General features: G+C 33.3%; 5 protein-coding genes across 9 annotated transcripts in view; 2 read left to right on the forward strand and 3 right to left on the reverse strand.

Annotated features, from left to right (window-relative positions):
• Positions 1-6862: 6862 nt before the first annotated feature.
• On the forward strand, positions 6863-76086 carry LOC125077196 (sodium bicarbonate cotransporter 3). 5 transcript variants are annotated; one of them, XM_047689048.1, is made up of 14 exons: positions 6863-7111; positions 60124-60224; positions 67860-67970; positions 68871-68927; positions 69208-69690; positions 69797-69916; positions 70630-71705; positions 71780-71932; positions 72067-72216; positions 72316-72981; positions 73060-73302; positions 73559-73764; positions 74004-74103; positions 75761-76086. In XM_047689048.1, the coding sequence occupies exons 2-14, from the start codon at positions 60134-60136 to the stop codon at positions 75833-75835; spliced, it is 3531 nt and encodes a 1176-aa protein (XP_047545004.1). In that variant the 5' UTR covers positions 6863-7111; positions 60124-60133; the 3' UTR covers positions 75836-76086. The 5 variants fall into 5 exon arrangements, with proteins under 5 accessions (XP_047545004.1, XP_047545006.1, XP_047545008.1 ...); XM_047689050.1 differs by lacking the exon at positions 69797-69916 and adding an exon at positions 70134-70208; XM_047689049.1 differs by lacking the exon at positions 6863-7111 and adding an exon at positions 49001-49034.
• Positions 76087-79276: 3190 nt separating this feature from the next.
• LOC125077291 (elongation factor G, mitochondrial) lies at positions 79277-87237 on the reverse strand. Its single transcript, XM_047689200.1, has 11 exons — positions 87079-87237; positions 86723-86869; positions 86170-86489; positions 84482-84720; positions 83807-84186; positions 83194-83432; positions 82224-82385; positions 81467-81585; positions 80841-81053; positions 80201-80402; positions 79277-79479 (listed from the first exon to the last, which is right to left on the reverse strand). The coding sequence occupies exons 1-11, from the start codon at positions 87151-87153 to the stop codon at positions 79338-79340; spliced, it is 2238 nt and encodes a 745-aa protein (XP_047545156.1). The 5' UTR covers positions 87154-87237; the 3' UTR covers positions 79277-79337.
• A 464-nt stretch (positions 87238-87701) lies between these two features.
• The window catches only part of LOC125076892 (leucine-rich repeat and calponin homology domain-containing protein), a 58087-nt gene continuing 1609 nt past the window's right edge, over positions 87702-144179 (forward strand). The window contains exons 1-11 of the mRNA XM_047688620.1: positions 87702-87893; positions 110400-110544; positions 129487-129719; positions 135509-135645; positions 136996-137251; positions 137583-137721; positions 138561-138635; positions 139603-140278; positions 140622-140759; positions 141223-141300; positions 141679-144179. The exon at positions 141679-144179 is cut by the window's right edge and continues 1609 nt beyond it. Of these exons, the coding sequence (XP_047544576.1) occupies positions 87704-87893; positions 110400-110544; positions 129487-129719; positions 135509-135645; positions 136996-137251; positions 137583-137721; positions 138561-138635; positions 139603-140278; positions 140622-140759; positions 141223-141300; positions 141679-142341 (2730 nt within the window). The 5' untranslated portion in view covers positions 87702-87703 and the 3' untranslated portion in view covers positions 142342-144179. The remainder of the gene's footprint in view (positions 87894-110399; positions 110545-129486; positions 129720-135508; positions 135646-136995; positions 137252-137582; positions 137722-138560; positions 138636-139602; positions 140279-140621; positions 140760-141222; positions 141301-141678) is intronic.
• On the reverse strand, positions 103308-104441 carry LOC125077411 (cAMP-dependent protein kinase catalytic subunit 1-like). Its single transcript, XM_047689345.1, has one exon. It carries the CDS (start codon positions 104439-104441, stop codon positions 103308-103310), a length of 1134 nt encoding a protein of 377 aa, XP_047545301.1.
• LOC125076893 lies at positions 110569-111982 on the reverse strand. Its single transcript, XM_047688622.1, has 2 exons — positions 111725-111982; positions 110569-111327 (listed from the first exon to the last, which is right to left on the reverse strand). Exons 1-2 carry the CDS (start codon positions 111912-111914, stop codon positions 110801-110803), a joined length of 717 nt encoding a protein of 238 aa, XP_047544578.1. The 5' UTR covers positions 111915-111982; the 3' UTR covers positions 110569-110800.

Here is a 144179-nt window from a genome sequence, read left to right on the forward strand (position 1 = left end):
TTGTTTCCAGAGTGTATTAAAAATAACTTTAATAAAATAATAGATATTCTATTATTTTGATTCAAGTTATTTAATACAATCTGGAAACAATATCCCCAAGATTGATTGATAACAGTTGATACGTATATCTTTTTTATTTCATTCGTCTTCAACAAACTTAATCGTTTTTTAACTTGAAAATTATTTGTCAAATTTTATACCTCACTCTAAAAATAACTACTGAATGTAATTTTGTTCCGCGGTTTCACGTGTGTTAAATCAGGATTATACATGTTCGTTTGATGCGGTTTGCCATATTGATTAACGTTTATGGATATTGATGCGCTCTTTAGATTTGCAATGTAGAGTTATGTACCACTAAGCTTGTGATTTACCTCAATAAAGGCACTATATGATGGAAAAAAATATATTCAATAAACACTGTTCAGCTTCATTATATCAATATAATATTAGGAGATCACATGTTTAAATGACACATTAACGATGGTTATATTTTAATCGGAACCCACATCGTATCTCACTTGTGAAATGTTGGATATCTCACGGTGATAGACTCATTTGATGCTCTTATATTTTAAATGTTATTATTGAAGTAAATCGTAGATTACTTTTGCAATATTGTATTCTGTGGTGAGTTTCGAGTTTGTTCTTACAGCATACAGAATGAGAAGGATTTCATACGTTATAGTTAATATTTTAATTCTATAATATTAGCACTAATTTAAAACAATTCATGATAAATTTTCAAATTATTTCAATACACGAATACGCTTTGCGAACGAACGAAAATAAATAAAAAATAACAAAGGATGTTTCTTCACTAATATATTTTCCTTTTTGATAAAAAATAAGTTCGAATAATTAATACTTAATTTTTTTTCGTATATACAAGCCGATTACGAAATTAAATAACTTTAATGGTACATATCTTGACTCTATAAGTTAATGTTTTATTATATAATATAATCAATAAGTATTTATTTGAAAATCATTTATGTAAATTTGTGAATGAAATTGTGTCAATTTTGGCTCTTAAACACACAATACAATGTCTCTGGTATTGTTTTTAACGGGAGCTACGCGGTCAATGAACCCTGGCGTAGAGCCAACTGTGCTACGTTGCTACATCCAAGATATTTATCGAATAAACAGTTTGTACAACTATTAGTTTAAATGTAAAGTATCTAAAGCAATAACAGTGTTACTTTATATATTTTATTGCATAGAATTTATTTTAACTTCAATTTAAAATAAAATAAAAAAATCTTTATTATTTTTAATATAATTTCAATAACATGGAAAGTGTGTATGTTGCATTAAAATAAAAGTACGTTTTAAACGGTTATTTTTGTAATAAAAATATACTACAACATAAATGTTAATACAATTTCTAATATAAAAATAATACTTATTTAATATTAAATTTTGGTAACACTATATAACACAGAACTTATTCTTAAAGCGCCTCTTTACGAAACGCAGTACTCCTTGAAATTTCAAGTCTTTATGTCTAACAGCTTAACCTTTAATTCGAAAAAATCAGTCAGTTTGAGCGGAGTCGTTTATGTTTTATAAAGAAACGCAATACTGTAAATTCTTAATTTAAAACATGTATAGTTCCGATTAGTTAAAAAAAAAAAACGGCTGAAAATACTTTAAAAATTATTGAGTTAAAATAAAAAACATGATGAGTTTAAATTAATTTTAAACGTTTTCTGATTTTAAATTTTACGAAACGTGTATAGAATTGATATGGTAGGTATATCAATTCCTAAGGTTGGTGGCGCTTTGACGATATGCGGAATGGTTAATTTTTCAGATCAGATGACCCATAGTATCCCTTCACAGAGATGCCTCATAAAAACTTGTTAATTAATACTTATCATGAAAGAAATTATAGGACTGAGCAAAATAAATACTCACCTAGAAGTTATCCGAACTAAAAGCTCTTCCAGACATTCCTCATTTTCCGAGAACTATAAAACAATCATCTTTCGAAAATTATAAAATATTATTCAATATCGCGCAACTTAAATAGTTTTTATTAGACAACGTACACATTCCTGTGTGACCATCACGATTGACGACTATGTACAATTTTCATTGATTCACTCCTACTTTGTACTCAGTGTACTCGTAGCTCTCATTTTCTTCGTATATCGGGCTGTTAAACTTTAGAACAAGCCTCCTATGAACATTCAAGCTTCATCCAAGCTCACTGTTAAGCAATCATATCTAAGAAAAACTTTAGACAAGATTATTTCTTTGAAGTCTTTATTTATTTTAAACACAATTACATTACGTTTGATTGGGAACCTTTTTCGTTGTGTTCTTGCTCTTTTTTGTTTATTGTTACTCGCTTTTCCTCTTGAAAATCAATCCTGTGAGTAATTTCACGAATGAGTTTAGTTGAATGATTGTTACGATTCTTCATTCTATTTAATTCGTTTTTTATTTGTATTACACGTAGCGTTGTTTATATATTTTTTCTATTATTTCCGGCAATCAAAACATAACATACTGAACTGAGACAAATTTATATTCTCTCGTCGTCAGCGCATTAAAACTGTAAAAATCGATACTAACCGTTCAGTGTTCGATGTAATTCAATTTTAGCCTTTAAAACTATTGTAATAAGGATTACAGGTGAGTCTCGCGTGTCTCTGGCTAGACAGGCAATGCCCTTATATCGCTAACAGACTGAAGGTATGTTTAAAATCAGAAAAGTGGTCGAGATGTAAAAGATACACGAGGCATAAAACGTTTAAGAATTTATGTAGCTTTTATTTTTTTTCTATATATAAACTTATTTCAACTAAATTATTTTAAGTCGTACTATTTACATTTACATAATATTTTTAAATAGATATTAATCCTTTAGATGAATTGAAATATATTTGTTGCACACCTGTCTAAAATGTTTACAATAATTTGGCACATTTACAATGTATATTAAAATCAAACTTAGACTGACAGAATATTAAATTTCATTAATTGGTATGAGGCAGATACACATAAACAAAAAAGGCCACTAATCCAATAAAGGCGACTAATCAAACAATAGTAAATGTCGAGTGATTTCAGAACGTAAAATAATAGAGACTCGTGGCTGTGTTTTAGGCTTATAGAGAAAGCAGTTCTTTAAAATTGATAATAGTAATATAGTATAATTTTAATTATAATACGTTTGCATGAGTGTGTATAATGCGTGTGCGATTGTATGTATATGTGTGTGTGTTTGTGTAAACGATCGCAAAACAACGGTAATTTATGATATGCTCTGACCTGTAGACACAAAACTTTAAACAAGACGTCGTTTTGTCTTGTAGAGAAATAAAAAGAACATAAATAGAGCTCTATCTATAGAGTTTCAGTTAGTTAGCTGTTTACTTAAAGCTTGTTTTCTTACGCTTCGTAATAAAAGTGTTTGAGTTTTTAAACAGTTGTTAAGCTTATTTTTGTTAGCAAGCGACTATAATAATAATAATAATTTTGCAGCTAATTTATATACAAATTTAGTGAAATATCGACAAGCACAAAATTATTGCTGTAGCAATGTAACTCCAATATACATTACTCTTATTAATTATTCGAAAGATTTATAAAGTACAATTGAAATATAATTTTAAAATATTTTAATATATATAAAATAAAATAAAAAAGTAATAGACATTCGGTACTAACTTTAGGCTCTACATAAAATATTTTCTACTCGTGTGACAGATTAAGTATGAAATTATTAAATAATTAGATGATAACAAAAAACGCTTACATTATTTATTGTATGTTTTAATCAATTCCGTAATAATAATAATTCGATTTAAATTATATTTGAATTGTATTGATAACATAATAGGGTACTTTGACTTTTCTTTTCATTATTTTGAAGGAAGCTCCTTATACAGAACTTTTACTGTTTCCTGGACCAGCAATGCATTTACATTTAAAGTAAGATATAATTTTGTCATAAAGTACAATTGTTATTGCTTGTTAAATTATTGATAATATATGAATAGTATTTTTGCAATTATCAAGATAAAAGGTTAGTAATTGGTGTTAATGTAAATATTAATTAATACAACGTTCCGATTACTACAGCTATTATAATGCTTAAATAAATATTTGTGCTTCATATAATCTTTTATTACCTTATAACCTTAAAATATTATAGATATATAAAGTATTCTTAACATATCATGACGTCATGTATTAAGTCTCTATAAAAAAAATCTAACACGTGCATTAAAAATATATATAAATAATGCATTTCATACAAGTGATTGTATATCGAAGACAAGGAAATAAAGATTTGCTTACTACCGGTGGTATGAATGAGATGACAGTACAGCGTCTATTGCCATCTCATTACTGCAAAACAGCATCATCGTTTTCATGTAAACGAATATAGATTTGAGTGTTATACACATCGATTACTTAATCATTATTAATGCTAACAGTAACTAGGCAGACTACAAATACATAATAAACATTCGAAATTTGAATTTGTAAATAAATATTGTTAAATAAGATAAGATGTGTATTTGTCTATTTTGAGTGACTTGGCACTTGATTGGTGGTTTCGCGGGCGACTTACTTTGTTCACAGACATCGTATAAATAAATTTTATTTTAATTTCTATTGTGATTTAACTATAAACGCAAGTCACTCCTTGTTGCAGTATGTGTATAGTCTATAAATTGTTCATGTGTCATTTAATAATGTTTTTAACAAAATTCGTAAAAAAAAAAACCGAAATTATTTTATACAATATAAGAATTGTACAGATGTTATAAATAAATAATTTAAAAGAACCGCTAATCTAAAATAATGTTTATTAGGTTAGATTCCTCTTCAATTAACAAGTATTAATGATAAATTTTGAAGTAATTCTTTATTTGCCAAATAGCATATTGAAAATCAGACATTGTCTTTATAAAACATAAATAAATAAATTACAATCTCGATAACTATACTTACGCTTTGTTTTAAGAACCACATATTCAATTCACCAGACAATTTCTCTAAAGGAAATACTGCGGACGACAATAATCTAACAGGGATTTTCTGAATAAATGTCAGATATTATACTATAATAGGAAAAGCATAGTAAAGAGGTATTTATTTAACTTTAAAGGCAGTACTTTGTAAAAATTCACACCGTATCTCACCTGAGAAATCTTAACATCCGACTCACGTTGATATGCCATTTTGATACGTATATCCTTTAGACTTTACGACTATTATAGTCGATGTCGCATAATACGCTCTGACATTTCAAACCCGTACTCTGCAGTGGCTTATGCTGGTTTAACTCAATGTTTCACAAACAATATATCGCAAACGATATTTTTTTAATTCGAGAAAATTAGCTCTTACATATATTTTATGTAATAGATAGACGGACTGATATATGTGTCTCGCTCACCCTTCAAACCAACCCCCAAACAATAATATCGAGTTGTTGTGTGGTGGTAGAAAATATGATGAGCGGGTGGGCCATCCAGATGGAAACAAAGCCCTACCAACAGTTATGTTTTGTTGTCTTCAAATCTATCATTAAGCACGCCACACACTAATGTGATCAAAAAAATTGCTTGTAATATATAAAAAAATTGACAATTTTGTACCTTGTGTTATAAAGGCATTGTAGAAAGGCATAATAACGATCCATTCCTTATCCATCAGCTACTTGATCGTAAGAGATCATTACATTCAGTACAGACGGTGCATACATAACACCTTACACTTCTAGGCTCCAATGCACTGCAAACCAACCATCCTAAGACAAAACAATAGTTATATAAATAGGGTCACAAATATATGTGTATCACAACCAATCCTTGAGTTAGTGGTTTTAAAAGTATCGTTTTTTTATGCTATAAGAGGACTGACAAACGAGATACCTGATAGTATGTGGATAGCACTGCCTATTAGACTTTAATATTGAAATTAATATTTAACCTTCCTGATATCACCAATGCACCACCACCCGTGGCTTGTGCCTGATGGTATGTAAACTAATATTTGACATGTAACTTCGCACTGGAATGAAGCGATACTAAAGTAGTTCATAACCTTTCTTACTAGCTTCCTCGTTTCATATTTATGTTTAATCACGTAGATATACAACTTTCTTAAACGACTAATCCATATAAGACAAGAGCGTGCTTCGATTAGCACTCAAAATTTAAGTGAGAAATTGTACTGATTAAGCAAACATTTTAAACACATTGTATATACTAGCTGTTGGTACGTTGACGTTACCACCTGTTAGTACTTCCATCCGGGTAGCACCTGTTAGTGCTTCTGTCCAGGTACCACCGAGCAACTAATTATATTATCACCAAACAGATTTGTACGGATATATCATTTTATTTTAGAAGAGAACCACTACAATATATGATCATATAAAAAATGCATAGTTATATATCACAATACATATATATATATATTTTTATATCGAACACGCATAAACTTGGCAACTTAGATTGACAAAAAAAATAATTGGTATTATTTATTTTCTTGCCTTCGAGATATTATTTGATAAAATAATTATAGCAGTAAACCATTGAACAGCTGAACGTCTCGCTCATCTAGAACGCTCACGGCAGCAGTATATAATTCGCTCGCCTCATCGCAATTAACAACCAAATATAACTTTTATGTCGTTAACGTAAAGTCTTTTAAAAGTATGAAAACGGCTTGAACACTTCTCGCTTCAAACTCTTGCACACTCATATTCCGTGTCGACACAGCAATAGATTACTCTCTGTAACACAGATCAAGTTGAATAGCTGGAAAGCGTTATAAGGGTGGTTTCGCATGCGCAAAGTCGACAACAAACAGTCCCCTCCAAAATTCAGACGGTGCCCGTCGCTTTCACACACGAGTCTAGCAACTCCGGTTTTCCTTAGAACAAAGTAAAGCATAATTAAAATAATTGTATGTATGAAATTACTCGTGTATTTAGCGGAAATTCGTAGGTTTTACGATCGTCGTGTGATTATTTTGATGGATGATGTACTATTGTGTTAGAATTGTTTTTTTATGTGTTGAATAAATGATCGAGTTTGAGTTTCGTTGCTGATACACAAACCGGATCGTCAGATTGGTAAGTTCATTAGATTTAATTAAACTTTTTATGAATGTGTTCTGCATAGCGTTTACTGTGTGATTTGACATGCATTGCATACAAATCCGAGCGTCACTGGGTTAACCTATTTATAGGCTGTTTTTAAACAATTCATATACAAGAATTGCTTTAAATTTCTAATTTAAAACGTCTAATTTATAAAGGGCGTATCGTTTTTATTTATAATATTTTTTACTCGTTGACAATTGTTTATATTGTATTGAATTAGAAAGATCATTTCTTTAGTTCTTAAACTAAGTTAATTGTATTAAGAGTAAGTCGAGTTAAATTTTTGTTTATTATTTGAAATTAATTAAGATATTTTAGGGTCTAATGCGAGAAACCTTTATGATGAAGTGTGCACTGTGCAGGTATGTCTTGGTCACTCAGTTCATTGATATGATTATAAAAATGCAAAGGTATTAAACATATCAATGTTGTAACCTATTATAAATCATTTAAAGTTAAAGCTCGGTTAACAATAACGGTTTTCGGTTGGATGACGATTTATTTTATAAAATAATAAGGTGTGCCGATTCAATGTGAGTTATGACGAGTTTTTGAGAAAAACTCGTAAATAGTTAAATAAATCGAATATCCATAATAAAGTTAATTGTTTCTCATAACGAATTCCTAAGTTAAATATAAACTATATCAAAGGTATGAATTCATATGTATAAGATAATACATGAAGATTTAAAACTGCTTCTTACTACTAATTGTATAAAGTTTTTTTTTTTTTTATGTTTATATTCTGAACCAATGATGATACGTGTATTCTAAACTAGCCGGTCCAACATTAGTCATGACTGTAAATTATTGTTTTTTTGAAACTACTCGTTTGCCCTCCCGATTCTTCTCGCTAGAGGCTTTTCGACCCATTGTACAGTTTCAATATTTAGGATTTTAACTATGGTTGTTAAGTTTGCTCGAAAACAAACATATGATTTGATTTATAAGCCATACATACACATTCGAATATCTCGACAGACGGCATACATTACCTTTTCATAGTATTTTATAAGAAATAATATACATAAATTTACTTTTTTGTATTCGTGGTATATCTTACTTCGTTATATCGTTAGGCCTTTCAAATTCATGAAATGGAATGGTATTTAAAGGGAACTCATTAACTCGTACGAATAGTTATTCAACTATAAATTTCGTATTAGACGGCGATTGTTATATAAGATCCATAGATCTAAAGGGTTTATGTGATGTGGTATTATATTTGGTCTAAATATAAGTTTCCATATACCAAAATGAAACCGAGATGCTCCATGTTTAGAAGGTAGTTTCGCATGCATCTTAACTGATGAGTGCGGCTTCAAACCCAAAAAAAAAAACCACTGAAATTCCACGTGCCTAATTTTTCTTTATCTCTCTATTTGTCATCATCTCATGCTCGGTTTTGAAGGAAATCTGCATGTGTCTAATGTGAATTAAATTCTATGAAATATGTGTACGAAAATGCATCGAAGAAGTAAAGCCTAAACCTTCTCCTTAAAAGGAGAGGAGGCATTGGCACATTTACAGACTATTTATTAACACTCAACTAAACATGACCCTAAAAATAGCTTTCTTAATCGGTAAGTAAATTTTATATAAAAACAAATATTTTCACGAATTCGATATTCAAATTTACAATACTTTTTCCTCAATTGAATATAAAAAAACACTTAAAAATTCAATTATTTCGTATTTACCTCGACCCGACTTCGGACGTCTCAAATTTATTCATAAATAAAATGAAGTGTATTTAGTAATAAAATGTTAAGTAGGTATGTTTATTTAGTATGTCATGAATGAGATACATGTACAATTATTTTATTGTGAACACAGATGAAAATGAGTTCAAGAGATATATTCAAATTTGGATAATTTTAACTACCAAGGTTAAACCTTTATTAGTACGGCAAGTATTCCGCCACCAGTTTCACAGCGAACGATTTTTCTCGTTCCACATAATCTTAAGCGGTTATATCTTAACCAACCTATAGTGTTGTGCTATTTTTTTGTAGATAAAATTGTTCCGTATGTACTTTAAAAAATATAGACATATACTATCACGGTCTTTTCCGTAGACCTTTTAAATATCTAAAATCGAGTACATTGTTTGGATTTATCTCCTATAATTTAGTCAACTTAAGCGATTTAAGCGTATGAATTTTCATACTTTTCAACTTTTTAGTTATTAGATAAAATACCTTCATTTTTAAGCTATTTTGTGCAAAACATTTACAAAATCTATATAAAAACATTCCTAAAACAATCAATAAATAGTCAGTGGTTACAAAGAAAAAAGGGGAGATACAGACAGAGACAAAAGCGAATTTATTCTAAATTATTTAGAGATTACGATGATTTCTTTCTTACCGATTTCGGTAACGTCGCTAATCCCAAGGGAGAGCCAACTACGCAGGACATATTAAAGTAAAAAAAGTGTGTGCACAAGCACAGGTGCACTCACTGTGCCCTCAATCTTATAATCCAATGGGTGGCAAATCCGACACGATCGAAAAGAGTTTAGGTACGGGACCAAAGGCTTTACGTACGTGCCTCGTAAACACTTCCAACTTCCTAACTCCAGGATGTTACTGAGAATTTTTCGATATAGAACTTTTATCGGCCCAACCTGAAGCTTAAACCCTCGGACTGTATCTGCAGCCATATATCCAGCCTCTAGACCAACGAATAGTCGATATACATACATTATAAATATAAATCTGTCCAGCACGCGTAACAATGTTAATTTTTTTGTTAATACACATGAGACCCGACTCGGGCGCCATCTTAATTGTACTTTGACAGGAAGTATTATATTAGAAACATTAGCGCAACAACGAATAGGATTAACATTAGGATGAACGAGGTGTGAACGTATAAAATACAAGCGCAAATACAATTTAAGTAAATTTAATATATAAAATACAGAGTACGAACATATTATTTAAATTAGGGACAGAATAATTGAGAAATTAATTCAATGCCGGAGTGATGAGTGTAATCAAGTTATTTAACAAATTTAACAGAATTGCACTCGGGGTTGGTACCACCCACTTATCATATATTCTACGGCCAACCAGCTATATTTTATATCGTTGTGTTCCGGTTTGAAGGGTGAGTAACTACAGGTAAAAGGGACATAATGACTTGGCTCCCAAGCTTGTGGCGCATTGGAGATGTAAGGAATGATTATTATTTTTTTAAGGCGCCCATGTCTATTGGTGGTGGTGAATAGTTACCATCAGATAGCAAATTTGCAATTTTGCCTACCTAGTTCTATAAAAATGTAACAATTTTTGTTACGTTTGATGCCATTTCTAAAATAGTATTTGATCCAAGCATACTTTGATATCACGGGTGAAAAGATTTAAATTGCAATCGGAAATTTTTGCCGTAACAGATTTCATGGCAGCGACAGGACTTTAAGAGGTATCGCAGGCTGATTGCGAGTGCTTTATATATGAAAGTGAAATAACGTGTTATACTTTTTTTTTCTTGATCTGGTGCTACAGGCAAAGGCTTTGCCCGAGATTTTATAAAAAAAATCATATGATTATTAGATTTTTTTTCATTACAACTATAACATTATTGCCTCCGCTGGTGACAGAAAGGCTAGTTCGTGTTTTGCCCAGAGGATCACAATTATGATTCTACGCAGTAATGCTGCTAGCATTCTTACCAGCACTCCACGACACGACACGACGGTCAAGATTTATACCGTAACTATTTTTAATTCATATTTGTATATTTAAGGATTCAATGTTTTTAATTCTTATGTAAGTTAATTTACTTTACCAGAGGATTTACCTCGAGCTACTAATTATTAAAAAAAGAATTATGTATCGAATGCAAACACTATTAATAACACAAAATTACGCCATTTTTAAGCAGATGTTTTTTAGTAGCAAACAATTAACAACATATATATGAAAATTATGTATTTATTTATATCTGAAACTAGTAATTACATCGTCTAATTAAAAATATGTGAGAAAAACTACTAAAATTATAAAAAAAATTGAATAGTGATTTAAAAATTGCACTGTTCTAAAATTGATTAAAAATCTCATTATGTTTCTTGATCTCATTAGGTTCTATATTTAAAACCAATGTCCCGTTTAAGTTAATTAAAATGTCATTCAAAATTTAAGGTTAACCACAAATCCATGTCTAATGGTTAGTTTGCATTCACCAGGTTTGTCCTGAGCTTCGAGAGCGTTTTCATTTATAATTTATTGAATGGAAATAGAAAAAAATGGTAAGTCGTTACGATCGCCCATAAATATTAGCACTTTAAAAATATTAAACACCCGTTACATCTTCAATGCACCACCAAAATAGGCATGAAGATGTTATGTCAACTGAGCCTTTAATTAAACTGGCTCACTCACCCTTCAAGCTGTATAACATTGATAGGAAGAATATATGATGAGGATTTTTTTTATTATTTGCTGGAAAACGCATTTACGCGTTTCCCTCTCATGAAGCGCAGGTATTGATGGATTCGAGAGCTTAGTGCTGAAATGCCTCCTAGAAAACCAGCGATACTTTCTGCGTTAAAGGGTGCCACGGTATTGCTTGTGAATAAAACCGTGACGCCTCGACAGTTAGCCCGCCTATGCGGGCCTCTAATCTAGAGGAGTTTCTGGAGTACAGAGAACCCTCCTAGTCTCATCGACTCTTACGCCGTTACGAAAAGGTACGCATTGCTGACGCCTTCTTCTTCAGCGAAGAGAGTCAGCGGTCCTCCTTCTGTGACATGAAGTTTTCGCTCAAAGAGACCATCTCCTTCCAGCATGGCATTTATCACGCTCAGCTGCGATATATCTTTGCCAATAATGGCCGGTCGGTAAAGATTATATATAATTACGTGATATAGCAACGCACTGAAACTTCTATGAGCTATTTCTCACTTTTTAAGGCTTCTGACTTTAACCGATATTCGGTAAGTAACTATATAACTGCTTACGGCAATAAATCTATCCGACCTTCATTTCAGTAACCTTTATGAAGCCTCTGAAATGCTGAAGCCAATAAAAAGTTACAGCTAAGTAATCTCTGGGGTTACTTGTAACCTTCGATACTGACATTATCCTAATAACAAATATTTTACTTTAGGACGATGCACTTAATCTTGTTAATAATACATAAAGAAAATTATTGACATTTATGTACTGCAATTCGACGCAAAAATTGATTATGTTATGATTTTCGTTTAATGAAACAGGCGAGTAGCAACATTTTAAACATATAAAATAAGACTATTTTATATAGTATTTAAAAAGTAATTAATCTAGTTAACAAGTCCATTGTACTCTTAATAAGGTTAATGAATAAGGTATGGGTTTTCGAATTTGTAAATCAGGATTTTAATTAGCTTTTTATATATGACTTACTTGACTATTTTTACTATTAAAAGATATGTTACGTATAACTTTAAAATTATTAAATATCCCAAATCAGGTAGCCCACCTGATGGTCAGTAGGCATCATCACCGATAAATACTAAAATTGGCGCTGTGAGAGATATTAACCATTCCTAGCATTGCTAATACGCCACCATCTTTGGGAATTAAGATATTAAGTCCCTTGTGTCTGGTTACACTGGCTCCCTCAAGCAATACAAAGTTTGATGTATTGTTTGATGGTAGAATATCTGATAATTTTACTGGTACCACCCGGTACCAGTCGGGTCAAAAAATTCTTATCTTTATTTAACAAGCTAATTGATTTCAAAGGGTCGGCATAAAATGAAAGAGGTTCCTTTTGGGATCTTAGTTAATAGGGGGTCCCACAGGGACCATCCTTTAAACCCTTTCTCTTATTCATTTACACTAATAACTCTTATTTGTTGTTTTGTAAATTTCTTCTATACCCACACACAATATGATCTTCAATAATAAACTTAACTAATTCAATATGCATGTGTAGTATCGTTTGTGGATGATTTAACAATATATTGGCTTGTATAATAATGTAAAAATTGTCCTTATCATTAGATATCAATGAAGACTAAATAGATCCAATAGTATCAACTTACATTTTAATAGGCATTACTGTTGCGGAATTGCAATGATACCCGCTACCCGTTTAATTATATTAGCAAGTAAAAGCAATACTGCAGCATTTACCGAAAGGAAATATCTTAACCGACGTTATTACGGCTCGCCTGGTAAATATTGGCTAATTTCAAGATTTAATGCCTTACGTGTCTGTCTTAATGGCATTCTATTTTGGGCAAATGAAGCCGCTATCTCTATAATATTTTTTCTGGAGTAGATGATTTTTCAGTCAATCTACAGTGTATTAAGAACTTAATAAAGAAAAGTTAAAAAATTGGAAAATTGAGTTTCGTTTATTATAAATTCTCTTTAATTAATTGTACGCTCCGAAAAATATTGAAGTTAGATATTGTGACTCTCTATGACACCTGTTAATCTTCTAACCAGAAAACAAACTTTTGTGAGGCATTGTATACAACTGAACAACAGAATACCGGATCCAATCTCACTCTGTTATTGAATTAGAAGAAAATAAAAGAACATAATATAAGAAAGATAATAAAATATGACTTTAAGAATTATAGCATTAAGAATTCATATCATAGTCTACTTTATAAGCGATTATGAAACTTAACAAAAATAACACATTTCTTTCATCGTTCCTATCCAATTCTGGGTGTTACCTTTTTCGAGCCGGTAGTTCTATTTATTATTTTTTATTAATACTTTGATAAAATTGAATTGGCAAAGGCATCTTGTACTATTCTCTAAAATATTAACCATTTGTATCAACCAACAAATCGCCTTCATATCTCTTGACTGATCTTTCTCTCTGCCTGATTGCAACAAACACAAATAAATAGTACAAGTGATTATAAATGTTCTATTTTCAAACTTTAAAAGGATATATTTATAAGTTATAATATATAGCTTTTTAATTTAGTTATTTTAAGTTTTATCGTGTCAATATTTAACGTATTGACCCAAACATAGTTTTCAAAGAATTTCCACAAATTTAGTAAAATAAAATAAAATTTAAACGTTCATAAGCTACAAGGTTAAACTATTTTGTTTAACCTCTTTGGTTGCTCGTAAATTTTAAATGAATAAGGTAAACGAAAATGAAATTAATTTCAGGCTTAAAACCCATTCTAAAATACGAGCAGGGCCAGTGTTTAAATAATTTCGATACTTATCGTATAACAGTATTTCTTGTTCAAATTAGTATTTAAGGTTGACCGACATATTTAGCAGGACGTTAAATATATATAAATACCTAAATTTTCAATAAACAACTTTATAATAAGTCAGTATATCAATAGTATGTGTATATAAGCGTTGGACCAGCGCTCTATGAATCTCACTATAAACAGATCTGAGAATAAAGTATGCATTAAAGATTTTAGAAAATTAATTGATTGGCCGTTTTCAAATAGGCCACTTGATGTACAATTATCACACATTACACATTACAGAACACAACAATAATAAGCATCACTGGTCTACCACCTGGTAGAACATATGATCAGTGACACCTGACCAAACGACACAAAGACCTACTACCAAGTGTATTTTACTTTTGTCTGTCATACAAATTACAAATTAAATATAAAGTAATATATGCACTAGATACTTATTTTGTAATATACTTTCTTTTAGCGCAAATATATATACGATATAATTTTAATGTTAACTTCAAAGGATATTTTAAATTGAATTTGACATCAACGAAATATCTTTATAAAAAGGTTTTACATAATAACGGATACATATACCGAGATATAGTATAATATAGTTCTTCTTACATGTATAATATCGTTGATAGAATGTTTATAATTAATTAGAAAACTAAAGTTATATATTTATTAATACTTTCTTATGTTATAAATGCAAATTAACTGTATGTCTGTTTCATTTTCACGACTAAACTAATGAACCAATTTTGATTAAATTTTGTAAGAAGCAAGTTTGAGCCCTCCGAAGGGAGAAAGTTTAGTTTAGAGGAATTTCGTCACAAACAAACAATTCTACAAAGACGAAGCCGCGGCTTTATCTAATATACTTATATAATTTTAGTCTCTTATTAATTAAAATATAAAATAATAAATAAAAAAATATATCGAGAAATATATAAATTAAAGAAATACTACCCTCGTGTTATATATTTGTGTTTCAGAAGTAGGTACATGCCAATTTAAGTAACGGAAGCTCATATAATTTTGAGAGCATTGAGATCTGTAGAGCTATTATGTAAGAACAAAAAACAAAACCAACCGCAAACCACGATCTTGAATGACGGACATAAAATGTAATTATAAAATCATAAACTTATTTCCATAATTTTTTTCTCGGCAATAGCTAGCAAAGATAAAAAAAATGTTGGCTGACAAGCTGATGATGAAAATGGTACTGAACGTATTTTATATATTGTCGTCTGTGACTATTTATATTTGTTTATGACATATATAGGTTTGCGGACGAGCAAATCTGTCCGATGGTAAGTGGTCACCAACGCTCGTAGACAACGGCGCTGTAAGAAATATTAACCATTCCTTACATCGCCAATGCGCCACCAACCTTGGGGACTAAGATGTTACGTCCCTTGTGCCTGTACACTGGCTCACTCACCCTTCAAACCGGAACACAACAATACTGAGCACTGTTGTTTGTCAAATAAAGGTCCTAACTCAATCTTAATACATAAATATATACTTGAGTTGACATTATCTTTTTTTAAGAATAAATACCATTATATGTTCGCATAGTGGTACTTTTATATATGTGTATCTTGTTAGCATGTTCTGAAAGTGTGCGATGTAAGACAGGTCCTTCACGAAATCTAGGTTTTCTCACGGAACCCTTACTTGCGGAAAACATGAATATGTATCGCGTCATATTTTTTAAAGAAAAGCCAGAATTTTTACTTAACGTAAAAAAATAACATTTATATATTTATTACCATAGTTAAATAATGAAATTATCATACATTTAATTCCAAATTTAACTTTTGTCCAGTCACGGAGAGAATGCATTCTTAATAGGTTCAATCGAATGAACGATCTGTCTTTGAGGTGACGAAGAATTCAAGATGAAACTATATATTCATTTTCTCTACTAAAGAATTAAATTAAAACCTATATGTATTGGAAAAGAAGAAAATATAAAGCGCCCAAATGAGACTATTGAAAAGTGAGTTTAAATACGTTTATTTTAAGTCTCATTTTCCAAAAGGACCATTTTGGCTCTTTAGCGTCACTGGTATCTTTACCACTGACGATATCGTAATATCAACTAACAATTAATTGTATAATTTTTCGCTCCTTTAAATTTTAAATATGAAAAACAATATTTTTTTTAATTCACATTGCACGGTTACAATGTTATGTCAAATATTTATTACGTAACTACAATCATGACGCTCATGACCAACGGACAGACGTCAGAAGCCCAATCTCTCAGCGGTCGGACTTATCAAGTTTAGATTCCCACGAAACCTATCTTCACTCATGAATATTCTAGAACTTCGGTAGAACTCGCTTAAGCCCGGTAAGTCTTGGTTTATATTAAATAAAATACTCAATAGTTATACACTATATATAAGAATATATCTTACGAGCCATTCCTGGCAGACGTTTTCATATAGGTGCAATATATTTGCCAACTTTGACGGTGATCGGTCAAACAGTATCGAATTCGATGAATCAACTACAAATAAAACCGACATCATCCACTTTTAAACAATAACATCCATCAATTTTTATTTACAAGAAGATTTCTTGGAGTTGTAGTCTTATTCGGACATATTATTCTATCGCCTACATTACATTTACATTAGCAGCCTGTAAATTTCCCACTACTGGGCTAAGGCGTCCTCTCCCTTTGAGGAGAAGGTTTGGAGCATATTCCACCACGCTGCTCCAATGCGGGTTGGTGGAATACACATGTGGCAGAATTTCGTTGAAATTAGACACATGCAGGTTTCCTCGCGATGTTTTCCTTCACCGCCGAGCACCAGATGAATTATAAACACAAATTAAGCACATGAAAATACAGTGGTGCCTGCCTGGGTTTGAACCCGAAATCATCGGTTAAGATGCACGCGTTCTAACCACTCGACCATCTCGGCTATTCTATCGCCTAATACCCAGTAAAATCTTATTGATGTAGATATAGATGTTAATCATATATCGCCTGACTTGAGAGTTATTAGTAGGATCAGGACATGTTATGAGGTGACGGCAAACGGCATAACGCTCTCTACTCTCATATGGGTCATGGGGTCCGTGGTGCGTTACATACTACATAATTAGTTGCTATAAAAAGGTAAAGTCTGTAAATCCCACTGTTGGGCTTAGGTTAGCTCATTTTACCACTTACTAATTTGCGTAAAATATACAACTAACATACATTATAGTTCTTACAGTATAGTGAAAAGAATATGAAATTCCTGCAAAGAAAATCTTTTAAAGCGTGAAATATGGCTTACATTTTAAATAATATGTTACCGTGGGTAAGAGTATTGCCTCCATCATTTGTTCTCATTTCCGTCGCCAAGCTCAGAGCTCAGCTCTGGAAATTATATTTGCATACGTTACGTTCCACTCGTTTTATGATTGTATAAAACATATATCGACAACCTAAACGGCCAATGTCTTATTTGCCTTAATATTATATTATTATGTTCTTTGGGACGAGGGGGGGGGAAGGTTAGTTTAAAAGTGACATAACATTCAACAAATTAACATAACATGTTAGTCTGATTAGACTGGTATTTTTGTACGCATGGTCTGCAGACGTCTGTGATTTAAGAAACGATTTCAGTAATTGACATAATATTTCAAGTCACGTGCATAAATGGATATATTTAGTTCTAACAGACACGACATATTATCAAGTTACGATCCAAATGTGTTTTAATTAAGATCTTCACTCCGAATATTTTGTGAACTGGTAACTCCAGTGCGGTTCTGTTAGTTTCACATCGCATCTCACTCGAAAATTTTGCAACTGGCTTACGGTGATACGCCATTTTGATACATGTTTCCTTTAATAATTATTGGAGTTAATGTCAAATATTATATTCTTACAATTCACTCTCGTGTTCTGTATGTCTATTCTGGAACGAGAAATTCGAAAGTCACTGCAGAACACGACCTTGAAATATCAGAATGTGATATGCGACCAGTGATTTTAATGATTATAAAATGTATAGGTTACACGTATCAAAATGGCATTTCACAAGTGAGATACAAAGTGAAATCTTACAGTGAATTACTATGGTGAGTTTCGAGTTTTTTCTTATGGAATAATTCTGCTTCCAATTATAATATAAAATTGATTTTTACAATATATTTTATGAAACAGTAGCCAAAACCCACCGGACAAATTTTAATGGCGATCGCTTAAAAGTTGCCGTAATAAGTTAGCTAAGTCTCGTTTTAGCTTTTCTTTATTTTTCCATTGTTATAGAAGAACTAGAAATGCCTTTTTTGTTGAAAAAAAAATCATACTATATTCTACTTTCGTTCCCGAAGAACGTACAATACAACTTGGTACGATAAAAAATCACTTTATTGTACAGAAATAAAACTTGTACACCGCTTATAAATAAGGAAGATGGCTGCCATGAAGAGCGATGCCTGCCAGACTACATTAAAGCTGAGAATGGAAAAATAATAGTACGCTTTTTACTAGACATCTATACTAATATTATAAATGCGAAAGTAGCTCTGTCTGTCTGTCTGTTGCTCTCTCATGACCAAACCACTGAATTTGATGAAATTTGGTACATAGCAAACTCCAAGGTAGGACATAAGCTACCTTTATAGATGACCTGCGATGATCTACTCGACGACGACCTCCGTGGTTGAGTAGCGCGTACACCGGCTTTACATGGGTTCGAATTCCGGCCTAGTCGATGTAGAAAAAGTTCATTAGTTTTCTATGTTGTCTTGGGTCTGGGTGTCTGTGGTACCGTCGTTACTTCTGATTTTCCACAACTCAAGTGCTTTAGCTACTTTCATTGGGATCAGTGTAATGTATATGATATTGCCCAATATTTATATTATATGTATATATTATATTTATTTATATAGATAGGTCAACCACCAAAACGCGAGCGAAGCCAGCTAGAATTATATCATCGTGATATGCATACAGTTTTTTATTATAAATAAATAAATAAAATTTGATTTCTTGTGTAGTACGTTCTCTATACGATAGTTATTCCGATTGAGTTTATATCACAGACGTGTGAAGATTTACCATATTGTGTCAACAAAAGTACGCGGTTGTGCCCTGCACCTCTATCTATGCATTTAGTTTAATTTATTGGGTCACCTGGCTGGGTGGCATTCTACACTCTTACGTCTTACGATTTACACGATATTAGTCCGATAGTCTTGTAATTAAGTTTTTACATACCTACTTAAATATTTGTATATATATTTAATAAAATGTTTGGCACAATATAAACAATTTTATTATAATTTATAGCTACCCATACTGGATTCGCAAGCTAAGAGTTAGCGACATATAACATTTATATATAAAAACAAAAAAGAAACAAAAATATCTTTTGTTTGAGCCAGGAACCTTCAGGTAGACCACTTGCCAAAGTTTCATTACAATTTGATAAATGGTATAGGAACGCAAAGATAACATACATTTTTATTTATTGAGATGAATGTTACACATTTTTATTAACGAGAAACTAAATATTCTATCGAGTATAACGTGACGGTTTATAGAACTACACTGCGTCGACAATTTCCGTTCCAAGCTCGCTTCGATGTTAAAGTAATGTTTGAATACAGCTGAAATGACTTTCATAGTGTTCTACTGGAAATTTATCTTGTATGACGAATGCTAGTGATGTACCCTGCCTATTGGATTATACGGGTTTTGACGTCTTCATTTTTGACATAGTCACAGCTTTAATATTTCGCTTAGAAAAGTGTTCATTGTTAGAGCGGGATGACGGAGAAAATCAAGATATATTTTTTAAGTAAATTTTTTAATGCGTTTTACTGAAACGTAACTGTGAAATGATGTTTAACTTATGTGAAATACATGTACTAAGTCGGATCCAATTTTTTTTGCTTTTTTTATTTGAACGCACTAATTGCGCGCAAAATATACTGTTTCTTCCAGAACGTTGTTATTTGATAAAAAAATATAGATCCATTTTCTCATGAAGGCGCGCCCCTCCTCGTTGAATTATCCGCGTTCATTAATATTATGTGAGGCCCGTGTTCACAAGAAGTCTTAGTGTGCTTTAGACGATTATTATAAGAGCATACACAGCACAAAAAATACAAATTAGATTATATGATTACCCTTGTTTTTAATTTTTTCGTGTTGTTTTACGAGTGAATACATCTATGTCCAATGTGATAATCTAATAGCTTACACGTAACACAATCAGAAAGAAAACTAGAACAATTATAATATGAACCAATGTGACACAAAAAAAAAAACAAGTGGAACGATAGAGGAATAATTTACCCCAAACTTACATATTCAAAAATATTTCAAATATAAGCACGGTCGTTATACATAAAATTATTATTCGTAGACGGATTGGCAAATGAGCCATTTGATCGTAAGTTTATTACCATTACTCATAAACATAGGCACTAAGAAATATTAACCATCCATGTCATCGAAATGCACAACCGATTTCGAAAACTACGATGTAACGTCCCTTGTGCCTGGCGCTACACTGACTTACTCACTCTTAAAACGGAACACAATAACACTAAGTATTACGATTATTGAATAAAAAATAATGTAATGACAATAAAATTCTTAGCAAACCATTGTTAACTGATCAAATATATAAATCAGACTCAACGTCTGTGTTTAAGTAAATCTGTGTTATATTATTTCTACAAATATTAAGGAAAACTTATTGTTCATATTCACATAAGCATAGGTGTGATAAGTACCTTTCACGACATACATACACGTTTATTTGCAGCGAACTCAAAAAAAGGTTTTAATGCTAAAACAATAAAATCTGTATATTTGTGACAACCCTAAGACGGAGAGAAAACTTGATCAATATGATTAAAATCTGCGAAAAATAAATGTATAAGTAGTATATTTACATAAATGATACAATATTTGTTCATATATTAATAAATGATTATGTTCTCTAACTGAAAAAACTATTCAACCAATAACGTAAAACTTATTATCAGAGGTTGGAGTGCGCTTCGAAGAAGGTTTTAATAAAAAAAAGAACACATCGTATCATTTGGATATTATTAGAGAACGTAGATAAGTCTGACTTTTATACTCAATGCAAATTTTTGGTACAAATTGTAACCTTAAATCAATCAAACGTTGCCACTTAACCACGCTGGAAGAGATTCTAAAAAAAAATCACAATTACAGTCAATTGTGCCGTGGAATTGAATATAAAATATATTTAAATTAATCGAATCAATAAAGATAATTTACGACGAATTATTCAATTATGCTGAGCGAAGAGAACCCCTTAGTAACTGGTTCACTGTTCATTTTCAAATATATACTTCTACAACGAATTCTAAGATGATGGTGACATTCAAAATATTTATATAACAGATATTTCAATATAGAACTGTTAATATGAGCCGAGATGGCCCAGTGGTTAGAACGCGTGCATCTTAACCGATGATTTCGGGTTCAAACCCAGGCAGGCACCGCTGAAATTTCATGTGCTTAATTTGTGTTTATAATTCATCTCGTGCTCGGCGGTGAAGGAAAACATCGTGAGGAAACCTGCATGTGTCTAATTTCAACGAAATTCTGCCACATGTGTATTCCGCCAACCCGCATTGGAGCAGCGTGGTGGAATATGCTCCAAACCTTCTCCTCAAAGGGAGAGGAGGCCTTTATCCCAGCAGTGGGACATTAACGGGCTGCTAATGAACTGTTAGTAAATATATATTGAAGTAATTGATTGTTCTAAAATCAAAGATGCGAGAAGGTTTTGTGTTTGAATTGAATATTTATTCTCAGAATTTAGCGTTCTACTTTAGTGGATGTACAAATTAGAGTTATTGTATAAATCACTTTGTATCTTATTCATGAAATGTTGAAAATTGATTACTATTCTATACCGTATCTACCATATTCTTTAAATATAAGTTTCTAGTCAATGTCGCATAACACTTTATAATATTTCACGATCGTGTTCTGCGGCGAGTTTCGAGTGTGATTTTACAGAATAGTTTTACTGATTTAATGTAGGATTTCCGTCTATAACAAAATGTGTTTCTTTAATGTACATAATATATTCATCGTTCATTTATTTTCCTTGGCATTATTAACTATTTTGTGAGAAATATATGAAATATATATGTGACTTTATAATATATATATATATATATATATATATATATATATATGTCTTTAGGACGCTTTACCTCTTACATTATATTAAGGACCATATCCGCTGACTGATTCTGTTTAACTGAGTGGCTCAAATCCTCGGCCTACTTCAGACTACTGACGAATGACGCGACTACTGTTCCATAGTCCGCTAATCTGAAATGTCAAAGGACAAATCAATATCAGAACCCTTCTGGGATGAAGGGCGACATCGGAAATATATTTGGACTAATAATGAACGTACATCCCAATAATAATTAGCATATTGGTATTCACCTGTAATGAGTGTGGTAACCTAGCCAATTGATACATCTTTGTACCTTGCGTAATAGATCGTTATATACAGTTTAAAACTAAAAGACATTTTTATTATAACAAATGTTAAGTTATTTATCTGACCCTTCCACTCTGTTCATTATTATTGATGACTATGCGACATTTAACAGAAGTTATAACATAGTGACGTAATAAGTACAATTATGTCATAAGCTAAACTAGTGGGCCTGTCGCGAATTTTCGCGTTTAATCATAAGATTTTTTTGGGAATTTCGTAACCTATGATTGAACTTATGATTATTTTGATTTCATTTAATTGTAAATTGCAAGGCGCAAAAATTATGAAAGCTTATTTAAATGAAATTTCTAATGTCAAATAGTATTAGTTCGGTTAGAATTTGGTGTAAGTCGAAAACTATTTACTTTAAATTTGTTTACGTTTTTCTTTTTTTTTCTATACAGCCGTAGCTTCCTCACCGGCCAGTAACTTCTTTTTGCTTTCAAAAATTAATTATTTGTTAAATTGCAACAATTTAGTAAATTCAATCAAGAATCCTCTTCAATTTTCTGCACATCCACAGCTTAAGTTCTTCAAGATGAGATTATAACCGTTTTTTTATGTGCATAATCCATAATCCCTGGGACAAAAATCAGCTTACGCTGTTAATATATAAGACTCTTCTTGCTCTGAGTTATTTAATTTTAACAATATTTGTCAATCGAAGTAACTACTGACCTTTAAGTAAGGTCATCGCAATATATATATTATCGAATAATCATATTTATCAACAGCACAATATATCCAGATTTAATATAAGCTAGCAAACCCGTCTCGCGATAAGAAAACAAATAAATTTCTATTGTTTTGTGCCAGAAATCTTCTCGACTTTACACAGAATAACTCCCAATTTTTATCGTAATCGTTTTAGTGGTTTAAGTACGCACAGAGTACAAATATTATTTTTTATATAATATTTTAAATTAACAGAGATTTTTTGTATTACTATCAGTATAATTTAAAACGGGATATTTACCATGTTTTTTTACGAGACTTATCTACGAATGTCTTGTTCACGAGACACGAGAGATAATGTCGAAATATCGAGCTCCACCGAATAAAAATAAAAAACATGGTAAATATCCCGTTTTAAATACTGATATTATTTTTGATTTATATAGACTAGAGATATTATGAGAGTTTTCATGGCCGAGTGTCGCCCGTCCTCGTAGACTACAAGATTTTGACACGTCAACTGTTTTCAGTCTTCTATACAAGTCAATACTTGTATAGACTCTTTCACAACAAAATGGGCGCAGGAATACACGGGCGATCGCTTCCTAACATCGATCATAAATAATTTTATTTGCCTGACTTACTGATGTGTATAAGTTTACACATCTTCACAAATTTGTAACTCATCAATCCACCACGTCGCTTGATGTTGTATGGAGAGTAAGTGTATATCATAGTAAGTAAATTATGAATTAAGGGGATTAAATTGAACTGAAGATACTAAATTTTACTTTTAATCTACTTCCCTTAGAGAAATGAATGAAAATTCCAATAAAAAGTGTTCCATCACAAAAGTTCTAAAAGCGCACCTATTTCATCTGACTTACCCCTAAATTCATGGACCACCCGATGGTAAGTGGTTACCACTGCCCATAGACATTAGCACTATAAGAAATTTTAACCATTACTTCCATCACCAATGCACCACCAAACTTGGTGTTATGGTTTTATGTCCTATAGTTACACTGGCTCACTCACCCTTCTAACCGGAACACAACAATACTAAGTATAGCTGTTTGGCGGTAGAATATCTCATGAGTGTCGTACCTACCCCGACGGGCTTGCACAAAACCCCACCAAATAAAAAAGAGTAAACCGTGCCGTTTAGAGAACACCGCGTGCACGTGAAAAGGCACTAACATAATGGGCGCAGTCTTTTGAAATGTGAGAAATAAAAATTAGAAGTAAAATTCTGTATCAAACTAGTAATCACGATAACGTGATCATTTTATAAATATTGATGATTAATATTACTTGATTCTTATTGTCTTATTATGAAAATCTAATGTAATCAAGTAAGCGCACTAATCGATCGATATAAGCACACATGATTGAGCCCGCCATGTAGCCTTAGAGGAGGCTGTGTTTAGCTACAGAAACTCTTAGTACTTTTAACTTACATGTGAAGTATGATATATATTAGAGGCGACTTAACCGTGTAGTTAGTATACGTGATTCCGGTGAAGCCTCACTGAATTTGCGTGTGCTTCAATTGTGTTCCCAATTCATCTCGTAATCGGATAAAGAAACATCGTTAAAAATACTATAAATTGACAAAAAAAACTACTATGTTTCTTTTGCCGGCCAGGTCAGGGTATTTTTATTTCCGAAACGTACATTAGTGCTTAACTTGACAATCAATAAGTCAGTGATGCCTCTGTATTTAATAAAGGATTTAATTTGATTTGTAGAAAACTTGTCCAAATCTTCCTTTTTGGAGAAGTTTTCTACTAAAACAATAGTCCAGCAGTGAGACACGTACAATTTACTTAACATTACTTTTTTATATATTTTTATCTCAGATGACTTTTATTCAACAATCAATGCCTGGTATACGTTACAATGTCTCTATAAAAGTTTTATGCAATTGTCCTATACGAATGACGCTATATATGTTCTAGCCCTGAAACATATCGCATGTCCTTACTGACTATTAACGCAAAACCAAATATAACGATCTGTTTGGAACGTCGGTATATTATATTAGGGAAAATAGAATGGATAACTTCGTATGAAGTTTAATAGTACGAAATTAAAGGGGCATCTTGTATAAATTATATTATATACAATTTATTTATTTTTATATATAAAAAAAAATATTATATATTTTTTCTGTGGATTAAATTTGTGTACACACACATATACAAAGAGTGCTTATACGATAAATGCGATGTTATTACGATACGTTTCTTACGTGATCACATACTATTACTATTTTAAATATTTTTTTTTAAAGTCTTTGACCTTAAAAAATATTCAAGGTACACGCTAAAAATAAAATATAAACTACGATTTATTTTTTCATTTTCCAAGCTTGAATGTCGTACCTTTTAAATTGCTCGATGTTGCGACAGGATTGTATCTGCCGTGGTCACGGACAGACGGGGAGCTATATTACATCTATTATAGAGTACATTTTTACTCGCACTACAAAAAGACCTGACCTTTTTCATATATTGTTTTTCATTTCATCTTTCACATAAACGCCGCCGGAAATACAAAAAGAGTGATTACTTTATCGATGGCTTTGCTGTATCGTTGTACGAGATCAATCATTTAAACGAGTATATGAATGTTTAATATTTTAAAAACTTAGCGACCCGATAAATATACTACAGAATTTCTTACAACGATCGCAGTTTTTCAGTCATTAGACAATACAAACCGCTATGTCTCTGAGTTTTAAATCTTTAATATTTTTAAGGTGTACCTAAAATATTGTAGTACATTATTTTGATCTATCTCAAAGGATTTGGCCAGCGTTTGGAATGTAAGCTCAAATAATGTGCTTATTTACGACATCACTTCATAAATCTCTAAAATTATCAGTTTCTCTACTATATTGGGCATGTATTATACATATAAACTTTCCTCTTGAATCAATCTATTTATTAAAAAAAAAGTCACACACTTCGGTAAGCTACTTTGTTCTATACTATGTAATGATGATGATTAATAGTTTGATTTAATTTGTATAATGACGGAAATAACTAATTGGAAGTTGGTTTCATCCGTGCTAGAGTAGATGGCCCAAGTTGCGGTTTCAAACCCAAACAAGCACCATTGAATTTAAACGCATTGATTAAGCATTATCTGTGGTTATAATTCATCTCGTGCTAGGGGTGAAGGAAAACATCGTGAAACCTGCATGTGCAAATAAATAACAGTAGAATAGGCCAAAAATCACACTGCAAATAAAATTATTTGGCTTCAAATTTTATATTATTTTATTAATACTATGGAATTAATTTATGAAAGTGATATTAAACAACAGAGCGATGAGAGTCATCAATAGAACAACACTGTAACTTCAATTGGAACTAAAACACAAAACGGAATAGAATGAATTACCGGCTGCTGAGCAACTGAATATTGGCAATTTCGTCTTCTCCGTAGATAGTACGCTCAGCCGATCATAGTAATCAAGCACTTTACATCCGTAGTGATAAACTGTCACGTGTTTTATAAGTCTTGGTGGTGTGGTATGCTGTGTGTGATTGATGCTGTATTGCCTAAAATCGCTTCGAAAATAAGCCATCATATCTCGTAATAAGTAAAGGATAAAAAATGATTATTGTGGGTTATCCCTAAGAGAAAGACAGATACAATAGCGGATTTTTTTGAAGACCTTTTTAAGGAGTACAATATACTGTAGTACATTATTTTGATCTATCTCGTCAGCCAGCGTTTGCAATGTAAGCACAAAAAATGTGTTTATTTACTTTGTCACTTTAGAAACCTCCAAAAAAAATCAGTGTTTCTCTACAATATTGTACGTGTATTATACATATGTTTATATGTATAGTACATATATCTTTGATTTGAGTTGTATTAATAAACTCAGGAGCACACGCAAATGATTGTTACTCGAGCAAACAGAAATAGGATACTTGAGCCTCCACGATATCCAATAGACGTGTATCGCGGTGTTAAGCTTTTATGCGGTTGAAACCGCCGTACGAACATTCATTGCGTGATTAATGAAACAGTTTGCAAAACTTTAGTATTATAGAACAGCAAGTAACTTCGACAAATTATTTGAAACTAAAACAATTAAAATTTAATCCTAATCAGAACCTACATCATTATCAATAAGTAATTTTAAAGAGTCATTACAGTGAAACTTTATTCAACGTGTTACTAGTAGAATATCAAGGTCGTATCTGCTAATCTTAAAACGCAGTTGAACATAAACATTTATAAAATCTTTTGTCTTGACGGACTATTAACGCACAGATAAAACTTGACACACATATAAATTTAGTCTAACAGTTGTTTGGAACGTAGGTTTATTTACTAAGGTAGAGGGAGCGAAATTAGGAGAGATAGCTCTTGTAATTATTTTAGACTTACAAGTTGAGGAGAAGAAGCTTGTATGTCATTTTAAAGTCATTAAAGCGAAACCTCGTTGGGCGTGTTTCTTGCAGAATTTCAAGGTCGTATTCGAGTGAACGTTTTATATTTAACATATAGAGTGAAACGAGTGTGTAACTTAAAGTTTTCATTTAATCCGTGTGTACTGTACGTACGTCTCATTTTTTCATGATAAAAAAGGATGTATGTACTTATGTACGCGCGTGAGTTATATTTCTTCGTTTTGATTTAAAAGTTTTTAATATTATTCAAATAATAATTAATCACAATTCAATAATAATAATTTTCTTATTTTTCTCCACAACTAAAACATTCACTAATTTAAACATTCTAAATTTAATTTATAATAAAATACATAGGAAAATAAAATGAGGCGTAGTTTTAAGCGTATACAGTGAATGTAAATGTGAAGGTAAAATCTATATTACTTCTTAAAATATTAGTAATTCCTTATTGTATAAAAGTTAAAAAAAAAATGTATTATAATTCTTATTTCTAATATAGTGCAATGTGATAGTGCTCGGTGAGACTACCTGTAAATAGAAGAACATTTGCTTATATAATTTACGGTATTTAAAGGTAAATACGATAAATATGATGTAGACGATGCTTTGAAGACACAGACGGCAGAACAACGTTCTGAACCAAAATTGTTGGCAAAACGGTTTGTTCAAATGAGTTTAATTTCGATGACATAAGAGCGCAAATTCTGACAACAACAAAATTGTTATCCGACTATGAAATGGTGTAACTCCGGTGTACTGTTTATGCCGAACAACCTAAAGAACGGTGACAGCGACCCTACCGTACGTCAAGCATCGTGTTTTGTTAAAGAGGAAGATTCGATCCTGGCCCCTTAGGCTATCGTCGTATCAACTCCCAAAACAAGCGAAACGCTTAAATTGAGGTTAGAATAGGAACATTATTAAGTATCGTATTAAGATAGTCCTTGAAAGTTTTTTTTAGCATTAGCAGCCTGTAAATTTTCCCACTGCTGGGCTAAAGGCCTCCTCTCTCTTTGAGGAGAAGGTTTGGAGCATATTCCACCACGATGCTCCAATGCGGGTTGGCGGAATAGACATGTGGCAGAATTTCTTTTATTAATTTTCCTTCGCAACCGAGCACAAGATGAATTATAAACACAAATTAAGCACATGAAAATTCAGTGGTGCCTGCCTGGGTTTGAACCCGAAATCATCGGTTATGATGCACGCGTTCTAACCACTGGGCCATCTCGGCTTGAAAGTTAGCTGAATAAATATAAAAATATATATCCTCTGTTAAAGTTTGTTCGTTTGGATGTGTCTCATGCTGATCGTAAAAACCGCCGGTCCTAAACAGAGTCATTCATTAGCAACAGTACCACAGTCCACAATGTTGTGTTTCATTACCTCCATTCTCCTTTACGTGACTTTTACTCGTCGTATTTTATGATGAGTACCAGTGTGAGTGTTCATTAAAACGAAATTGTCTCAAAATTTAATTGAGAGTTTGCTTTCGAGGAAAATTGATTAATTAGCATTGCTATCAGTTACATTTTATCATATTTTAACTTCGCTGTTATTTATTAAATTAATTACTTTATGACCAACACAAATGGAAATAAGGCGGACTTGCCGGGCAGATATTCTGTAATATTTGCGCTGTATAAAAACAATATAGACATAATATACTATATAATACTCTCACCCGCTCCGCTTCGTACGATAAAATAAAAAACCTGATCACAACGCCACCTGCCGAGTCCTATCTGAGCAATGCTGACTTCATAGAAAAATTTCAGAGGAGTTCAGTTTACACACACACGTACATTCGTCTATATATGAAAGATAATACATGCAAATATTACTCGAATAACAAAATTTGATTAATTTAGACGGTATACTGACAGAAGGAAGATCTCCACGAAAATGATGTTAGGATTTAGTTTTTCACTGTATGTAAAATACACTAACAAACAATAAACTTATTATACTAAAAGCCGTTAATAAAGACATACTCTAATTAATTAAATATATGTACATATACATGTTTCTTAGAAAAATAAACGAATAGTATAATACACTTATAAAAGTATATTATGTCTATTATTTGTTAATGTTATGTTATGTTATGTTATGTTATACTGTATTGTACAACACAAACATAATATACAACCCAACTGTAAATGTATTGGTATCTAACTATGATGGTTAACTTTAAGTAAATGAATGAAAAGTGAGGAATTAACGTCAATGTCCAAAAATTCTCAAAAATAGCCTGAAGTTGGCAGTGATACACGCTCGCGACTCGAAAAGCACTTTTGACGTTTTAACAAAAATACTCTTTGTTTCGCACTATCGGCAATTTGCGTTCGTTTTTGATTTTGTATTCGCTTTAGTTGCTTTATATAATTAATATAATTTTATTATATATATAATTTGAACCCTATCGTAAGCTAATAGGGCTTATATTTTCATGAAGCAATACAAACTAAGCCCTATTTAGCGGTCGCACCAGAGGTGAGTAAATAAGACCAATTTAATGAAATCTTTCAGCGAACAACACACTAATGGGGTTCTTTGTTTATGAAATTTATTTTGGAGTCATGGTTTTGTTGCTAAGCATTTATTAGCGTGCTTTAAGATCGGTAAGTACGTGTACGGCACTCGTATCCCGTGACGGCAAGCGGCTTGACGCTCTCTTATGCCATCACGCTCCCTGCTTACCGAAGCACTCTAATCCCTTGTGGAGCTCGTATTCTATTTTGTTTCTAAATATGCATAATATATGCAGAAAAATACATTTATTTTAATAACGGAACATATTTTTTTACATAATTTTATTTCGTGTTCATTTATTTATTGTCATTCTTTTAAATTATTTAAAAATCCCATCAATTTCGACGTGTACATCTACTAGGTGATTTACTTGGTGGCAGGGCTTTGTACAAGCCCGTCTGGGTAGGTATCACCCACTTATCAGATATTCCACCAACAAACAGCAATACTTAGTATTGTTGGATTCCGGTTTGAAGGGTGAGTGAGCCAGTGTAACAGGCGCATGGGACATAACATCTTAACTCCCAAGGTTGGTGGCGCATTGGTGTAATGTAAGGAATTGTTATTATTTCTTACAGTGTCAATGTCTACGGACGGTTGTGACCACTTACCATTCATGTTACCATCAGGTGACCCATTTGCCCGTCCGCCTACCTCTTAAATAATAAAAAAAAGATATCCGTAACAGCCAAAATTTTTACAATTTTAAATACTCGAAGTCCGCTCTTTAATTTCCATTACACCCTATGGATTAAAATATGTGTTTGTTTAACATAGTATGCTATATTGGTTGGTATATATAGTTACTGAACTGTCCTTAAGTTTAACCCGCCCGGTGACGCTGTAGAGGCCATTCTGGCCTACAGCTACTGTCCATTCGAAAAAAAAGACTTAAGTTTATCACGCGAAGATATCCTGCCTTCCTTACTATTGTTATAAATGTGAAAGTGAATTTGTTTATTCGTTTGTTTGTTTCGCTTTCCAACTAACCACTGAATCGGTCATCATGAAAACCTCTTCCTAACACGCAATCAAACCTGCGGGCGGTAACTTGTAGTCCATAATGGGTTATCCAATATTCAATCAATGGACTATTTAACACTAAAATAATTATGTATTCTAATTGAATTGGTTGCTACTGAGAATAGCGCGTTCAGTCGTACGATTCGATACGAGTTAAACATTACTGAGTTATTATACCTACATTATATCTTATATAATCTATGTTTATCAATTAATGGACTATCTTACACACAATAACACACACAATTGAGAATCGAACTGGAATATCGATTAATAAGTATGTATAAATAAATAAAATTTTAATTTTGTGCATCCCAACTGAATTAGTACCTTTCCACATAACACATTCTACCGCCAAAAAAGTATACATAGTATTGTTGTGATTCGGCTAAATGTGTGAGTGAGCCAGTATAAATACAGATACAAGATACAACGTCTTAGTTCCCGAGTTCTTAGGACTGTTGGAGCATTGATGATATGAGGAATTAATATAATGGAGGATAAAATTAATATTTATTATAGTATCAATGTCCGAGAAAAAAGATGGCCCAGTGGTTAGAACGCATGCATCTTAACCGATGATTGTGGGTTCGAACCCAGGTAAACACCACTGAATTTTCATGTGCTTAATTTGTGTTTTTTATTATCTTCTCGTGCTCAAGGTGAAAGAAAAACATCGTGAAACCTGCATGTGTCTAATTTCAACAAAATTCTGCCATATGTGTATCCACCGACCAGCATTGGTGCTGCGTGGTGGAATATGCTCCAAATTTTCTCCTCAAAAGGGAGCCAGTGGTGTAAAATTTACAGACTGTTAATTTTATTTATGACTATGGGCAGTTCTAAACTTTTACCATCAGGTGGACCATTTGTATGGTCGTACCTATATACCAAAATAACAAAGGCAATGTAACTACAGGAACAAGGGACAGAGCTTAGTTTCCAAGGTTGACTACACTAGTATTTCCTTCCAAATCAATCTAAATCCAATGTCTCCGGGCAGTGGTGACCACTTACCATCAGGTGACGTATTTCCCACAACAACTAACTGTAGCAAACACAAAAGAAAAAAAAAACACAATTTTACTAGAAATTTTGACATGGTTTGTCTGTAATTGTTTGTAATAAATACTGATATAGACTCCTTTAATTCAGATAAAGCTTTAGAAGGCAATTATAGAAAACTTTGCGCCTCACATCAATGTGTGATTTAAACGCATGTGATAAATAAACATTAAGTTATATTCTCTTATAGCTAAAAGTTTTACGTTTGTAGAACAGGAAAAACAAACGCAAACTCAAATATGTAGTTATCAGAAACGGTGGGAGGTTCGTTGTTTATGTGGTCTCGAAATTGGATTTTGGAAACAAGTAACAATATTAAATCGAAACTCCATATTAATATATTTACACAAAACTTTAACAAGAAAATGAACGGGTAAATTTTAAAGGGATTATAAGAGTCGGGTAATAAAGAGTGCACCTGTTTTTGCACCTGAAATAGATCAGGTATTTACTTGGTGGCTTTGTGCAAGCTCGTCTGGTTAGGTATACCCACTAATCAGATATTCTACCGCTTAACACCAATACTCAGTATTGTTGTTTTCCGGTTTGAAAGATGCGTAAGCCAGTGTACCTACAGGCACAAGTGCTACGGCCTTATTGTTTTAATCACTCAAACTGCACAACACTTTATTTTTCACTAATACATTTTACTTTTCGACGTTAGGATTTTAATTACAATTAAAAACACTTACTACTTTTATAATATAGCCAGCACACCTTTCTTGTTCGTATCTAGCCAAACGAATGGCTGGTTGTCCGACTTTAATTATAAGCTTAATATCTAGTCAAAATAAATACCATATTATTAATCAAATAAATATATAAATCTAAACGGAAAGAATCAATTGAAATACTAAAATATTTGTAGGATATAGTTTGTGATTTATTAAAGTATTGTATATTTCCCCTTTATTAAACAATGTATCAAAATTTAAATATCTAAAGTCGGTAACAAAGGACATAACATCTTAGCTCCCATGGTGCTCCCATGGTGTGGCGCATTGGTGTAATGTAAGGAATGGTTATTATTTCTTACAGCGTCAAAGTCTATGGGTGGTGGTGACCACTTACCATACAGGTATCTCATTTGTCCGTCCGTCTACCTATTACATAAAAAAAGAAGGACATCTTTCTAGGAACATCTCCTAACTTGTTCCAGTAGATGTGTTATAATAACCTACTAATATTTTAAATACTCTTATTATTGGCTTGTCCTACAGTGTTACTGACCAAAATGTTTAATAGAAATACTTTATGGATAACAGCCGCGGTTACAAACTAGTGTTACAATATAGCTTTTCTATTTAAAAACCACAAAATAGAATTGACATACTAGCGTTGGCTTGTCAGAAAATATAAAAGCAAATAACAGAAAAATGTTTGTGAAGATAGATAGGAAAATTTAACAGAGTTGACATCAATTTTAATGGAAAATTTGTTTTTTACTCTTCGCTCTATAGTAATAGACAAAGACGGATAGATTTATAAATACGTATAAAACCATACCTACTGACTATACACGTACTCCAGTTTATTTTTTCTTGAATCCAAACCTTTTAAGGAAAGTACCTCTACCCACTAAGAGCTTTGTTGTGTAACAAAACGAATAGAAAATCAATTCGAACACAAATATAATGTTCAGGTATTTCACGTGCTGTCCGAGGCATTCGAGTGGTCCGACCGACTGATCGTGTGACATTGTGCAACATACTGTGCAGACCACTCTCCGTTGCAAGGTTTGGAGCGTAACTTGAAAGTGCTGGATCACCGATAATCTATGAAACCAAACAGGAGTCACGCCACGGCTATCGATCGCACGACACCGATTGAAGGGTGGTAAATTGTCTCCCTACGTCCCTTAAGATTAGGCAGCTGTGTGTGCTTAGCAACCGCTACCTTCTAAATACGGCAAATTAAACTCTACTCTTTGTGAAGCCCAAGCGACGTGCGAAATTATTGGACTGCTTAAGTAAATAAACCAATGAACTGGGCCAGGTTCACGAGCTAAACCACGAAAAGGTTCACTCCAAACTATGTAAGTCCTTTCCTCTTAAAGTTTCACCAATATTAGCAAAAAAGTATTCGCATAGTCGACAGTACCATCGGGTATAATCTATTGACAAGATTTGCGTTTTGTCCAGGAATTCAATTGGGTTGTATAACATTTCTATGACCGTATAATAATCAAAGCTGTGACGAGGTTATTACGCAACCGAAACCGCTAGAGCAAGTGAGCAATATATACCTAATATATTCAGACACGCTCTGAAATATAACATCAACAAAAACAGTACTGTATTTATTTTTAAAGTAGCTTTTCCTTTTAACCTTGTAATGAAATTGCTCTTTCGACGCCTTCAAAGGGATGTCGATGATCCATTTTTAATATAAATATATCTCGAGATTCGTTTAATTCAATTTTAATGTTAGTAATATTTCTACGCCTGAAAGCGAGATGAGCCGTAGTATGTATCTAATCAATTTATTGTTTTTGTTTCTAGTTATTTTTTATAATTAATAAAATGTATAATTAAATTATTTATTTAAAATTGATGTCGTACCTATATATCTTCTCATTCTCTTGTGTATCAAAATTTCGATTAAAGAATTTTTTTTTCTAATAATAACCGTACATTTTTTTCAGTATGAATTCCCAATATAAGATTCAAAAATTTAAAATGCACTATTATTTAGTTAACGTGCATAGCTTGCTATAGTTTATTATTAGCACAATTATATTTTATAGTATATTATATCAAAATTCAATTCATTTGAGAATCTATTTAATAAATAGTGTGTTTAATGTAATAGTTACCGTTATGTGTTTCGTTCTTCGTTATGTGTTGTGACTTCTATTGAATTTATTGTTATAATATATATAAATATACCGTATATATATAATGCTGTTTACATCTTTAAAGACATTTTGAATCTTGTTAATTTTAAGTGCTTAGTGATACGTTGATGGTGTAACCTTATCCATACATAAAAAAATAAATATGTGTAATAATAATACTACTTACAATCTTGGCTTGCATTATTGAAACAGTGATTCCTACTTAAAATGTTACAAAAGGAAAAATTGGCAATGAAAGTATGATAAATTCAACGGCTCATATTCGCTTCCGTGTTTCCGCTACCGAGTCGTGCTATGGAATATATTATATGTAGTATATTAATCCTTCTCTGAAACGGGTTGCGTCTATTGTTATAAATTTCATGTGTAAAAATTAAGTGAATCTACATTTATTAGTAGCGATTTAAAAAGAATAAAAAAGTGTACTCAATACATGTGCCAAAAGTTTGTGTTTCAGTGTAATTTCAGTAGTTTAAGATGACAAAATAAAAAAAATAAACAAAATCACGTTTTATAATAATTCTCCAACAAATATATTTTTCAATCCCTCGCAATCCTCTCATTATTTCTTGTGACGGATCAATCTTTTTAAATAAAGATGTATGTACTTATATGTATTTGCGCCAGTCTTAAATGATGTGCCAAATAAAATAGTATCAGTCTAACAAATTATTAAACAACTAATTATAACAATACTATTATATAAGTACATAATAGAGTCAAATTAATAGCTTCGATTATAATCATTATATATAATAATGTGATATAATTAATTATGATATCTGAGTATTGGAGACTAGGGCTACTACATAAGGTTACGTGAAAAAATGTTGCTCTTAAATTCCACGGTTATTCCTTATCATGTCTATACATTAATCAATGTTAATATCTCCTTGGACATGCATATTCACTCACATAAAATAATATGCATGACTAATTAATAATTACACGACGCAGCATACAGCTACAGTGTTGTCATATTTAACTTAAAGCGCTTAATATATCATATAGACTAGCGGAACCTGCGGCTTTACCCGCGCGAAATTTTAAAAACTATAACTATGGCACACAACTATCACCCCCATTTTAGCCCCTCTAGGAGTGAATTAAAAAATGTAGCCTATGTCCTCGGGACCGAAACTAATACTATAACAAATTTCATCTAAGTCGGTTCAGCGGACATAATTACCTTTTTTTTGACCACGCTGGAACGCGTTACGCGTTTCCCCCACGTGGAAGTGGGGGTGGGGGGATGTGGGATTCAACGGTGACCAAGATTCCGAGTGCGCTCTGGTACCCTGGAATACCCACTAAAAAACCAGCGATACCCTGTTCCGTCCTTCAGCGGGATACACAGAATTGCTTTCGTATGCTACCGTGACGCCCTGCTCTGGTCTGCCCGACTATGCACACTTCCAAAAGAAAAGAAGTTCCCTAGTTTGATGGCGCATTGTCGATGTAAGGTATAGTTAATATTTCTTACGGCGTATGTGTCTATAGGTGGTGGTGACCACTTACCATTAGGTGGCTGATTTGCTCGTTCGCCCACCTATATAAAAAAGAAAATGTATTAATTTATATAGGATATCACATTAAACACTGCTTAGTTTTCTATCAATCAAGCCACTGGTCCTAATAATTTTTTTACATTGTACTTTTTTACACTAACTAACATAAGATATACAAAGGTTGACACGAACAGAGTCGTGGGAACAGCTAAATGTAAATCATTGAATTTGAATTACAATATGCGGTGGTGATTTATCTCAAGCTTATTAGCACGAAGGTGTCAACATACTTGTACCAAACGAGACCCGACTTGCTCAACCCTTACTAAATAACATACGCGATCTGTGTCACGAAGAAGTTTATGATTTATTATTTAATTTGCCATATTTCCAATTAAATGACAGTTAAGAGAACATGTGTCGTTATATCAGGTATTTTACCAACATCTTACTTTAATTAAATAAGAAATATTAACATTAAGTGATTAACTATAGCCGAGATGGCCCAGTGGTTAGAACGCGTGTGTTAGATTTTTTTTTAAGAGAGAGAGCCTTAATACATTATGTCAGGATATTTTTAAGATAATTTCTATTTTATTATATTTTAAGGTTATAAGACAATAATAGATTATATACGAAACACAAATATTTATTTAGCCATTATAATAACTGTAGTAATCGTAATTAACAATCTATTTTAAAGTGAAACTACCACCGGTTCGGAATGTAGATTCTACCGAGAAGAACCGGCAAGAAACTCAGTAGTTACTCTTTTTCAATATCCAAAAATACAATCATGTTAGTTAAACACAATTATACTAACTTTCTTATATATTTCTATATATAATACTAATTTTGTATATTGATAATTGCAAAAACACGATTCATATATTCATCAATAATATAACAAGCAGTAACAATTATACTATATCACAAAATTATATCGTACCTTAAATATTAGCACCTTGCTGGTCCAGGATCAAAGTGAATAGTAAAAAGTCGTAGTCCCAACTAAAGTGTTCTGAACAGAGCTTCCATCACTTATATAAGCCTCACTACGAATCACGTGACTCACAATATTGAACAGAAAAGTCAAAGTACCCTCTTATTTAAATATCAATGTTATCAATACAATTTAAAAATAACTTAAATTAAAATATTATTATTACAGAATTGATTAAAACATACAATACATAGTGTAAGCCTTGTTTGTAATTGTCTAATTATTTATTTATTTCTTAATTAATCTGACACGTGCATCTTAACCGATGATTTCGGGTTCAAACCCAGGCAATAACCATTGAATTTTCATGTGCTTAATTTGTGTTTATAATTCATCTCGTGCTCGGCGATGAAGTAAAAGATCGTGAGGAAATCTGCATGTGTCCACCAACCCGCATTGGAGCAGCGTGATTTAATATGCTCTAAACCCTCTCCTCAGAGGGAGAGAGCCTTTGCCCAGCAGTGGGAAATTAACTAAATTTAAAATTAGTCGCGATGATGGTAAGAGACTTGATGAACTAACATTAGTACCCTGTAAACGAGGCCGGGCCTTTGTGAGGGACGCTACACGCGTTGTCACGCTGGCCCCGACTCATACCAGAGAAACAATCCAAGTATTTATCTTTTATTCAAATAATAGTTTTGTCCCATTTGCTATTGAAACAGCTTGACCTTCCAGCAGTAGTGCAATAAGTTTCATTAAAAGTATAAGACCCCGCCTTATTGCCTCCACAAGTGACAGGAGAGCTGGTTATTTTTTTACCCAAAGGATCGGAATTGCGATTCAACGGGGAAATGCTGCTAGTATTCTTGCTACCATTCAATTCAATAGATAAATATTTTTTTTAATTTCGTAACTTTGAGCATGAAGTCCTGAGTCTTAATCCGTTCCTCCAAAATTTTACCACCAACAGCGTTTCCGATTTAAAGGTTATCTGTGGTATTTAATAACTGGCGCGAGGATCTTAGTTCCCATGATTGGTGGCAATTTGCCAAAGTATTTAATATTTTTAACAACCCAGGCAACCTATTTGGCAGAACTTCCCCTTTTTTAAATAACGTCAAATATACTAAAACTTTAACTGTATGGAACATCACAAACTTAATAATACAATTAAAATATTCACATTGTAGACACAAAAACCGTTTTGGATTTTTATTTGGTAACTTGCCCATATTATTAAAGTTTTATTGACGATTAATAGAATTCATAGATGTTTATTAAATTGAATAATATTTATCTTTATCATAAATTAGCATTATCCCACAATTAAAAACTCAGAGAGCACATTGTAATTCTAAAAATTTAATGCTAAAATAAAACACATGCACGCATCAAACCACCAAACTTAAACAATAGAAAGATACATCAAAGTAAACAACAGGGTGCTAATTCTACTAACAAATTGTCACCTTATCGTCCATCGAAGTTGAATCGGAATATAATCAGAATTGTATCTTAATAGTAGAATTGGCCCTCATTTACGCTTAACCTGGGATGTTTTTGTAAAGTTTGGTCGGAATAGAATCGAAAACATATCATAACTGTTATAACTTCGTAGAATCGTCCCCTGATCTCTGGAAATTACAAAGATAGAATTAAAAAAGACGCATTTACTACTGAAGTATTAAACTGTACTTAACTAACATCACTGACCTTTTAATACTGAATATATTGAGGTCAAAGTTATTGATACATTTTCGATAGACTAGACTGTATGTACCTTTTTACAACGAAAGCACTGAATGAAGCTAAAAAACCAATCTAGTTGGTAAATGTTTTTTTAATCGTTGCCAGAAGCAATGATCAAGATCCGATTGTTTTTCAAATAAACTGTACGTACCTTTGTTGGTTGAACAAAGAGATTAGTTGGAACCACAGACAACAAATACAAAACGAATGACGTATTGATAAAAATATGAATAGTATTTGGTTAAAAAAATTACCTACGGGTAAGATGTGATTTTTATGAAGTTTTTACTCTAATACAGAGTAACAAAATACATACATTCCAAATTTCATATAAATTGAAAGTGTCTATGAGAATAATACAGATTTTACTTTTATTAATAATGAAAATTAAATAAATTGCAGCGCAGCATTGCTGTTGTGTATAGTCTCATTACGTAAATGCTTAAAAACGAACCGACATAAGACGGGTTAATACTGGGGGAGGCAAATATAGAATTAGCCTTCAGCAGTGCGATTCTAGTAGAAATCACTTTGTATCTCACTCGTGAAATATCGACAGCCGACTGACTGTGATACGCCATTTTTATACGCGTATCCTATAAATTTTATAATTATTATAATCATTCTGACATTTCAAGCTCGTGTTTTGCGGTGAGCTTCGAGTTTCTTATTACAGAATAGCCTAACGGTTACGATTAAAACGAGGATAATTTTCGTGAGAAATAGTGGAAGTTGGATCAAACAGAATCAGGAACGTATCATTACCGTTATAAGTAGACCAAGTGGTCTTTGGCCACATGGTACAATACATTAATACTTTAAATGTTATATATTTATAGTCTACATCAAATATGGCTATTAAACATTTTGCGGTCGTGTTTTTCAGTTAACATACTATTTTTTTCATTTAAAATAACTATGTAGTACACGCAATAGAAGAAACCTTTACCGTCAGAAACGATTGGAAAAAAAGTTGAATTACAAATTTTCAATCACATTCGACTTTGACAAATTTTATTAAAAAGACCGAAAGTTAATCCAGTATTTATAACTCTAGCACTCACCTGTGATTCCGTCTGCGTCAATTATTCCGTCGTAAATCTATATCTAAGTCCTTTTTTCTAAGATACCTATATATCGAATTTCATTACTATCGATTCAGTGATTCCGTCGTGATAAGTTGATTGAAAGAAGGTGCTACTTTTGCATTTAAAATGTAAGTAAAGAAATTTTCAACCTAGATTGAAAAAAAACGGTGCAAATCGAAAAAAATACCTTATATTTCATAATTTAAATCCTCTATCTAAATTATTAAAAAACAAATCAAGATTAATATTCAAACAAGCACTTTAGAATTGCCACTAATAATTTCATCAATTAAATTTTCAAGCAATCAACAGTTAAGAACAGTTGATGCCGTTGAAATCGTTGTACCGAGAAGAACCAGCAAGAAAATCATTAATATATTGAAAAAAAAATCACAACGCGAATTATATTAACTAATTACAATATCTAAATACTCAAACGGTTTGTTCTAATACTGAAGAAAATAATACGAAAAAAACAAATAAAAAGACAGAAAATAAATTATGGAAACTTCGATATCGTCTACGGAACCCGAATAAAAAAAAATTCAAAGAGTCAAAGTACTCCAATTTCGCCCTAAGTGCTTTCACCAATAGAGACCATTCTCGACTGTATACAAAGATTCTAATAACCAATAATATCTATAGCCAGCATTGGGGTTTCATTAATTTTTTCAAGCGACCCTCGAAACTCGGAACACGAGTACCTATTTGTAAGAATATCTCTTGTGAATAATTTATTGGGACCGAGGCTCTTGAATTCAAAAATACCGGAGGTCTAAGATTCTCAGTCAGGTAAGACATTTATTATGGACGTTTGGTCCAATATTTAACATAATTGAACAAACTTCAGTTCTACCTCTGTCCTTTCTACCAATTCTATCTAGAACTGTTCAATTATTAAGAAGGTTGGGGATAAACAAATATCTTAAATAAAACAAATATTTAAATAAAACTATCAACCGAGATTTAGTTACAATTCAACGGTCAACCGCTAAAATGTATATAAGATATTTTTTGATATATTTTTTTATGATTAGGACGACACGGTAAGTCAAAAACAACTAAGTTTCTCTTTAAGAAGAGATTTGTTGGTTATTTTATATAACAATAATAAAAATGAAGTAAAAGTGTGTATTTACTTATTGCTTTACAATAATAATAATTACGCATCTGTAAGAAGAGAAACGACATTTTATGTTATTATTAATAATATCAGTTCCTAAATCACAATTAGGATACTTTATTTTTCACAATCACGATATGCTTCTAGGTTATCTTTTTCATAGCTTATAAAATTCATTTGTCAGCTATGAAAGTTTGCGCGTTCGATAAGTTTGATGCGCGCAATTCAAATGAAAGAAAATTACATTTTTTCTTTACATGTATTTAACATATTATATTCATGTTTAAGTACTAGTATTATTGGGAGCCAATATAACACTGTTGGGCAATGATCCCACTGCTTGCAATCTGGTGCTTTCGTGGTCAGTGCTTATCGGGCGAGTCCAGTTGATCACGCCATTTTCGTCCGTGTTGGCCTCTCCTGGCGTCGCCGTGGTCGCGGTCGTAACCTTTAGTGATTATACTATTATTTAGTTATATAATTTGACAAAATTTTACATATATGATTGGTCAACTATACTGGTGGATGGACAACTTAAAATCAAAATCAAAATATACTTTATTCAAGTAGGCTTTTACAAGCACTTTTGAATCGTCATTTAACAAATTATTTAAAGCAAAGATACCATCGGTTCGGAATGTCGATTCTACCGAGATGAGCAAGAAACTCAGTAGTTACTCTTTTTCAACATCTAAAAATACAGTCATGTTAGTTAAATACAGTTATATATGTATGTTATGTCTCCTGCCTGGAAGTCAACAAGCATTAAAGGTTCATCGAAATTTATAATACCTCATATTTGTTAGGTTATGTTTTTGAGTTTTTTGATGAGTCTTCCTGGTAAGATTTACATGCCGAATTGACGATGAAACGTCGTCATGATTTGAATACTGTGTATCTATTTGATTGATATCAGAAAACTTTTCTCCTTTATACAATATTCTACAGTCGTTCTACTATCTAAAAGTCATAGTTCAAAATTCATAGTTCCTACTACCTCGATCCAGTTGCGAAACAGGAATATAAAAATACAAAGTATAGCTGTTTAGCGGTAGAATACACGATGAGTGGGTGGTACCTACCCAGTCGAACTTTCACAGAACCTGGTATGAAATGATCACTCATTCTCACACTTGTAATAAAATTGTGTTTATACGAAGGTAAATAACGTATTAAATATATTATACGCTGTCCTAGTTACGACATACACATGTAACTCGTATATGGATTATTGGTTATTCATGAAAGAACTGAAGAAAAACGAAACACTGGTTTTTATTCGGAACATTGCGCGAAATAATAGCTTTTAAAATGTCGTATCGGGAAAAGAGAAGGACTAAGTACCTCGCATCTTTGAAGCCTCACACCGCGTGTGGAAACTAGGTATTTATCGAGCATCAAAATAGGTATTTAGCAGGTCTTTTAATAGATACAGAGTATACCAAACAATTATCAAAAAATATTAAATGAAAACAGAAAAGAATTAAAGCAAAATATAAGTGGTCGTATTCAAAATTCAATATATAATTATCTAAAACCACAAAAACCTATACGAGTACTTTAAGCCTTCACGTGTTACCATTGGTTCGTAAAACCTAGAGGAAGTCACTAATTACATTTTTTTTTTACTTAAAAAAATATATTATTTTATGTTAAGGTACAATGGACTCATCATCTCAAGCCTTAGTCTGTACTATTTGTGTTATGTAATACGTAATTAGTTAATTACTTAATTGACAAGCGACGTAATCTACAAAGGAAAATCCCTTATAAAGAATTCTATACAACCTTGTAATATGAAGCAGGAAGAATTTTCCTTCTCAAGACGAAATTACAGTGTCTTAACGTTGATGTATATGTATTTATATCTACGTATAAAGATACATGCTTTAGATCACTTAGATTTTTGATGCCTCTTGATGGTAAGTGGTCACCACCGCTCATAGACAGCGGCGCTGTAATTAAATATTAACCATACCTCACATCTCCAAAGTTTCATTATCCTTGTGCCTGGAGTAACACTGGCTCACTCGCCCTTTAAACAGGAATACAATAATGCTAAGTATTGCTGATTGGAGGTAGAATATCCACGAGCGGTTGATACCCACACCACCACCAAGTATATGGTTTGTTATAAAAATAGTTTTTCATTGAAATCATATATCAGCGAAATAATAATAAAGGCATTTTTCTCGCCTACCCTAGTATAGAATCCTATATACCCTTGCAATATGAAGCATTGAATTCTCCAGCTCGAGAAGACATTCCGATGTCTTATCATGAAACATTACAGCAGAAGGGAATTTTCACTTGGTCATACGAGTCACGATTCTCAAAGGTTCTGTAAATATCGTTTATGATACCTATTTTAAAAGCAGATTGCCTATCGTTTAGTAAGTCACCTTCAACGATAGACGCTGGTTCGAAAGGTCAAACCACTCCTGGGCTAACCATATTATCTAGATGTCATGTCCCATGTACATAAAATAGCCCCGGTCCACTGACCCTTCAAACCTTTTTTATATTTATACAAACTTACATTCCGTAAATCACAGTAACAGCTGACGGGTTAATCGTGCAACATAAATTTAAGTCGGTCACTGGATTTGTTTTTCTAATTATAGACAACATTAGAAAAACATGAAATGTGATCAAAATAAAACTCGATTTTAAATTGACTCGATTTTATTTTTTTGAGAAATTATAATAGAAAGCCGAGATGGCCCAATGGTTAGAACGCGTGCATCTTAACCGATGATTCAAACCCAGGCAAGCACGACTGAATTTTAATGTGCTTAGTTTGTATTTATAATTCATCTCGTGCTCGGCGGTGAAGGAAAAATCTTGAAGAAACCTGCATGTGTCTAATTTCATACCAACCCGTATTGGAGCAGCATTGTGGAATATGCTCCAAACCTTCTCCTCAAAGGCAGAGAAGGCCTTAGCCCAAAAATGATAAATAGAAATTTGAACTCAAGACCTCGGGGTGGCGGTTGTTATCTAACCAGAAGACCACCAAGGCATACGTATTTACAATTAATATCTTAATAAAAATTTACTCACTGTTCCTTTTTTTTAATTTTAACATTACTCATAAGCGACGTATAGGTCTTGTATAGTTATACAATGCTGAGTCTTTTTCTTGTAAATGTAAAATCACTAATAATAAAAAAATAAAATATGTTGTGTATCTGCTCTGATACAAAAATAGTGAGTCCGCACATAGTAGTATGACGCGTAGTATGTATAGCCTGAAATACTTCGCCGATGGAAAACGTAATAAAACTTTGCGCTATTCTTAGACGCAACATTAAGAAAAAGAAAACATCTACCTAAAACGCTTCTTCAATTAAAACGATTTTAAGGTGATTATTATTAAACTCATACAGTAATTTCACAATATTTGAGGCTTAATTTTTCGCCATTAAAAATTACTTCAACTAGCACAAAATTAAAATGTTCTCGTTATTAAAACGATTTAATTGAATTTCTTAAAAATACATCGTTCTTTATATCGCTTTCAAAATCTAATTTTCGATTCATGCTACCAGTCTGTAAAAATTAGTGAAAGAAAAATTGTTGTTTTAAACGTAACAGATTCGTACAAAAAGTTTATTTATTACGTTTATTTATTTAAGTGATACATTAACGCTTATGTTTATCTATGACATCCCTACTTAGTAGAATGTAATTAAAACGAATAGAATAAAAATAGTCTCATTCTATAAAATTGCGTGACCGTGAATTATGAGCTTTTGTGGAGTTAGTTCACAATTCACGAAGGCGCTATTTTTCCAAAGCTTATAATAACGAATGGTTGGCAATCCGCCTGTGCTTCTTTCGATTCTCAAAAGTGACGTTAGATATCGCGATATAAACTTCAAAATATTATCTAAAGTTTTTAAAAGTATTTAGAAATCGACTATGTGACGTAAATTAAAAAAAAAAACATTTTTAGTTTTTTTTAATTACATAGATATAATGTAAATAAAAAACCATTTTAGTTCGTGAAATATTTAATGTCGTAAAATATTCGGTACCGGTGAAATATTTTTAAAAATCAACTTCAATAAAGCATTTTACTTTATTACAAACCAGTGACCCGGCTACGCACGGGTGCAACATATAAACAAAATAAATTGTATGATATTAATAAAATTTATATCCTGTATAATATACTCTGGAAAAACATAGCTTTCTACCAGTGAACATTTTGTTGAATTGACATCATTAGTTCCGGGGATTACCAACATACAAACAAATGTTACCTATTTATAATGGATTATTTTTTCAGTAATATTCGCGTTCCTTTAACAGACGCAATACATTAAATACGACCATATTTAGCGAAATAGTCTGTAAAATGACGTCGCCTCAAATGGAAGCTATTACCATTTTAGGCAGTTACAGTTCAACATATTCAAATATATTTCGACCTCAATTCGATGCACTTAGTACCACATGATGCCGAAATGCATCCGACTACAATGGAGGCTGCAACTAAATTACACGAGGCCACAAATAATATATGTGCACCATAAACAGACATGCCACTTACGAGTATATTGAATCGGTAATTCCACAATTAAAACTGTCATTATTGATCTTGACTAAACGTTTAAAGTTCCAAAGTTGTGACTGTGTGTGTGTGTGTAAACATGTACGTTTGTACGTAGATGTACATGACTGGTATATGGATAACAATTTTTTTATTATTTGTTTGTAATGAAATTCATCGGAATTTTAATTTTTGCATATTGGACTTGATCAAGTTAGTATTTAATTTTCATAAAATTAAAACAAACATTTAATTGTATAGTGCTGTAGTCTCTCGGGGGGCTTAATTGAAAGTGAGATAGCGTTATACAACAAAATCACTTCCAGAACAGCATTGTACATTGAATATTATGAAACACGAACACTATAGGACTACTAAATCTCAACGGAATACTATAAAGTGAATATAAAACATCCCGAAATTATCCCCAAGAAATATGTAGCAAAGTTTCATTTTTCACATGCAGATAAATTACTGACAAAAAGCACATAGAAACTAATTAATGTTTACCCGAATTTGAATCCACGGCCCTAATCATTCTAGTTGGTCAGTTTCACAGAAACTAATTTGGCCATCCATCATGTATTCTACCGCCAAGCAGAAATTTAAATAAATAAATATTGGACAACATCACATACATTACTCTGATCCCAATGTAAGTAGCTAAAGCACTTGTGTTATGGAAAATCAGAAGTAACGACGGTACCACAAACACCCAGACCCAAGACAACATAGACAGTTAATGAACTTTTTCTACATCGACTCGGCCGGGAATCGAACCCGGGACCTCGAAGTGGCGTACCCATACATCGGTAGATGTACACACTACTCGACTACGGAGGTTGTCAAATTCAAATTTAGTATCGTTGTGTTCCAGTTTGATGTGTCAGTGAGTGATCTCAGTTGCCAGATTGTACCACCAATTAGTTATATAAAGAATGATTATATTTTCATACGGCGCCACTGTCTATGGGCAGTGGTGACCAATTACGGCAAGGTTGCTCGTCCTCCTATCGATGGACACAACTGCTAACAATGAATTCTTTGAAATACTCTAGTCGCATAAAATGGCCTAACGCTACAATTCGAATGAATGCTTATAAACTAGAAACTAGACAATAAGCGAAATGACAAAAGGAGGACGGACGGACACTTTGCAAAAACAAAAACAAACAAAGTGCTACTAAAAATATTATTCTTCTATTTTGTTTTATTGCGTTTTGAAAATGTTATGGCACCTGCGAGACTGGCAAATGCATTGTCCAATTAAATAACTATTTTAGACACGTGGAGCCCGCTTCAATGCTTCAAGCTTTTATGATTTCAATGACGAAACAAAGTTCATTAATTACTATGTACAGTAAAGTAACAACTTGTACACTTATAGACTGTACGTGGGAGATTTCCCACTGCTGGACTAAGACTTCCTCTCATTTCTAAGGTTCGGAGCTCTTTCACCACGCTACTCCAATGCGGTCTAGATACACCATAACTGGCATTTTTCATCTGACACGTGCAGAATTCCGCGCGATGCTTTTTTTATCCCCGAGCACTAGATGAATTAATAATGAAGCCTATAACGCTTTCATGGCTAAACCACTGAACTGAGTTAGAAATTTGCTATGAAGCTAGCTTGAATCCCATGGAAGGTTATAAATATAATATACAATTTCATTACAATTCAGTAATGAAATGCGGAAACTTAGAATGACCTAGTGTAGAGAATACGGAGGAATCGATCGTGGATTCGAATAGAGCAGGCGCTATTTATTTTTAGTTTACATTCACTTTAAAAAAAATCTTGAGTCAAATTCGATGAAGCACCTCTGACTGTTTATAAATTATATCGAGCTCTGCGGTGACGGAAAACATCGTGAGTTAAATAACGTGTGTCGGAAGAAATTTTGCAAAAATCCATATTTTGATGAAACTAAAGGCTGAAAATCTGACTTAAGGTTTTTTTTCACGCAGTGCAAACCTTCAGTAAGGTACCGGGACCCCTGGGGGAGGCACTGGGTAATGTAGGATTCATACCCACTAAAACTACTGCAATGGACGTCCTCGGCACGGAGGTTGCGGGATGAGACTTCTGTCTAGTTGAAGCCGAACTGGGGCAGACAGGACATTTATGACCTATTACTATATTTAATCAAAATGTAAAATAAGATAATATGTACCTTACATTACTTAATAAAATAGAAATCTCAATATATTATTTTCCAAGGCTCTATTATAAACTGGTCAATCATCATGTTACAATATAAAAATATTTTCTAAAACCTTTAGTAGGGGATATCCTACAGTAAACACGGGAAAAGGTGGATTATTGATTCATGAAACAGAACCGTAATATACCGATGCCTAGTCACTTACGAACGGACTGTCGTATTGTGAATAAATTTTTAGAAAAATGCTGACGAATGCATTAATGTCAAAATAGTTAATAAAGAGTCCAGCTGTTTTAAAATAGTATAGTTCTATAATCTCATAAAATTAATTTTATGAAATCTTTTTTGTCTCAGAAATATTAAATTATATTTTAATCTCGAAGTTGAGTTTTTTTCTACGTGTGGAGTCTCGACTGTTAAGTTGACTGTGAAGTTGCTTGAGGTAAGCCTCTTTATCTCCCTTTATTTAAATCTCTAATGTACATTTTGTGACTTTGTTTTGGTGAAATATTTTTTGTCACAGTATTACGATTCTACTAAATTAAACGGATAAATATTTAATTATTCTACAACATAATATTTAGTTAAATTAAAATGAATGTTTTTTTTTTTGTTATTCCTTTATGTATTCCTGAACTATTCATTCGATCCAACTTCGGTGGGGTTTATCACGTGCCCCAAAGCCATTGAAGACAATTTTGTTTCTGTCATCATCATCATATCATTGTCCTTCAATATAAATGTTAAATACGTTTATTTATAAACGAATAAGGACACTTATTCTACCCGTGCGAAGCCAGAACGGGTAGTTAGAAAAACGGTTAATATTTATTAATACTGTACCGCTGCAAACATTTCATTATAATACGAAGTCCTCTGAACAAATGTTTGTTTAGACTGGGAAGAAATTGATGTTTTAGTAATGAGACCTTAAGTGTTTTTTTTTATCGAATTTTCTTTGATTTCCTTTCCTTGTTGTTTAAGAATAAATTACATTTGTATTACATTGCCTTGTATTTGTGTTCAGATACGCCTCAAGGGTCTTATACAATTATAAACATATTGACTTATATAAGTTTTATAATATTAGTTGAAATTTTAATATATATTTCGTGCATGTCCACGATAGACGCAATCGAAACTTATCCATAATTATAGTCGACTATATATATCCGCAAAATTCGCATAATCGATATATTTCGATATTAAATCCATGTAATCCAATGACATGACAGTTCAACGAGCGGCCATGTTTAACGTTTAGGGGTGCGTTCAGAAAGTGAGTTCCAAACAATAATTTCGTTCAGGAGTATGGTAGATTCGATGGAAACTTATCCACAACATATTATAAATCAACGTTTATGAAAAATTTATAATATTTTATATGAAAATTTAAAGATAAACCGTATTTGTTTAGTTTTATGTCTAGTATATTTATATATATTTATTTATATATATATTTAAACGACTTAAAACGCAACTCTCTATCAAAATCAATAAATACTTAGAGCCTAACACAGAGTGATCGTTTAATCGATTTAATGAACATAAATAACTTTTAATAATTCACTCGCTTCATCGTAAACTGCATTCGTTTATTTATCATACGTGATTGCAGTCGAGAGTACACCAAGCGAATGAAAAATGTGACCGTAACGAATCGTCCGGTTAATGTAAATATTGGTGATTAAAATAATTAAAAATTAAAGAAAAACAATAAATAAATGAGCTACATGAAAAATCAAATATATTAATTATTATATATTTTTCTTTTTATAATTTGATTATATCGTCCAGACTGATTTCGATCACGGCAGCTAATTTCAAGATAGACCAGCCAACTCCGTAGTCCAACCACAGGAGCACCCCCTTTTCCCTCACTCTAAAATTCGGATGGGACGGCTGATCCGACTCGACCAGAAGCGCGTATACATTTAACATCCAGGTTTGGAGATCATTCCACCACGCTGCCCCAATGCGGGTCGGGTCCAACTTAAATGCGAAAAAAACTCTATCTGTCTGCATGTTATGCTAAACCACTGCACCGAAGTAAGCTTAAATCCCAAGAAAGGACAGGATACATTTTATACCCAATGTCTAACGACCAACTCTTAAAACGCGAACAAAACGAAAATAACTAGTATGTTACGTATACGTTATATCATAATCCCTTTTATTATTGTCGTACGGCAGTTTTATCATCGGTTTACGTTATGACAGATGATAAAAATAATTTATTACTATTTGCCTGCCAGCGTCAACATTTGCTTTTATGATAAACGGAACGCTGCGGAACAAAAGAGACATTCATTCATTCCTTTTTACGAGTCCATCGCGTTGATTGTTCATTCTTCCTAGTTTTCATTCGTTCTCTATAAGACTTCAATTCAGGAGGTATTGTTACTGGAAATTTGACGTAAATCAATATCTTACCACTAGAGAAAATATACATGAATTACTTAGGAAACGATATGACAGTTTCTTATTGGGATAGTTATTGTATTCGGGAATAATCCTCGTAAATAAATAAATCTTACATTGTTTATTTTTTAGACATATTCGCACTGATCGAGGTCACGCTGTTTGGGATCTCATCGCGCCTTGAGATGTTTATCTTTCCCTTTTAGAAACTCTTAAGAAAATAATAATAAGTACATTGATTTGTTGCGACTTCTAAAGTTTCTCCTTTCAACCCGGAATACAAGATATCAAATATTGCTGTTTGTTGAATATCTTATCATATATTCATGAGTGGGTACCTAAACGGGCTTACACAAAGCCTTACGGACAAGAAAATATATTAGGATTAAGGACTTTTTTTACCATTAACAAATTAATTTTATATATATATAGCCGAGATAAGTCATTTAATGATGAATGCCACATCAACCTGCAACGTTAGAAGATGTTAGCGAACAAACGAACACGCCTCAAAAGCAACTGTAGTGTATATATTTAATGAATATTTTTACATTAACGGCCTTTAAAATTTCCACTGCTGGGCTAAGGCCTTCTCTCCCTTTGAGAAGAAGGTTTGGAGCATATTCCACCACGCTGCTCCAATACGGGTTGGTGGATACAGATGTGGCAGTATTTCGTTGAAATTAGACACATGCAAGTTTCCCCACCGTGTTTTCCTTCACCGCCAAGCACGTGACGAATTATAAACACTAATTAAGCACATGAAATTTCAGTGGTGCTTGCCTGGGTTTGAACCCGCAATCATCGGTTAAGATGCATGCGTTCTGACCATTGAGACATCTCGGCTTATGAAGATATATTTATAATTAATACTAATGTTTGTTAGAGCAAAATCCTCTAATTCACGTATTGTCCATTTTGTATCGATTAAAACTTTTTTATCTACGAAAATGTTATAATCCCACGCTGAGCGTCACTAAGGCCTTGATTAAAGAGTTCATCTTATTACGAAGCGCGAAACCTTTATGTCACCCGTTCCCCCACCCCTTCACCGCCTTCTTCATTATAAGTTTCATAAAGTCGTTATTTAAGAATATTTTTCTGCAAAAATTATAATAGTGTTTCTTACTATTTTTTGTCGCAAACATGATTACTCTACATTGCTGTCTCTGAAGGGCGAATGAGTCAGTAAGCTAGAGTAATTAAGGGCACAAAATATTTTTTTTTTTTTTAGCATTAGCAGCCCGTAAATGTCCCACTGCTGGGATAAAGGCCTCCTCTCCCTTTGAGGAGAAGGTTTGGAGCATATTCCACCACGCTGCTCCAATGCGGGTTGGCGGAATACACATGTGGCAGAATTTCGTTGAAATTAGACACATGCAGGTTTCCTCACGATGTTTTCCTTCACCGCCGAGCACGAGATTTGAAATTTCAGTGGTGCCTGCCTGGGCTTGAACCCGAAATCATCGGTTAAGATGCACGCGTTCTAGCCACTGGGCCATCTCGGCTCGATGATGCACAAAATATATGAAACATTTTATATAATGGACTGTTCCTTTTATAAATAGAAGTGAACAATGATTTTTTTAAGGTTATTAGTTCAAATTCAAGTTCAAGTTCAAAATTTTTACACAGTTATAGGTGAATGTTCAAAAAGCACGTTAAAATAAGAAGTATAAATCAAATACACTCAATAAAATTACTATGAGTAATTACAATTAAAATAAGGCGCTTAACGACTTAATGAGAGCCGAGATGGCCCAGTGATTAGAGCGCGTACATCTTAAGCGATGATTGCGGGTTCAAGCCCAGGTAAGCACGACTGAATTTTCATGTGCTTAATTTTTGTTTATAATTCGTCTCGTGCTCGGTGGTGAAGAAAAACATCGCGAGGAAAACTGCATGTGTCTAATTTCAACGAAATTCTGCTACATGTGAATACACATTGGAGCAGCGTTGTGGAATAGGCTCCAAACCTTCACCTCAAAGGGAGAAGAGGCCTTAGCCCGGCAGTGGGAACTTTACAGGCTGTACATTTTGTATGTTGTTGCTTAACGACAACAAACCAAGTATTGATGTGCAAATGTTGACAAAACGTAAATTTTGAATTAATCAACAACACACAAATCCAGCTTAATTTGTATTAAATAGATTAAACTAATAATAATAATATATTAACCAAATATAACTTCAAAATTTAGATTAGCGGAAACTAAGCCGGGCTAATTATTTCATTGAAGATTGTATTACATTATATTAGGTTAGAGGATTATGATTTAGCTGTTCAATTTAATATCCTCTATGACAAAATTAACATATATAATTTATTTCAATAAGCTCTTTCAAGAAATTCGCTTACAAAAGGAACTAGACGAATATCAATGTGGATTATACGCAAAGTTCCGGCAGTAAATAAGGATAAATTCCTATATTGGAATAAATATCAAACAATAACAAAAGACAAAAGCCAAATAAACAAAATTCGACAGCAAATTGACGCGATATCATTGGTTGGGAGCTTGAATTATCTTTGATGTGGATTATGGATTTGTGGATGAAAAGCGTTATGAATGACGACGAATCTGGCCGGCAATTCAACTAACATATGATTACTTCTAATCGAAACGATAGCGTGGCCGTTTTTATATTCTACTAGAACAACGATCCAGTTACGATTGGGTCAAAGTTGTATCGGAATATAATCGAGATACAATCATCACTACGTAGTATAAAACAAAATCGCTTCCCGAGTGTCTGTCCCGTGTACGCTTAGATCTTTAAAAGTGCGCATCGGCTTATGATGCGGTTCTTAATAGATAAAGGTATTCAAGAGGAAGTTTTTTTATGTATAATACGTGCATAACATAAGAAATAAATAGTGACAATGTTGTAGGTTTCTACTGTAATGTCGTAAATAATTAAATATAGATCAGTTTGGTCCTTTACAGCGTGTAATTTAAATTAATATTTTCGAAGATATTACAGAGTGAAATGCAGGACAAATCGGTTTTTATTGTCTAATGACAAAAAGCTGTGCACGTTGTGTATAAAGATATTCTTTTTTTTATGATATCGGTAGGCGGGCGATATGGGCCACCTGATGGTAAGTGGTCACCACCGCCCATAGACAATGACGTTGTAAAAAATATTAACCATTCCTTAGATCACCAATGCGCCACCAACCTTGGGAACTAAAATGTTACGTCCCTTGTGCCTGTTGTTACACTGACTCACTCACCCTTCAAACCGGAACACAATACTGAGTACTGCTATCTTATCTATCTATCTGATGTGTGAGTGGTACCTACCCAGACGGGCTTACACAAAACCTTACCAACAAGTAAATTCTGTTGTTTATTTAGTATCAACATGGCACGCGTGCGAAGCCAGGGCGGGTTGCTAGTGGGTGACATAAATAATCAGGATTGGCCCTTTCGAAGAAAATATTTATACTGTATATGATATAAGTACGCCTGTTCGTGCTGTCATATTATATTAAGGCTTTCCCTAACTTATTCAATTATAATACCATTTGTAACGTTAGATTATTGGGCGACCTATTTCAGCTCCGCTAACCAATCTACTTAGGAAAATAAACGTAGGAAGGCAATCTTTTTTGCAAAAGCAGATACTTCTTAACATTTTTTACTCTTACATTATACCTTTTCTAGAAGTCTTTACCGTTTCTAGAAGAAAGAAGAAATCAAAACGTGTTCGAATTCAATTCAATTTCATTTACTAGATTTCTATTGGTGAAATAATTATCGGTTCAGTAGTTTCATTTGTATAGTAATATTAGTATAGATTCGTAGGATTTTAATGATTTATCTTATAATATACTACCATTTGACCGCGGATTTGCTCGCGCGGAAGTTGAATAAATATACAGATTTACTTAAAATATTACGTTAATTTAAGACCTCTTTGTATACCACATTGGTGAGTGATTCACCCCTTAAGGGTCACCTCGTATCTACTTATTTTGAGGATTATCCCAAAAATAAAGTTTCATGTTTCTAACTTAAAAAAATACGGACTTCCAAACCCTATTTATACAAACTTCCAAACCCTATTTTACCCCACGGGATAGAATCTCCAAAATTCCTTCTTTCCTTTCTTATTTTCTCTTCTTCTTCCCTTCTCATCTTAACTTTAATAGCTTACGCTCGGCGATGATGAATCAGTCAGTGAGGACATCTTATTTTATAAGTATAGATTATTTTATATATTATTTTAAATATAAGTTTAAACCGAATACAACCGTGGCTTTGGTACTGTAGTTTTACGCCAACGTCACTTTAATTTATTAGTAAGCATGTGCTAGGCTACGATTTAAATTAGATTAGCGTTTAAATATATTTATATATGATCAATAAAGATATACACAATAGAATGTAATGGATATATATGACCCCTTCAGGAGTAATCTCTACCATAAATCATAGCGTACATGGAAATGATTTACAAAATACAAGGCAAACAATACTACTTATATTAAAAAAAGTAGGTAAAGAATTTTTAATTAAAAGAAACGAAACATTTATTTTTAAATTTTTGACTGTTATCCAATTTTTTATTATAAACGCGAGTGCCAGTAACAACTGTACACGATTTCGAATTTGAATAAACGATGAGTGAACGCATTGAATACGAATCAAACCGAGCATTACTTTTATATCAATGTAATCGAAGTTGCAATCGTGTCTGTATGGTTGGGCAAGTGGAATACCAATTAAAAGTAATAATTAATCACAAAACTACGAATCTATGACAATATTAATATCAAAGCTTGTTTTCGAAACATTTTTTTGTTTATTTTTTTCTTTTATGCGGAGACATATCATTAGAATTTTGGTTATTTTTATAAGTGAACTAAATACAAAAAATACAAAAAAAAATGGTCAGCATCTACTAATATTATAAACGCGAAAGTGACATTGTCTATATGTTGCTCTATCACTGCCAAAACACTGAACCGAATTTGATGAAATTTGGTGTGAAGCAAGCTTAAATTCCGAGGAAAGCCATAGGCTCTTTGTATGCCTAACTCCTGACAATCAACGCAAAACACGGGCGAAGCCGCGGACTACAACTAGTATGTATATAAATACTCAATAATTATTACGAATTAATACATATAAACAGCTTAATTAAAAGTTATATATGTTAACTATTTGCGTTCCACACATACAGTAACGTGTAAATATGTGCTTCAATTAACCCAATGAAATGCAAATAGGCAATTTCTGTTTTATTGCTACCAATAAACGGATTTGACGCCAACGTCTATAATAAGATTTGTCGAATACATTGGTTATACATTTATAACTTCAGGTACATCAATTAAATTGTAAATCTCTACTAATATTATGTGAAAGTAACTTTGTCTGTTGCCTCTTCACGCTTAGAACATTAGACCGATTTAGATGAAATTTGGAAATTAGATAGTTAGAGTCCCGAGTAGGACATAGGGTACTTTTTAAATTGGGGATGGGGTAATGTTTTTGTGATTAAGTTTTATATATGTCGCACGTTTAACACACAGGTTCAACTAATAACTATAGAGGCAGCGAATTTAATACAAAACTAATAAAGAAAAAACACGAAACTTTAAACAAAATTCGCTACACTTACAAGTGTAACTTATGTGTAAGTTGTAAATTTTATACCTACTTATATAACGTGGCGTTCGCCATGATGGATTTAATATGACGTCACAACTTCTACTTACTAAGTATCAATATTGGGCAAAAATATAATTGTTAAGTGGTACCCACCCTAACAAGCCCCCATAAAACTCCAGCACGGGGTGAAACTACTAAAATTATAATCCTTATATTTTGCTTGAACATAGTCGAATGAAAGTTACTTTTGTTTTTCTCTAGTTCTCGTCGGTAGAATTTACGTTTTGAAATTTCAAATGTAACTTCACGTTCAATTAACTCGTAAAATTACTTTTTAAAATGCTTTTATTCACAATATTCATTTTTTCTATTTATTAAAGCAATCCCACCAAAAATAACTTTTAATGTACATTCTAAAAGAGAACCTTTGACGTTATGTAATAAAATAAATATTGGACAACATCACATACATTACTCTGATCTCAATGTAAATAGCTAAAGCACTTGTGGTTTGGAAAATCAGATTTAACCACTGTACCACATACACCCAGACCAAGACAACATAGAAAACTCTACATCGACTCGGCCGGGATCGAACCCGGGACGCCGGAGTGACGTACCCATTAAAACCGGTGTACACACTACTCGACCACGGAGGGCGTCAATAAAGATTTCTGGATACGTTTTTAAATAAATTAAATATATTCCATGTCTAAGAAAAAAACCTTCATTCGACCCTTAAAGATCACTATCTTGAAAGAGGGTCGTGAGACGTGACAGTAACTTAATCAAGTATTTAATAAAGTAAATTTGATTACAGTTTCTACGCTTTTACTCAAAAAAGTCAGCTTTTATAGGTCAAATGTAAAAAACGAAACCCAAGTAAATCTTATATACAAAAATTGAGGTTGGTTACATCTGTTCGAGATAAAAAGCATTTAAAAATATTAAAACGATCACATAAAGTTGCACATAATATTATTCTACTGTAGTGTACACAGATCTATAATAACATATTAATTAGTATTAGATTTATATTTTATATAAATATATATTATCTGTGTATTTATGCATCTGTCATCTCGAGTGACACACATCGCAACAGCGCGGGAAAGGGGGATATATAATGGGCGCGCTGTGAAGACGGTGTGTGTGCACAGCGAGCTGATATTTAGATATAATATTTATTTTAGTGGTAAATCGACTTTACATGTGAATATTACTGCTACCTACGTACCTATTGCTACGTTTCTATAATTCGGCGCAAGACAGCGCGATAGCACTTCGAGTTCAATATAAACCACTCAAACGATCACCATGACGGTCGGTAGACGTACTCGGACTTGAAAAATACACGTAATTTTTGGTGTTATTAAATAGGACTTAATTTTTCTGTGCCTTAAGCTGAGAAGGGGGTAAAGCTAGATATATAGTGGGGGTATGCTATAATTTTTCTTGCCAATACCCACGAACTATGCTGACCAAAAACCAAGTGATTAAAAATTTCGTGACTTAAAAATAAAAAAAAAAAAAAATGTTGCACTAAGCATTTATACATACAGGAAATTAATAGCTCACTAACAAATTAACTTAATCATAAAATACACTATCATTTGACTTACAAAAGGTTTGAATAACAATTGAGAATTATTTTAAATAAGGTTACGTGAAATCGAAACGTGTTTCCACTCGTAACACGTAGTCGTGTGATATATGTCTACGACATTTTTTTTTTATATCGATAGCGTAAAAAGCGTTTGACTTTTATAAAATATATTCGGATATTCACTTCTCTCCTATAGTCTTGACTACATAAGTACTACAATATTGTAGAGCGTTATATGAATGACTGGAAGTATAAAGTATAGTTTAATTTTAATATTAAAAACATTCGATATTGTAATCGTTCATAGATCTAATTAGTAAACTTATATTATACATACTTTATTTTTAAATAATAAAGGACCGATAAAACATATGTCTTTACTGATGTCAAAACAGTTAAATACAAATAAACTTATTAGAATTAAAGTGTACAAAATTACATGAGATAAATGTAAGTAAGGAATTATCACCAAGTGATGCCAATTACTAGAATGACTATGACTAATATATATTAATGTAAAAATAATGTATATGATGGTTATATATATTTTTTACGGCTTTGATTGTAATGTTGAAAAAGAGACATATCAAATTTCATCAAATTCTATTCAGTAGTATAGCCATAAAAGCGTATCAGATAGACAGACTGACTATCGCATTTATAATATTAGATAAATACAGATAAAAAAACATAACAACTTAAATAACAAATTATATCCAGTATTGTCGCTATATTAAATGTTTTATGCTCGATCAATGTCAAAGTCAAAGTCAAAAATCTTTATTCAATATAGAAGTGTTTACACTTGCTTATTGATAGTTAAAAATCTACCACCGGCTCGGAATTTAACACCTCAGACCTGAGAAGAACGGGATATAAATGAATTTTATTTTCATTTTACATGTACAATAATAAATACCCGTGTATACCAATACCCTTGTGGAGGTAATCGATAACGATTGGATCTCATCTCTATCTCATCTCGACTGAGACAATATGTTTAGAGGCATAAAGGATACTTCCCTCGTGAATTTTACGATACATTGGCAATAGAAAGTTTTCTATACAACTAGTTGAAATTTTGAACGGATAATCGCTTGAACCTGGCTAACAATTTAGGTATTAGATTTCTAGTGAGATAAATAACCTTTGATGAACAGGCTTAAAAGCCTCCGTTGGCTGTGTAATAGTCGTGTAATTGAACCGGCTGTTGACTTTATGTGAGGTAGAGCTGAACTAGAAACGTGCTTTGAATCGAATATTAGAAGTAGAGCTTTAACGTGCGTAGGTTGCGGGCTTAGTTTATTTACTGGTTTTAAAATAAATAATAAATATATATAGCCTCATTATTTATATATTATAGTATAAGAAATCTTTTTATCTTGTTTATCATTTAATAAGTTATATTATTAAGAGATTAAACAATTATGAGAGTCAAAATATAGTCATAAAATTATTAAAAGTATTAAAATCTATTTCGTAGTTTTAACGATCTAAGCATACAGACTACTTTGTTTTATACTATTTAGAGATATTCTTTAAATAACGACAAACAACAACATTAACAGGCTGTAAATTTCGCACTGCTGGGCTAAGGCCTCCTCTCCTTTTGAGGAGAAGGTTTGGAGCATATTTCACCACGCTGCTCCAATGCGGGTTGATGGATACACATGTGGCAGAATTTCGCTGAAATTAGACACATGTATATATATGTGTATCCGTCGAACCTGCCCTGGAGCATCGTGAAATGGGCTCCAAGTTTTATCCTTAAATGGAAAGAAGGCCGAAACCCAGTAGTAGCAGTATTTACAAGCTATTATTACGATTAATACTCTGAAGTATAATAGTAGTAACACAAGTCTTTCTTTTCTTGTCGATAGGTCGTGGAAAATGGACACCAGAGCTGATGAGGAAGAGGCTCCCACAGACCCAGCGGCGAGGAAGCACACTCACCATGATTACACCGAACAAGATTTCGAAGGTATTTTAACATTATCGTACATATTTAGCTCTAATCCTTAAATCTATGTTCATTTATTCGCCTAAGATGATATTTATTATGGTATCATTTAGAAAAAACTGTATATTATATATTTAATTTCCCTAAATATAATTCACATAAAATAATACTTACTTAGAGTATGACATTAATATTTCTTTTTTAATATAATAAATGCAATAACACCATACTCTAAATGAACACAACCAATTATCCAATTTAGGAGTTTTTTTTTTGATAATGGTTTACATCGCCTTCCTAACATCGCCAATGCTTCACCAACCTTTAGAACTAAGATGTTATGTCCCTCTTTTTTATTTTTATGGCATTGGTTGGCGGACGAGCATATGGGCCGCCTGATGGTAAGTGGTCACCACCGCCCATAGACAAAGGCGCTGTAAGAAATATTAACCATTTCTTACATCACCTATGCGCCACCAACCTTGGGAACTAAGATGTTATGTCCCTTGTGCCTGTAGTTACACTGGCTCACACAATCTTCAAACCGGAACACAACAATACCCAATTGCTATTTGGCGCATACCCAGACGGGCACAATTTGTGCTAACAAAGCCCCACCACCAAGAGAATGAATACAACAATGTACGATTTGAGAATATGTGTAACAATATATTTTATCTATTTTCAATAATGATTAAAACATGAATTGTACATTCAAGCAAAATTAGTTATTAACACAGTGTACATTAATGACTAATTTCGCTTAAATTTATAATTCAATTTAAACTTGCGTCTATTCTAATATACATAAATTTGTAACTAATTTGAGTGATATAAACCTCGAACCAATATAACCGAAACCCAATGTTTGACAAAGACAATTAATATGATTAACTATCAAAATTAACGGAAATAAAACAATGTAACCTAATCAATACGAATATTATAAATACGTAAGTAACACTGTATGTTTGTAAAAATAATGTATGAGCTTATTCCAAGAGTATAACGACGATTCGCTGCGTAGACATGAGAGAGAGTTCCACATACACAAGAAGAGAAGTGCCTTGTCCTGTCAGCACAGTAGAGCTATTATGTACAAAGAAACTCAAAATTGAGTTTTTTTTTATTATAGTATTTTTAAGGGACCTTTATAGGCAGACTATATAGCCCCATCGTTACACGGTAAATTCAAAAACTGATTTATATTGATACACAGTACACATACATAAGTCTTGTCAATATAATGTCTTTTTGGTGGATTTTTGGTGAATAAATGTCTGGGATAATATCGGGTCCGACCTAATTAGTCCGGTATATGTATCTTAAGGCACGTGTCAAATGTTTTAGCCGGAGTAAAGATATTATTGTAATATTCCCCTATAATAAAGTTAATAATAATCGAGTAACTTGTAAGTTTTCTCGGAAAAAAACAATTTAATACATCACGAATTGTCGGAATCTTTGTAAATTAGCGTTTCGAAAATAGGTCAAGAGGGGCGGCGAGTGATGAAGCAAGGGTTGGGAAATTTAGCTTTGTGTATCGAAATCCAACGCCACTGAAACCATTTGTACAGAGTGATACATGTATTATTATTTTTAAATATCGATAACCCGAACACGGCTTGACAGATTTTGATGAATTCGTTTTTATCGTAATTTTCTTTTACGTTTAGTGCATAGTTTATTAGCGTGTACATTCGATATACTTAATGATGTTTTAAAAAACCTAGACGCTGATTTATTTAAAATATACTAATCTTTTAAGTTATATCCATATAATTATTTAAATTTCAGTATTTCTAGTGATATTGCAAGTTTTTTTTTTGTAAGTAAACACGACTTATTCGTCTTATTAATTATGTTATAAAGACCATGAAGTGTAATCTTAATTTGGGTCGTATACAGTCGGGTTAGAACACTCTGACGTTAGCTACGTCAGAAGTTTATCGGAACGTTAAATATTTTTTTAAGAAAATAAGAAACTTTAACCAATGTGCCACCATCCTTAGGATGTAAGATGTTATGTGCCTTGTGTCACTCTACACTGGCTTGCGTGCCTTTCAAACCGGAACACCACAATACTAATTATTGCTGTTTGATAGAATATTGGGTACCACACCCATGGTTACCCAGGGTTTGCACAAAGTCCTACCAAAAATGGTTATATTACAATTGAATATTAGTTATCAAACGTATAATTATATAGCCGTGCGTTTAAATTGAATAATAAATCACGGGTTAATAGGACTACGTTGCTTAAGCTGAGCTTAACATTTATAGTTCGTATTTCAGTTAGTCACGCAAATCGCAGGCGTGTCTAATCGATGCCTCCTAGTTATGTGCCAAAGGGCTATTTAAATTTTTCAATCAGATATCTTGAATTTGTTTTATAGCCTGAATGTTAAAACATCTGTAATAATTAAAGAAGTAGATTATGTCATTTATTGTAACTACTGATCGCCCATTGAACAAATTCAATCCTTATTCATTACTAATATAAAAGTAATATTAAAAAATTTATAAACGCCCTGACAAAAAAAATAAACACTACAAAACACCAAATAATAATGTTTATATCATTTATAATTATTATCGTCACACATATTATGTAAATTCAAATACTTTTATTGTCCAAGCGTCGTCGTCCCGTCGTCGTAATACGGCCAATTTCGAATGGATAGGACATATGGAAGGTAGTCAGATACCCTTATCAACTATTAAAGAGCTGATGATTTTCAAACGGCTGAACAGATATTCATGAAACATGACCAAATGAAACAAAACACTAAACGAAAATCGGTTCATTGGTTTGGGAGCTCCGATACCACAGACAGATACACAGATACACAGACACACTAAACTTATATACCCTCTCTTTTTGAGACTTGACAGTATGGAATTATAAGATACGTTGTTTTCAATTGCAATGTAAGATAGAAAATCCGACAACTGGTTGAACTTTATTTATTGCAAAGTTGATATGATTTTCTTTTCCACGGAATTATTATCGAGTTGATATTGATACGGAAACTAGACTAAAAATGGATAAACTTGGATGAAAACACGATTTTTTTTTGTGTTTTAGTTTGAAATGTTGACATTGACAGTATTAATGTTGTTTTTGTATACTGAACGTAAATATTGTCTTTCTTGAACTCTTTCTATGTAGAATTATTTTATGATTTTTTTTTATATGGATAATTTTTAACTTTATCAAATTCCACGCTGCCAAATATTAAATAGTTTTAAGCCTTATTCTTAAAGTATAAAGATAACACATCTGAATGAAATGTAAGTATTATAAACTATAATTAACAATATCGGTTTTGCTGTCCTTAATTTATCAAAAAATCCTCGTCATTTCCTAGGAACCCGTGCCCAACGTCACGGAGTGGTCGTGTGGTCGACAAACATTATTTAAATGAAACTAGAATAGCGTGAGGTCAAAGATCGACCCTATTACTCGAAACTCAGAGCTGAGAATTTTATTAGTAATGGTTGTTTAACATTTTAGACAAGCTATAGTTTAATCATATATATTTTTTTATAAGTTTACACGTACTCAAAATGCACTCAAAGTGTTGCTGTTTTGGGTACTGGGTACTACCCAGTACCCAAAACAGCAATAGGCAAATATAACAAACAATGAAGACTACTTAGTTTTTAATTGTTAAAATAATGAATAATCATCGTATATTTGTTGCTTAAGTTCTACGATATCTAGAACATGTAATTAAGCCATTTACTTAATCTCCGTTAAACTATACGTATCAACAAGTTACTTAAATGAAGCATTTTAAATGTACTTCAACTTCATTGAAGCCGTAACAAGAAGGCCAAGTATAAGTTAAGTGTGAAGGCTTTCGTTTTGTTTATTTTGTAGACGTTGATAATTTAGTAGAACAATTTAATTTGAAAATAAATAGGTATAGGTGTAATATTATGGAGTTATTAGTAAAAGACAAACGAAATAACTACACACGCACGCTATTTTACAAAATGAACCAGTACATTATAAAATACTAAACAACAGTCAAAAGTATAATAACTCAATAAATAATTCCAATTTATATAATATACACACTCAATAAAAGTAAGGAAATTTCAAAATAACAAGTTGAGTTCTCGTCATAAACTTGACCTACTATTCAATAGTCTCAACTTCAACTGTTGAAATATTTCAAAGCGAAAATGTATCTGTCTTTTGTTTGTCCCGTGTTTTGGAGATACAGTTTAGTGTTTACTATCGGAAACAACCCTTGGATCATCAAACAGACATGACAGTTGCAACAGTATAATGGTGTGTAACTATATCAAAATGTGTCTATACAGGAAATTATGTAATAAAATAATGAATATAAAATTTATACTTATTTATATATGAGGAGAGCCGAGATGGCCCAGTGGTTAGAACGCGTGCATCTTAACCGATGATTTCGGGTTCAAACCCAGGCAGGCACCACTGAATTTTCATGTTCTTAATTTGTGTTTATAATTCATCTCGTGCTTGGCGGTGAAGGAAAACATCGTGAGGAAACCTACATGTGTCTAATTTCAACGAAATTCTGCCTCATGTGTATTCCACCATTCTCGCTCACGCATTCACGCTCCAATGCGGGTGCATTGGAGCAGCGCAGTGGAATATGTTCCAAACCTTCTCCTCAAGGGAGAGGAAGCTTTAGCCCAGCAGTGGGAAAATTTACAGGCTGCTAATATAGAAAAAAATTATATATGAGGTATTCTAATATATATACGAGGTCAATTTCTATTGTACTTATCTAATATTTAACTTTTATTATTTAGTAATTTTACGATTATTGACCAACAAAATTACAAATTTGTTCAATTTGTTCCAAACAAAAAGAGAATTCAATGCCTCAAGCTATTTAATTAACCTTTGGTCTCAAAAGATATTTGAGACGAAGGTAATTATGAAAAAAAAAAAATATTGAAACATCTGGGGAAATTACTTACATCGGGTTTTTTTATTTTATATTTCAATTTTAGCAAGGTCGATTGTAAACTAAATACAATGTTTTTTTGTTTTTTTATTAATTTTTAACAATTATTAATTATATTTCTTGTCTATAGTAAAGTATAATGAGAAATATTTTCAAATTGATTGGGTAGGTACCACTCACTAACTAATCAGATTTAATGTGGACTTTTTCCACCCCCGAACTAAAACTTGCCGCTCGAGGGCCTCTGGTTTAAAAATATAAATCTCTAATTCCAATATTCTGATTCAATCGGTCTTGAGCGCTGTTCCGACTAACTCAGATATGAGTGGACTGCTTCTTCATCCCTCTGACCCTAGCGAGGATATGTTTGCTTAACAGAGCACCTCCACCTAGAGAAGAGTTGCCCCTGAGAGCCGATCAAAGTTGACGTTAGGTAAAATAAGGCTTGATTAGGCTCCTATGAAAAATTGACACACTTATAGCATGTGTTAATTGAAGACTCTAATACCAACTCTAATACTAACTCTAATACGTTAAGATACACTAACACACATATAGTGCAGTTGATGTCACAACACTTACCCGCTCACGTGCCAGATGTAAGTTTCCCGGCGGACGGAACCGGTTGCTTGCTCATTCCAGGTGCTTGTAACATCTCTGCTTATAAATTCTTGCAGGCAGAAGTCAATCCGCAATTCATGCCAGTCAAACGTTCATCATGCCGTTTCCTCCAAAACGTTAGGGAAAGAGGATTAGAGGTTGATTCGTTACATATTCACTCCACTTCCTTTCCACTCCACGTCCACTTAGTCAATTCCTTTTCAAAGTCCGTTTCAAACTAAGTCTCAAACTCCATTCTATTCACCTTTGTAATTAAAGTAAAAATTAGACTCTAACGATTCAAGTACGATATTAATTTTCAATGATAACTTATATAATAATAATAGATTTATATTATAATCTCAATGAGAACTGTTCATTGAAAAATATGTACATATACGTTAAATGATTAATTAAAATGGAATTAGGCTGTGAAACAATGTTTTGGCTAAATATTTCTATTTGAGACAGTAAATAAATTTGTCTACATCTCATTGAAATTTAAATTAAATTTACAATCCTTTTAAAATGCTCCGCTAAAATTTTCTATTAAATAGTATTCCATCAAAGAGTTAATGCCCAAGTCTTGTTCCAAGACGTGAGTGGAATATTTTAAATAGATATTTAGTCATCGCTTCGAACGAAACAAGAAAGTAAGACATTAACAAGCTTCGGTTTATAAGTAAACATATTATTTATTTATCAGCAGAATAACGACAAGCCTTGTGCTAATTACAATTAAGTAGATTCTTTGAACTAGAAAAAAATGACTGTCGAATTACAGTTAGGTGCCTAAATAGTAATATTCCTCGGATTTCGTCTCAGAGTAGGATATTTTCTTTTCCGTACTATCGGTAGTTAGTACAATGCTTCTATTTAGTTTAAAGGAAATTTATTTTATTTGATTTGTTTTGACTGACTAACTTACTTTTACTCACACGACTGTTTTACTAACGGATTTACTTCCTTATAAACCAGTCATTTTAATGACTTTTCATGTCATTTCATTTTCATGAGTCAAAAAAAAAAATCAACACCTATCAAATAACGCCGCCTTCGCTACTGGGGTGTATTGCGGGCTTACGCCAAAATCCGTCACTGGCGAATATTTCGGTTTAATATTATTGTTTAATTACGCCTGTCTGTCTGTACGGATTAATACGGGCACGTCAGAGCACCAGGTAATCCACAGTTAATCAACGATGCTATATATTGCGATGGTCTAGCATGAATAGTAACGAAGTACTGTAATTACAAGCACAAAGAACGTACTTATTCAGAAAAATGGTTGAAATAAATATTCGTAAAGTAAAGTAGCAGCTTGTAAATGTCCTAGTGCTGGGCCAAGGCCTCCTCTCTCTTTTAGAAGATTGTTTGGAGCTTATTCCACCACGCTGCTCCAATACGGGTTAGTGGATAAACATGAAATTAGACATATTCGGGCAAATATTATTCTGAACAAATCAATATACTTTTATACATAATGTTCAAGTCAAACGATATTATACTGAGACAAAAAAAAACTTCGCTTTGACAGTCTATCTTGACATATAAATAATTAATCAGAGATTATTTCTACTTAATTTATTTAACTAACCAAAACTAAGTTTGATTATGTTAACAAGTTATTTAGTTTCGTACTGGTCAAACCGGCGCCTTTACCCGTGCGAACTTAATAAAACTAGAGTACACAAGTATTGTTTCCTTTTTTCGCAATCACAGTGACTTTTGAGTTTATAATATTAGTATGGATTAATTATTCAACATTCTATCAATTCATAATATCAGTAATATTTATAACATACTTGAATTATATATTTTTTATGTTTATACCCATATCATTAATAAACTTTGTTGGGCAATTCCGTGTCGCAATTTAACAGATGTATCAGAAATAAGTTAGAAATATAAGTTACTTCAGTACTCCAATTTACTGGTGCTGTTCATCCGTTGAAAAGTTAATAACTCCAATCGGCGGTAGCTTAACTTGCAACTTGTAAATGACTATTCAAAGTGCTTATAACCCACTTGAATAAAGTTAATTTTGATTTTATACCATAAAACTTTAATCAAAACTCTTTTATTTTCACAGGTCACCGAGCACATACAGTGTTCGTAGGCGTGCACGTGCCGGCACGACGGCACTCCCATCGGAAACACAAGCATCACCATCGCAACGGAGGCAAAGATCCGGAGAAACCTAGTGAGTTGAAAAATTTAATAAACGACCGACGATATTAATTATCAGTTTTAAAACAGTCGATATACTTTTGTTTATTACATAAGGTAAAACTATTTGGGATATTAAATGTTAATCATTACATTTTGGGCCTATATACTTTCCGATATAAATAATATTATGTTAACAATAAACTATGTCATAAATAATTTAACAGTCATACATTTACATATAGTATATTCTATATAACGTATATATTTAACATAATATAACTCATATGCTATAGGTACCACTTATATGATAAAGATTGACTAGCAAACTTAATAGAGTCACTTTCGTAAACATGATAGCACTATTTGAGTAGTGAATATATTTTAACTTTAGCACTTAAAGTTTAAGCTACGTAGTAAGTTATTTCGTCAAATATATTCTTACAATAATTAAATTTAGCCGATTTAAATTATGTGTGAGATTGTTAACATATTTTATATTTAATGTTTGTTTTATTTGATGATATGAATTTCAGATGGTACTATAAAAGATATACCTACATTTCTTCAGAAAAATACGTCCTTCGTTTGATTTTTTTACTCGCGTCTCTTGATTGAACATTTATAACCATAATTTTCTCGCAACTTGATAATATTCAAAGAAAATAATATGAAATTACTCGTTTGCTTTCGAGATGAAAGCAGATTGAATAGTTTACGTTGTTACAAGCTAATGAGAGTTGTCGTTTGAATTATGCTTTGACTCAAACGGAAAATGTGACAATCTTAATCAAATAACTCTCGTTAATTTTACTAAATAGAGGTACCCGAACCTTAGAAAGTTATGTTAAGCAAGTATTTCGTTTTATAATTAGTCGTTTGTTTTAAATATATTTGATAAAACTTGTATAAATTTGATAATTCGGATCCGTAGGCCCAGCGATAATGCCTCGAGTTAGAAGACTTAGCGTAACGGATGATGGAGAAACATGTAAGATGAAAATCGCGACTCATCTAGTTTGATTTTTTTCAAAATTATTATTTAAACTTTTTACTCTCATTTGCAACTCAAATCAAGCATGACTGTGTAATATCATTCGTTAACGACGCCGTTTTTCCTTTCTCCATCAATGTTTCCGATGATTTCTTATAGCATCGACTATCTTGTCATTCTGTTGTTTCCTCTCACCCATTCATTTAACGTCTCATATATATGTATCAATTCCTTATTATAAATTCCATAAAAGTAGTTAATTAATGTTCATTTTCAGTGACCCCACCTGCACAGAGAGTGCAGTTTATTCTCGGGGAAGATGTTGATGATACAACTCTTGAATCACACCCACTTTTTTCTGAAATGGAAGAACTCGTCAAAGATGGAGATGAATTAGAATGGAAAGAAACAGCCCGATGGATTAAATTTGAGGAAGACGTTGAAGAAGGTGGCAATAGATGGTCTAAGCCTCATGTTGCCACACTTTCCTTACACTCGTTGTTTGAACTCCGAAGTCTTATTTTAAATGGATCAGTAATATTAGATTTAGAAGCTAATTCCTTGGAACAAGTTGCTGAAAGTGTACTGGATAATATGATTGTCGAAGGAGGCCTCGCATATGATAGACGAGAAAAGGTTAAAGACGCATTGTTGAGAAGACATAGACATCAATACGAAAAACGGAACCATAATAACATGTCACGTCTCCCTTTAATACGGTCTTTGGCAGATATCGGAAGAAATCACTCGTCCTGTAAAAGTGAGTAGCAACTATTTATTGATCCTATTTAAAAAAAAAATCTCCTTGACTATGTTTATGCGCCAATAGGTAAAACTATATGGATATTGTGGCGATGTTATACCAGATTTCCAGGATGGTGGCTCTCGACGCTCCAGTTCGAGGAGTTGTCGGGGGCCCACCTCATCTCCCAACATGGCTCTTCTTCCTGCAGCCGACTCAAGGGGCTCTTATCTAGCTGTTCCAGGTCAGCAAAGCGTGTAACGGTAACGTGTGTGCATAAGCTCACTACAATCACGCTCTTTGACTGACACTCAACACGCTAGCACTTTTAAGCTAATTTATAATAATATATGTTTATTTATTGTGTTGTTGTGTGATTCCTTAGCAATTTCATATGGCATTTAGTCATATCTGGACCACAAAATCTTATTTCTTTGTGAAATATTGGCGTTATATTACAGTGGAAGAGGGCAGTACAACAAGTGGACATTCTCACAAAGGAGATTTCGGTCGATTCCTAGGCATCTCTAGTGCGGGTAACCGCTTACCATTAATCTCTCTTCGTTGGTGTTTTATATTTTTAGCGCTGTATTCATTTCAAATTTTATTATTCGTTTAAGATATTAATCAGTGTTCTTGTCCGTCTATATTTAATTACTGAGCTAAATGATTTAAAATATTTGAAATTTACTTGTTACTTTTGGCTTTTGCTCTGGCTTATTTAATACTTTAGTATTTACATGTTTTTTTTATTAAAACTTTATAATTATTAATTGTATATAGTAAAATATAAAATTAATCATCAAAACTAAAATTTGATGAATCACATCTTTTACACTAGTTAAAATGTCGCACAGTTTGATGTTACTTTATATGTTTTCAATGTAAATTTTTTTATATATTGTTTTTCGCAATTATTCCCAATTTATTATTTTTTTGATAAAAATATTATTTTAGGTGCTGCACCAGATGAAGGAATGATAAAAAGTCCAAGCAGTTTATCTATGCACCGTAACCATAGCTCTGGTGATCTTCCCATGAATGGTGATGTTAATCACAAAAGTAATACGCATTTTATGCGCAAAATACCACCTGGGGCTGAAGCGTCTAACATACTCGTCGGTGAAGTAGATTTCCTAGAAAAAACATTATCTGCATTTGTTAGGCTGAAAACTGGCACCATTATGGGAGACTTGACTGAAGTTCCAGTTCCTACAAGATTCATGTTTGTCTTACTTGGACCACCAAATAGTAATTCAAGTTTTCATGAAATTGGTCGAGCGATGGCAACTCTAATGTCTGATGAAATATTTCATGAAGTAGCCTACCGAGCTAAGAAACGTGATCACCTATTAGCTGGCATAGACGAATTTCTAGATGCAGTGACAGTGTTACCGCCTGGTGAATGGGACCCTGCTATTCGTATAGAACCACCCGCTGCAATACCTTCTCAAGATCCCCGCAAACGTCCCACCGATAATAATCTTAAGGAAGAGCCTGATGAGGAGGAAGAAGAACAAAGACAAAGAGAAGAGTCTGGCTTGGCGAGAAGCGGAAGACTTTTTGGTGGCTTAATAAATGACTTAAAACGAAAAATGCCGTGGTATTGGTCTGATTTTAAAGATGCATTAGCTTTGCAGTGCATTGCGTCTTGGATTTTTTTATATTTCGCATGTCTATCACCCATTATTACTTTTGGAGGATTATTAGGTGAAGCGACTGGAAAAAATATGGCTGCAATGGAATCATTAGTATCTGGATTCGTATGTGGAATGGGATACGGATTTTTTTCAGGCCAACCACTAACTATTTTAGGGTCAACCGGTCCGGTTTTAGTATTCGAAACAATTGTATTTGAATTCTGTAAACAAATAGGATGGAATTACATGTCATTTAGATTTTGTATCGGGACATGGACAACTATAATACTCATCATTCTAGTGGCGATCGATGCAAGTGCTTTGGTATGCTACATAACACGATTCACAGAAGAGAATTTTGCAACATTGATCGCGTTTATTTTCATTTACAAGGTAATTAACAAGGACTAATGGTATTTTTATTATAAAACAAAACCATTAACCTAATAACGATGCAAATTTTACAGGCAGTGGAAAATGTTATTTCCATCGGCAAAAAGAACCCAATAAAGACACGCCCTGATGAAGTTCTCAATTATGAGTGCTATTGTTTACCGAGCAATTACTCACGAGTACCGGAACAGTTTAATTGGACGTCCGTTGATAAGGAGTCATGTCAGGTAACGTTAATAGGTTTTCATTGACATTGTTGGTTTGATAATGTCCTATACACAGTACTTAAAATGATAATTACCTCCAATTAGTAATAGATTGACAGTTATGAAAAATTATCCCTTATGAAATATATTTTCAGTTATACAATGGAACTTTAGCTGGCGGTGGATGTGATACAAAAGTGTATGTGCCGGATGTATTTTTGATGTCGATAATTTTATTTCTTGGAACATTTACTATTTCTATAATTTTAAAGGACTTTAAAAATTCTCTTTTCTTCCCTTCCAAGGTAAAGTTTTTTTGATATCTACAGAATTTCGGGTGCCCATAAATACTTTCAAAATTCTTATAACCGATATTATAACTAACAAATATTTTTATATTCCAGGTCAGACAAATAATAAGTGACTTTTCCGTCATCATAGCTATATTGTCTATGTCATTTCTAGATTTCAAAGTTGGAATAAAGACTCCAAAATTAGAAGTTCCCTCCGAATTTAAGCCAACGCTTCCAACACGGGATTGGGTCATTACGCCATTTAATGGCAACCCGGTATGGTCCGCTTTAGTAGCCATACTACCGGCTCTTCTAGGGACAATTTTGATATTTATGGACCAACAAATAACAGCGGTTATTGTAAATCGCAAAGAAAATAAACTAAAGAAGGGTTGCGGATACCACCTTGACCTTTTCATCTTGGCGATTTTAATACAAATATGTTCCATTATGGGGTTACCATGGTTTGTCGCTGCCACAGTGCTGAGTATTAACCACGTAAATTCTTTGAAAGTTGAATCGGAATGTGCCGCTCCAGGAGAAAAACCCCAATTTTTAGGTGTCAGAGAACAAAGAGTAACACATATCCTCATATTCCTAACAATAGGATGCTCAGTTGTCTTAACACCAGTTTTAAGACATATACCGATGCCAGTTTTGTTTGGCGTATTTCTTTACATGGGGGTAGCATCACTAAAAGGACTTCAGTTCTTTGATAGGATCCTGATAATGTTTATGCCCCAGAAATATCAGCCAGATCACATGTTTCTACGCCAAGTAAGTGTATTTCTAAAACGATTAAATTACATAATATACCGATAAAATATAATCAATCTAATCACATATGTTTTTTAGGTACCGATTCGTCGAGTTCATGTATTCACTGCAATACAATTGACCTGCCTCGTCTGTCTTTGGGTGATAAAATCTTTTTCGACGACGTCCATTCTGTTTCCGCTCATGCTTGTGGTAATGATAGGCATTAGAAAATCTTTAGATATATTCTTTACAAGACGTGAAATGAAGATTTTAGATGATGTCATGCCGGAAATGACTAAAAGGAATCAAGACGAACTTCGCGAACTCGCCGATGTTGAGGTGGGATGCTTTTCGAAAATACTATATTTTTGGTGTAAAAAATAAGAACCAATAAAAACTGTGTTTCGAGGGTCTTGACATTTAATTGATTGTACTACGTAGGTATTTTATACAAACATATTTAGGAATTTATATTGCTAGTAATAATAAAACATATTTGTAAAGGTGAAAGCGAATTTATATAGAAACGTAAAGAAATGACCAGATTTCAGGAATATTTTTAATTATACAAAATTCTTAGGCTGTTCCATTGTAGGATAACAACAAGAGTAATCCACCAGCATTTCAAGAAAATCTACAAATCCCTCTTATCAATGGCAATATTATGAATATACCTTTGGCATCGATAAACATATCCGAGGAAGTTAATAAAACGGGTATATGGAAACAGGTCAATAATGGCAATAAAGTAAAAGCACGACTTGAAAGTAAGGATTTAAAAGCAAAATCTGGAAAAAAGACGTAAGTATCAGGCATTGACTAGTCTAAGAAAAACCTAAAGAGACGAATATACATGAATCACATATCAGATCATATTATAAACATACCCATAAAACTGAAGAGTACAATTTCCTCATAGAAACATGATTCAAATAATTAAGAAATCGCATTACCACAGTCTTGTTTATTATATTGTTTTACAAATTCACATGTCTCATTCTATTTTAAAGAAAAAGTTGACTCTTCTATTGACATTACAGTATTAAACACAAAAAACTTATATCAAAGAACGCACAATCCGAAATAGAAAGACGTCTATCTACGATGGACGAGGTAGAAGAAGACGATCCTTCAATGAAGGTGTGCATCAGAGATACAAAATTCTAATCCGACCACATTGTATGACCTGAAGGAGCACGGCATGGCACGCATCCGACACAACGCATGAGGCGCTTTTTTCTCTGAACTTTTTACAACTGCAGATATGCCAAAAACAGATCCAAAGGGTTCATCATTTCCAATTATTTTCAATGTGGTTTTATTTATTTACGCATCAAAGATATTTTACGTCTTCGGATATAAACGTTTGGAACAGTAAACAGTCAATGCTTATAATACACAAATGCTTATAATAATATATTTGATTATAAAATTAATGAGTTGTGGACTTTTTGACTTTTTGACGTCCACGAAAGGATGCTATATGGACTTGATTATGTTTCAATGGATGTGCCGATTGATAAAGTAAATTAGAGCCACCCTGTTTCAAGCCGTGGGTTAGTGGGTGAATCAATCGAATACATAAGCGCCTCAACTAGCAGTGTAGTAACGGGAACAATAAGGAAAGCTTGTCGTCAGGCAGTTCACCGGCCTTTAAATCTGCCAAATAATTTTGTCGTATTCAAATAATCGCTAACATTAGTCCTATGCATATACATGGTGTATATAATTTATACGTTAGTCAACCGTTCAGAAAAAGAGGCGTCTGGTGCAATCCTTAGATGTAGTTCACCATCGTAGATTATAATTCAAGTACAGTGTTGTGTCTCCTTAGATTTATTACAAAGCTAATAAAAGTAGTCATTTTAAATACACATAACATTTATAATATTATACGTTATCCTAAAGACCAGTTAAAACTTCAACATTGTTATAAACCTTACTCGACAAACCCATTATGTATTGTATTTGTGTATAGTTTTTTTTTAATATTAGGCTGGTTGTGTCGATGTTAATGTCATTTACCTTACGACACCTATAAAATTACAAATTCACTATTATAACACTCAAAGTACAATAATTGTTGTGAGTTGGAAAGCCAAATTAATGATAAGTAAAATTTAAGTTAGCTAATATTATTTGTATAGTCTATTCCAATCACAAGAGGACAAACGAGCCAAATAAACAACATATGACACCGAATTGACGCGACATCAGCTTGAAAATTCTATGATATTCATTCTGGATTTGCAAATAAATGGCGTTTTGAGCTGCTGTCGAAACTTTTGAAGTAAATTAAAGAGGTTAAGGGGAGTAGTGTTGTATTATAAATAATTATATTATATCAATCAATAACTGTTAGTAGTACAATAAAGCAGAGCTATTAGAAAATCACAGGAAATACGTCAATTTAAGTTATGTTTATCTTCGATCCTTCTTAGTTTGGAATAGACTATAGAAGGTTCTTGTACATTTTTTGTATTTTCAAAGATTATTGTTGGTTTATATTATATTTTTTTCGATCTGCTTTTAATGTCACTTTTAAATTGAAATATTTATAAGCAAAAATATCTGCATGAATTCAGTGTTTTCCAACATTAACCTAAGCATGCTGTTTAAGCTGCATTTATTATTAAATTAGTTTTTATATCCTGTTAATATCATAAATATGTTACGCTACATGTATTATTAGTTACATTTAGATTACGTACGCTACAGATTCACGAATTTAATTCATTATTGCGTGAATAATTATGTTTTTGTAATACCATACTTTTTTCCCATGGACGATTTTCAGAGTGACCTCCTAAGGCGCAAGGATTCGTGGAGTAGCGGATTTAAAAAGAATACATCTGCTGAAACTTCAGTATAAGTTTTTTTTTATTCAACTATTTGGTCTAAGACCTAATTAATAAGTCCTCTTTATCTTTATTTTGTGTCAACAAAATGGATTCAAGAAATAGTTTTATTAAACAGGCTCGTTGGTTATTTTTTTATATGCGTTCAAGTTATTTTTAAATTAGTGGTTATAATTTTAACTTACCTCCTAAAATAATACTATTGTGTCAATCAAAGGAATTGTGCTGTAATTTATTGTTAGCGCGTAAAAGTCTAAACCTATAAATGTTTGATATAATTAACAAGTAATTAATTTCTTTAATATATATGTATATTTATTGTCCTTTAATATTGACTTTTTTTTAAAAGTCAATTGGCACAAATAAAACATATATGTCTTAAGGTAGTTTTAACGATATTTAAATCATACGATTAATTTTAATTGAACGTGACAGAGTATAATTAAAATAAAATACATTATTTAATTTCGAAAACGTTTTATCGTAAGGATATTTATTACTTAAGCGAAAATTGAAATTGCCCCAATGGTCTCGTTGATCTTAAAGCTTAACCGTACCTTAAACTATATAAGTGTTTGTAATAAACATAATAATGCTCGACGATGAAGCAAAACATCGTAAATTAACGGCCAGGAAATGAGTGAAATTTAAGATAAAAAATCCAGAAATCAGAGAAATAAATCCATCATGCCGCACTTCAGCAACGTGTCGGAGAAAACTCAATACTGTTTCCTTAAAATAAGGAGGTCCGCTTCCATCAGTGGAACATTCACGGATATTATTTTACTTCTTTAGAGAAATGTTATGAGTGGCAATATTTTATCAATTTTGACATGATGACATTGATTCCAGCTTCATAGAAAGAAATAGCCAAAATCTTAGGATAATAATTATGTACGTAATTTTAAGGAGAGGTTTTCATGTTTAGTATAATCAGGGTCCGAATTTTTTTTTTAATTTTGGTATATTTTATTTCAGCTTTTGTCATAACATATAGCACTTATCGCAATTCTATTATGAAGTTGAAATACTTCTATTTTGATGCTTAGGACATGTACAAACTTAAATATTTTAAAATTTGGTCGCGGCTGAGATGATTTTAAATCAGGCTGTCATATTTAGTTCCACGCCAAATCTATACATCCATAAAAAAATTACTTGCTTAACAAAAGTGCCATTAGTTTACCATTCAAAAAACTTAACTCAGATATAAATGAAAATGAGATTGAATTTGGTTTTTTTTAACCATTTATTTATATGACTAAATAACGAAAAAACAACAGCTACTAATCAAGAGCCAAATACTGAGACTCAAGCCAGGTAATGGGGATAAAACTTACAACAAAAAAAAACTAAAGCTTATATGATTATATGAATATGGGGTAACCTTTCGCTTCACCTTCAAATTAACAATATTGCGATGCCGCTTACTGCAACTTCAAAGAGGCAAAGTTAAATCAATTGCCGTAACAAAAATATTACATCAAGACATGAATAAGTCTTAGTATATGTGATAATTTTCCTTACCAATCATAACCGATATTATATCGTAGTTTTAATAATTTCAAAAATGAATGTTTTTTAACAATAGTGCTTTTTAAATTATTTAATTGTAGTAGAATAAGGATACCTAGTTCATTTAACCAAATAATGTATGGATTTGGATTACAATAACGGGGTATTGATGTTAATAATAAAATATCCACTACATTAAACCAAGTGCCAATAGCATAACACCATTTTTAGGGTTGCATGTTAAAATAACTGCATATTTAGTTACAAATATTAATTCCGCCATATTAAGATTATATATTATAATTAATGAAATATATTATAATATATTTTTATGTATATTTTTAAGAAGTAATTGTCATTTATGCCAACCGTATGATAGTTCTCTGTGAACATTATTTTTCAAATTTATTCATACTTTATCATTAATTAATTATAATTAGCATATTTGTGTATGACATACCATTCGGCCTCCTCTCTCTCTCCTCTCGGCTATATGTGTGAGCCGAGATGGCCCAGTGGTTAGAACGAGTGCATCATAACTGATGATTTCGGGTTCAAACCCAGGCAAGCACCAATGAATTTTCATGAGCTTAATTTGTGTTTATAATTCATCTCGTGCTCTGCGGTGAAGGAAAACATCATGAGGAAACCTGCATGTGTCTAATTTCGATGAAATTCTGCCACATGTGTATTCCACCAACCCGCATTGGAGCAGCGTGGTGGAATATGCTCCAAACCTTCTCCTCAAAGGGAGTGGAGGCCTTAGCCCAGCAGTGGGAAATTTACAGGCTGTTAATGTAATAATGTAATTATACTGAGACAAAAAAAAACTTGGTATAAACAGCCATTTGATATTGTAATCTCAGTATAAACGCTTTGAAATGTATTAATTTTGAAGTGAGTTTTGACGTAATGCATTTGTTTACCTTGGTGTATCATTTCGACGTCATCTAAGTTACACGATATTTTGGTTCTTTTTTTTTAAAGTAATGTATATTAATTCCAACTTAGAAATATTATGTAAATTAGCAATTGTACTGCCTCCTAAATATACATTTAGTAATACTTGTTTCAAATCTAATTCCTGTGTCATACTTAGTATAATTATTGTCTATGACCCATAATTGTAGTAAACATAGTCGTCCCATTATAGCTGTAAACTATTATATTTTTAAAGAACCCGACACACATGTAATCGTAATCTTAATGAATATACTTTACGATGATAACGAAAACAGAAAGGTTACCAGTGTGAAAATCAGTTTCAGCAAAAATGAACATTATTTTTCACGAAAGAGTTCGTTATAAGTATTGCCATATTATTTAAATTGCAATCGACAAACTATTATTTTTTTCAAAGAATAATTTAAAATTGAAATTTGCTGTTTCAAGAAAGTTTCGTTCATATATTCATCAGAATGGGTATCGGGTTCGTTATTTGTAATTTACACTAAATTGCCTAAATTAGTGAAATATAGTCGCAATGTAGTCTGAATGTCTAAATAAATGTTTAGTATTATTGTAATGGAAAACAATTATTATTGTACCTGCTGGGATATGTTTGTTACTCGATTTGTATTGTATTTGGAGATCTTTGTGGAGTGTTATGAATAAATGGATTTTTATAAACATGTTTTGATTTTTTCCTTAGATTTTAACGAATTATACTTGACGGATTTGATTTTAATTTTACGGAGTTTCTTATCGGTTCTTCTCGATAGAATCTACATTCCTTAATGGAAGTAACTTTAAATTTATCATGTAAGCGATGATTTAAATGAGCAGTTAAGAACCTACTTGAAAACTTAAAAGCTTTGATTTGATTTGACACATCTAAGTAGTCTACTATAAAAAATAAAGGTAATGTTTTTATATGTATCCATCGGTCTTATTTTTCGGGGCGAAGGTTAAAAAAAAAATAAACAAAAATTTTAATGATTTCGTATAATTAAATATTCGACCTTAAATAATAAATTATAATTCTAATAATTGTCTAGGCGGTTAGTTCTTTTTCTTCTTCTGGTCGGGCAGGATGCCCATTTCTTCTTGGTATTTACGTATCAACTGTTCTTGCACGTCGGGAAGGCAGGGCGAGTATCGACTGTACTCCATGCTGAACTCGCCTTTACCCTGGGTCATTGACCTGGAGAAAAATATTTGTACGTTACTTTAGATTGCATCGTTTTACTTTCACCTTTATTTATAAACTAGACCTATCTAAAATTGATAGTTTATGTATGAGTCTGGATATGCAAATTATTTAAATTTTGTACTAGATTTTTTTTTATTGACATTCTATAGAGGGTAGTGTACACTTATGTTTGCACACACATTGGCCATATAATGTAACTTGCTAATTGCTTATTCTAGATAGTACCAATGGTCGGAATCCGTCAGAGGGATTATCACAATCATTATCATAAATATGGACCGAGCCCTATATTTCTTGATTCATACACGTCATATAAATGTATTTGTTAGTAATAAATTTCCCAGAGTCTTATTGGTTCATCTTGGTAAATAAAACTAACATTACCTCAGAATTCCTATAGTTTGACGTTAATATAAAAAAATAAGCATATGCTGTTTAATGTTACACAATTATTTGAATGAGTAGAGTAGAATTTTAATAACTATTGATTCAAATAATACTTTCAAAATAAATAATATTAAAAAAAAAAAAAAAAACTGACAAAAGTACTAAACTAAATATAAACAAAACTTTTACTAGAAGATGCAGCGTGCCTTGAAAAAGTTTAAAAAATTAATATTTTTATACATAGAAGTAATAATACTAGAAGCCGCTTTAAAGTTAGACTATATAGATGAAAAGCATTCGAATTTAATATAGTTAAATAGAAGACCTGAGCTCGCCCGCGTATCCGAACATGTTGTTGAGCGGCACCTCGGCGCAGATGGTGGTCCAGCCCTCCGCGCCCTCCGTGCCCGTGACGATCCCGCCGCGCTTGTTGAGCTGCCCGATGACGGTGCCGTGGAACTCGTCCGGCATCGTCACCTCCACGTACATGATCGGCTCCAGGATCTGCCACGCGCCGTCGTCGAACACTGCCGGCCATCGGTGCATTCATCATCTCGTTGTTTCTTATGCGGCAGTAGAATTATGATGGAACAAGCTTTTGCGCTCGGCTACGCTCACGTAGATTTCAATTGTAAAAATTAACTATTTTAACAAAAAGTTGGTTAGTAATAATCTCTTTATGAAAAGTAGTATTTGTTTTTATATAGCATTTCGTTTATTTTATATTAAAATTCTACCAAAGAAATTAATATAAAAATTATCGTTACTAAATTTAAAAAAATGTTTCATGCAAACAAAAGAATGCATATGCGTATATAGAATATTTAATACAGGTAAATAAATTTTTTTTTTTAATTTCTGTTTTCTTCCCAAATTTCACTTATCTTATTATAATTAAAGATTATATAAATATAGTATTAATTAATTAAAGGATAGGATTAGTAACTAAAGGGGAGCAAACGCACCTTCTTTGACAGCACCCTTGGCAGCCAAAAAGAAGGCCAATTCACTAGAATCAACGATGTGATGAGCGCCATCTTGTAACCGGAACTTGACGCCGGATATTTTGTGTCCAGACAGATAACCTTTCTGGCACGTGTCTATGAAACCTCGCTCCACACCCGGTATAAACTGTTTGGGGACGTTTGTTCCTATCGTCTCATCGACGAATTCCAAAACTGAAAAAGAAAGTAGTTTTATTAGATATAACTAAGAACGTGGATGGGATACATCAGACGCCTAAAAAGGCAAATCCCTTGTTCATATTCGGTCAAGTAGACTTTGAAGGTCATCGTAAAGAAATCCTTCCTTAAAAGTAAAATTATACTAATTATAGCCGTAAATAACTGTCATTTTTAATCATATTAAATATTTCAAGCAGTCGTAAAAAACACTAACAGAGACTGACAATATTTATGAGAATTAAATATTTAGCAGCTGGATGGGCGTGATTATACTAGAATTTAAATACAGAAGACGGTAGTATATTATTGAGCCAGTATAGCTATAGAGTTAAGACGACACCTTAGCCCCAATGTCTACGGGCGGTGGTGACGCCGACAGCCCCCTATACCACAAGAGAGGTTCAGACCGGTGTTCTGGTGCGGCGGCAGCGGCTCGAGCACGCCCACGACGCGCGCGTACTGCCCCGCGCCGCCCGACTGCTTCTTGTGCAGGTAGTCGAACGAGCACGCCGACATCAGCGTCTCCCTGCACAGGCAGACACGTCGTTGGCACAAAAAACGTTACATATAGGAACGCTAATTTGACCTTGAAATTTTGTTTCATCACACTTACGCATTCATCACACTTTCAAAAGTCATGTTAATATAAAATAAATAACGTACAACGATCGCCAGACATAGATCCAGTCGTGAGGGTTGATCAGTGCGTTCGTTTTATTATTATAACCTTTCTTAATAAATAGACTATCGTATTTTTTCAGATCGGTCAAGTGGATTTTGCGATTAGCGCGATCAAACAGAGAACTAAATACTTAAATTTCACTAAGTGGTAGGTAGGTAGTAGGTAACTTGGTGCACCAAGCTGCGCGGGTTCACCAGTTCGCCACATATACTGCTGCCAAAGTGCTATACAGTTTTAGCAATTTCGGTTTAAATGTATGTTTCAGTGGATATAATATCCAATCAGTAATACTTAGTATATTTTGTATAAAGGGCGAGTGAGGGACTTAACACTTGGCTTCGGCTCCCAAGGCTATTGGTGCATTGGCGATGCGTGTTTAAAAAATCTCACAGAGCCAAACCCTGTGCTGGTGATCATTCAGCCTCAGGTGGCTCATTTTTCCATGTACGTATTTAATAAAAATGTATAATATATGACCTTACCTGAATGCAACCTTTGGTTTGCCCAGGTCAACAGGACAATTGTATTCTCTCTCCATACGTTGAGCGTATATCTCCAAATGCAGTTCTCCCATGCCGGATACAACTGTCTCTTTGTTGTCGCTGTCGTAGCGGAAATGGAATGTTGGATCCTCTTTCGTGAATCTGAATTGATAGAGTAACGTACCATACATATTTGTAACAATTATTGCTTTTGGTTAGACAGAGGTAATCCTTCGTGGTAGAGCGTTGTGCAAGGCACAAAGGGAATGTGCAACCAACCATCATCAGATATTCAACCAACAAACAGCTATACTTAATATCGTTGTGTTCCGGTTTGAAGAGTAAGTGAGCCGATGTAGCTACAGACACAAGGGAGATAACATCTTAGCTCCTTAGGTTGGTGGTGCATTTTTGTGATGCGGAACGAATGGTTTGGTGGGTATTTTAAAGATAGCATTAAAACTAGAAACGGAACGATGGACGGGTAGATTGAGCTGTAGAAGATATCAAGTGTCATTTGTAGTTATTAAACTTTTATCATTATCTAACCTGTGTATTAAATCTTATTAACCCATACATATATGTATATGTATATATATTGTATTTTGCAGAGAAAAAATATCCAAACATTAACCAATCGGGACAAAATAAATTCGTATTTTTTTTTAATCTTCGACAATACACGAGTGCCTTCGACTGCTGGCTACTGTAATACTGAGAAATATAACAGACTGACTCATCTCCAATTGACTTGAAATTTAGGATAGTTACTCCTTTCGCGACGCAAACGTTCACTAAGACAAGATTTTTTGGAAACTTCAATGATAAAATTTCAAAGGAGCTGTAACTTTGTATGAACTTTATAAAGTGAAAAACCGAATATTCAAAATACATATTCTTTATAGCATTACCTCTACTTACACATAAAGTCGCAATTTTTTTATTCAAATAATTTTCCATAGAACTATACCTTGCAACAGCCTTCGAGAAGTTATCTCTATCCTTATTGTTCTTGGGCTTGATGGACATCGATACCACGGGATCTGGTACATGTATCGACTCCATTGCTAATTGCAGTTTGCCATCGTTGACAAAAGTGTCTCCTGACGCGCAATCTACACCGAATAACGCGAAGATATCACCGGAGAGAACTTCGTTTACTTCTTCCATATTGTTTGAGTGCATACGCACCAGACGGGATATCTTAACCTGAAAAAAAAAAAACAAAATATACATTGCATCCATTTCATCCCCTAATATTTCTTAGCAGAATTTTGTTTTAAATTAAGTCTATTCAAATATTTAAAATGATTCACTCATTGCATGATATTATAATTGAATATTTTTTAAACATTTCCATACAGTTTTTACCACCAAACGGTTTTACTTAAAATTTCTATATTCCCAAATAGTGGTTAAAAAATATACACATCCTCAAGCTTATTAACATCCCACACTCAAACATTCATAATTACGGTAATATCAACAGATAATGCGACGGATATGATACTTGACTTTAAACTAAAATAAATTTGTATGACTGCCTTTCTATTGTAAATAAAAATTAATTAAAACAATCTTACCTTTTTACCCGTTCTAGCATTGAAGATATTATCTCCTCTCTTCAACAATCCTTGATAACATCTCAGATATGTAAGTTGACCAAACTTATTAACTTCCAACTTAAACGCTAAACCTACAAACGGTTTTGAACCATCTCTAGCAGGATCTAATACAATGGTTTGACCTTCTGCGCCCTTTTTCTCATCAATAAGGGCTGTGTTTTCAACTTCTCCAGGATGTGGCAGATAATCTAATACCGCATCCAGTAAAGGTTGTACACCTTTGTTTTTTAATGCAGTGCCTACCAAAACTGGTGTAAATGTTCGCTTTAATGTTACACGTCTTATGGCCTGTTTCAATTGATCGATGGTTGGTGTCTTTTCTTCTAAGAATAATTCACCTTAAAACAATTACATTTAAATTATAGAATACTATTTTTTTTTATTGCTGTTTATTATTTAACTCTTATTCATTTCATCCATCCATTTTAAATATACAGTAGAATTTCAATGGATGTATAAAAATTCAACATTATGATAAAGTTATATAATAATAGATTTCATTACTATATATCTGATTTGAACAGGCAAAATTTCTAAGTGTATCAGTTAATAAGAATAATTAAATCATACAGATTTTTTGTGATCGTTTAGAAATAAAACAAATGTGTCAAATCATTGGCTAATGATTCTTACCTAAGTTTTCATCAACATTTGACAAATGTTCAATAAGTTCATGTCTCTTTTCCTTCACTTCGGCTCTTCGGTCTTGAGGAATTTCATCTAACCGAACATTTTCACCATAATCTCCTTCAAAGTACATAGCCTTCTCTTCAACAAGATCTAATATTCCTTGGCATTCTTTCTCTAAACCTATTGGTAACTGGATGAATGCAGCATTATGATGCATTTTGGAACGCATCTGTTTCAAAACCCTGTAATAAAAAATATTGTGTAAGTGTAAAAATTATAGAATAGTGATATATCAATGACATACACATATTCTATAGGCCATACAATAAGCAGAAGTAAAAACAAATAAACAACTAACAATTGATGCAATAAAATTAGTAGAAATCTAAAATAATGTAAATAAGATAAGGCATTTTGTTAATTTAGAATAGGAAAACATTGAATAATATTTTTACTAGCACACATATTAATTTAAGCTATTATGTTCCTAACCTGCTCCTCAAAGGGAGAGGAGGCCTTAGCTCAGCAGTGGGAAATTTACAGACTGTATGTGTACATGCTACATATTAGTCTAAATACATTAGATTATGTCACAGAGTTACTGTCATTATTAAAATATTTTCCTCTTCTAAATCTTAATAACAACCAATAGAGCAAGCAAGATTCGGAAAGAACTATAGTACCATTGAATCAAAAATGTCATATACTGTATTGATGGATGTCAAAAGAAAATTTTAAAAATACAAATGGTATCAGAAGCATTTTCTCTTCATTGACTATTACAAAGCACTCAACAGTCTGAACCACAGTTCTGGTCTAGACTAACAGAACAAGGAGTGCAAAATACCTATATAAAAATTATAAAACAAAAGAAAAAAAGAAAGAAACAAAAGCAAAAGCTGAGTAAATTTAAAAATGTATCCTTTTCCAATACCGCGAGGTATCAGACAATGAGACTTGTTATCCCCAATGCTGTAAGGAGCATATCTACATAAGAATATGGTCTCTATATTGTAGAAAGGTAATATCAACAATAACCCACTACAACTATATGAGATGTGCAAAAACAATAACAACAACTATATGAGATTTGCAAAAGATACCATAATATTAGAAGATCCCAGGAAACTAGAACTCACGGTATAAACTATAGTTGTTAAATTTAGGGTGGAAGTAGGGTTGAAAAGAACGGGAACAAAGCAAAACCAATAACAACCATAGAGATAAACTATCAAAATGTCAAAGGGCAATGTAAAGAAGCATGCTGAGAATTAAACTAAAAGACAAAATTAGAAACTTGACGATAGGATGAAAAACCAAAGTTACAGATACATATTTCAATGTAAGATAACCAAATGGAGCAAAAAAGTAACACTATGGTACCCAAGAGTAAGAACTCTAGAGTAGGAATCTAGGACCATACTGGACAAGAGTTGCAGAGAACAAAGATCAATAGGGAATTGCAGGTGGTGTATGCCGAAACTTGCTGAAGTACAGGACATCCTAAAATTGTTTTTAATCTAATAATTTCTACATGTTTCAAGATACAAAAGTTTCGGAAATAATAGCTAAACTTAGATATTTAACTACAATAGTACAAAGTATTGCTACATGATACACATGCCATCATAACCAATCTATGTTAGCACACTAGCGTAATAATAAATACATAATAGTTTACTCATAATTACCTTTCAGGATTTGCACCTAGCCTATCCAATTTGTTTATAAAAGCTAAACATGGAACGCTATAACGCTTCATTTGCCTGTTTACTGTTAATGTTTGACTCTGGACACCACCGACAGCACAAAGTACTAACACAGCTCCATCTAACACTCTTAACGCTCTCTCTACTTCTACTGTAAAGTCAACGTGACCAGGTGTATCGATAATGTTGATATTATGATCCTTCCATATTGTATATGTAGCTGCAGATTGTATTGTAATTCCTCTCTGTCTTTCTAACTCCATGGAATCCATAACAGCACCAACATTATCTTTACCTTTAACCTGGAAATAAAATAAATTATTATTTCATATTTTAGAATGAATTATTTTTTCATCATTTATTTTTACATACATTATATTTCAGAATTAAATAACCATTACAATAAACATTGTGTAATAGTTATTAACAACAGCAATTACCCAATTATTTTAACTTTAAAGTATGTAGAAAAACAATACAATTACTAACGACTATTAACAATATTATATGTACATAATTGAAACGTAATACTAACCTCATGCATTTGATCTATCCGGCCTGTATAGAATAAAACTCTTTCTGTAAGTGTGGTCTTGCCCGAGTCAATGTGAGCAGATATACCGATGTTTCTAATTTTTTCCAGTTGCTTGTGTTCGGCATATTTAACGTAGGAAGAAAAATTCTAGAAAAATGTCTTGGTTATTTCACATATCATTTGGCAAGGCTCTTGAACTACGAAAGTGATTTAATTTAAGCTATAATATATTTTTTAAATTCTACTATTTTTCATTTATCTCATACAAGTAATAGAAATATTCCCCCGGCGAATCAATTACGTAAATTATGCGATATATGTAAAAACTATTTTATGAAGATATAAATTTTACTTACCTGAATTTGTAGTGTAGTTGACTTTTTAGCAATTCTAGATAATGAACCTATTCGGAATAAATTTAGTAACGTCATGATATAAATATTTTTCTTTAATTAAAACATAAAAACTAAATTTCCTAAACTTATAGGTTATTGAAGTGTCATTGTCAGTTTCACTCCTTTAGTACCTTGTCTCATTATTTGTAGTCTATGAACACTACTATTTTAAGTTATTGATAAATATAATATCTACTAAGTATAAAGTGCGTTAATGTACAAAAGAGCTTAAAAATATTCTCACATGCTAAATCAATATCAGTCAGTTTTGTAATATATGTCTACAAATAAGTATATGAATATTAAACCACTATTGAATTCTTATTTTTTACTTATTAACACGTTTTTTGGTGTCTTTAAGTAAAATTAACTTATGAAAGCTTTTACAGTTATCATAAAATCTACTTAATTTTTATGTTTTTCTCGATTGTAATGGCACCTATTTGTGCTTGCTAATAGCTATAGACAACATAATATAGATCCACTATGAAGTCACATTATTTACGGTATGTTGGCTAAAGGTGGATTGAAGTATCGACAACTTCACGACTAAAATTTGTCAGTTTAGTTTCAGTTTAAAAAGAATATGGCCGTGTTAGGGCCAAATGTGAGTGTAAATATGAATGGTCATAGTAATATTCATAGTCAGTTAACAAAATCTTTAGAAAGAATTTTAGAAGATGCGTATTTGAGTGGTGAATTAAAATTAAGCGGACGTAAGTTAAGAGATTTCCCGAAACCAGTGAAATATGACTTGAGTGATACAGTTGTTGCTGGTAAGTTGGAATTTATAAATAAATCATGCTGCATTTGTATGCGATATGTGTTCAATATTTTGTTTTATATGTATTTTATGTCATCCCGTAACTGTGTCAGAGTGTTGGAGGTGTTATTTTTGTTTATTTACCGGCACTGCGTCTCGCTCGCCGGCGTGGTCAGATCGATCGAAGTAGATAAGTACAAAAAACTTTTTCGTACGTGAATAATAATTACACTTTTGACGGTACTTTTTCATTTCGATTCTACAATAAGAAATAAATCGTAATAAGATTTATACTATTTATTTACACTGCTCCACTAATAATACAACTGAAATTTAAACTTTATAATTATACACCGCTTTATATAAAATTATGAAACATAAATAATAACAAAAATCTAAATATTATACTGCTGTTTATTCATCATTAATTATTTTATCTTCATAATGAAACAACTCTTTATTACTTAATTCTGACCCTTAACACTTGTATCCCATGCATGAAAAGCACGAAAAGGTTCCCCCTCATATAAATTAAAGCCTGCCCTAAAAAGAGTCTTTTATAACACACCTTTAGGTAGGGAAAACGTAGACACTACAAGTGTCATGCATTTTTGAGTTTTTATCTTATTGGAATTAAGTTAGGGAAACTTATTATTGAGATGATGAAAAATATACACAAACATTGTGTAAATAAGTGAAATTTATTTTGCAAATATAAATTGGGAATGTTTATTGAGTTTTAATATTGTATTATTTGCTGAAAGTGTATACTTTATATGCCACAATTAGAGTTTTATAAAAAAACAGTCAACATAAAAGATAGCACTTTCTTCGTAATGCCAATTTGATAAAAATGCTGATAAACTGGTAAGACATGAAAATTGTCTATCTTGAGATTTAAATGGTTTCAATTTTACATCAAAAATGTTATGTATGTTACTATTTCTTTTATTTATATCTTTTATTTATTATATAAAATGATCAATATTTTTTTTTTAATTATTTTGTATAGATTATTAATTGTAATTAAATATTGTATGTTGAATGACATGAAATTTCTTTTTCCATATGATAATCTTTTATAAATACATATAATCCAAATGTGATATGAATATCAACAAGTAAGTAGGTTGAGATCTGTATTCAATAAAGAGCTCTAATAAACAAAGATAAATAGGGCCGAGTAGGTGTGTTTATTGAAAAATATTGCATTAACTGATAACCTAATTAATTTGGGAGTGCCATGGCAATGCTAATGGTTGGGAGCCATTTATGAATGTGAACTTTATATATTGTGTTGGGTTTCATGAAATATGTCATTATATTATTTATGGTATAATGTGGTGATATTGAAGTAAACAGTTAAAATATACTAATAACTATATACAGCTGTGCCCGTGACTTTGTGGTGTTTCATTTAACAATAGTTATTGTGGCCTAAGTTACTCCTTATTATATGAGTGAAAGTCCCATCAAAATCGGTCCAGCTGTTCCAGAGATTAGCCACAACAAACAGACAGAAAACAAAAGTTGAAAAAAATGTTATTTTGGTATATGTACCATATATATAGCACTCAAGAGTAGTGTAGTTTTCTTCTAGTGTATTTTTATTAATTGGATAATTATTTTCAGTGATTACCCTGTACATACAAACAAACCAATTTTACCTTATTAGTGTCATGTATCTATAATAATATATTACTATGCTTACTTTTTTTATAGAAGTAGTACAGGAACAATTAGCATTTAAAATAAAATGTTTAAAGGTAAACAATTTTGCTTCTGGTGTTCCTTTTCTACTGAAAGTCTGCCATTCGTTTTTTGAACCTCTCTATCGCCAGAGCAAATAGGTTTAGACTATCACCTCAGTCTAAACCTTTTTGCTCTGCGATGGTCTGTCCATTTCGTCATATTCCTCATTTACAACTTATTCCTTGTAATCTCGACTTTTTTTCTTCTGACTGTCGTGATAAGATGCAGCAGCTGATAATTTGCAAACTCTCGGGTCATGAAGACGCGCCGTATTATATTTACATTTCGGAAATTGTGCCTGCAATAACTGTCTTACACAATTTTTAATTTAGTTTTATGTGTATCTTAAACGATTGTTCCAAATTTGAGCATAATAAAATTCGGTTCCGTGGCTATATTCGGTATATTTTACTATTATGGCGGAGCTATAAAGGCGAGATTCTATAAATGTTTTCATTTACAGCAGCTGTCGTGAAATGTTTCTTGGCAACGCTTTTGTGATTCTCTGTAAAGAATTTTTGAATTTAGAATTTAGTTGAACTTTTTACCTAATTGTGAACTAAAATATTTATAAAAAGTTGAATTGAATGATTGCATCCTCGGGTTTAGAAAAAAAAAGAGAAATACTAAAACGATTAATAAACTTTATGGAACCGTTTTCGGCAAATACTTCACAACTACCAAATTTAAATTTTGTTTACGAGAATGAACTTATTTTATGAAAAAAGGAGAGAGTTTGCCGAGTTGTAGTATGTTACTTACTATTTTCATTGGCTCTAAAGACTTCGCATTATTTTGCAGTTGGGAGTCTAGATGGTTCCATAGATTTTATGTCACCTTTTACGAATTAGACATATTCCTTAAACATTAAATTAAATGAGATATACAACTTATATTTTTAATATAATAAAATGTTATCCATCGAGTGTGTTCCGATTTCCTATCTCTTTGCTAAGGACTTGTTAACATGAATAAAAGCTAATATCGACAGACCGAAGTGGAAGTAATGAATTAAAATAGAATCCTAATGAGTTCGTTTCGAATCTATTTCTACAGTAATGGCCCGTTCCCATTTCCCGGGGAGGTACGTCTTTTTATCGGTTATCGTCATCACGTCTCCTGTTCAGAAAAGCAAGATATGCGATCATCGTGTAGCGCTATGCATGATATGCGTGATATGCGAAAGAAGAAAAGCTTTGTTACAAAAGATATCACTGGTTTTTTAGTGGGAAGTCGGGTGTACTAGGGCGTTAGGTGTCTTGGGCACCGGCGAGTCCCACATAATCCTCCACTTCATGTGGAGGACCCACGTAATGCGTTTTTTTCAGTGAGAAAAAAAGTAAGATATGGGATACGATTGAAGTCGGACTCAACATATGACTATTTGAGTTTGTCGCTGATAACATTTTGTTTCTAATGTAGATCTTCGGTATACCAATTAAAACATAAAAGATTTTGTTCTTGGTATAAAATATTCTACCAGTAGCAAACGATACTCTGACAGATCCGACACCCGAGAAGTGGGAACAGTCTCGTAGGGCATACTAAACTAACACACCCACACACATCCACGTCAACATATCGGAATTGTTGAAATGCTACTTTTCCGAGTTTAGTTATGAGCTACGATCGTTATAAGTGGATTTTGTTTTTCTTGGTCCTAGTTGTTTACATTTATGCCTAAGTTAACAAACATTGGGTTGTTTTTTGTTATTTGACTTATGATCTATTCTTGTATTCGTTAATGTAAATATAAAGTTATCTCCAATAATAATACGGATTTAGGCAACACTATTGACAGCATTCGATATATCAGTAAGGGTTCTTCAATAGGCAAAAACTAATTATTCAGTAGTGTTGGTAGCAATTAGGGGTGTTACGAAAAAAAATAAAAATTTCGTCAACTGTTGGATATAGGTATTGATGTAATACTTGTCCTTGCTTTGACTATTTTATCAATAAAATATATTTAATACATATAAAATAAAGTATCTGCGCCGCCGTTCGTCCGTCATGTCGACCAAGAGCTTTTATGGCATGCCCATGTAAAACAATAGTTATATATATTACGATATATACATTATATGTAGACCCTTACGTACGTAAGTAAATACGTAAATATGCGAAGCCGGGACGCATAGCTAGTTCTGTATAAAATAAAAACCAATAAAATACCTCATAGATTATGTATCTAACAAATTATCATCTTAATTAATATCCTTCGCTTCTATTAATTAATTTAAAAAAAAAATGGAACACGAATTGTCATATTCGATTAATCAAAATTACAGTTTGCGGAAGCAATACGTAGCCAACTATTTAAAGGTCTTAAATAATCATAGAATAAATGTAAAATAATTCTTTACTCTCAGAAACGTTAATTATGCCGTTAATTAATGCTAAAATGAGAACTATAATAAAATTAGTTTTATTTATTTAAATATTTTAAACAATAACTAAAAAAATATAATGGATACCGCTTATGTGTAGTTAGTTATTTTTCAGACTAAATATACTTTATTATATGGGTAAATTGTGTGAAATTTTTAAGATAATAAATTAAACTAGATTTTTAATTTGTAGTTTTAATTATCATTTTTATTAATAACACAATTGTTTTGTAAATAAATAATTAGGTAAGTCTAATATTAAAAAGAGATTAAATTTCCTTTTTGATAGTATAAAGCGATATGACAATGATTGTAAAATTCTCGCAATATAATAATAAGAAATTGCAAACGGTTGCAACCACATATAATGCAAACTTTAGTTCTGTTTACTTCAGTAGAAACGTACAATAACACATACGGACAACTAGAAAATAAATTGCCGTGAAATGAGGCGAAAGTAATGATATTACGATTTCTATATTCTCAAACATCGTTGATGATTGCGTGATATATCTAATCACATGAAAAACCACGATAACATTAACTCAATTTATCCTCACGCGACATATTCGTTTGTTTATACTCTTCTGTTTGCTCATAAAACCGGTCAAAATTTGTATTATGTTGAATGAACGTCGAATTTAAAAAATATATTTAAAATCGATGACAATGTTAAGTAAAAGAAAAGATTAGATAACAATTCGTCAGATTCTCGCACAATGCACAATAAATTAATCACCAATCTATTTAAAAGCGGATTGCTGACAATGTTGACGATGTTTATTTTTATGTGATATATGTAAATATGTGTTAGTATCTGAATCTAAACTTAGCATTTGAAATCTTCTGATTTAAACCCATGGCTTTCGTTTTAAATTATATAACTTCTAATTGTCGCCCGTACAGCAGCATGTAAGCTATGGTCTTCTTTGGAGTTCGAGCTTGCTCAATATGAAATCATCATCAATTTCGGTTCAGATTTACTTTCGCATTTGTAGTATTATTAGTGTAGATCACATTGCACATACCGAAGTCTAATTTAAGGCAAACGTTTTGTAATTTTATCTTACATTGGCCACCTGATGCTCAATAAATACTTTCGGGCTTACACTGGTACTGGAAGAACTAAAAGCCAATCGTAACACCGCCAATGTGTCAGCCATTTCTACTCATAAAATGCTCGTCTTTCACTCTGAACCCAGCAGTAAAAACTATCGATGTCCAACAGTTAAATAAATGGTCATTCATCATTTAACTAAGACTACTACTTGAATCAATGAATTGTTGCACTTTCAACGACTTGATTTCTCGAATTTCTATCGGTGCTTTAAAAGATTTCCAATTTTGTTAGAACTCGTAAGACAACATCGTAACCAGTCAATAATCTAATTCACATAAAAAGAGAAAACGTGCCTTTAAAAGGTATTTTGTGTTACGGTTTTGTATTGTATCTGTAGGAACTCTAACTCATTTTCATATGTTATGAAAAAGCGATTTGATATACATCAGTCGTTGACCGTGACTACGCTCGCGTGATTTCAATTCGTTGAAAGTGTTCGCCTGTTCGCGTATTGTAAGACGTAAGACGGAAACCTTCGCAGGCGTATGCGATAACTCGTCAAAGTTTATCGCAATCGGATGAACGGTATAGGAATAATACGGGACAAACAAAGACACATTCATTTTATATAGGTACATATACTGATATGGATTACGTATCAATCTTATAAGCGCCTCTTGGAAGTTTATTATTCCGATTGTAAGTCATTGTCAACGGTTCTTGGAATGAAACTATTTATTTTTAACACTTTATTGCACAACACAAAATATATATTGTAAAAGATGAAGAAGATAGGGGTATAGGAGTTGTCCGTCATTGGCACATCTCTTCGTTTCGGCACTCATCGTGGTAGCATTGTTAGGTTTCTACCACTAAACCTTAAGTGCAGTAAAGTACCTATGAAGGTTTAGAAAGGAATAATAAAACAATATAAGAAAAAAAATTTCACTCCTAGAAGTTCAACTTTACTTTATACAAAATTCCATTAAATTCGGTTCCGTGGTTTAGCCGTATCTCCACGTTTTGAGGTTCGCTAATTCTTTGTCAAACAAGCAAGCGTCTCGAGGTCCTAGTTCTAAATACCAGGTGGGACCAATTAAAAGTTTCTTGTTAAGAAAATCTCAGCAGGCTGAAGTTGTTTGATAGTTTGCTCGTTCGGCTCCATGGCAAACAATCCATTCGATATGTAGGTATTATCGATACACTTTCAATTATTGTTACAGTTTTCCTTTTATTTATTTTATTACAATACAGTTTGCGTCAAATTCTAATCAGTATTTTTAATATGAAAGTAATGGAAATACAAACACGCAAGGTTTAACTTTAAAATGTTTTTTTTTTTGTTCATTTCTATTTTGTCTATTTTAACTGCCCCACTTTGTTTCGGTGCAATTGTTACGAAACGCACATTAACTTGAGTTGATGTTTAATTAAATTAGTGACTAAACAAAATTCAAATAAAAACTTTTCGTTCTTTTTTAATAAAACAAAGAATATTTCAAGCACTGAAACAATTTTGTAATGCAGCATAAGCCACAAGGTGAACAGAGTGCTTTTAAAAAGGAGTAAACATTTTTCAGCTTCGTAGTTTAAGCCTAATTACAAGGATACTGGAAGTTTAATTCAAGGTAAAAATGAGAAAATATTTTCGTGTAAAAAGAAAATTTCAGAGAAGATTTTGGACACATATTAAGCATGGAAAATTTCATATACCAGTTTTAACAATAGAAGTAAATTGATAATAAAAGGAACGCTCTGTATATAGTCCCACTGCTGGTCTAATGCCTCATTTCCCTATGAGGAGGTTTTTGGAGCTTGTTCCACCACACTGCTCTAATGCGTGTTAGTGGATTCACATGTGACAGAATTTCATTGAAATTAGATACATGCAGGTTTCCTTCGCCGTATAACACAGATGAATTATAAATCTCTCGCGATCATCCGATAAGATTCATGGGCTGAGCACTGGGCCATCTCGATTCTCATTTGTTTAATAAACTGCACATAAAATATAAACCTTTATTTTTCATATTTTATATCCGTTTTAATTAGAACAGTTCTGAAGTTTGGTATCCATTTAAATTATACGCAGTCCCATGAACTTTGTTCAGATGTATTCACGTTAGCCGTATCTCGAAACTTTTCTATACAAAAGGGACACAATGACGGCGACAGGTGCACAGCCGTGCTCGCTCGAGCGTTGCAACTCCGGATGTAGGGGGACGATCACACCATCGATACCACTTTGCATACTTCATTCTTATTTGCATTTATATATTTAGAATATTGACTAAATAAATTGGATCTTAATCAAATATCTTTACGATACCATCAAAGCAAATAGCTCTGAAGCATTTACTGTAGTAGTTTGTATATATTCTACTATATGTATAATACCTTCTTCATATCGTTTCAGATTAAGTGCCTTACTGTATCTGTCGTTACTATTTACAAACCTCGAGATTTAGATATAAAATATTCTATGTAATATTTAAAATTGTCATTACGATGCAAATAAAATCCATAAATTATCGTCCATAATAAAAATTGAATCGTCAGATTAAGTCATTAAAAATGATAGTTTTTAATTATAGGCGCCATTGAAAGTAACGAGTGAAGTAGAAACTCCCCATTCAATATGTGACACTGCGCAGGTACACCGAACCTGTTTTTTGTGTGGTCGGCTTGTGGGCGTAGTCCCAGAAATGTAAACAGATCGTAGATAAATGCATCCATCGTTTTAGTTAAACTAGCCGTGGCTGCACTCGACTTAAACTTGAATGATATGAGGCTGTTTTAGCACAACGCCTACCTACAATTTGCTGAACTACTTGACAGAACTTTGTACCTTAATTACTAATGGTCATATGTGTCATACCTTCCTCAAAAAAATATTTCTCCAAATTAGTTCAAATTTTTCATTCCAAAATGTTTAGACTTCTAAATAAACGGCAACTTACAAATGATGGCGTTAATACGAAAGTTGTATCGTATATCATGTGGTTGGCGCTAATGCGGCTTATCGGGTTGCTGCTCCTTGTAACTTACAAACAGATGTACTGCTTTCTTGTTATGGCTTCATTCGTGCTCTTAAACCAAAGAATGAGACCACGACATAAAACCTTGACATGATTAACTTATTCTCTTGTTTGTAGGCTAGCATATGTTAAATGCTATTTATAATTTCCACCTGGTTAGCCATGTTCGCGGGAAGCTGAAAAACGCTTGAATTAAATATAACCCTTTATTGAGTTCTCGTGCACAGCCTCTCTGTATTTTTAATAGGGGTTTAAGGCCGGCGAATCTAAATTTCTCTCTTTATATTTCCATTTTACCGCTTCGTTAACTTACATCCGAAGGTAACCCACAAAAGGGTAAACATTATTTAATTAATCGAAAACCAGAATAGATAAAAGTCGTGAAGCTAATTCGGTTACGCGTACAAAGTCTACACACGACCATACTTTTGGCGAGGCCAGTTTGTAACAATAGGCGCGTCATTTTTATTCACCTCATAGACAGGTATGGTCCCGAGAATATTGATAATGTTACCCCGACCATTAAAATAGGCTGTCATACGATGATGAATCTTGTAACCTTAAAGCTCTTTCATTTGTACGTGTTATACTATTATTGTATTAAATTAGTATGCAGGTTGGTTCGAGCTTCCTTCGCGTCGATTGTCTGGTCATGTCCTCTAGAATTTACATGTACGAGTGTATAGGCAAAGTTGTAAGACTTATGTTTGTGGAATTATAGCTTCAGCCTGGCTAGCTGATTAGGAAGTCCTCTCGTTTCTGCTCTGCTAATTTTCTTATATTTTAGAACAGTTTGCTTTGTAAATCGTACTACGGCGATAAATGCTCAGTGAACTAAATTAAAATTGCCTTTAACAGATTAAGCTGTGCTGTCTTGACTATTTAAGATGTACAGTCGGGGCAAGAAAAGGTTCGTCACCTTAAGGTCTATTTTCGTGTGCTCAGTATGAGCAATAATCTGCTTTACCGATTGAGTATGACATATTGCGTCGCAATGTACACTATTTTGAACTTAGTTATCATACTATGTTAGTTTAATTTTATGTGCAGTTTTCTGTTTAATGCTTTAGTTTCAAAAAGTACTAAGAATTTGCGACTTCATAAAGGAATGAATTTGAAAATTGACGAAGGTTTTCTTACTCTGACTGTACATACATATATTATATACAGTGTCACTGTCAGCGTCTATTATATAGTTTAACACGAAATTTTTTCGCCTTTAGATATTTTTTTTTATTTAACACTTTTTCCATTCCAGTTATAATAACACAAACATATAAATAACTGAGATTTATGTATAGTATAACTGAACCAAATTGACGAACTAAATCTAAGTAGTTCGCCCCTTTTGCCAATTTGATTTTCGATTGTATATAAGTAGGAACTCTATAGTACACGTAATAAAATTTTAACTGGTGTAGGTCTAGGGCTGTCAGGTATCCGGTTTAAGTAAGACATGTTTGGCTTTTTGCGGCCGTGTCCGGACTGTGCGGATTTTGTTCGGCTTTTTGTCGTCATATAACACTAAGTGGACACAGCGCTAACAGGAAGAGCGAGGCAGTGACGAATATTAATATAATAAAAGCTTATGTCTAGCTTTAAAGACGTTTTCAGAGACTTAAAGAGTACCTATGTCTTACGGCTTTAAGAAAATATATTCCGCTCTTAGGGCAAAATGTCCAGTCTAGTCGACTGTCGAGTCGTGTCGAGTTATGTAGTAGTGCCCAGCGGTGACCCCGTTACGAAATACTCGTCAACTATTCTACTGACAAACGGTAATATTTTTCTTAGTAGAATCCACATTCCGGACCGGCGGGAGCTTGCACGTTAAATTGACATGTTAGAACTATAAAATGACTTATAAAAATGGATGTAACATGATCTTTCTTGAATAGGTAATGTTTTCATTTTGTAATGCTGTTTCGGGCTAAGTCTAAGCTAAGAAAAAGTAAATATATTTAAAAGTCATAAGGAACTTATATAACTCGATTAACAGCGCGTTGGTAGTAAGAAAAGGCCTTATACGATGTTAGTTTATATCGTCTACTACTTATCGTGGTTTATGAATACTATTTTATTAACATAAATATTTACTATTAGTATTAACATAAATACGATCACCTCAATATTAAATAGTTTTACAAGTACTAAACTTATGTAACGTAATAAAAAACCTTTAAAATATGTATCGTAATTAATAGTGTTTCAAAGAAATATTTTCAAGGCATTTGATAGAACTCCTTGTAAACTAATCAATAGTAACTACCCCATAAATATATCTAGATCAATACAGCGACGTGTGCCATTATAACCGGCACTCTTATCTCGCCCTCAACGTTTCACTTCATCGCCTACTGCTGCCTTTGCATCGTCAGTGACCCACATTAGGCTTAACAACTGCTCGGTACTTAACTACTTTAAAAGCAGCTGGATTTAAACAATTTTGCTTCCATTGATATTAGAATTTTTTCGAAAATCTCAATTCCGGGGCTGGTTCGTCTTTCTCTTTTGCTTTCCGTCTCTTTTTCTCTTATTAATTCCTTCATGCGTTTCTTGACCAATAAATAATATACATTTAATTATTAATTAAAACAAAATCAGAATGAAATAAAGAGAAGGAAAGCTAAATTATTTTATGCAGAGAACTTAATATAAATTTCTATACTAAAACCGCTAAATTTGATCGTTATAAGTTTATTATTTGAATAGTTCTATAAAACATAATATATATATATATATATATATATATAAATAATCATATTACTTTTGAGTCAATATATAACAATATATATGAAAATAAAAAGTGTCTTCGAATTTGTATCGACAATGTGTTAATGGTCAACGCTAAGAACGAATAGCCTACATCATGGACTACGTTCTCCCTAAAAGCATCCAAAACTATATTGTATGATTTACTTCCTTTAGATTGCCTCAGCACTTTAGTGCTTCAATAATAGTTTTTTATTTTCGCATTAAACGCAAGAAGTAACCGCCATTAGTGAGACGATGACCAGGAAGCTTGAATAAAGAACTGAGAAAATTTAATGACAGGATGAACTCCAGTTTATTGAAGTCCATTTATACTCGAAGAGTCATTAAACAAATAAGTAAATTGAGGTCTGTATCTTATGAGCTGAAAAATAAGAATATATTTTTTCTATCTTTATCAGATCTGCTATCTGTATTTTTATCCGATCTTTTATAGATGAAAGCAATTGAGTTAGTAACCCTATCATCGCATAAGCCGTTCACGGTGGTCTATCAATAGCTTGATGGCTCTTCAAGCGTGTTCGGCGGCTTTCATAGCACTTTACTGTTGTGTAATTGTGTTTATGTTCACTCGTTGGGCAATCCTCTGATCGCTTCTCTTTTATAGCACGTAATCTCACAATGAATTTTATAAATTAATTAAAAATATTCTGTCCATGAAGACGTTTTTGTCTACCACACGAAAAAATTAAAAATCAGAATTGAAAAAGTTCAAGTTACGTTACTCTTGACATCTAACGGAACTTTCGTATAGTGTTGTTAAATTTCATAATCTATTTCCCCCTCCTTAAACGGTAAAACTAAAACTAAAATATTATTCAATTAACGTTTTTTTTAATGTTGGCAATTCGTTTGCTTTTCATACAGTAAACATTAGATGATAGTTTCCTGGTAGCAGGGTTTATATAATCCTTCCCGGGTGGGTGATATCAACTACTCACTAGATTTGCTACCGGCAAACGGCGATGTAATTATTGCAGTATTTCGGTTTGAATGGTGAGTAAGATATATCTCAAGGGCAACTGACAACTGGGAAGCGCTTTTACGATGTAAGAAGGACCTTATAGTTCTTAGTTCTTACAGTGGCAGTATCTATTAGTAAGCACTTATTCTCAGATAGCTCATTAGTTCAAATGTGTTCCGAAAAGCACAAATGTATAGCAAAATAATATTACATCTTAAATACGTATTAAAACGATTGTAACTAACATAATAAATATTAAATCAGATCATTTACAAATAAAACATAAAGGAAGTATATTATTATATTGCCTTATTCATAAAGTCCTATTGTTATAGCCTGAGTTTTAACAAGTGCTGTTTAATTATTCGCGTATGGCTTTTTCATAACTGAAATAATTGTATTTTGTACAGTAAGAACTTTTTATGGCTTTGTGTGAATTTCACGTCGGAACGGACGTATTTTTTATTTCAATTATGTTTCATTGGCTCACTTTAGGTGACCGATTTAGGTAATGGCGGTCAAAAGTGCAAGATAAGTGTGTGCAAACACAAGTGTTAGTAATATTATCTTATCTATTCTTCTCCTAAAACTATTTATTAGTTTGATCCGGGGCTTAAGCCTAGGACCTATCCATACTAGAACAGCGATACAGTTCCTTTTGATATTGGCACATAGACAAAACCTATTTCGAATAATTCCTAGGATAACGAAACGGCCTTTATAGTGATTTATTATGTAATGACAAGTAAATTATTCTTCGAACGGCTCATAAATATAGCGCTCCCACACAATACCACTCTATGTTTCTTGAAAGTGATTGTGTAGTTTGTCTTTTATTAACGTTTTCTACCATTTTCATCTATTCTCTATTATCTATGCTAATTTAACGTTAATTAATAATCTAACTATAGTTATACATAAAAGCGAAACACCGCTCAATGATTAATCAGGAAAACTCAGAAACTATAACACCAACAAACTTGAAATTTGGCACATCCTCATAGGACCCTTATAGGGTGTAGACATCCGGATTTTACGAAACTCTGAGTAAAACGGGGGTTGGAAGTTTGTGTTTTATAAATTTCACGCGGGCAAAGCCGCAGAATCAACCACTAAGTAATAAGATTTATAAGTGGTAAATTATTAGTACAAATATATGAATCGCACACAATCGATAATTAATAAATATTCATTCAAAACGATTATATATCACATAAATAACAAAATTGTAATTAAAATAATAAGTGTATTTCTGAATCGTATACATTTATGATTGTTCAGTTCAAAAGAATCAATAAAATAAAATCATCGTTTAATACTAACAACTTCTTTTGTTGGTAGGGCTTTGTGCAAGCCCGTCTGAGTAGGTACCACCCACTCATCAGATATTCTACCGCCAAACAACAGTACCTACTCAGTATTGTTGTGTTCCGTTTTGAAAGTTGAGTGAGCCAGTGTAACTACAGGCACAAGGGACATAACGTCTTAGTTCCCGAGGTTAGTGGCGCATTGGCGATGTAACGTTAATATTTCTTACAGCGCCATTGTCTACGGGCGGTGGTGATCACTTACCATCAGGTGACCCATATGCTCGTGCTCCAACCTATGACATAAAAAAAGAAGTACGTATTTCTAAGTTGCGGAATAATTCTGAAGTAAATATGCATCTGCTATTACTGAGAATGTTGCTGCTTTAGTAGCTTAGCTTTTAAGACGTTAATACCAAAATAAAATTCAAAATTTGTAACAATTTCGCTTTGTTATCTTAATTCTTTTGCTTGACGTTATTTAGAGGACATATCAATTACTTTCTACTCGTGTATTAGAATTAAAACACGAATAAATTAAAATAGTATTTTTTATTAGACACTGATATCCTTCGTAATTGATTCGATACATATGTGCGCGAACGCAAGTGAACTTTCAATTCCCTCGCACAAAATCCGATAAGACGATAAATTCAATACGACCGGAAAGAGTTCATCTATCTAACGGCTCTCCGTATTATCCGAGCTATAGTGTATAATCCTTGTTAACACAGCCAACGTCCAAACTCCAGTTGAGAAATTCTAAACTTGAATTAGCTAGGTAATTAAAGCATTTGGTATAAACTCTTCGAGATAAATAATAAAAGAAAAAAATAACTTATCCAATACTCGATCAAAATCTATTTACACACATTATACAGTGTAACTTATTTTAGAATGTAGGTATAGTGTATACATATACACAATCATCGCTAGTCTCAGTTGCGATTACTTTCGATATTATTAAAAAAGTCATTTAAAAGACGTTAGCTTATACGTCATGAGGATGTCCCGTCGTACGTGAAACGGAACTCCGCTTCCTTCATTTTACACTTGGTTGGTTTTCACAACCCTTTAGTTGCATGACCGCGAGGTCACCATTGTCTTGAGCCACTCATCTTGATTCTGATCACTTATCTATCTAATTATCTTTATTCTCATAGAATAACATGAGGAATATCATATTTTACAGATAGACTGTGATTCACCCGGAACGGAAGTAGAGACTTTTCTCTACTTCCGTTCCGGGTGAAATAAGAATTTATTTACTTCCCCATCGTAATGCCACCTACCAATATATCTAGCACCCACTCAACCACACTTTTTTTTTTTATCGAAATCATTCCAACCGCTTAGGAGTTCAGTTACACGTACAGAATACTTATATATTATAATTATATAAAGATAATAATAACAAATGTTTGACTATGTCTATATCTTAACCTAAATTTATCATATTATACTATTTGGACGCGACTACCGTTCGATCGCTATAAACGTGTACTTGATGTTTCATTATCCATGCTAAAACTAGTAGCACGAATCGCATTTAGGTCGCACATGATTTTCGTATTCACACGATTATCCGATATGCTTTGTGCATGTGTATATTTTAAAGATATTTTTATATTCTATTCCAAAAGTTTGAAAACTATATGTTACCAAAAGCAGTTATGAAAAACTGCTTTGTTAATAGACATGATAAAAAATATCATAACAGGCACGCTCCTATTTCTCGTTTTGTGTCATATGCCATAGAAGTTTTTTTATATCTATCCGTGTCTAAAAATAGTAACGTTGCAAGCCCCCACCATTTATTAAGTGTTCCCTCTTTGCGCCGGCGCATATTGCGGAGCCCCTCGCACGTGCTCAATCACAAATTCTAATCGTGTACAAACAAAACGATATTGATACTGAGACATATAATCAAGGATTATAAATATATATATCTCTTTTTCCTTTTCTTTTAAAAAACTCATTTAATACTATTTATAAAAGAAAAATGATTTTGTGAGAGAACTATATATTATTTTATTAATAGCAAACTGCTTAAACAATCATTTTTATATTCTTTGATATTAGTTTTATTACAATATTTAGTAGGAATTAAAAGATAGAGTTACTGTTAACTGAAGTTTTAGTAAAATCTAAAAGTCAAGAAATTCAGATTCAAATCGACAGTGTGAAGATGGTTTTATTGCCTCTTCATCGTAGCGTTCGAAATTTGTTGAATCTCCAGGGTGCTTGCATTTTGGTATATATGGTGGTGTCCAGCGACAGTTTAGAATCGCTTCCCATTCTATTCCCTTGAACCATCTGTGGTTTTTAAAATCCATTACACCATTTCTCATTACTCCAAATCTCTTGGTTATGTCAACTTGAAGTGTATTGCGAACAATATCGCGTAAATCAGCATTGAAACTCGAAGGACAACGGTATTTTCCAGCAACAATTTTTTCATACGTTTTCATTGGATCATTTGCATAAAACGGAGGATAACCTGCATTAATTTCATATAATAAAACACCAAATGACCACCAGTCTACGGAGAAACCATATCCTTTGCTTAAAATTAACTCCGGAGCTAAATATTCTGGTGTTCCACATAAAGTCCAAGTCCTTCCCTGTAATACTTTACAAAATCCAAAATCGGTTATCTTTAGGTATCCGTTTCTATCTATCAATATATTTTCTGGTTTTAAATCTCGATATACTAAGTTTATAAAATGAAGGTATTCTAAAGCTAAAATGACTTGACTTGCATAAAATTTCGCTAACGGTTCCTCAAACTTTCCCATTCGCCGCAGGTGACTAAACATTTCTCCTCCAGGTACGAATGGCATAACGAAATAAATATAACTATTATCTTTAAAACTGAATTCCATTGAAACAGTAAAAGGAAATCGGATCGCTTCAAGAATTCGTTTCTCGTAGAGCGTGTGATCGACTTGTTTCATCTTTATAACTTTTTCTTTTTCTAAAACCTTCATAGCATAGAATTTTTGGGTTTTAGAATATTTTAATAAAACAACTCTTCCGAAAGCCCCAGTGCCGAGCGTTCGGACACGTTCTAAGTCTGAAAATACAATGCTAAAGTTTTGTTTCTTACACCATCTTTGATCGAATTCGTTTTTGAGTTGTTGCAGATATTTTCTGTATTGTTGCTGTTGTTGTTCCGTGTAACCATCGCGGACTTCCGTGGAAGTAGATTGAGTAGCTAATTTATAAGACATGTCTTTATTAAATGTACCATACGTTTTACTTGAACTTTTTGTTGTCATATTGTCATTGACGTTATTTTACCGTAGCCAACCAGATTATCGTATTTACGGAATAGCAAATATTCGAAGAAAATAACGATTTCCTTTTGAAAGTGTGGGACCCTTGCGAATGTTATTCCGAGCTTCAAAGAAAGCGAGGGTATATGAGAGTGTGGGGTGAAGGGAACACACCAGCTGAGGGAGAGGGTGGTAAAATCAGCTGTGTTTAGGGTGATACATCGCCGGTCGACGTCCCGACTAGCGTATTGATCAGACGGCACGTGGAACTTATTTTATTATGTAGGTTTCCGGAAACTTTTCCCCTTGTATTAAATGTTGGTACGAATAAGCAGTACAACGACGATATTTAATTACCGTAAGGTTTTCTTGGCAACACTGTATAAGTTCCGATAAAAGGAATGACTTCCTTCGACTAAGAATAGCTTGAATAAATACAATTGATAACAATATTATGAAGTCAATAATACCATTTTCTAATATATGTATACTCAACCACAATAATCATTACATGTAGCTTTTTCCTGCTAACATTACTTAATTTATAGCGTAAATAATAATTTATTTTTATAAACAGTGTTTTCATAACAAGACATCAAAAGACTTTTACGATACTTATCTTCCGTAGGCGGCTCTGTCGAGTCGTGCCAATTGTCGTAATGATACGTAAAAATTGTTCGTTTGTGCTATAACGTATAAAGCTGCGGAAAGACAATTGATATTTAAATAAATTTAATGATTAGGTTGTAGGTTATTGTAGGTTATAATAATTTATTTAATCATTGAAATAAATATCTGGTATGATTTTATTGTTAACGATATAATATAACTATTATATATAACATTCTTGTCTGTAATTCTCTTGTTAATGACTATTAAACGTCCTAGTTAATAATAAAGGTAAAATATATATATCAAATAAAATTATCAGATCAACAAGCTTTCTACGATAAACGATTCTATGATCAACGAAGTACGTTAAAGTACCGTTACGTACTCGGACAGGCGCAAATTGAATCGTACTAACATTTTTATAAGGCTGACACACATGCAGCGTTTGATGACGTGTGGACGTATGTTTAATGTTAATGTCGATTGCCGACATTCTTGGAATATGTTGTTCCTTTGAAACAGATGTTGCCGTTGTAATTAAACTTATTTTTTTAATTAGAATCAATAGAACAATGTTAACAAAACTATTGAAATATATTTTATTCAAAAATTTTCATGCAATTCTATTTTGGAACCGGCAAGAAACTGAACGAATACTAACGTCACGCTATTTTATTATCTATGTGTTACTGTTTATTAAACCTTATCTTTTATTAACTTGTTTTTAAAGATAAGATTTAAATTTATTAATAAGGAAATACTACTGAATTATACTTTCATCCATCAGTGAAAGTATGAACATCTCATTTATGATACATAAATTTGTACTATGATTTAATTATTTCATTAAATCCCTACTTACTATTGCGTTCTTTTATAGTTACTAGAATGAAGGTGGTTAAAGTATAGAAACCGATGAAGAAAAAAGGCCAAAAACAAATCACGGAAAAGTTGATTTCAACTTTTGGTAGGTTCATTTGTACCTACCAAAAGTTTTCACTTTATTTTCAATTTGTTTTATTTCGAACGAACTACAACTTTATGAATTGAAAACAATCTAGAGTTTGAATAACCAGGTAGTTTATTATTTAAACTATCAATTAAACTTTGTTCTGCAGTGTCTTAAACCGTTGTAGTACATACTATAAAGTACTATGTTGTTTTCATTCAATATAAAGAAACATCTGATATTATAAGATTATAAATTTTGAAAATGCTCAAACAATAAATAAATATCGTAAGGAATTAAATTCTCGCTGTTGACGAAGATATATTACGACGAATTCGGTCATCGCAATTTAGAACTATTATTAACTCACGTTATTGTTCTTGAATGCGAATGAATAGAACGGCTTATGGCCATGTATAATTTAAAGATGCTCGAAACTTGAAGTTATTGGGTGCAGATTTTTGTTATATCAGATTTACGTCGGTCAAGGTTTTCGGAGGCCCGCAGTCCGCAGTGGACTTGGCACGATACCGACTGGCGTGGCGCATTGAAATATTTCCTTGGATACATCGTAATAATCAAAGAATTCATAAACTAATAAAAATGACATCGTGAAATAAGAAATTGGAAAATCGAGGTTTATCCTCCGAGTAGTTTGATACTAAATAGTCATAGGAAGATGTGATGATGATGAAGATGGCACTATTTTACAAATAGGCCGTCGTACATTTAGAACAGGATAAGTCAACTAGTAACGTTGAAAATAAATTCGTTAATGTCATGTGTTTGTGGCGGTTATTTTTCGAGGACGTTTCAAACATAAAAAATAGCGCACGGACTTGTTTTTAAAACATTTGTTGAAGCCAGTTTTACTATAGGTACGTGCGATAATTACTATTATCATATATTTGTGTAGTATAAGAATTTTTTTGTGTTTTTTTTTTTCACATAATTAATTCGTTACTTTGTTTTTAGTACGATTAAAATTTTTTAGATAGCTATATGTTCTGTTTTCAAATCAAATTGTAATTTTAAATGAATAGAAAAATAACTTTATTTATAATTGCAATTAAACGTCGTAAGTGGCAGATGATAAGGTAAACTGGCAATAAGCTCCATCTATTACCATTTTCAGTTTAAAAAAACATTCAACAGCTACGTTGCAAAATATCGAATAGAGTGGTATACTGTGGAGTAACAAAGCAGACGTGAATGCTGTTATTGCTTTTCTCATATTTACATAATCCTCGAATGCAGTCTTAAATCGCACTATTGCTCAATTTAGATGTAAAGCAATGAGTCAATGAAGACTAAATGCACAATGGTAGTTTTATCAACAGATTTTATTCCTAAATAAGTTCGAAGTTATCAGCAACTATCTATCATTCAACGATTGGATCAATAAAAATATTTAGATTAAATCCATCAACACGGATAAAAGCAAACTATTTTTTATAAAATCATGATTATTATTATTAAAAGATTCTTGCAATTTCACATAAATTGCGATAAAATATTTCTATTAATTGCCGTCTAAGTCTGTTGTAAAAAATTAAGATAATATCACTGCTAGATGCCATCTATTTTGATCCATCTAACCTTTTCGCTGAGCCAATCATTTGTTCATTGTCATTGTTCGCCCTTTACCGATCCTCTTCTGCCCTTCATCTATTAAGTAAAAATATCTCGCCTCTTGACATTATTGTAAATAAATCATTGGCGTTTATAACAACCTTTTCTAAGAAAATTATTTAAATCATAGCTCAGCATAATACCTTTATAGGACATTAGTTATTTTATTATTAGTTTATTATCAGCATCATATAATTAAACATTATTTTTTACACTTACATTAAGTATTTTTCTATCAAAGTATGTATTTATATTTTACGTGAAAATAAAACTAATGTTAGTTTACATGGCCCAGACCGCCAAGATTAACGATCGGTCGGGCCTGGTTTCGTTATATCATCAAAATTGCAGCTTTTTGGTTATTTAATGTTTTTGTCTGCTTTTATTTATCGTTTAATCATTACACATTTAGAAATTCGTATTAATGGGTCACGCATTTATTTTACAAATATTAATATATTTTTTAATATTAGCTTGATACGATTACTTAAATGAACATAATTGATATAATGTCACATTCATTTCTAATTCAGTACGAGTTTTTGGAAAACTTGAAATTCGTTATAAAATTTCGAAAAAGACTCGGTCAGCGTCAGCGATAGCCTTCAGTTTGAGTAGTAGCTGATTACTTTATCTCTAAGAAAAATATAGGTATGTGTGTATAACGATAGATCTACATAAAAGTTTTGTCAATTATTGACCTGAGAACGCGTTATTTAATCGGCTTCGGTTGTAATTATCATAGCCAAATCCATAAGCCTTGTGAGAAAAACTAATCTTATAATTAACTACTTCATCCATAAAAGCCGCATAGTTTCTGCGGCATAATGTCCATGGTAAAGAATCTGCCAATATTCATAGAAATTGGAAATCTGTTGAGTGTACATATAAATATAAAGCTTAGTAGATCATCTTTACTCTATTTAAAATGTCCCACACGTATTAACTATCATAATATACTTAACACGATTTCCTTAAACGAATTGTTTATAGTAGATGCACAAGCAGGCATATCAAGAGGTTATTCAGCTTGGTCTGATGTGAGTCACGTCTCTCGCAACGCCGGCTTGTATTTACGTTACGCAGCGGAAACTATAGTGTGTAATTATTGTAAGGCGAGGTCTTGAGTTTTGTCCCGAGTACGTTTACTCGGAATTAGATTGACACAGTCTTGTGTAAATTACACGTTCGTACACGCCGTCCAATGTTGTTGAACAGGAACTAAATCTATAACACCGCTAACTTTAAACTTAGTTTCAGCATTTAATTTCTCTCTTGAAACACTCATCGTGTCTCGAGCAGTGAACTCCATTGTCTAAAGCCTCTCAGAGTTGCCACTTGGGAGCTTTACGTAATAGATACTTCGCAATGAATTAAAGTCACAGAGGACTTTTATTGGAACTAAAATTTGCACTGCAATGTTATCTTATTTTACATCTATTATATTCGGGCTTAAGAAAAGTTTTTGCTGTAATTACAAGAATTACAATTTGGTTATATAAAGCTATATAAAAATACAAATATAATTGTTTTCAATTGCTAATAGGATAAGTCTTAAATATTAAGATTTCCTTTAGGAAAATGATAAGTCTTAAAATAAATTATGGAATACTTATATATAATATACCCTCACCCACTAAACGTTAAAATATACTTACTCTCATATGCAGAAATTATTATTAGTATTATAGTTCATCATCATCAGCTCATATTCATCCACTGCTGGACATAGGCGTCTCCAATTACACGCCTCTGTGGTCTTTTTCGGCTATATTTATTATTATAGTAAATTTATAAAAATTTCAAAGCAAAGCAAAAGTGTCCACATATCTTTGTCTGTTCCATTCTAGCGATGATGGTATGTTTATTTTTTTATTAAGTCGATATCTAAACTATATTGCAGTTACGTTTAGATTTAAGAGTAATATAATCTCACCACAACAAACCCTCAGCTGAGCCGGTGCCAACGAACCTATTAACCGGTTTTCGTAAGAATATACGACGTTCGAACTTTTCGTAACTTTTGCGTTATCTATTGGTTTGATTAATTCAAGTTTTTAGTTATATAATTTGAAGACGATTGCATATGTTCAAATAATGTGGTTCTTATATTCAACTGCAATAAATTATAAAACCAGTGCTTTAATACATGAATCTTAACCTACATTTACGGTTTCCTAAAATAAGCAATATTTGCTTAAAAGGAAACCACTAATATTGTCGTGTAAAACCAGTTTTTGCAAATAAAATGTTGGTAAAATTCAAACACATGTGTATCCACCAATCCGCAATGAGCAGCGTTGTGAAATAAGATCCAAACAATCTTCTCGAGGGGATAAAATTTTGACAACCAGTAGGACATTTATAGTTACTGTTACAAATTAAAAAAACATATTGTATCTTGTTTAAAGCTATAATGACCTTGATGATTCTAACACACATTGGAATATTTGTCGTTTGTAGAATGTCATCTTATCTTAAGATATGTTTTAAATAAACTGTATTTAATTCACTTGGCCTATCATTTATACATTAACAATATGAAAGTCAATGCAGTGAGCATATAAATTATGTAGAGTTTTATGGTTACCAAAAACATGGAATCATATAACGACTTTATACTCGTGAAAGGAAATATCGTTATCCTTTACGTTCACTCCGATTATTATAGAACAACTATTAAATTACACCCTAAAATTACTTGCAACCTCGATAAACATGAAAGTCTAGCAGATCATGTTATTAAAAAAACGCTTCTCTTGTTACAGATTTGTCAAAAAATCGGTTCAGCGAATTGCCGGAGGAAGTAACCACGTATATATATTTAGAAAAGTTAGTGTTGTCACAAAATGTCATCAGGACGATACCAGATGCAGTCGGTGGATTACAGTCACTCACATATTTAGATCTCAGGTTAGTACACAAATGAAATATTAATAAGGCTTAACGGGGTATATTTATCTTAAAAAGATTTAAGAACTTAATTATAAACGTTGTTTAGCGGGTAATTTGGTTAAACACCGATTTGCCTCTTTCTATCATCATTGTTTTGACATTCGGAAGAAGAAGACAGAGCATTGCTTAACTAGTCATCCACGAAACAGCATTTATAAGTAAATCCGTTTAATGTTATAATTAAATATATAAACTAATATCATATGATAATTAACTATATTATTTTATGTTCTATTGCTGTATGGTAATTTGCATTTCTCAAAACTTGCATCATATCCATTTTAACGTTTAGTCGCATTTCTTCAGGTATTGATTTAAAATGTGGGAGTAGTGACAAAAGAAATAATTTATCCGGGTCTTCTAGTTCACTTCTGACCTGTGAATCAACGTTTGCGAATGCGAATTCATCGATAACGTTCGATTTATTTAATATATTATGTTTCTGTGGCATATCTATGGATGTATCTTCATTTAGTTGATAATCATCGTTGTTGTCGTTGTCATTGTCTTCTTCTGAACTTTCTTTGGTAAGTTTTAATTTTTTTTTAGGTCTCCATGCTCGTCTTTTGTTTCTTCCGTCGTCGGATTCACTTGAAGCCGTTTCTGGTTGTTCTATTCGTTTTTTTAAAAGGAATTGTAATTGTTTACTGTATAAATAAGGCCTTCTCGTTCTATTAGGATGACTGACGTACTTTTGAAAGCAATCCCTGATACTCTTCCATTTCTTCTGAAGTTGAAGTTCTGCAATTGATAAATTTATATTAGGTTTGTAAGAATAATAAAATATTATTACATCAGCGAGATGATTTACCTATCTTTCTGGACTTAATTAAAAATAGGTACTTATTATATATATATAGTACGTTCACGATATTTGTGGCTTATAGTTCGAAAATTAACAATTCTTATTAGTATCGATATTCAATACTTGATTAAATAAGTTATTTATATTCAAACAAAGTTTTAGTTGTTTACCATATAATTGACAACGTCAACATATTCTATACTAATAAAAATTTTAGAAATTTTAATTTATGTTTTCTAAGATCTTATCTGTCGGCGAATAGCTGCCTATTTTGTTTGCATATAAAGCTTATTTTGCAAAAATACAATACGATTATGCAATATGCTGTATTACCTAGTTCTCTCATCTCGCTCTTTGTAACCTTCACATCGCTCGTCATTAGTTCGTTAACGACCTCCGTCCATAGTTTGTGTCTTAAGTTTTTCGTTCTGTATTCTACATTCTCGAAATCCCATATACCCGGGCGTTTTTTTACCTCTTCGATGAGACGCTCTGGGTCATATTCAAACTGCACAGTGGTCATAGTGACCTCAGAGAAACGACGTATTTGGGCGTGCGAACGCGGGCTGTCTACACGAGCAGCGTGCGCCGGGCGACTGACGCGCGGCGGGGGAACGCGCAGTGTGTTTCAAAATGGCGTCTGTGTACTGCTAGGTTAACCAACACTTGCGAATCAGAACAGGACAGCATTGCTCTTAACATATATATCTAGTAGTATTATTTAATATTAATATATATGATAATTTTAGCCATAACATAAATAACAGCACATAGATAAAGTAATCGGTAACTCATGCTGTTGTTGTTGTTGCATGCTAAATTAATTATTTTTAATTCGTGTCAATATGTAGTTTGCGTACTTTCTCGAAATACGATGAAATGATAAACCATTGGGTGACGTTTCCATTTCCCAATAATTCCATAATTTATTCCATATGAAGCAATATAAATGACAAAACCAGACAGTTTCGAATATTTCAATGCAAGAGAGAAAGGGTGCACACACACGCTTACGCACGCAATATGCAAGTCTGAATATGTGATAAAAAACTAAACATAGATTGGGTTCAGCTTTAAAAAATAGCATTGATTTTTGCATAAGTTTTCATCTTCATAATTACATCAATTTATAAACGGTTTCAATTATCAAGAATGACAACAACAACAATGAGAAGAACAATATATTCTAATTGTAATACGTTTTTATATAATTATTCACATACTTTTAAAAAAATCGATCTTTGATCCTCTTTGAAAAGGCTATTCTAATATAAATGAGCTAACATGATCTTGTTATAAATAATATATAAATAAAGTATATATATTTTTTGTCCTGGGAACGTTAATATGTGTGGACATACTATCCTAGTGGTTTCGTATCTATCGAGCGACGCGGCGTGACCCCGGCGGCGGGGGGAACGAGCGGATTCGCGGCGGTCGACCGCATCAAACGCTGCCGTTGTTTCGAATAAAAACGCTACATTTATCTCCAAAAATATATTACATTTTACATTAATCTCTTGTTAGAAGGGATTTCTTTTTTCGGTCTATTAATTAAAATCATCTTAGAACAAATATTTTCCACGTTTTCATAACTATTAAAGGATATGTAAATTCGTCACCGTAAAAAGTTTTAATTGTAAGAATAATATATTCATACGTAATTAACTTTGATGATGATGATGTCTTCCTGAATAATTGTGAACACGCACGGCGCCTATTCTCAACTGAAAATCCCCACCTGCGCAGTAAATATTGGTGCACAAGTTTGTTCACAAACACAGTTAACCTGTGTCGTAATCCTATAGTTAGTAATTAGTATATATATATTGGTTGTTTTTTGCGGCCCAAGAGTGTGATAATTAACTTATAATGGATTTAAATCCAAAACCTAGCCACTTAAACAACAAGATAGACATTATTAACTTTAGTAATTAATGATTGAACACTTAAATATCTAGTAGGCATTTTAATTTTCAACAAGATGTATTTATAAAACTCGAAGTCTTGATACCCTTATTTGGAGTACTTTGTTGTCATTAACGAAGCTGATAAACCAGTAGTTAATTCAGCGCTTCATTTTCTCATTGACTCTCGTCTAAATACGAATAGGTTCTTACTGATTAACTCGATCGAATCGGACTTACTTTTAATGAATTCGATTGCAATAAATGATTTTGACTTCAATGCGTTTTATGACGTATTCGATCAGTTAATGTAAATAAATAATTATATATAATTTTCCAATAGAGGGAGAGCCTATGCCTAGGTATAGGGATTGTGGATAATAAATAAATAGATTTTTCACATTGAACGGTATACGGTAACGTTAAATGAGAATGAAAACTATATTATATATATTAAATAACAAACTTCAAGACATATAAGTAATATCTTCGTCGTTGCCGAGTCGTTACGATCCAGTGGTTTGAATGAATGGCTCTTAAACAAAGATTGGAATTTCAAATTCGAACAAGCACCATTCGAAAAATTAAGGCACGAGAATTGTCCTAATTTTTGTTTATAATTCTAATAGAGTTTGTTGGTGTATAAGCAGTAAAGGATTCATTTTGTTAATTTTTAATTTTGTTACATGTGTATCCATCAACCCACTTTGAGATAATGCGGTGGTGTAAGTACCTTCTCCTTAAGAGGAGAAGTAGTCTTTACACGGTTATTTACACACTAATTACTTTACAAAAATATTACCAATGTACATAAACAAGTCTGGAAATAAAAGTATTTCGTGAAGTGATTCGTGGAGTACGATAACACTTATCAGCGATTTATTTTCGGTAAAAGTTTTATTTATTATGCTCTTGATAAAGTAGGTTATTAATGAAGTGACACACGATTCATTGAGTCACCTAACGATATATATTTTTTTTAATGTATCCGACATATTTCCGTGGTTATTAATATAATACTAACAGCTGCTATTCTTCGCGTTCGTTTTTTAAATCATTAAAATAAAGAGTTCATTTGTACTCTGTGGTAGGTGGTAAGCCTGTCTGAGTAGCTATTACCTTATCTGATAATCTATTACCAAACAGCAATACCTACTTGTATTTTTTTTGTGTTCCGGTTTGAAGGGTGAGTGAGTCAGTGTAACTAGAGGCACAATCGGCAAAACATCTTAGTCTAAAGTTCGCGGCGCATAGGCGATGTAGTAGTGATCACTTACCTTCTGGTTGTCTATCTACTAGTATGTCAAAAAAAATATTAAACAAATAATGTAGGTACGCGCAAATTTGTTATAAGATGTCCATTGCCGTTGTATGTAGCTCCGTTTAGATTGGATATCGTGACCTAAATTAGTTAGGTAGGATGGTTAGGAGGATATCATCTTATTTATCATGCATATCTTGCATATTAATTTATAACATGAATATTTTGAAAGAAACAATATTCGAATAAGGTACGTTTTTAAATATTTTTGGTGAAATTTTGCACCGAATTTCGATATTACTCATCATGCTTAACCTTCCTAGTGAATTACTCTGTCCATTCCGTAAAAACCGTATAAAAATCAGTTTGGTGGTTTAATCGCGTATAGACGCAGCAAGAGAGAGGGCTTTATTTTATAATACGTATTGATATCAAACAACCTTAGAAAGCAATGTGTTGTTAGTGTAATTCCGTTGTGGTTCCGGTGGCGTAGGATAAAGTCATCTCATTTAAATGTTTGCGTCATGTATTAAGAGCAGACTGAGGGTTATAGCCTCATAAACATCCGTAACTTGGTTGGTAACTTTTAAGACCCTGCCCGACATTACGTACTTCAGAAAATACACAGATTATCACTTGAGATGTATTTAATTATTATATTCGATAATAATAATATTCTTATAGAGGTAGGCCCAGTGGTTAGAACGCGTGCATCTTAACCGATGATTTCGGGTTCAAACCCAGGCAGGCACCACTGAAATTTCATGTGCTTAATTTGTGTTTATAATTCATCTCGTGCTCGGCGGTGAAGGAAAACATCGTGAGGAAACCTGCATGTGTCTAATTTCAACGAAATTCAGCCACATGTGTATTCCGCCAACCCGCATTGGAGCAGCGTGGTGGAATATGCTCCAACATTCTCCTCAAAGGGAGAGGAGGCCTTTATCCCAGCAGTGGGACATTTACGGGCTGCTTATGTATGTATAGAGGTATTGCGAGGGATATGAAATATATATGATTTTTAATAATCTACTAAATCATAATTTTAATCAAAAGTATATTCGATTGTTTTGATTCGTATTAGTCGATTGGTTTTTATCGTACCTACTAATTGTTATGATAATGATCGTTGACGTTATTATTTCATTGTTTAATTACCGGTTATTAACGATAAATGTATCATTCGTAACTAGTTACCAAAAAGGTTTTAATAATAATCATTATCGTTTTATAAATTTATATATAATTGTCCTGATTAAATTATTGGGTCACTAACGTTTAATAATTTCATATATCATTTAATTATAATTTAATTAATTACTTATTTTATATTGCCATTAAAGGTGAATAAAATGTAAATAGTATGCTTTGGTATACAATATATTTTATCCAATATATATATAATATTGCTTAAACATTATTAAAACATAACAAGCCTGTGTTATTGAATCCAATGGTGACAGGAATTCTGGTACATTCTCGGCCAAAGAATCGGAATTGCTATTCAACGGCTAAATGCTGCTAGCATTCTTGTCACCATTCTTCGCGGTCATGATTTTGTACCGAAGCTATTTTTATTGTTGTTGTATGTATAAATATTCCTTATGTAATTATGTTAATTTTATATACATACATTACTAGCTGAACCTGCGGCTTTTTATAAAATACAAACTGCCAACACTCATTTTACCCCATTAGGGTAAAGTTTCGTAAAATCCGTTCTTAGCGGATGTCTACACTATAAGGAACCTATCTGCCAAATTTCAAGTTTGTAGGTGCTATAATTTCTGAGATTTCGTGATTTATCAGTGAGTGGTATTTCGCTTTTATAGGTATATATTTAAGTTAAAACTAGCAAATATAGTTTGCTATCCATATATTTTTTTTTATTTTTTGTCTTGACATTAAGTTATATTAAATCAAATAGCTTTATTTAGTATATTTCAATAAAAAAAAATGTATGTATCTGTTAATACAATGGTATTGTATATTATAAATTATAATGTATATTTTTGAGACATTCTTGTTAACAGATTAAAAGTTATTTTTATGTTTTAAACAGAATAAAGAAGACAATAATTTCTCAGACGCCTTCGAAATGAATTTGAAAAGTAAATTAACGAAATTAGGTTTGTTTAAATAATATGTTAGAAAGTTGGCCGAATTTAACCATTTTCATATCTTGTATTGCGAAAAATTTGAAACGGTGCTTTTTCTATTCAATTCAAGGTTTCGATATAACCTTGCCTGTTCGGTAAACACAATTAACGAATGTATTTTATGGTGTTTTATAAGCGTTTACTGAGATCCGAGTGACAGGAAGGCGTTGCCCTTTTAGACAGAAATAGCAGCAACGCTGGCAAATTTCAAATGATGACACTTGGGATTAAATACGTAACATTATAGCTCACTGTGTGTGTTTTGAAATGTCTAACAATATTTATAATTGATATTCATACCATCCATACTAATATTAAAATGCGAAAGTAGCTCCGTCTGCCAAACCAATGAACCTAATTTGATGACGATTTTATGCGTAACGCCTGACGACGACCGATCCTTGAAACGCGAACGAAACCGCGGGCAACAACGCACTATTACACAATAAATTAGAGATTTTTTTCCCTTAAACGATGTAGTGTCATTAATGTTGTAATATATTAAAATTATATTATTTAACAGTTACCTAAAATACGACGATTATAATTATAGTTATATAGAAATGTAAATAAATTTCCTTGGCAACGTCGGTTATCAAGGGATGCTTTATACGATCTATTTGTCCGATGGCTGTATTTTAAATCATTCGGTAGTAAGCTATAGGTACTAATAAAAACCATTCCAAGTATATCACTACTAAATAGTAAAACAAAATATAACTAAGTGTTACTTTTATAGTAATTATTTATTCAATTTAAAAATCATAGCATAGTCGTAAGTGAAAATTAACCGTTAACTAAAATCAACGTTAACATAATTATATAACGAAAGTTAGTCCAATTATTCTTTGATTTATGGCCTATACGATCTTATTATATAACTTCTGTAATACAAAGTATAACCCGTTACTGAATATTAATTCCACGCAATATATTTGACCATGAACTTACCGTCGAATAGAGACGTAAGTGTTCATTGAAGCGGAGCATTTTTTGCCTTTGTAATATCATACATTTTTTATTACGGAGTACACCTCGAGAAATATAAGACTCGGAAATATTTAAAGATGAGATCGAATCGTGAACCTTAAGCTCGGGTAGATCTCGTTTTTAAATCCAAGCTAATCTATATTTTCGTATACTTAATTTGTATATATATATACATATACGCATATTGACACATTGAAGCCGCATGGAGTAAATTCTAAGGATTGGAACAGGGGACGAGGTTTATTGTGTAGTAATGGAAAGTTTTATTATTATATATAACAATCAAAATATTCTTTATTAAAGTAGGCTCTTAGAAGCACTTTTGAATCGTCATGTCATTACTGTTGAATTAAATTTAAAGCTAACATCGGTTCGGAAAGAAGATTCTACCGAGAAGAACGTGCAAGAAACTCAGATGTTACTCTTATCCACGATTTTAATTACAGAGTATGTCAGTAAAATATTTTTTTTGTTTCTTCATGCCTAGAAGTCAATACATATTAAGCCCACGCTTTTTTAAATCTTTAATATAATCTTGTATTGAGTAATATGCCTTATTTATCAATGTTTTTTTTTAATGTGTTTTTAATTATTTTAATAGGCCAAGTTATATTTCTATTATTGTTCATTATACACATGATTATTTGAATTTATTATGTAATTATAAAACTAGGTCGCTTTTGAGTTATACAATGTTTTACGTTAAATATTCGGCCACACCTCCGTCTCGTCTGTCGCATGTGAAGTGATAATATATCAAACTAAATGGACAGTCTTCGATGTTCTGCGTTAATGCAATAACGTCCTCCTTTCGCTGTTACCACATCAATAATTTATAGAAAGTGTCATTATATATGTAGGTATTGTTAGTTATTGCCTTCAGCTCAAACCGCATTAAATTGCAGACATACCTCAGTATCTAAGCAATGATTTCTCATATTATTATTATTTATTTATTTATAGGATTAAAATGTTTGGATCAAAAACAATTTCAACGACATAATTAAAAAAAATATTTTTTTAAATTATTTGTATCGTTTCCTAGTCGTAACTTTTTTGTTATACAATTTATGTGTCCCTAGTTTGAGCCATAAAGCCGAAATTGCTATATAAGCCAATGATGTTGTTTTATCGTTAAAACCGTCACTGCCACCTTTATTCCTGTAGCAAAAAGAGTGCATTGTGATAGTGGACCGTTTTGTAGGTCGGTATAAAGATCAGTGGGCGGGGTGAACGACCGAGATGTCACGGTCCCATGTTATATGTGGAATGAATGGTGTGAGTTAACATAGCCTTGCTATGAATTTATTTTAGCACGTTCCTTGTTTAAAAATAATTTTTAGAACGGTTTATAGGATTTTAGTATAAAATGTTTTTGTTAAATGAATAAATATCTAAATATTTATATAAATATATAAATAAAAATCAAAATTTTGAATGTATGTACAGTATTTATTGTCCAATATGAATGTTATTGTACTCGTGCGTAATGAGAAAATAAAAGTATAGGTATATATAAATATGCGTATTTATGTCATAGTATCTGGACGGTAATACATTATAGGCACTGGTAATAGACAATAATAATAGTTTTTTTATTTTTATTTTAAATAAATACTTTTTAAATTATATTATAAATACCTGTGATTGCGGATTTGCCGGCGTTTCATTTGAATATACATGTCTGTCTATATGTTAACGTAATTTCTGTGATATATTATGAATACATGCTTATAGTCTACCAGATTGAGTGACGTTTATGGGGACTCAGCTTCATAACCGGGACTTTTAGCGTGAAGTTGTATACAAGTAAACGTCTTTAAGGAGCAGGCTATTTAACCTTAAAATATTATGCAACTAAAGTAATTATAATACAGTTTTCACTTTTTAAGTGTTAACTAGCTACGCTCCGCAGTTTTGACTGCGTTTAATTTGAATTATATATTCCTATCAAAACTAATATTATTCATGCGAAAGTGCGTTTGTTTGTTTCGCTTTTTACGTAAACCGATCATGACATACTTGTTGTCAGGGGTACATAAAAGAGCCCCATCCCTCGTCACTCGCGACTAGTTTTTTAAAAGCCAAGCCAAGCGTAACAATTTCATTTTAAATAAATCCAATAACTTGTGACAGCCCCGACCTGACATTTGAACCCAAGACAACGTAATATGCAGTCTTATGATCTAACCACTATACTTACTTGGAAGTTGTATATAATATAGATATATTATATAGTATAAATAACACATAAATTGGACAAGGTACGATGACTGTATAGTGGAATGTATGTGAATTATAAGGACGTTTGTTTGGTTTATTATTTAATCTTCGTTTTATTCGTGTCACGCTGATAATAATTTACTGTCAGACATTTGGGTCACCAAAGTATAGTAAGATACTCATTATTATTGACTGTATATTAAGAGTTATGTAATAGGTATACATAATTTCTTAAGATTCCAGAAAAAAACATGTTTGGGTCCATTTAGTAGACAAACACAAATAAATATTTCCATGGCTTAATAACTCCAAGCGACTCTCGCAAATATAATTTAATTTTGGAAGAAACCTCTGTGTCTAATGTATATTTTCTCTAGCCTTAAATTTTCGTTTTAAAGAGAGTGCTGTATTCCTCAATCTTCAACGCCTCAGAACCTCAGTAAACACCACAATGTATACGTTTTTTTAGTTTTGATAAACCTGTCACGCACGTCTCATTTAACTTGAATTTATATTCGTTAGTTTATTTATTTATTTAGACGATTTTATTGTACTTTTTTTTATTAACGAAGGCTGAATTATATCCGCTTTCTGGTATCCTATGGAGTCGGTTCATTTCCAATGACAGTGAATTTTTATAACCATGGTAACCATGACTTGATTGTATACCAGGATTGGCTTCAAACAAAGAAACTCCGCTACAGCCAAGCTTGACCGACACGAAATTATGTAAAAGATTTTTTAAGCTTTTTTTTTCAACTAATGTCGCTGGCCTGTCTTATTGAATTACTGTAAATTGCTCTATATCAAACCGAGTAGGTTTAATGTTAAACACATAAAAAAAACCGTTCTATTTGTACAATATCCAATAACAGTTTATACAAAAGAAAAGATTTACGTGCTCTAGCGATTATTGGACCATCTCAGATCGTATAACAATGAGTAAAACGAAATCATTACGGTGAACAAATGCCAGAACTACTTTGTTTTAAATCTAAGGGGAATATTAATGGTATGTTCGTACCTTTAGACATTGAATTGAGGCAATATAATTGGTTGAAATATTGTGTAAATAATCTATAAACATCACGCAACATGTTCGCGAAAAAATAAGCGTTATCAAGTTCAATATCAAGCACTTACCTATCGGATCTATGAAAGTAGAATTGAAGTGGACATCAATAGTTATATATAAATATAGATAATATAATCGAGATCATATGTTTATGTTTGAAGTGCATCATATATTCGCGTGGAATATGGATATCAAAGGATTTTTTTTTACCTTTACTAATTCTTCGATTGGAATATGTATCGGTTACACTTGCGTGAAATTGTAATCACGTTTTCTGAATCGTTTCGTTTATCGTTACGTTGTAAGTGTATATTATATTTAAAATGACACGGAGCGAATCGATTCAGCCCAGTCCAAAGTAGTCAGTGGGAGCCCGTTATTCCGAGAAGAAAAACAATGTAGGTACCATTAGTAAACGTCAACATACTTTTGTAGAATTGTCTTGCTTACATTCGGTTTTCAATATCCACTTATCTCTACTACAATAATAGTATAATTATTTTTTTAAATATAATTAATTACTTAATAATTAAATATTTTCTCGTTCTAATTAATTGTGAAACAAGTTAATAAAAAATATAAATACGTGATAATAGTTGAAGTTATTTAAAAAACTTGTCATAAATGTTTAAGATAAACATTTTGGATTTATATGTGACTTATGTTGTACACATCACGTGTCTATTTCTTGCTCTAATTAGATCAATATGAACATAAACATATAATATATTTCTTCTTGGGTATTTGAATATTGAACTCATTTTTTAATGAGTACACAGGATAGAACAAAAGAAAAAAAAATAGTTTAAGTAACTACTGTAGATAGACTACCTATCTATACAGACCTTTCAGCCTACCTAAGTTATTACGTGTTTGTTATATGCCAATCAGATGAAAGGCGTGACGGCGTGAGTATTGGATAGTGATATAATTTTCAAGATTTATTAATAACAAAAACCTTGCCATAGTGAAAAAAAAAATGTATGCCACCGGTGTCAATCATTCAATGACAACATGCGAAAACCGAATGTTATCTTCAATCTAAATAAGTAATAAATAAATATATCCGAGCATAACACGGTTAAGGTCCAACAAGTAACCGAAACACAGCCGTGAAACCTCTATTCGGAACTCATGCGTACGCATTGTCGTAAACGCATTATCCATGACGGCATAACAAAGAATATATCGAAATTAGAACGCGTGCCAAAACTATTGTAATTATACTTGCGTAATCGACAAATTGGATAGAGCCTGTACGTTTCGGCAGTTTTTTTTTTTGGTATTTCTAATATTATGAATGCGAAACTTTTGTTTGGATCATTAATTAACGGCTGGACGGATTTTAACAAAACTTGGCATAGAAGTTGACTTCCATCAACTTGTTGACGTTATACCATCAAGCTTCAGCGTCCATGAGGATTTATCGTTCGTGTATCTTTACTAATATTATATAGCTGAAGAGTTTGTTTTGTGATTATAACCTCAAAAGTAACATGGCCGATTTCAAAACTTTCTGATAGTCCATTTACTGAGGAAGGAATATACTATCGCAATACGACCAAAAAAGGGGAGGGGGAAATTACATCTTTTGAGAGCTTCCTTTGCGTGCGCTGCATAAAAGTAGGTATAAGCAGCTAGTAAGTTAAAACCGTACTATTTACTTGGTGGTAGGGCTTTGTTCAAGCACGTCTGGGTAGGCACCACCCACTTAACAGATATTCTACCGCCAAACAGCAATATCTACTAGGTATTGTTGTCTTTCGGTTTGAAGGCTAAGTGAGCTAGTGTAACTACAGACACAACTTAGTTCCCCAGGTTGGTGGCGCATTGGTGATGTTAGGAATAGTTATTATTTCATACAGCACAATTGTCTATGCTCGTCTGGCTACCTATAACATAAAATAAGGAACACATGGTTATGAAAATTAGCCCTCTGAGGCGATTTTCGCATGTAAAACAGAAATAACCGTGAATCTACTATTTAAGTAATTGGACCGCGCAATACCTACATATTGACATTCCTAGCCTAAACTATTCGTATCGCAAAGTGTAGCCTTAAAAGCTATTCCACCACTCGTGAAAAACTTATTTCTTAAGTTATTAAGGTAAAATATGTCCTATAGCTAGTAAGGACATACATTTAAATATAAACTTTACACTATAGATAGAGACGTGATGGTAGCGTGGTTAAAAGCATATATCATAACAGAAAGTTACGGGTTTAAATCAAACAAGTGCTATATTGAGATTTCAAGCTTGCAAGACGTCTTTCTAAGAGAAAAGGAGGCCATGCAATCTTATTATTTTCTTTACTACAGTGCGAATACCAGAACCAACGAGCAAATCATAACCGGGTGATATTGTTATATGTATATACAATTTTTCTAAACACCTAAAGATTGTAATAATTTCCTTTTAATGTGACTTTATTAAGTTAAGAACATGTCATGTATATTGTTTTAGGTTGTATTTTGTCAATTTGCGCCGAAATGGCCCAGTGGTTAGAACGCGTGAATCTTAACCGATGATTTCGGGTTCAAACCCAGGCGGGTACCACTGAAATTTCATGTGCTTAATTTGTGTTTATAATTCATCTCGTGCTCGGCGGTGAAGGAAACATCGTGAGGAAACCTGCTTGTGTCCAATTTCAACGAAATTCTGCCACATGTGTATTCCACCAACCCGCATTGGCGCAGCGTGGTGGAATATGCTCCAAACCTTCTCCTCAACGGGAGGCCTTTAGCTCAGCACTGGGAAATTTACAGGCTGCTAATGTTTGTTTATTTTATAGTTTTTGCCAAAAATATAATAGTGACAGTAAATGGTAACATAGGAAAGTTAACATGATTAACAATTAGAAAAAAAATATACATATAACACGCACTTTGAAAGTAACAAATACCATTTTGCATAATGTTCTGTAATATTTCTTATACTTACTTTTTTTTTTAAAGAAAGTCAAATGAATTTCCTTTTATAATGTAGCGACTCATTGTTGTGTAATCGCGCATTATAATATGTAAGATGTAAGAAATGAATAGCTTAATCATTAAATTTAAGAAATTAGCTGTTGCCGCGTCTTCGGTCGCGTTTTAGGGGCTGGTCATCACAGGCATAAAATAGATAAATGTTTGCTTTATGTCAATTTCTTCAAATGTATTTATATATTTATAAATTAGTATAGATAACGCGGCTTAGGTGATGATGAAGCTGAACGCTAGTTGTATTCATCAAAACATGTGATTCGATCCCTATTAACACCGTTCCACGTGTCATGGCACCCCTCGAACTAAACTTGGAATAATCGATAATAACATCGACCTTGATCCGTCCGACCGTAACGCTGGAATAATTGGCAAAGGGGGACACGATCTACGTACAATAGATAATAAATATTTTTATCACCATTTTTTAGACTTGAAAATTTAACATATAATTAAATATTTCAATATAAATCTATTTATTGACTTTGGAAAATCGCGTATCTAATTTTCATGATTATTTGGTGATATATTTAATATTGACTGCCTTGCTGGTCTAATAGCTCGTTTATCAGATCACAGTTCACGAGATTCAAATCCTAGATCGGTTCAATAAAAAGCAATTTTCCGTCAAGTCATTCTCAGTAACATCCCAAAGTTTGAAAGATGTTTATAGGGTATGGATCAGCACATAAAGCTGATGATAATACGCTTGAACTTTTCGGTCGTGTCGAATTGCCGTCTTATCGGATTATGGATATTGAGGGAATCTGAAGACTGTGCATCTGTGTTTGTGCAATTTAACAACTCGCCCGCCGTTGGGAAAATCGGGCGGAAGGACATCACGCATATGACAAGCACGCTTCTTCACTCGCCATTTGGAAGATATGGTACACAAAAATGGTACTCATTTGTCTAATATCTCAAATTTATATATTTACATATGTTTGTAAATGTTCGTTGATGATATCGACTCCCAAGTCTCGGATTATAAATAAAGAGCGAATGTAAAGTCCCGGTAGTGCGAAACCGAGATTCTGTATTCGATTTTGTTGCTTCACTTTTATGTTCCGTGCGCTTCATCTGCCTTTTGTTTTATATTTATAATATGTGTCTTAGACTATTCAACGTATGTTAACTTATTATTATGGTAGGTACTCCATAGATTATAGCAATGATACTATCCCGACTTACTGTGACGCTCTTATGTTAAAGTTTTTGTGTGTAATTGCTTAAAGAAATAAGGCCACCTATGTACTTCCTAAATCTTAATTAATAAATTAATGTGTATTTAACTTTGCTTTTATTATTTTTATCATACTCCTTAATAAAAGTTGTTTTTTTTATTGCTTGTATTTTTGTCAAGTTCACAGTAAAATAGTAATGTTATTCATATAGAAAGTACTTAGAGAAATTGAAGTTCTCTAAAATTATTTAAGAAGTGGCATGTGAGGCGCTTGGCTAGTGTTATGTAAACTTCTGTCATAAATTAACCATTAAAATTAATGCAATTAAACGAATACAAAGACACGGCCTCTCAATTAAAACATCAAATGGTAATTTATTTACTAGGGGTTGTTTACACTGCGGGGTGCCGCCCCTGGTACTTGTCTTGCGGCGAAATGTTGCTTACCCAGACGTAGGGTCATATTTATCCATAGATACAGCATGAACTAGAATAATGAAGTTACTATGAAATGTATAGACTATTTCAAGGCATCAAATAAAAATAAAATTCTTTTTACAATTACCCAGTTATCATTTTTATTGTCAAAGAAAAAAATGGTATATAGTTATTTTTTTTCTATTAAGGATAGAAATAAATCTATACAAATTTTTCTATCCTTAATAGAAAAAATAATAATTATATGCCTTTTTTTTGTTTGTCAGTTGATTGTAGACGATGTGTTAATTGTAGTAGGTATGTGGTATTTGATATTCTGATGCGTATTAATTTAAAGTTTCATTAAAATACATTCAGTAGTTTTTGCGTGAAAGAGTAACAATCATCGATACATACAAACTATCGCCTTTATAATATTAGTAAGGATGTACCTAACATACCAAACAAATGTTGGATAATAAACTTTTAAATTTACTTTATTAAACATGTAACGGATACAATCATCGCTGAGTAATATTTATAGTGATTAATTAAATATTAGTAAAATGAGATACATGTTTTATGATGATGTATAATGTACAGGTGTATTATTCTTAATTATATTATGTCGGTATGTTCTATGTTGACGTGTTTAACGCTTTTTGCAATCATGGGTTCCGGTCTGCTGATCCATAACTGTTACTTATCTTAGTATCTCTTATTATCAGCTATGGGATCCAGCATCGCTATATTATTTAGTTAAATCCATGAGAAAAGTTTTTAATATTATATTTATGTTAATGTCAGAAATACTTATGAATAAATGTGTTTAATTTGTATTATGTGTTGTAATTAATCTCGTTCTCTGTGATGATGGAAAACATTGGAATGAAACCTACATGATCCAAACCTCCTTAATAGAAACTTAAAGAGAAGGTCTGTCTGTTTTTTTTTCTACTTTAGTGTTATCCAAAGAAGTCGCACATTCCAATAATTTAACCATTTTAACCGTTTAGTGTACCAGCTAGTAACTGTACTTGTACTTCAGAGTAATACAGGTTTTAAAACCCTATTGCATATTGAGGACCAGTATTACGTAACGAGATAGGAAACAAAATGTGATTGTATATTGCATAATGATTAACGGATAGCTACGATCGTATTTCTCGAGGGTTTACATTGATTTTGTGACATTTCAGTTAATAAAAAATGATCGAAATAAACGAATAAGTAGTTTTAACTGATAATGATAAATAGATGACGATTTAAACAATCGAATGAAATGAATAGTAAATAAAACTACAGTACAATGTTATTATTTCCATTGTTTCATTGTGAGAAGCGATTTAAAAAAAAAGCGATGACGTAACAGTTCAATATCAATGGCCGATGATCTGATACTATTAAAAACGAATACAAAGATCATCGAAACTTGACTGGTTTCTCGCATGTAGAAAGCGTATTTACATTGCAATCGCCCATACCGTTCGTCTTCAGAATCTGGTGAAACTCCATTGTTAGCCTTTTACGGTTCTTGATAACGGCCGTTGATTGGTCGGTACGGCGAGAAATATTGTTATGGCCTCAAGATTGGATCAATTTCCAAATTCATTCATGGTAATAGGATGTCAGGGACTCGTTAAAATTAAGTTGGTAAAGTAAGTTACATCTGTTTGAAAATACATAAGTAGGTAGGTACATATATTATGTGGTTGTGAAATAGAAAAATCCCCTTAAAATCGTTACTTCAAATGTTATATTATTTGTTGACTAGCTAGTCACAAACATAAAACATTTATATCATAAATACACTCAGTTAGTTAGTTTAACAATTATCGTCGTATTCAAACCAGTTTAAACCACTTTTAATCAAAAATAACGTTACTTATGAATTTCTACGTCCATTGTCAAAAATTACGTTCGGTTGTTTTTAGATTTATCACGTTCAGACGGATAGACGCGGGGGCGACTTTGTTTGTAATACGTAGTAAAAGTACAATAATGGTTCTACAATAACAAGATTACGTTAATGTTATCGTCTAAGTATTACCGATCCAAGTATAAGTACCTTGTATAATAAAATACTTTTATGAATATTGTTTCACTTTCTACTGATAGCGCTCTAAAATTGATTGTGCACAAGTTCCAAGTGTTACAAGATCTTCTTGGCTTCTGGTATCAATTTCTTTCAATGCATCGTCCATCGACCCCGTCTATTATTAATCCCGGCCTACCTTAGTTGAATCCAGTTTCAAAGCACGTCTAGGCGTCTAGACGAGGTATGGGTCTTCGAGAAAAAAAATACCACCTCGTGTATAAGTGCGTAACAAGTCTCGTTAAGATTTACAGAAATTCTAGAATGTTATTTCATTATATGTCGGTATTTGATACAATCAAACTCTGTGACAGGTTTGTCACCTAATCCGTATTGTGGTCGTTTTGTATTCACTGGATTGGAAGCTGTAATGAATCTCGTCTCTTAAAATTGCCTTGAAACATATTCGGCTTAAAACACAATAAAATATTTACCAAATTGTATCATCGTATAAGGGAATCATTTTTTCTGCTCCAGTTAAATGGCAATTAGATAAACATGTCGGTCGGACAATAAATGTGAAAGCATTTTTATGTTTTGTTAATGTTAAAACAGCGGAAGTACATTTTTTTGCGGTACGTTAAGCAAACTTCGTATAGAATGGACATACCGCTTTAATGATAGCAACTACTAGATAACAGCTAAGATAGTCCAGTGGATCTCAACCGAAGATCCTGAGGTCACGTTTGAAACGAAGTAAATAAACGAATGACGTCATAGGGCGTCATTCGTTTATTAGTAATTAAAAGTTTGAACTTTAAAAACCAGAAAAAATACTTTAACTTCGCTTCATGTATTTTAAAGATCTCATTTACCTAGTAATTTTGTCATAGCAATAGTCAAAATAAGACAGATGTCTCGAATGCTCGCGCCGAAAATTTCGATCTATGTGGTGATGCGATCTCCTAGAACAGATTTTATCAGCGATTATATAGTTTAGGGAGAGTAGTAAAGTAATACACAAAACACTAAGAAAAAGATGTCAGTGCACGAAGTTTTTAATCTTAAGACAAGGTTTACCGACAGTTTTTGAAATGAAGAGCAAATCTGATTTAAAACTCATAGGTCGCCTGTTGCGTCTTTACTTGCCAATTAATCGAAGTAGTTCGGACTATTAAGATTAAGATTAAAGTAAAATTAGTTAATCTTAAATTGTTAACCGTGTAAGTGATCAACGTATATGAAAGGTCTCTAAAGCGTCAATATTTACACGATCTGTTTTAGCAGCAGCGACCGAACTATTAGGTTAGGCGAGGAACGATTTATGTTCGAAGACGTGTTATTACATGCAAGCGTACGGTAAAGTAGGTTCTTTGATTAAAAATAGTTTGCTTGGATTGATCGGTGCGTTCACACATGTTTTCGGCACGTTTACAAAACAAAACGCAACAACGTAGACTTTGTAAGAACAAATTTCATCTAAAATATGGTTACGTATTTTTAATTTATATAGTGACATAGTGTTAAGGTATCTACGTACATGCCTTTACGCTATACACGTACACATGATTGCTGTCTATATACCTATAAATGATTAATAATAATTATATAGTTATACCATACATATAGTTATATAATGCAGTACGATTATTTACATAGGTGTGTAATTTAATGTATGTAATAGAGTAACTATTTAATTCCTTGCCTGTTTCTTCTCTGTATCATCAACATTCCGAACTGACTTCGCTACTTAAAATTAAAATATTAGAATGTCGAATCAAAAATCTTTGTATTATAATATTTGAACTTTTTCTATCGTCATTTGTTCAATGTTTAAAGTATATTTGTTTGTCCACAGTTCAAACCAGCTAACAGAATTGCCCCGTGAGGTATGTATGATGCCGTTACAAGTTCTTCTTCTACCGGACAATCTCCTGACGAGTCTACCCAAGGAGATCGGCAAGATGACTTCTTTAGCGGAATTGGATGCGTCGAACAATAGACTTACACAAGTTCCAATGAACCTTGGAGATTGTGCTGGTCTTCGATGTTTAAACCTTAGTAATAACCAGCTCGGGTTGCTGCCATTACGTGAGTTCCTTATTATTTTTAAACACAAGTATAGATCTGTTCATATACGAGAGCGCGCCTTCACGATAAATTCGGTGTGCATTATAAGTACGAGTGGCGTTTTTGTTTACATTATGTCTTAGTATGTGACTTATATAGCAAAGATAGAAAAAAAAAATACATATTAGATTATATCTGTTAATAGCACGCCGATAATTTCAAGTGGAGGGGCGCGCCTTCGTGAGTGGACTGTTATTCAATTAATATATATCGTATGTAAATTAATTGTATAAAAGGACTGTTATGTAATGATAACTACAATAGTATGTGGAAGACTTGAGGAAAACATAATATTAATTTGTATGTTTTGAACTTTTTTTCTACTCTTCTTTCTAATTTCTACTACCAAGCAAAAGCAATCGGCTTCTTTCCGGCAACAAGTTAACCGTTAACCGGTTTGCTGTCTTTGTCTGTTAATGTATAGATAACAAAATTATTATTTAGAAATTAAAATAAAACAACAATTTATATAATAAATTCAGCCTTAGAAAAATTCCGCCTATTCGTACGCCAGGCGTTTAATGTTGAAAAGCAATTTCTTTCCAGAGGCGAATGTCAAATAAAAAAATGTAGCAGACAATATCTATACATACCTATACATTATATAAAATAATATCTAATAAATATATATATTTTTACATACAATAATAACAAATATTTATAAATTTATTTAAAATATTCGATTATTATCGGCTAAAATATGTATATAAAATGATAGCCTAAATACCTTCGTCAAGGCAGGTATTATATAGGCATTAGTCGTATCTAGCATTGTTAATGCATTGCAAACCATGAGATGAGAGTTGTAATACTCGTGTGCCCGTCATTACTGTGAACTCAATGTATTTACGACATTATGCATTTACGAAACATTTTGATTGTTACTGACAAAATTTTCAATAACTCATGAATTAAAGATACACACATAAATTTACTAGTTTTTTTACATTACATTAGCAACCTGTAAATTTCCCATAATAAGCTTATTATTAATCTCGCGCTCGATGGTGAAGGAAAACATCGTGAGTCTCTAATTTCAACGAAACTCTGCTTCATGTGTCCACCAACACGCATTGGAGCAGTGTTTTTGAATAAGCTCCAAACCTTCTTCTCAAAGGGAGAGGAGGCCTTAGCCCAGCAGTGGGAAATGTACAATCTGTTACTATGTTACTCAGCTCTTATATACATTTTCGTAACATTAGTTATATTATGTAAAATGTTAAAAATCGATTCATACAAATATTTCTTTTAATTTGTGTTATTATTTATAATCAATGTCGCATATAACCTTCTAACATTACACGGTCGTATTCTACGGTTAGATTCTTTTTTTTTTTTTTTTTTATTGCCCGGGAGGGCAAATGACTCTGCTCCACCTGATGGTAAGTGGTAGTAGAGTCCAAACGCGACGACGGCTAGTGCAGTTGGGAAAGGTGATCTGCTCTAGCCGCCCCCGCCTTGCCGGCCCGCAAGATGCCTCTTCACGCCTCGCTTGAAGGAACCCAGGTCATAAGAGGAGGGGAATACGTGCGCTGGTAAAGAATTCCATGTTTTGGAAGTGCGACAAAGAAAAGAGTTACCAAATTTCTTTGTACGCGATGGAATTGATGTCACAGTTAGGCGGTGACATCGAGAACCAGCACGCGTGGACTTGTGAAGGAAAGGGGAAGCAGGAATAAGGGAGAATAGTTCCTCTGAGCATTCGCCGTGACACATTCGATAGAAAGCGCTGAGTGCCGCTATCTCTCGACGCAATTGTAATGGCTCGAGGGTGTTGGTGACCTTTACATCGCCAATAATGCGAACCGCACGTCGCTGCAACCGATCCAAGGCCTCCAGTAGGTACTTAGCGGAGCCATCCCAGAGGTGCGAGCAATATTCAACGCAGGACCGTACCTGTGTTTTATACAGCAGGAGCAGTTGAGCAGGCGTGAAAAAACGCCGCACCTTGTTCAGGACTCCGAGTTTACGTGAGGCTGTTTTTATAACAGCCTCGATGTGATCCTTTGGATTGAGGTCGCACCGAACGTCGATTCCCAGTATGGCGACTTTGCTATGTATCTCCAGCGTGGTGCCACAGAGGGAAGGAGGAGGGGAAAATGGTGACTTTTTCGCTGTGAGAGCGCACACCTGTGTTTTCTTGGCGTTAAACTCAACAAGATTGTCAGAGCCCCATTTGGCGATGAGTCCTAACGTCCTATCGAGCTCAACAACAAGATCCCTCCGTCTCTCCTCAGTTTCCGCCCGTCCAGCCGCTGCGCGTCCGTGGTATCCCCCGTGCACTGTACTGTCATCTGCATAGCAATGTATGTTCCCGAGAGAGAGCATATCATTGATATGCAGAAGAAAGAGCGTGGGGGATATCACAGACCCCTGGGGGACTCCAGCATTCACTACATGGGATTTTGAAGCGCAACCATCAACTAGAACGCGAAGGCTGCGCTTGTGTAGGAAGCTAGCAATCCAGGTGCAGAGCTGAACCGGCAGACCGTATGCCGGCAGCTTGGAGAGAAGACTTCTGTGCCAGACTCTGTCGAAAGCCTTGGAGATATCGAGGCTGACGGCCAACGACTCCACGCTTATCGATAGCTTCACCCCAGAGGTGTGTTACGTACGCTAGAAGATCACCTGTGGACCGTTTTGGTCGAAACCCGTACTGACGATCATTAATTAGACAGTGATCTTCTAGGTAATGGATCAGTTGGTTGTTTAAGATCCGTTCCATCACCTTACAAAGAACTGAGGTGATAGCTATTGGCCGATAATTTGCCGGGTCAGATCGATCCCCTTTTTTGGGAACCGCTTGCACATTAGCTTCTCTCCAAGAATCCGGCACACATCCTGTAGAAAGAGACAGCTGGAACAGGCGCGTTAACACAGGAGACAGCTCCGCTGCACACTTCATCAGCACTATGGCTGGTATTCCATCGGGACCGCTAGCTTTCCGCACATCAAGTGATTGTAGCTCTGCACGTACATCACGTTGCCTAATTTTGATGTCAGGCATCGTGTAGCCACATGAAGGAATTGTTGGTGGCAGCGCACTACAATCATTGATTACGGAATTATCCGCAAAGAGTTTTGCCAGAAGATCAGCTTTCTCCTGCGGACTGTGAGCTAGCGATCCGTCCGGATACCTGAGCGGTGGCAGCGAAGGTTGACAGAAATTGCTTTGCACAGATTTGGTCAGACGCCAGAAGCTACGGGAGCCTCTAGGATGTGAAATAAGGTCATGGCCAAACCGCGCAATGCGCTGTGCATCCGCTCTTGTGTATGCCTTCCTACAAGACTTGGAAGTTTTATTGTAGGTTGCTTTCAGTGAGTCAATGTTAGATGCCCCACTAACGCAGCCATTGATCCACGCGCGATATGCCGCCTGCTTAGAAGACACAGCATCGGCACATTCGCGAGTGAACCAACGGTTACGCGTACCCTTACTGGCGAGGTCTGAGTTAGGAATGTAGTATTCCATCCCCAACAGGATCTCACCAGCAATAGCAGCGGCGCTAGCTGTCGGGTCATTCTCACTGAAGCAACGCTCCTTCCAAGGGACTGACGCATAGTAATCGCGCAAACCGTCCCAATCTGCCGACTTATAGTGCCAAATGCGACGTTTGCTTACCGTTGGTGGCGGCAGCTTGGCCTGTGGCACTTTGGTAGATATCAGGCAGTGATCCGAAGAACCAAGTGGAGCCCGAACCTCAACCTGATATTCCACCGGGTGGCTAGTCAGCAGAAGGTCCAGTAGGGAAGGCGCTTGCCCGTCAATGTCTGGGATCCTGGTGGGCTGATCAACCAACTGGGTCAAGTCATGCGTGAGAGCGAAAGCATGGGCAGTCCTTCCCGCACGGTCAGTTTTGGAGGACTTCAACCATGATTCATGGTGAGCGTTAAAGTCCCCCAAAAACACCAGTTCCGCGTTAGGAAACTGCTCTTGCGCAGCATCTGCCACCCGACTAAGATGGTCAAATAGTTGGCTTGTCTCCAAGTCACCATTGTGGGATCTGTAGAGGCACACGTAGACCCGACTCTGACGAACCAAGTCCACACGTACCACTAACAGGGAGAAGGAAGGGTCCTCCAAGCAGCGCAGACGGTGACAACAAACATCCGTCCTGACGAACAAGCATACTCCGGCTTTCGCTTTGAAGGATTCTTCAAGCATGTAGCCGGGATAATTAAGGTAGCCGGTATCGACAGGACGGAGTATTTGAGTCTCCGTCAGAAACAACATTGCTGGCCGTGCTGTCTCGAGATGGTGGTGGACAGCATTGAGGTTAGCGTGGAGTCCACGGATGTTAACGAACTCAACCTCAAACAGCGTGGGAATGGTGGGGGTGTGCACCGCTGTACGACCGTCATTTCTTTTATGCACTGTCATGGATAGGGGGAAAAAAGAGGAAGAGACGTGAAGCGAGCGATGCGTTGCCACGATAAGGACGGTCAAAGTGTGGAGCTGTGTTTCCCCAATAAGTTGCCAGAAGAGAAAATAAACTGACCCGCCGGGCGGAAGGGCCCCCGAACCCTCCCGGTAGTGGCCGCCGGGACCCCACCGTCCGGTCACCAACCGGCACGACGGTCCACACCGGGATTATGCGTGGCCTGGTGGGGCAGCCTCGCGAGCTGGTTAGGAACGCTTGGGCCCCTGTACTCTGCCACGGGCGGCCAGCGGAACAACCGTTTCTACGGGTCTCCCTGACCGGCGGGTCAATATACTTTCCTCCAGCATTGGTTCAACAGCAACATCCACCGGACCAACACTTATCGCGACAATGCGCGCTCGGGCACTGGCTGTACGCCGGCTGATCTCGAAACGCGGCTGCAAGCAGCCACTTCACGAGTGTTTCACCATGCGTACGGTGGTAACAAGCCAGGCGGATGATTGACATCCTACCACCAGATGAGCAGATGGTCGCTCAGATGTCCCTTAGTCGCCTCTTACGACACCCATGGGAGAGAGAGGGGCAGTGAATTGTATTCTTACTCCGTCACTGCACGGAAAAAATACACTTACAATAGGATTACTGTATATCGTTACTATAATGAGTTTAATGGAGTACTAAGTTTCTTGTCAACTCTTCTTGGTAGAATCAACATTCCGAACCGGTAGCTTTGCCTAGAACTGTAATAAAAGTATAATGAATCTACTTAAAAGCGATCGCTCATGAAAGGTTTCAATAATGTTCTATTTATAATATTAAGTTTAATTAAAATTAATTAAATAACTACGAACAGAAAATTAAAATAACTTTTTAATAATATCATAACCTCGGTTGTAAATTAGTTTTCGGTTAACATGTTTTATGAATGATAAAATTATTTTTGATTAGTCATAACAATATCAGACGTCAGTTTTTCTTGGAATCCAGTGTTTCCCTGTAGTTTGTTAAGGGGGAATTTATGTATGCATGTTATGCGTCCACGTTTACCCCCAGTTTCTGATACGTTGATCAAAGTCACATGGACTAATTTGGTTTTAATCTTAACGTTCAACGGCCGTTGGTTATTTCGTCATCGGCTGCCACCGACCAATGATCGTTCAAGTTTACCTAAAGTTTTTAATATGACTTTGATTATCATTTCGAAACTAGAGGATATCTACTAACAATTCAACAAATAATGTAATTTTGCCACTTGGTTTTATGTACGTTATATTTGATCCAAAGAAAAGAATACCATTTACATCAAATACCATCAAATTTCGTCGATAATAAAGTTGTTAAATTAATCAATTATTATTATATTTTCAGAGATCACTTACCTCCGACTCGAGCACTTAGACGTGAGCTGTAATTGTATATCTTCGCTTCCATTAGAGCTCCGCAATATGAGCACGATAATCACATTGAATCTAGACAATAATCCTCTCGTATCCCCTCCTACTACCGTGAGTATCGATTAATAGTACCTAATTATAGTTAAAATGTTTAATATTCTCATCTATTAGCTTCCAATTATATCTCTTAATCTCGCAATTGGTCGGTTTCAGGAGTGGTTTGTATATCTGATATCTAAATGTTTAAAGAAAGCCGATTTGCTCGTTGGCGTTTTTAAAATATAAAAAGAATTGCATTATTATAATATCGATGTTTAATTTTATGTTATGAGCAATTAAAATAAAACGTGATGGTAATTTACCGATCTTCTGTCCGATTTCGGCCGTCAGAGCCTAAGCAACTGCGCGGGATATATTATGATGTTCAAATATGTGCGTAAACACAAGCGTATCTTTTTCTTACTTTCTTAATCCGATGAGGCAGCAAGTCCGACGCGGCCGGATGGAGTTAAGACTAAGAGCCTACGGTTTTAACTATTTAAGCACGTAAATCTTATGATAACTACAAATGTCCCCTAAAAAACATAAAATTCAAGACTGCGGGCTGTTTCTCAAAACATTAGGCCTTGTTAAGGGCCTGAACCAGGAATTTGGAATTTGTGGTCAACAAGTCAAGCCTTCGATTAAGTTATCTTATTATATTTAATGATTAAGTTATTTTATGAAAAAGAGCAGGTGGAGTTGCGTCAGGCATTTGTTTGCGTTCCTTAATAACTATCTCGTTATCACCAAGTGAAAGGCAAAAGCAAATATTGACTCATACATCGACCGGGCAGATTCCCGTTATATCTACACTTTCTAAGATATTTATAAATCCTTTTAATTAAAAGATATGAATTAAAAAATGATAATAAGGTTATTATAATTATTACTACAGAATCAATAGATAGTTTTAAAAAATATTACTAATTAAATACATACGTACATACTTAAAATTTCATACAAAGATATTGTATACTTTAGTTAGTCCCCAAAGATTGTAACTTCTTGTAGTTTGGAGTTAATATGTTATTATAAATATATATATAAATACAGCTCAATTTATTTTATATGTAAAATTATCTAATTGGTGTATTCTGTTTATTATGGATCTTACAAGCCATCACAATAATAATAAAAACAAAGAAAAATATTGCTTACTATCTGTCGCCCGCGGCTTTGTCCGTTTTAGATGTTGGTTGTAAGGCGTTACGTATAAAACAGAATGCATATATCCTTCCCTGGTGTTCAAGCTCATACCAAATGTCATCAAATCTGTTCAGTGGTTTGCCTTTGAAAGCGTCACAGACAGACAGACAGAGAGACATAGTTACTTGCGCACTTATCATATTAGTCATCATATCATATAGATAATTTTTCCATTGTACATAATTATAAATATTCGTTTTTATATCTTGCTAGATTTGCATGCGCGGGCGCGTGCACATATTCAAATATCTCGAGAATATGGCAATAAAGGATTCCTTGCCGGCACATAGAAGAGTGGACGAAACCAGACGGACGGCGAAGCACACATCATACATCAGCTCACCCAACAGCGGAACACATCAGATCACGTCGGGTAACGCGACCATCGACTGCTTGAGGCACAAGCCGAGACACGTCGTAGACAGCGGATACTGCACCGATGGTGTGGAGAAGAGGTGGTCGAACGATGGTAAGTCTTGTAATGTTTGATATAGGGTATATCGATTGTTTCCCAATCGTTTAACGGTTGCCTCTAAAAATATATATTGGATAAAAAATCTATTATACATTTAAGCCACTCGTAGTTGATTGGGTAAATTAATTAAGATTATCCTGGATATACTTTTGTTACTATCAGAGAAAAATTACTTTTTGCAGAATTCACTAAAATCTTCAGATTTTTTAACGAAGTATCAACACTTTTAGCATAATTTATTTGTGCTATTGAAATTTCTAAGAGTGTTTACTTTGAAAATCGGACTGGTAAGAAAGGTTTTCTTGAATATATTTTGTACGTGCAGCGTGTGGCGAGGCGGGCGGCGGGTCGGGCCGCTCCACTCCCAGCACGCCCTCCACGCTGTCGCCCGGCGCCGCACTGTCGCGGGCGCAGTCCCTGTCCAGCGAAACTCCCCTCGCCCCCCTCACGCCTATACTCACAGGGTATGTACTACTAATTTTTATACCGGGTGTTGTAGTATACGGAATAAAAGTTTGATCTTTGCCATATTAGATTATATAAGGATTTTCTTTTGTGATATAGATTCTCACATGTTTATAATTTTTAGACGAGGGTTTCGAAACGATCAGGGATAACGTAGTTTGAACGTTACAAAGTCCTATTTAATTTAGTCTTCGAATATATTCAAAGCTATTTACTTTATATCGTACTCAATTCGACAAGTCTAAAAGGTCATCTGAATTAATAAGGAACGGACAATGTTCTGTTCATTTTCATGATATAATATTAGTAACAAAGTTGTCCGAGTTACTAAATGACGCTCTTTATGCAAATAGTTTATGAATCAATTTCAATTATATTTACTTTATTTATTGTAAATTTTTGGTACCTGCAGTAAAATTAAATTAAATCAAAAAGATAATACCTAAAAGATAATACCTACTCGCTCACAAATCTTGTCTGTGATAAAAATAAACACAAGTTTTTAATACTATCTTACATTTTAAGAGACAAGTTACTGCTTTTTAAATTTAAATGATGATAATATATGTGATTAATTCAATAGATTTTTGGCAACGATTTCATCTTGAAAGTGAACAGTATGTTTTGATTTTGGGACTTCCGTAACGCTTGTTTTGGACACTTCACACTAATAGACTTCTTCTAGTATATATCTAGTTGCTTATATAAATTTTGAATTTTTTTTTTTATCTATCACTTCGGCCGATGCAGAGGTAAACAACAGTTTTGGCTCGTCCTCACATCATCACCCCTCATACTCCGTCCCCTTTTATATTAACCCCGGTGTTGTCCCTTTCAGCCTCCGTATATCACCTGAAGGGAACATTTCAAATGGCGAGGATAAGAGTAAATTAGCTCATCAGCAAACATACAGGTACATCATACACATTCACGGACATACGGCACTATATGTTTATATGTTTATTGTGACGTCAACTGGCTACGTCGCATGTATTTGCTTTTTTTTGTAATGTATCATAATGGATGTAAAATGCACCTAAATGTTTGTTACTTTGTATATTTGGTGGTAGGCCTTTGTGCTAGTCCGGCTGGGAGGTACTACCGATTCGTCACATATTAATTTGATGATTCCGGCTTAAAGTGGGAGTGAGCCAGTACAACAGCACAAGGGACATCAAATCTTAGTTCCAAATGTTGATAAAGATCTATTACTCACAAAGATGCGCCCCTCCACTCAAAACTATCGGCTTACATTAGTGACGCTCGTGCCTACAAGAGGATGTCTTAGTGTGCGTGAGATTACTAATGTAATATCCAATAAAGGCAGCAAAAATAAATAAGATTATTTTTGTTACGTCGGGGGGGGGGACTTCTCGAATAAATAGATCTATAGTGCATAGGCGATGTAAGGAATAGTTTTTATTACTTACAGTGTCAATGTCTATGTGTGGTGGTGACCACACACCATCAGGTGGCTCGTTTACTAGTCTGCCTACTCATTTACTGTTTATAATGATGATAACGATTTAACGGTGCACTTTATAGACATTTGACCATGTGAATGTGATCAAAGCTCTGTGTATGCTTCCAGTTGTAAATGCCGACTTAACCGACACTTGCGTGGATTGAATGGGGTTGTAATTGAAATCGCTCTTTTAACCTTCACATATTTGACAAGGGGTCTTTACGAATCTATGGGAGGCTTTTAACCGTACTAATACCGCTATTATGTCAGCTTTGTAAAATGCTTCTACTAAAATTTTGCACGAGCTTCAGTACACCGCCAGTAAAAAGTTAACATTGTATAGAAAAAAAAATTAAACCACGCAAGTACTTCGTGATTTTCTTTAAACTAATTAAAATTATTTCGCAAATTTCAGACAATACAAAGAAGCCCTAAGACAGCAGCGTCAGCAGGACGTGTATCGGCCGCGCTGCGACCAACCCTCCCCCTCTCCCGAACTGGACTCCAATTCGCACTCACTCAACCAGAGCCCCGTGCACTTCCAGAAGTCCCCCCACTCGCCTATCAATGGATACAGTAACATATCTCCCTATAACCGATCTTTATCCTCGAACTCGACAACCTCACCCAACACGTCCATTGTCTCACCCAACTCCCCCGTCCTGCATTCGACACCCCGAAGGTTTCAAGCACAGAACGGCAATCAGGAAAAGATGGAGGAGACTAAACGACCCGTCCAAAAAGTCGTTCCGTCGCGAAACGTCAACAAAATGTACTCGTCAGTCAACGGCAACGTCGACTACACGCGACTGAACGGCTCGGACACGTATTCGAAACCGACTTCCCCGAGCAAGTCTCCGACGAACACGATAGGGTACACGAACAGTCTAAAGTCGAACATACCGAGGACGGTGAATGGCGACGCGAAGTTGTTAACGACGACGGTTTCATACTTGAAAGGAGCGGGAGCGAAGCCGGCGGCCAAGATCGCCTGGAATAAGGACACGCCTTCGGACAAGCTCAGCTTCACCATGAAGAGGGAGTTCGATAAGCAGAAGGAGGAGTCGGAGCTGTTGCAGCAGTTGAGGACGGTAATTACATTTCTCAGATAAAATGTTGCGTTTAGTAAAATTTTGAGGTCGAATTTATTTGCTTAATAGAGTTCTTGCTGAACGTTACTTTCTGATAAAAAAGAGTACATGTCATGTTTTTTTCTGTATTTTTTTTTTAAATGTTGTTTTGCCACATATGAATTAAGTATATAGTTAGATACTTTTATACAGTTTTTTAAATTGATATGTTACATCAAGTATTTTTTGTAAATGAACACGACACTATTCTGTAAATTTTTATAGATATTTTACTCTATACTAGTATTTAAATAAAATAGTTCTCTTACGCGACAATGAATACGGAACCATAACCACGGCCCAGATAATCGAGAGCCGGCTGAAGATGTCTCTGCCGGAGCAGCTGCCGGCGGTGCTGGCGGACGGCGTGGTGCTGTGCCACCTCGCCAACCACGTGCGGCCGCGCTCCGTCGCCTCCGTGCACGTGCCCTCGCCTGCGCAGGTATTCACTCACACGTACACACGGTATTCGGTAGCTTTGCTTTTGTGCTTGTAAAAGCCTACTTGAATAAAGTATATTTTGATTTTGCTGTACGAAAATAAATACAAAAAATTTAATGCGGAACCATTGTTTTTTCACTTATAGTATACCTTATTAACAAAAAAAATTTAATAAACATTTTTCTATTAAGACGTCAAAACTAAAATAGATTTCTTATGTTTTTCGATTACTTGTCATTTCTTATTATTATATTATCACGTTTAACATTAATTATGTAACATATAATCGTATAACAATTATCTGCGCCCACGCTACACACTTGAACAGTCCTTATGTAGTACACACTTTATCAACAACTCGATTCGCTCTACTATGATCTTGTTTCCTGAAATAGTGATGTAATTGATGTTCGGTGGTTAATAAAAAAGTAAATATTTGCTAATTTTTATGTTTATTTTTTCAGCCAAAACTAACAATGGCAAGGTGTAGAAGAAACGTGGACAACTTCCTGGAGGCGTGTCGGAAAATAGGAGTCGAAGAGGTATGTTAAATTTTATATACATATATTATATAATTACATATCTATATGATATTTAAGTATTTTTTTTATTATTTACTAAAATCGACTGCTCGTAGTTACGTATTCTCTCAATTTTGTGTGTGTGTTTTTTTTTTTAATTATACATAGTATTAAACTGAATGCTTTTAAAACTCTCGTATCAATAACCCTAGATTTTTACATATGAATCAGTGGTACCTTACGATTTATTCAATACGTCACTTGGCTCTGCGTACGCCATATTTTTACTACGGCCCGAGTCGCGCGCTCCCGTAAGCCGGTTCTGTTTCGATCGCCGCGCCACTATCGGTCTCGGAGCGATATATTGTTTGACTAAGTGAGGGGTGGCGTGTGTTCCAGGAGGACGTGTGCGCGCCCGCGGACGTTCTGTGCTCGGCCGGCGAGCGCGCCGCGCACACGGCCGCCCTGGCGCGCACCGTGCGGGCGCTCCTGGCACACGCCACCGCCGCCCCACCGCCCCCCGCCCCGCCCTCCCCCAGCCCCGAATACGACTCCATCGAAGTGAACTACGACCGTCCCCGGCACAGGTACGCCGAGGACAGGTACATCAGCAACTTCAACTACAACGATCAGGACTACACCTTCGACGAGTCGGAGGAGCACCAGCTCGGCTTCGACGGCGGCGCCGACTCGCCCCCGAGCGTCCAGTACTCGCCGGTGTACGCCGAGGAGACGAGGGTTCGGGGTCCGTACTACCAGAAGAATAGGATCCAATTCGTGACTCCGTTCTGCAAGGGCGATGGTGTGTTCAGGAGTGATCATTTCGAAATATATGACACTGATGAGGTCGATTTTCCGATCGATTTGACCGAGGGGGCGATCGACGCGGATAGATACGACAGGGGGAAGATGAATCTTGACATACGAGGCAATTACGAATCCAATACGACAGTAGTCGAAACCGAAACGGCGAGAGACAGAGAGAATAGAATTTTCTATACTTGTCTATGCCTTGGAAGTTTTATCGTGTCTACGATTGCGCTTATTCTGTATCCTCTGTGAATATACGCGGTAACTTCTTACCTAAATATTCACCGCTGCCTTTCATATTTGATCTGATACATGATAAGAATAAGACCCTATGTATACAGATACATTTTGCAGCTATATACTGATTATCAAACTCGCGACAATACCGATTCACTTGAAGTGACTTGGTTGCAGACGAATGTGGAATAAACACGCATTAAGTTAATGGCGACCGACTTCACACGGCATGAAATAAGGATTGTCGTCCAGAAACAACGCATAAAAATTTAATACAAGAAGACTTCGTGTGTAACGCGTCTGTATCGCTGCAAAACGAAGCCCTGTCGTATAATTAAGGCTGTAGAAATGAATAGTTGTTATTAATTGTAATGAAATACACCGTTATTTCCAGTTAGTGCACACAATGCCTTATAATTGTATAATGTAACAGTAAAACTGTGATCGAAATTTAATTGAGGCTGCTGTTTTTGATGGAATGCGGCACTTTATATATTTCTATTTAAAAATATGCACGAAATATAAATCCAAAGTAATAATAACTTTTATAATTACTACTTGAGGGGTGTAGCGAAAAGTAAAATTAATGCTAAAAAATAATATCTAATTTGAAGTCACTCAAACATCAGTCTATGTCAGTCTGTATGAGAAGTTAATCCTTATCTTGACTCAGTTGAAAATGATGGAATTGAATAGCAGAAGTCGTTTATTGCTGTCTATTTTTAATACCAATTTTTGAATATTTACTTCCGTAATTGATAGACAAAGTGCCGCTTTCCTTATCTCTGTTAAGACTGATGAAAGGAAATTGATAGTATTGAAACATTTAAGGAATTGTACACGTTGATAAATTCAGCTGTTCCATGGTACAAGTCGTTTTCGTAGACAAGCTTAGAGGAGTATGTTAAGATGGACCAAATGCGGTGTGATTTACAAAATTTTAATATGAGCCAATGTTCTTACAATGAAAAGATGCGTTCCAGTAATTATTATGATGTTTTGTGTGTATATATATTTTTTTTATTATTTAAAGTTAAAAATAATTATAATTATTGATTGTCTTATGTTAAATAATTTCCTTTCTCCTAAATTAGATGGGTAGCATTTTAAAGAGACTATATTTAATTTTCATGGAATCACTAACACTCCAAATAAACTGCCAAACGATTAAAAAAAAAAATATTATTAAGTACAAGGAAACGTTTCTGTTTAACTTCTCACTTCTTTATACTTTTTAAAATATAAAAATTGTATATTATTTAGGTGAGGACTTAGGTTTCAGGTTTAAATTAAGTACTATTTATTTAATGTTTTCTTTTATCTCGTTAGTATGTGTTGATTGATGTGTGTTTTATATTTTTATATAATTACAGAAGATCTCAGTTTTTGTTTGCTATGTAATATGATTATAGATACGTATTTACGTTTTATTTTATACATTAATTTATTTAAAAAAACTTATTTTGAATTTATCTAAGAATAAGTCAAGCGCGGTATTGATACAGCTGTTATTTTGATTTCCTTAATCCTCGCTTCGTAATCCGATGTAATTATACCACACGAAAACTACTTTTGTATGTGACTGTCTTCCTAAAACCGTATTTTTATATGAATATTGAAATTTTTTAATTGATCGTTCGTAGTGCCAATGGTATTCTTGCGTTGTATCGAAATAATTTTTCAGTTGTATAAATACCGTTACGAATAAATTGCATTAAGTTTTGTGTATCACAATGAACTATTGCACTTATTGATATAACGCTTAGATATTTTAATCATTTTTAAATTAAAGTGTAGTTATACAACAATACAATACAAAATGTGTCATAATATTTTCAACGTGTGCTGTTAAA

This window comes from Vanessa atalanta, chromosome 3 (assembly GCF_905147765.1).
Source record: "Vanessa atalanta chromosome 3, ilVanAtal1.2, whole genome shotgun sequence".
NCBI classification, from domain to species: Eukaryota; Metazoa; Arthropoda; class Insecta; order Lepidoptera; family Nymphalidae; genus Vanessa; species Vanessa atalanta.

What these genes read in the sequence shown, in the direction of transcription:
- LOC125077196 (XM_047689048.1), top strand. Translation starts at nt 60,134, where the DNA reads ATGGACACCAGAGCTGATGAGGAAGAGGCTCCCACAGACCCAGCGGCG. An exon ending in CACCGAACAAGATTTCGAAG is followed by an intron (nt 60,225 to 67,859) that starts GTATTTTAACAT and finishes TTATTTTCACAG; the next exon opens with GTCACCGAGCACATACAGTG. An exon ending in AAATCACTCGTCCTGTAAAA is followed by an intron (nt 69,691 to 69,796) that starts GTGAGTAGCAAC and finishes ATGTTATACCAG; the next exon opens with ATTTCCAGGATGGTGGCTCT.
- LOC125077291 (XM_047689200.1), bottom strand. Translation starts at nt 87,153, where the DNA reads ATGACGTTACTAAATTTATTCCGAATAGGTTCATTATCTAGAATTGCT. An exon ending in GGATAGATCAAATGCATGAG is followed by an intron (nt 86,490 to 86,722) that starts GTTAGTATTACG and finishes TTTTATTTCCAG; the next exon opens with GTTAAAGGTAAAGATAATGT. An exon ending in CAAGGGTGCTGTCAAAGAAG is followed by an intron (nt 80,403 to 80,840) that starts GTGCGTTTGCTC and finishes GATGGCCGGCAG; the next exon opens with TGTTCGACGACGGCGCGTGG.
- LOC125077411 (XM_047689345.1), bottom strand. Translation starts at nt 104,441, where the DNA reads ATGACAACAAAAAGTTCAAGTAAAACGTATGGTACATTTAATAAAGAC.
- LOC125076893 (XM_047688622.1), bottom strand. Translation starts at nt 111,914, where the DNA reads ATGACCACTGTGCAGTTTGAATATGACCCAGAGCGTCTCATCGAAGAG. An exon ending in GAGCGAGATGAGAGAACTAG is followed by an intron (nt 111,328 to 111,724) that starts GTAATACAGCAT and finishes TATCAATTGCAG; the next exon opens with AACTTCAACTTCAGAAGAAA.